Source organism: Tetrahymena thermophila, assembly GCF_000189635.1.
Source record: "Tetrahymena thermophila SB210 genomic scaffold scf_8254716, whole genome shotgun sequence".
In the NCBI taxonomy this organism is placed as follows: domain Eukaryota; phylum Ciliophora; class Oligohymenophorea; order Hymenostomatida; family Tetrahymenidae; genus Tetrahymena; species Tetrahymena thermophila.
The window spans coordinates 1,006,038-1,149,668 of NW_002476481.1; the positions used below are offsets into that span (position 1 = coordinate 1,006,038).

The 143,631-nt window shown below is 22.9% G+C and overlaps 37 protein-coding genes across 37 annotated transcripts; 20 read left to right on the forward strand and 17 right to left on the reverse strand. All coding sequences in view use genetic code 6, as the record gives it.

Moving 5' to 3' along the window:
* Positions 1–413: 413 nt before the first annotated feature.
* Positions 414–1,106, forward strand: TTHERM_00106690 (transmembrane protein, putative; the record flags this gene model as incomplete). Its single annotated transcript, XM_001012320.2, has 2 exons — positions 414–750; positions 820–1,106. The coding sequence occupies exons 1-2, from the start codon at positions 513–515 to the stop codon at positions 1,104–1,106; spliced, it is 525 nt and encodes a 174-aa protein (XP_001012320.2). The 5' UTR covers positions 414–512.
* Positions 1,107–1,727: 621 nt separating this feature from the next.
* On the reverse strand, positions 1,728–4,361 carry TTHERM_00106700 (calmodulin-domain kinase; the record flags this gene model as incomplete). The annotated part of the gene is made up of 8 exons (XM_001012321.3): positions 1,728–1,859; positions 1,920–2,006; positions 2,067–2,261; positions 2,544–2,765; positions 2,822–3,015; positions 3,088–3,406; positions 3,579–3,744; positions 4,006–4,361. 8 exons carry the CDS (start codon positions 4,359–4,361, stop codon positions 1,728–1,730), a joined length of 1,671 nt encoding a protein of 556 aa, XP_001012321.3.
* A 2,272-nt stretch (positions 4,362–6,633) lies between these two features.
* On the forward strand, positions 6,634–8,245 carry TTHERM_00106720 (hypothetical protein; the record flags this gene model as incomplete). The annotated part of the gene is made up of 5 exons (XM_001012322.1): positions 6,634–6,694; positions 7,196–7,275; positions 7,584–7,873; positions 7,924–8,024; positions 8,184–8,245. The coding sequence occupies 5 exons, from the start codon at positions 6,634–6,636 to the stop codon at positions 8,243–8,245; spliced, it is 594 nt and encodes a 197-aa protein (XP_001012322.1).
* A 1,666-nt stretch (positions 8,246–9,911) lies between these two features.
* Positions 9,912–11,473, reverse strand: TTHERM_00106800 (vacuolar ATP synthase subunit E; the record flags this gene model as incomplete). The annotated part of the gene is made up of 4 exons (XM_001012324.3): positions 9,912–10,119; positions 10,190–10,368; positions 10,799–10,955; positions 11,268–11,473. The coding sequence occupies 4 exons, from the start codon at positions 11,471–11,473 to the stop codon at positions 9,912–9,914; spliced, it is 750 nt and encodes a 249-aa protein (XP_001012324.1).
* A 1,260-nt stretch (positions 11,474–12,733) lies between these two features.
* On the forward strand, positions 12,734–15,840 carry TTHERM_00106810 (hypothetical protein; the record flags this gene model as incomplete). Its single annotated transcript, XM_001012325.2, has 9 exons — positions 12,734–12,804; positions 12,858–13,053; positions 13,115–13,168; positions 13,222–13,368; positions 13,429–13,752; positions 13,808–13,933; positions 14,029–15,381; positions 15,636–15,727; positions 15,780–15,840. 9 exons carry the CDS (start codon positions 12,734–12,736, stop codon positions 15,838–15,840), a joined length of 2,424 nt encoding a protein of 807 aa, XP_001012325.2.
* Positions 15,841–16,782: 942 nt separating this feature from the next.
* On the reverse strand, positions 16,783–17,692 carry TTHERM_00106820 (hypothetical protein; the record flags this gene model as incomplete). Its single annotated transcript, XM_001012326.3, has 4 exons — positions 16,783–16,812; positions 16,866–17,246; positions 17,430–17,567; positions 17,666–17,692. The coding sequence occupies 4 exons, from the start codon at positions 17,690–17,692 to the stop codon at positions 16,783–16,785; spliced, it is 576 nt and encodes a 191-aa protein (XP_001012326.3).
* A 1,317-nt stretch (positions 17,693–19,009) lies between these two features.
* Positions 19,010–23,682, reverse strand: TTHERM_00106830 (hypothetical protein; the record flags this gene model as incomplete). Its single annotated transcript, XM_001012327.2, has 2 exons — positions 19,010–20,083; positions 20,482–23,682. 2 exons carry the CDS (start codon positions 23,680–23,682, stop codon positions 19,010–19,012), a joined length of 4,275 nt encoding a protein of 1,424 aa, XP_001012327.2.
* Positions 23,683–26,221: 2,539 nt separating this feature from the next.
* On the reverse strand, positions 26,222–27,838 carry TTHERM_00106840 (transmembrane protein, putative; the record flags this gene model as incomplete). Its single annotated transcript, XM_001012328.1, has 1 exon — positions 26,222–27,838. The coding sequence occupies one exon, from the start codon at positions 27,836–27,838 to the stop codon at positions 26,222–26,224; it is 1,617 nt and encodes a 538-aa protein (XP_001012328.1).
* Positions 27,839–29,221: 1,383 nt separating this feature from the next.
* TTHERM_00106849 (hypothetical protein) lies at positions 29,222–34,375 on the reverse strand (the record flags this gene model as incomplete). Its single annotated transcript, XM_001471212.2, has 13 exons — positions 34,322–34,375; positions 34,217–34,266; positions 33,619–33,708; positions 33,306–33,395; positions 32,960–33,049; positions 32,589–32,678; positions 32,358–32,447; positions 31,028–31,117; positions 30,671–30,760; positions 30,236–30,325; positions 29,880–29,969; positions 29,515–29,604; positions 29,222–29,324 (listed from the first exon to the last, which is right to left on the reverse strand). Exons 1-13 carry the CDS (start codon positions 34,358–34,360, stop codon positions 29,222–29,224), a joined length of 1,092 nt encoding a protein of 363 aa, XP_001471262.2. The 5' UTR covers positions 34,361–34,375.
* Positions 34,376–37,283: 2,908 nt separating this feature from the next.
* Positions 37,284–37,769, forward strand: TTHERM_00106860 (hypothetical protein; the record flags this gene model as incomplete). The annotated part of the gene is made up of 1 exon (XM_001012330.1): positions 37,284–37,769. One exon carries the CDS (start codon positions 37,284–37,286, stop codon positions 37,767–37,769), a length of 486 nt encoding a protein of 161 aa, XP_001012330.1.
* A 2,630-nt stretch (positions 37,770–40,399) lies between these two features.
* TTHERM_00106870 (anaphase-promoting complex protein) lies at positions 40,400–42,726 on the forward strand (the record flags this gene model as incomplete). The annotated part of the gene is made up of 2 exons (XM_001012331.1): positions 40,400–42,139; positions 42,199–42,726. The coding sequence occupies 2 exons, from the start codon at positions 40,400–40,402 to the stop codon at positions 42,724–42,726; spliced, it is 2,268 nt and encodes a 755-aa protein (XP_001012331.1).
* Positions 42,727–43,326: 600 nt separating this feature from the next.
* On the reverse strand, positions 43,327–47,338 carry TTHERM_00106880 (hypothetical protein; the record flags this gene model as incomplete). Its single annotated transcript, XM_001012332.3, has 3 exons — positions 47,183–47,338; positions 44,396–47,101; positions 43,327–44,346 (listed from the first exon to the last, which is right to left on the reverse strand). The coding sequence occupies exons 1-3, from the start codon at positions 47,255–47,257 to the stop codon at positions 43,327–43,329; spliced, it is 3,801 nt and encodes a 1,266-aa protein (XP_001012332.2). The 5' UTR covers positions 47,258–47,338.
* A 1,132-nt stretch (positions 47,339–48,470) lies between these two features.
* Positions 48,471–50,990, reverse strand: TTHERM_00106890 (replication protein complex A largest subunit; the record flags this gene model as incomplete). Its single annotated transcript, XM_001012333.3, has 6 exons — positions 48,471–48,875; positions 48,971–49,700; positions 49,757–50,343; positions 50,491–50,642; positions 50,727–50,803; positions 50,872–50,990. 6 exons carry the CDS (start codon positions 50,988–50,990, stop codon positions 48,471–48,473), a joined length of 2,070 nt encoding a protein of 689 aa, XP_001012333.3.
* A 5,251-nt stretch (positions 50,991–56,241) lies between these two features.
* On the forward strand, positions 56,242–64,914 carry TTHERM_00106900 (hypothetical protein; the record flags this gene model as incomplete). Its single annotated transcript, XM_001012334.1, has 1 exon — positions 56,242–64,914. One exon carries the CDS (start codon positions 56,242–56,244, stop codon positions 64,912–64,914), a length of 8,673 nt encoding a protein of 2,890 aa, XP_001012334.1.
* Positions 64,915–66,222: 1,308 nt separating this feature from the next.
* On the forward strand, positions 66,223–68,068 carry TTHERM_00106910 (C3HC4 type (RING finger) zinc finger protein; the record flags this gene model as incomplete). The annotated part of the gene is made up of 2 exons (XM_001012335.3): positions 66,223–67,698; positions 67,862–68,068. The coding sequence occupies 2 exons, from the start codon at positions 66,223–66,225 to the stop codon at positions 68,066–68,068; spliced, it is 1,683 nt and encodes a 560-aa protein (XP_001012335.2).
* A 325-nt stretch (positions 68,069–68,393) lies between these two features.
* Positions 68,394–71,065, forward strand: TTHERM_00106920 (kinase domain protein; the record flags this gene model as incomplete). Its single annotated transcript, XM_001012336.2, has 2 exons — positions 68,394–70,804; positions 70,981–71,065. The coding sequence occupies 2 exons, from the start codon at positions 68,394–68,396 to the stop codon at positions 71,063–71,065; spliced, it is 2,496 nt and encodes an 831-aa protein (XP_001012336.2).
* A 1,262-nt stretch (positions 71,066–72,327) lies between these two features.
* TTHERM_00106930 (ADP-ribosylation factor-like protein) lies at positions 72,328–72,879 on the reverse strand (the record flags this gene model as incomplete). The annotated part of the gene is made up of 1 exon (XM_001012337.1): positions 72,328–72,879. One exon carries the CDS (start codon positions 72,877–72,879, stop codon positions 72,328–72,330), a length of 552 nt encoding a protein of 183 aa, XP_001012337.1.
* A 1,475-nt stretch (positions 72,880–74,354) lies between these two features.
* On the reverse strand, positions 74,355–77,482 carry TTHERM_00106940 (glycyl-tRNA synthetase protein; the record flags this gene model as incomplete). Its single annotated transcript, XM_001012338.3, has 6 exons — positions 74,355–74,465; positions 74,522–74,706; positions 74,811–76,146; positions 76,621–76,736; positions 77,127–77,241; positions 77,438–77,482. The coding sequence occupies 6 exons, from the start codon at positions 77,480–77,482 to the stop codon at positions 74,355–74,357; spliced, it is 1,908 nt and encodes a 635-aa protein (XP_001012338.1).
* Positions 77,483–80,649: 3,167 nt separating this feature from the next.
* On the forward strand, positions 80,650–82,262 carry TTHERM_00106950 (eukaryotic aspartyl protease; the record flags this gene model as incomplete). The annotated part of the gene is made up of 4 exons (XM_001012339.3): positions 80,650–80,982; positions 81,041–81,232; positions 81,383–82,025; positions 82,078–82,262. The coding sequence occupies 4 exons, from the start codon at positions 80,650–80,652 to the stop codon at positions 82,260–82,262; spliced, it is 1,353 nt and encodes a 450-aa protein (XP_001012339.2).
* Positions 82,263–83,687: 1,425 nt separating this feature from the next.
* Positions 83,688–85,278, forward strand: TTHERM_00106960 (proteasome subunit alpha type protein; the record flags this gene model as incomplete). The annotated part of the gene is made up of 8 exons (XM_001012340.3): positions 83,688–83,748; positions 83,968–84,062; positions 84,213–84,294; positions 84,373–84,435; positions 84,491–84,583; positions 84,668–84,750; positions 84,949–85,077; positions 85,147–85,278. 8 exons carry the CDS (start codon positions 83,688–83,690, stop codon positions 85,276–85,278), a joined length of 738 nt encoding a protein of 245 aa, XP_001012340.1.
* Positions 85,279–86,634: 1,356 nt separating this feature from the next.
* Positions 86,635–88,209, forward strand: TTHERM_000106968 (hypothetical protein; the record flags this gene model as incomplete). Its single annotated transcript, XM_012796646.1, has 1 exon — positions 86,635–88,209. The coding sequence occupies exon 1, from the start codon at positions 86,677–86,679 to the stop codon at positions 88,207–88,209; it is 1,533 nt and encodes a 510-aa protein (XP_012652100.1). The 5' UTR covers positions 86,635–86,676.
* Positions 88,210–88,790: 581 nt separating this feature from the next.
* TTHERM_00106969 (50S ribosomal protein L17) lies at positions 88,791–89,696 on the forward strand (the record flags this gene model as incomplete). The annotated part of the gene is made up of 2 exons (XM_001471213.2): positions 88,791–89,076; positions 89,269–89,696. 2 exons carry the CDS (start codon positions 88,791–88,793, stop codon positions 89,694–89,696), a joined length of 714 nt encoding a protein of 237 aa, XP_001471263.1.
* A 1,218-nt stretch (positions 89,697–90,914) lies between these two features.
* Positions 90,915–93,223, forward strand: TTHERM_00106970 (kelch motif protein; the record flags this gene model as incomplete). The annotated part of the gene is made up of 3 exons (XM_001012341.1): positions 90,915–91,596; positions 91,691–91,870; positions 91,998–93,223. The coding sequence occupies 3 exons, from the start codon at positions 90,915–90,917 to the stop codon at positions 93,221–93,223; spliced, it is 2,088 nt and encodes a 695-aa protein (XP_001012341.1).
* Positions 93,224–94,340: 1,117 nt separating this feature from the next.
* Positions 94,341–94,632, forward strand: TTHERM_00106980 (hypothetical protein; the record flags this gene model as incomplete). Its single annotated transcript, XM_001012342.1, has 2 exons — positions 94,341–94,401; positions 94,463–94,632. The coding sequence occupies 2 exons, from the start codon at positions 94,341–94,343 to the stop codon at positions 94,630–94,632; spliced, it is 231 nt and encodes a 76-aa protein (XP_001012342.1).
* Positions 94,633–96,426: 1,794 nt separating this feature from the next.
* Positions 96,427–96,912, reverse strand: TTHERM_00106990 (hypothetical protein; the record flags this gene model as incomplete). The annotated part of the gene is made up of 3 exons (XM_001012343.1): positions 96,427–96,461; positions 96,553–96,611; positions 96,848–96,912. The coding sequence occupies 3 exons, from the start codon at positions 96,910–96,912 to the stop codon at positions 96,427–96,429; spliced, it is 159 nt and encodes a 52-aa protein (XP_001012343.1).
* A 1,187-nt stretch (positions 96,913–98,099) lies between these two features.
* TTHERM_00107000 (transcription factor e2f/dimerization partner) lies at positions 98,100–102,114 on the forward strand (the record flags this gene model as incomplete). The annotated part of the gene is made up of 9 exons (XM_001012344.3): positions 98,100–98,202; positions 98,512–98,614; positions 98,840–99,106; positions 99,686–100,461; positions 100,521–100,637; positions 100,773–100,888; positions 100,953–101,201; positions 101,266–101,547; positions 101,617–102,114. The coding sequence occupies 9 exons, from the start codon at positions 98,100–98,102 to the stop codon at positions 102,112–102,114; spliced, it is 2,511 nt and encodes an 836-aa protein (XP_001012344.3).
* Positions 102,115–103,197: 1,083 nt separating this feature from the next.
* Positions 103,198–106,229, reverse strand: TTHERM_00107010 (lipase maturation factor 2; the record flags this gene model as incomplete). The annotated part of the gene is made up of 12 exons (XM_001012345.2): positions 103,198–103,420; positions 103,480–103,645; positions 103,704–103,882; positions 103,939–104,133; positions 104,197–104,393; positions 104,446–104,635; positions 104,693–104,826; positions 104,881–105,022; positions 105,081–105,379; positions 105,786–105,938; positions 106,007–106,086; positions 106,169–106,229. 12 exons carry the CDS (start codon positions 106,227–106,229, stop codon positions 103,198–103,200), a joined length of 2,019 nt encoding a protein of 672 aa, XP_001012345.2.
* A 472-nt stretch (positions 106,230–106,701) lies between these two features.
* TTHERM_00107020 (hypothetical protein) lies at positions 106,702–108,850 on the forward strand (the record flags this gene model as incomplete). Its single annotated transcript, XM_001012346.2, has 4 exons — positions 106,702–106,869; positions 106,931–107,072; positions 107,132–107,326; positions 107,487–108,850. The coding sequence occupies 4 exons, from the start codon at positions 106,702–106,704 to the stop codon at positions 108,848–108,850; spliced, it is 1,869 nt and encodes a 622-aa protein (XP_001012346.2).
* A 2,527-nt stretch (positions 108,851–111,377) lies between these two features.
* Positions 111,378–112,115, reverse strand: TTHERM_000107039 (hypothetical protein; the record flags this gene model as incomplete). The annotated part of the gene is made up of 1 exon (XM_012796647.1): positions 111,378–112,115. One exon carries the CDS (start codon positions 112,113–112,115, stop codon positions 111,378–111,380), a length of 738 nt encoding a protein of 245 aa, XP_012652101.1.
* A 3,021-nt stretch (positions 112,116–115,136) lies between these two features.
* Positions 115,137–118,927, forward strand: TTHERM_00107040 (tetratricopeptide repeat protein; the record flags this gene model as incomplete). The annotated part of the gene is made up of 3 exons (XM_001012348.2): positions 115,137–115,508; positions 115,562–115,705; positions 115,769–118,927. The coding sequence occupies 3 exons, from the start codon at positions 115,137–115,139 to the stop codon at positions 118,925–118,927; spliced, it is 3,675 nt and encodes a 1,224-aa protein (XP_001012348.2).
* Positions 118,928–120,376: 1,449 nt separating this feature from the next.
* Positions 120,377–123,382, forward strand: TTHERM_00107060 (hypothetical protein; the record flags this gene model as incomplete). Its single annotated transcript, XM_001012349.2, has 12 exons — positions 120,377–120,565; positions 120,984–121,045; positions 121,293–121,501; positions 121,558–121,562; positions 121,623–121,708; positions 121,847–121,888; positions 121,949–121,984; positions 122,036–122,163; positions 122,224–122,488; positions 122,544–122,690; positions 122,742–122,909; positions 123,337–123,382. Exons 1-12 carry the CDS (start codon positions 120,563–120,565, stop codon positions 123,380–123,382), a joined length of 1,197 nt encoding a protein of 398 aa, XP_001012349.2. The 5' UTR covers positions 120,377–120,562.
* An 877-nt stretch (positions 123,383–124,259) lies between these two features.
* TTHERM_00107070 (kelch motif protein) lies at positions 124,260–127,182 on the reverse strand (the record flags this gene model as incomplete). The annotated part of the gene is made up of 3 exons (XM_001012350.2): positions 124,260–125,527; positions 125,736–126,008; positions 126,375–127,182. 3 exons carry the CDS (start codon positions 127,180–127,182, stop codon positions 124,260–124,262), a joined length of 2,349 nt encoding a protein of 782 aa, XP_001012350.2.
* A 1,030-nt stretch (positions 127,183–128,212) lies between these two features.
* Positions 128,213–135,661, reverse strand: TTHERM_00107080 (transmembrane protein, putative). The gene is made up of 7 exons (XM_001012351.2): positions 134,284–135,661; positions 133,219–133,779; positions 132,760–132,927; positions 132,254–132,701; positions 130,965–132,209; positions 129,200–130,791; positions 128,213–129,144 (listed from the first exon to the last, which is right to left on the reverse strand). Exons 1-7 carry the CDS (start codon positions 135,541–135,543, stop codon positions 128,338–128,340), a joined length of 6,081 nt encoding a protein of 2,026 aa, XP_001012351.2. The 5' UTR covers positions 135,544–135,661; the 3' UTR covers positions 128,213–128,337.
* A 1,338-nt stretch (positions 135,662–136,999) lies between these two features.
* TTHERM_000107089 (kinase domain protein) lies at positions 137,000–138,852 on the reverse strand (the record flags this gene model as incomplete). The annotated part of the gene is made up of 12 exons (XM_012796648.1): positions 137,000–137,090; positions 137,145–137,234; positions 137,290–137,379; positions 137,432–137,521; positions 137,751–137,840; positions 137,961–138,050; positions 138,103–138,195; positions 138,241–138,330; positions 138,385–138,474; positions 138,524–138,613; positions 138,660–138,752; positions 138,815–138,852. The coding sequence occupies 12 exons, from the start codon at positions 138,850–138,852 to the stop codon at positions 137,000–137,002; spliced, it is 1,035 nt and encodes a 344-aa protein (XP_012652102.1).
* A 406-nt stretch (positions 138,853–139,258) lies between these two features.
* On the forward strand, positions 139,259–140,155 carry TTHERM_00107090 (oxidoreductase, short chain dehydrogenase/reductase family protein; the record flags this gene model as incomplete). Its single annotated transcript, XM_001012352.2, has 1 exon — positions 139,259–140,155. The coding sequence occupies exon 1, from the start codon at positions 139,298–139,300 to the stop codon at positions 140,153–140,155; it is 858 nt and encodes a 285-aa protein (XP_001012352.1). The 5' UTR covers positions 139,259–139,297.
* Positions 140,156–141,459: 1,304 nt separating this feature from the next.
* TTHERM_00107100 (oxidoreductase, short chain dehydrogenase/reductase family protein) lies at positions 141,460–142,314 on the forward strand (the record flags this gene model as incomplete). The annotated part of the gene is made up of 1 exon (XM_001012353.1): positions 141,460–142,314. The coding sequence occupies one exon, from the start codon at positions 141,460–141,462 to the stop codon at positions 142,312–142,314; it is 855 nt and encodes a 284-aa protein (XP_001012353.1).
* A 479-nt stretch (positions 142,315–142,793) lies between these two features.
* On the reverse strand, positions 142,794–143,138 carry TTHERM_00107110 (cytochrome b5-like heme/steroid-binding domain protein; the record flags this gene model as incomplete). The annotated part of the gene is made up of 1 exon (XM_001012354.1): positions 142,794–143,138. The coding sequence occupies one exon, from the start codon at positions 143,136–143,138 to the stop codon at positions 142,794–142,796; it is 345 nt and encodes a 114-aa protein (XP_001012354.1).
* Positions 143,139–143,631: the final 493 nt, after the last annotated feature.

Genomic DNA, 143,631 nt, shown 5'->3' on the forward strand with positions numbered 1-143,631 from the left:
TCAATTTATAACTCCTAATAATGAAGGCTATTTTTGCAAAACCTATAGTTTAAATTTTGAGGAAATTATTTGCATTTTTTTCTCTCTTATGTTTAGAGGATATAAGTATAAATTTTATTTTTTCAATAAATTATGCATTTATTGTAATTATGTTTTCATTATTATACCAGATACTAATTAATGAGTAAATAATTATTTGAAATAAAATTTAAAAATTATATTTGTTCTCTAGCTTGTATAGTTAGTTATTTTTTCATCATAAATTTAATTTGTTGATTTTCTATAATAATCAAAGTAGAATTTTCATAATTAATTAAACAAAAAATCAGCTAAAAAAATGCTTGCTTTAGTAAATTAATATTCAAAATATTCTTCATAGATTTTTAATAACAAATAAATTTATTTTATAAAAGGCTAAAAAAGAAAAAGATGGATATAAATGTAAACTTTTGCTATTTTTTTATAGCTTGAGTTTGGTAATTGCATTTAGTTTAGGAGTCATTAGTGCTTTAATGTCAAGTAATGGATGCTCAAGAAGTTATATAATAGCAGCAGTCTTTAGCTTTATTTATGTTGCACTTAATAGCTTATTTATTTTCTGGTCTGAGTCATCTAAAAAATGTTTTAATTTGATAAGTTGCTTTGGGTTATTATGTATATTACTAGCATCATTAGTTGCTTTAGGATTTTCTTTTGCGCAGTCAACTTGTTAAATTATTGTTTGTTATAATGGAGAGGGATCTTAAATAGGTAAAATAATTTTAAAAAAACAAATAAAAAAATAATTCTTTAATAGTTTCCTTTTATATATAATAACAGATGATTTTTATTTATCGTTTTATGATCAAAATAAATCTACTTTTGAAAATGATAATTGTGGTAAAGCTAATAATAAATAAATCGCTTAATATGTATCTTAATAAATTGCAGAGTATGCTGGAGAAAAATAATTTGATAGCAAAAAACTTTTTTATATATTAAAGGGTTGGCCTATAAGCTTTTTAATTTTATCATCAATATTAGCGATCATCCATATGATTTATGTAGCTATTAGTCACTGTAATTGTAAGGATATTACTAATTGTTTAGATAGAGTTTTTGATTGAACAATAAAATTATTTTGATTTTTATTTAAACAATAAAATTTTTATGATATTTATTTTAACAGTAAAATATTTATTTTTAATTATTATTGTTGTTTTTGATTTAATATTTCTATGATACACACACACAAATAATTATTAAATTCAATTTAAATTAAAATTTTTTTAGTTTTGTAGCAAAAAATTAAAAACTTTTTTAAAAATCTAAAATTAAAAAAATTCAATAAAAAATTGAAAGTCTTCTCAGTTGATTTAAAATTAATAAATATTATTAATCAAAATCTATTTTTAATATTTATTTTCATCTTATAAAAAAATTATTAAAAAATAAAGGCCTTTCTTCTAAAAAGTAGTAATGTCACTTCACTAGACTTTAGGAAGGCATTTGTCTATATTTATATTAATAAATTACAAAATTATAAAAATTTATTAATAAAAAAATAATTAAAGTAATTTTTACAATAAAATATAGATGATTTAATTTTAGAAAGAAAAGCTTAAAAATTAGAACATAGAATAAGTATAAATAAATACATATACAACTAATGATTAGTAAATAAGGGAAATTAAGATAGTAAGTTATTATTTTATATATATATTTTTTGTTAAAATTAATTATATAAATCAATATGCTTAGGAATTTGAGTAGTCATTTTTAATAAAATAAGTATTGATAATAGATTTAAATTCATCAAAACTAATTTCTTTATCTCCATCTTCATCGACTTCTTTAATAATTTAATTCCAAACCTCAGACTGTTTGTTTTTAAAATAATATTTGCTTTATATTTTAATTAAGTTTTTAGAATAAATTACATCGAATTCGAATTCTTATAAGTTGTTTTGGAGTTTGTCTTTTACTTCTTACAAACTGATAAATCCATCTCCGTCTTTGTCAAAAATCTATATTAATATTCATATTTATTTTTACTCACACTGATTTAATAAATCAAAGCTTTTTACATCAAAAACTTTATACAAAAATTCTTCATTTTAGAGGGTGTATTTTCTCATTGCAGCGACAAGGAATTCAGTGTACTCAATTTCTCCATTTTAATTGAAGTCAATATGATTGATAATTTCAGAAATTTCATCATCTGATAATTGTTCTTGAGAAGTTTACTCTACTCCTTCATTATCTTTATAAGTATTGTAAACCTAATTTTTTTGATTAAAATGTTATCATTAAGAATGAAATTAAATTAAAGCAAGCAAGCAAGAGATTTTGAAGTTTTTTAAATTGTTCAATCAATTTAATTTTTCTCAAATTTATTTCATTTAAAAACAAATTTTTACATTTTAAATTGAAAATTAACAAAGCTTTATTTATTTATCTAAAACATTCATTTATTTAAAAAAATGTATATTTGTGGAAAAGTTATTTTAAATTTTGATTTTAAATAAAATTAAAAGAAAATATTTAAAAATAAAAATTATTACACTTTTTAAAGCCTAAGCCATTTCTTCATGACTGATTTTACCATCCTAATCTTTATCAATTTAATTAAATAAATTAGTAAGCTGGTTATTTTCTTCTGGACTCATGGTATGAATGGCAAAGAATGTCATGATGTATTTAAGCATAAATTTATCTGCTTTGAACTATCTCATTCTATTTAAGCCTTTCATCAAACTCCTTTATGATAAATCTTTGTTATTGACCTATTTAATGAGAGTTTTTTAATTACAATTATTGATTAGAGTTGAATATTTATTACCTTCTTAAACCAGCTATGCTCAAGTGCTTATTTTGCAGAAATTCTAAAGCTAGGAATATAAGTTAAAAGTTTTTTTAAAAGATCAATAGCTTCAACAGAAACTCCACCAAAGTATTCTGTTGGAAGACTATATCCTCCTTATAATATCTTCTCTTCGATTTCATCATCAGTCTCTGCATCAAATGGGGGACATCCTATTATTTTAAGTAAGTAATTATTTATAATTAACTATTATAAGAAATATAGAAAAATGTAAATGAAATTACCTGATAGGAGTTCATACATTAAAGCACCGCATGACCACAAATCACATTTTTCATCGTAACACCTATTAATGACTTCAGGTGCTTTAAAATAACTTGTACCACAATCGATATGTAGCTTTTAGTTATGCTCTACCAAAACACTTAATCCCCAATCAATAACTTTTACATGGTACCTGCTCTCTTATTCATTATATTGAATTAGTACATTCTCTGCCTTGAGATCTCTGTGCACAATATTAATTGAATGCGCGTAGTTGACAGCCATTAAAATTTACTGCATGATTTGGCATGCGTGATATTCATTAAATTATTACTTCAGCTTTTTAAGAGAAATATTAAAATCGAATTTAATAATTGAAAAGTTAAAATAACGCTTAAATAAAAATAATATTTTTCATAAAAGTAGCTTTAAATGTGAAATATACTTAATCTAAATGTAAATATATTTATATTAATAATTAAGTAGTAAGTAAGTATGTGCATATATATACCTTGCTTAATTTTTGAATTTCATCAAATAGACAGCCTCCTTCGATGTACTCAGTAATAATATAAAAATCTTCTTCGTCTTGATAAAAATCAAAAATGCGAATAATATTAGGATGATCAAGTCTTTTCAACAATTCCAACTCATTATCGGTTTGTATCAGTTTACTACTAAATTTAAGTATGATATAAATTGTGTAAACAAAAGTAGAACATTATTATAAATAGTAAAAAGAAATAAATAAATAAGTAAAATTCTTGCTTAGATGATTTAATTAATACTTGAATTTAGATATTTCTTAAGTAATATTTAGTTAATTAATTAACAAATTAATTAGTCGTTTATAATATATGATTTGCTTGTTAAGCAAGACATAGAAAGAGATTAAAAAAAATATGAATCAAATTAAGTTTTGTATAAAAAAGGTTTACTTTTTCTTCAGCCTTTTCATAGCTTTAATGAGTTTTGTTTCTCTATCAAGCACTTTGTAGACTACACCAAATCCTCCCTCTCCAATAACTTCTAATTTTTCATATTTTTGAGTTAAGTTTTCTATTTCATCAATCACTATATTCTTTTCAAATTTAATTTGCTTAGGTGAGTCAGTTTTTCTCTTTTTTTGTATTACTTCACCGTAAGCATGGTAGCTCTCGCTTTCGGTATGATTAGAATTGTAACGTTTGCCACAGAGCTCATATGTTTGAGAAGAATGGTCGCTTTCTTCATTGGCATTCTTGCTAAAAACTTCAGTTTCTTTTTATTCTGACTGTATGATTTGTTAACTCATTATTCTTATTTTTATTAAATTAATGTGAAATTAATTCTTTATTAAAAAATGTAGAGAAATCCTATTAAGTTTTTAAACCCTCTAAGCAAGCAATCAAGTCTGAAGCATGTAAAAAATAAAATAAAAAAAGTTTTTAACTTTTATTTGTTATTTTTGAATAATACCGAATTTAGTTGGAATGATAGAAGTTAATCAGTGGGCAAATTAGTAAAATAACTTGCTTCGTCTCAAGTAGAAAATAAACAAAATTTTAAAAACTGAATTAATTTTTAACATCCAAAAGACACAACTAAGATCAAGCTTTAGGAATACTAATTGAGTTAATAATTCTACTATCTTTTATTTAATACAGAAGTCAAATGTCTGATAGAAATTCGTTTAAAAATCTTAGATTTTTTATCAATTAATTATTTTTAAATAAATTATTTTTTGACATATAATTCAAAGTTTAATTTAAAACAATTTAATAAAGTAATTCTAAATTCTGATCAAATTTTAAAATTTAAATTATTTCTGATTGATTGATAATCAGAAATTGTTGCATTTATTAATATTTTGAAATCATTTAAATGAATTAAAAAAATAAAATTTTAAATCAAAAATATTTTAATAATTTATTGATAATCATTTGAAATTACCGATTTCAACAAACAAAAAAATTATATCCTAAAAATGGAATAAAAAGTAGGAAAAAAATCACCCACCGAGGGGCTCGAACCCTCGACCACCAGCTTAAAAGGCTGGCGCTCTACCGACTGAGCTAGACGGGTGTTGTGAAATAATTGCTTTGGAAAATATAGGCAAATATTGTAGTCGAAATTATTGATTCTAGCAAAAACGAAAGTAATTTCAAGTTTATTTATTTGTGAAACTTTCTTAAAAATAAAATATTAGAATAAAATAACCAATAAACTAAATAAAAAAATATTCAAAGGATAATTTTATAAAAAAAAAGAATTATTAACGATTTTCAGTTGATTATTATTTTTATTTTTTGTTACCTGAAAGTTAAATCAATTTTTTACTAAAATTCCCAACTTTCTATTTGATTTAATTTTATCTAAAAATAGAACTATATTAATAGCTTTAATTATTTAAAAGAATATTTTGGTATTTTATTGTTATTATTTTTTAAATAATATAATTAAAATAAGAAATATGAAATAAAATATATTATATTGTAAAGATAAAATTTAGTTGATTTTTAATTACTCTTATCATATTACCTATTTTATATTTTGAATATTTTGTATACAAGAAGAGAAAATATTACCTATTGCAATAACTGTTATCATAACCCAACATTACTCACCACGTAAACTTAAGCCTCAATAACCCTTCTAACCCCTCCCAGAAATTTAGAGTCAAAAAATGTTACCCTGACATAATCTTTAAAACCTTCTAAATATAGCCTTAATTATTGAGGATACACATTATAAAAACAATAAATATTATTTATGTAAATTAAACTTTTTGATACCACTAAGTACTTGTTAGTTATTGAACTTGATCGATCATCTCTACCTTAGAATAAATCTTTTTATCTAACTGAAAGACCTCATTTATATAATTTTTTGAATATTATGATTACTATTTACAAAAAATAGAAACAGTTAGGAAAAATATTTGACTATTTTACTTAATAATAATTATTATTCTTTTGAATATATAGGTATTCTTGAGCCTATATTTTTTATAACTTAGATCAATTATTTGTATGGATGATTTAATTTTTCTTGATCAATATCTTCAATGTTCTAACTTATTTCATAGCATTTAGTAAATAGCACATTTTTTCATGTAATGTGAGTTAAATTCCATTTAATTTCTATTTCAAAATTTACATAAAAATTGTATTTATTTATGTAATTTTCCAAGATATTGTTAAGCAATATATAAGTATATTATAATTTTTTTATTTCTTTTAGCTTAACTCATCTGCTATATTTATAAATTTTATCAATTAGCTAATTTAGAGTCTTCAGGAAGGGTATCAAATAATATATACCCTTATTTTTTTATTTTTGTATATTACTTCGCTACAAATTATAATACCCAGAATTGTATTACGTTTTCTATGATTAATTATTTAATATGCACTTGAATTTATTCAAATCAAAAGAACATTCCTTCTTAAAAGAATTTTTTGAAGTTTTCTAAATAACCTTACAGTTAATTTCTGAAAGAAAATATTTGGATGACATATTAACTATATTTATTAGTCTTTATAATACTCGTAGATCTTTTTAGAAACAATTTATTTGAGTTTATCATGCCTTTAAAGGAAAATCATCTTTCATCATTAGAGGATATTACTCTCAATGAGTATCACAGTATGTATTTAATGATTAAAGTTTAATTTTTTTGGTTTTTTTTAATATAAAATCTTAAAAGCTTTTCTTTTTAATAAGGTTTTTATTCTAATATTCATCAATTAATTTGCAGATATTATAAGGTTAAAAATGATTAAAATTTATGTAATGAATGCATATCCTGGCTTATAATCAATAGGTATAAAACTTTAAGAGAATATTTTATATTCATTATTTTCTAATACTATTTTATTTAATGTTTTTATTTGTAACAATTTTATTTAGAATTTATTTAATTTACTTAAAAGTGTTTATTTAACTTAAAATTTTACATGATAAAAAAGCATTTTAAGAGAATGTATATAATTTATTTATCAAATATTTATTTTAAATGATTAAAAATTCTCAAGATTGCTAATTAAAAAGAATAAAAATAATAAACTTTTTAATATAATGCTTTTTAATCCCTAATTAATTTTACATTTTTCTTTTTAATTAAAATTTTTTTGTAAAATTTATCAGGAATATTAAGAAAAATTTATTAGTATTTTATTTCATCTAACTCCATTAAAATATTTAAAATCGAAGATAAAATAATTAAGGTAATTGATCGATGATAGTTATTCTAAGTTATTTAAGTAATTGAAGATATTTTATTAAATAATTTGTCTTAAAATATTAAAATTAAATGGTTAAAAATATTCTTATGAAGCTGATTAAGTAAAGAAAGTAAATTTAAATATTTTGGTTTTAGAACTTAAACTTTTAATGAGTTCCTGTAAAAATTAGTTTTTACTTATTGCTTAAATTAAAAATAATTTGAGATAATATTATTCTTTTTTTTTGTTTTGTGCTTTAAAAAATTTATTTTGATTTGTGATAATTTAATCAAATTATAAAAATAAAAAAGTGTGGATGGAGGGTTTCGATCCCTCTACCTCAAGAGCCACAATCTTACGCTCTTCCGATTGAGCTACATCCACTTCATGAAATGTATGAAGCTAATTACTTATAACAAAAATAAATGTTTATATCAGAAGAAAATTAAGCTATTTTATTAATATAATCATAATTTAGTGAGAATAAATCTAAAAACAAACTGCTTTTATAAAAAAATTGGATGGGAAAAAATATTTATTACAAGTATCTCTAAAATATTTAATTTTCTTAAAAATAAATATCTACTTTAATAAATTTAAGGTAAAAAATAAAAATTTAAGGATAAATTAAAAAATATAAAATAAAAAAAGTGTGGATGGAGGGTTTCGATCCCTCTACCTCAAGAGCCACAATCTTACGCTCTTCCGATTGAGCTACATCCACTTCATGAAATATATGAAACCACTTTTTAGTGAGAACATTTCTAATTGCTACTAATCCTAAAAAAATTTTTATGAAAATAATTTTTATAAAATAATTTGAGTTACAAATGATGTATTTAGAAAAAGTAAGTAGCAACTTAAAAATTTTTTGCAACAATTAAAACTTTAAAAAATATAAAATAAAAAAGTGTGGATGGAGGGTTTCGATCCCTCTACCTCAAGAGCCACAATCTTACGCTCTTCCGATTGAGCTACATCCACTTCATGAAATATATGAAACAACTTACTGATTTCATTTTTGTTTATTAAAAAAAGAAACAAGAAATTAAGTATACATATGATTAAATTCTGGATTAAAATTATACTTAGACTAAAAAAAGCAAAATAAAGCTAATATAGCTTATTTTTACTGTTATAGATTATGCTTATTAATAATAGGTAGCTTCATTAAAATTTAAACTTTACATCTTCTTAACAAAAACATTAGTACTCAATTCTTATTACATTAAATCTAGTTTATTTAATATTTTTAATTAGATGCTTTAATTTTCTTAAAAATAGGAATCCGTCTAGTTAGTCTACACTTTTTAATAGATAACATAAAAATAAAAAAGTGTGGATGGAGGGTTTCGATCCCTCTACCTCAAGAGCCACAATCTTACGCTCTTCCGATTGAGCTACATCCACTTCACAATATATATGAAAATTCATACTCATTTCATTTAAGTATTTTTTTAAGTTGATATAAATATTCAATTAACAAAGTAATGAGCTGAATTTAATAAAAAATTTATAAATAAATTCAGATTTTATTTACCTATTTGTCATAAAATAATTTAGGAAGCTGACTTTAAAATAATTCTTTTAGAGAAAAACTATTTTACACTTTTCTATATAAAATAAAGCACAATTCAAATTAAAAATAAAAAAAGTGTGGATGGAGGGTTTCGATCCCTCTACCTCAAGAGCCACAATCTTACGCTCTTCCGATTGAGCTACATCCACTTCATGATATATATGAAAACTCATACTCATTTCATTTAAGCTTTTATCAATTACAACTTACATTCATGTATAAATCAAAAAAATCATCGAAGGTAAAACAAACGCTAGCTGAAAGAAAAATTAGTATTAATTTAATTTTATTAATCAAATGCAATGAATTTAAATAATTTAAAAATAAAAAAAGTGTGGATGGAGGGTTTCGATCCCTCTACCTCAAGAGCCACAATCTTACGCTCTTCCGATTGAGCTACATCCACTTCATGATATATGAGCAGAAACTAATTTATTTCATTTAAGCATTCCTCATTAAACAAAAAAATTTTTTAATTAATTTAAAAAATAAATGATAAAATATTTTCCCCCTCATTAATGTTAAAATAATTAAAAAATATTAAAACAAACAAACAAACAAATATCTTCTAAAATGTTATTTTCTATTAATAAATAATTTTTAACCTTATTATAAATAATAATGAATTCATGAGCTTCAAGTAAAATTAATTTAATGTAATTTTAATTTGAAATTTGAATATTCATCCAATAAATTAAAAAAAGCAAATTTTGAATAATCTAAAATTTCATTAAACTTACTTATTAATATTATATTGACAAATTAAAATAATAAATTTGGATAACAAAAATAAACAAAAATATATCCAATTAATTTTATATTTGTTTAATTTCACTAATTTAAAATGCTATTTTATAATCATTATTTTAAAGTTTCAATACTTAGATGTAAGAATTTAGATATTAAATTAAGGAAATCTTCCGTCTAACGCAGGATTTAGTTGATTTAAAAAATATTTTAATCAGGTAAAACCGCAAAACAAACAAAAAGGTATGAGTATAAATGTTAAGTTTAACAATTTTAATAGTATATAGAAATGTATAGATTTTAAATGAAGAGCTCAATGAGTTTTATTAGCAGCGGCCATTTGAGCAGCGAGCTATTCTTATTTTCTTTTAGAATCATGTGCAGCTCTAACTGGGTCAGGGTACAAACCTTCTCTGATTTCAGGAAGCATTTCTTAGAAAGCAAAGTCGATTCTGGAATCAATAGTGTTAGAAACGACTATATTTCCATTTAAGCAAGTTAAAACAATACCACCCAATAAACTTTTAAAGATTTAAAGAAATTTAATATTAGAATTACAAAATAAGTAAATAAATAAATAAATAGTTTTACTGTTCATCTAAGAAATTGTCTCTGTCAATTTTAATTTTTGAATCTATAGTCTTTTTACATTCTTTTTGAACAAGCTAGTTAAATTCTGTTTAGCATTCCTTAATCAAACCTTCTATGACAGCGACATCATTTCTCAAGCATCTAAGAGTAGTTTCAGGTTCCATCAACTTAATCATAGCCTATTTATTAATGATTTATTTCCATTTGTAAACTGTAAGAAAATTATTGGTAAACAATTCTGATCCAAACAAACCAAACAAACAAATAAATAAACACAAAGTTTATTTTGTTCTTTAATAAATGATCAGGATATCTTTAAAAAATGTGATATGTTTACTAAATTTGTAAAAATCACTTTGCTTTTTTCTTTAATATAGAATACAAAGTTGTTTATTCTTATAGGAATGAAGTAAATAAATACATAATTCCTTTAATCTATTACTTGCCAAATTTATATCTTGCTTGCTCAAAAAATATTGGATAAAGCTGAAAGAATCTTATTTATTTTTCTTTTATATATTTTTTAGCTTTGCTTTTTTATTTATTTGTTTGCTTGGTGTGCTTCACAAAAATTATTTTTTTTTTCAGATTTCAATTCTAAATTCTTACTTGGAGGATAAGATTTTTCAAAAGCTTTTTCTAGTCTTCCTTATTGCAGAGTCTATTTTAAAGCTCTTTTCTAATATCTCCCTTTAAATCCTCAAGAAAACCGTATCTTTTGCTCATCTTTGAGAGTCTCAATTCATTAACAAGACGTGACTTTTCACTTTAATTTTATAAAAAAACTCATGTGCTTATCATAAATTCATAAAACAAAAACATTTTTGTATTAAACTCCTAAAATTGAATGCTATTTTATTCTAAAAAGAGTGCTAAATTGATCACTTAAAATAAATAAATTCTTTTTTATATTGAGGTATTCAATCGCAATCAATCTGCACAAAATGAATTATCTTCAAACTAAAATATGTTTTTTATAAAGTCTATTGCTTTAATTATAAATAAATAAAGCCTATCTCAAATATTTAATGAACTCATGACGAGACAAATAATTATTCCTGTAATAGAATTTATTTACATTTTCTTTTCTTAAATGAACTTGCTTCTATCAGAAGTCATTCTTTCGGTAATTCTAGTTTTTTCAGTTTCGATTTACTTGTTATATTCTTATTCATAAGCTTCTCTTGCCTAATTTTCAAAATTTTTTTAAATAAATTAGGCCTTTTCTTAGATGGCCTTCTTCATTTATGAAAGTCTGTGTTCGGGATCGTATTCCTCAGCCATTTATTTTTCCAAAAAATTATTTATTGATTTTGCTTTAATTTATTTGACAATATTAATTGCTATTTATTTATTTGCTTTTTATTTATTTATTGCTTGCTTGATTTTGGTTTCTCTTGATTATATATTTTTATTTATTGTCTTAGCCTTGTTAATTAATTTTATTTATAAATAACCAAGAAGAATCTGTCTGTCTGTATGACATCTCGCAAATTTTTGCTTGCTATTATCAAACAAATCCTCATAATTTTTTCATTAATTAATTAATTAAAAATAAAATAATCATCAATTAATAATTGAATAATTTCGGTAAATTCACTTCGCATATTTACCACTTTAAAAGATTCATATCATTGATTATCATAAAATATATCATCATCTTTCAAGCTAATTAAAAAAAATATATCTTCAAATCCAATAACTTAATTGATAAATAAATATTTGTAAAGACCTAAAATAAATAATATCTTTTATAATTTCAAATAAACGAAATTCTAACTAATATTTATTAATTTAATAGAATTGTTTACTATTTACATTTATAAAATATTATTTCTAGTAATTTATTTTGGCATTGCATTTTACATTTTTTCAAGTTATTCAAAAAAGTTTATTTTTTTAAACATTTATTAAAAAATTATTGAAAATGAAAAATAAAATGTTCAAAAATAACTAATAAAGAGATGACTGACTCTTAAATAAAAAGCTTAGAAGATAATTTAAAGAAATAATATCAATTGCAAAAGATATTTTATAATTCACTTTTATTCTCATTGCTCTTATTAATAAAATTTTAATAGCTATGATATATATTACTCTAACAATTTATGATTTTAAGCTATTTTATTTATTTATAAATTTATGTATGAAAATTAGTTTAATATTATTAACTCATAAAATATTATGGTAATTTAATCACATTAAAACAAAAAATTTTGCTTTATTTTGAAATTTTTTATTAACGTTAATTGTAAAAAAATTTCTTACAATAATGACAAAAATTATTTTTTTAAATTTTAATATCGATTTAAATTAGGAAATAAATCACTATGACAATAAATAGATTAAGGCTTATAAAAAATAAAAATATTATTAAGATGTTAAAATGAAACATTAAGTTATTTTGTATTTTTTTGTTGTTGTTGTTATTAAAAATACAAATTGTTTGCACTTTATAAAAAATTAATAATTTTTAGTGAGTAAAAATAATTAATTTAAAGAAAGTTAAATTGTTTATACTGAAAAACGAATAAACCAAGCAAAATGACAGAGAAGCTTTTAATAAATGCATTTAATTTTAATCAAGAAGCAAACACTGATTAGGATATTAATAGGTAAGTTTATTTAGGAAATTCGGTTATTTATATATATTTATAATTATTATTAGTCCTACTACATTAAAAGCAATTAAGCTACTTGGATATGAATAAGAAGACCTTAAGAAAATCAATAAAGAACAAATTGAGTTAGAAACGAAGAAAAAATTGGAGGATATTCCTCTTAATAGGTTGGATGAATTTGTAGAAGTGAAAATGCAACACTATGAAATCAGAAGACTACACAGAATAGAATAAGTAAGAGAGGTAACTACTACTTTTTTATTCATAGTAGAAGATTTCAATTGATTTTTTATTTTAAACATAGTTGAGACAAAAACTTTTGAGAGAAAATGAAAAAAAAGACCAAAACATTTCGTAGGTAAAATGATTTTAAAACTAAAATATATTTATAGAAATTATTTAAAAAAGCAGATGAACAGCACTTTTTAATCCTATAGTTTTAGCAGAGAGGAATACTTAGAAAAAGAAAAAAAGAAATTAGAAAAGCTTCAAGAAAAACAAAGAAAACAGATTGATTTCTTAATAAAGAATTAGATTTAAATCGAAGAAATAAGAAGAGTAAAATAAATAACAAGTTATTTTTTATCATCTATAATAAAATAAAACCTTTAAAATAAGAGAAATGAGCACAAGAAGGAGAAAATTAGACTTTTAGGAGAAAAAAGGATTGAAGAATAAAGGAAAAGATAGCTTATAAATGAAGAGTAAAAAAGTTTGAGGGAGCAAAAAAATATAGAAATGGAATAGCAAAGATAAGAAGAACAGAAAAGACTGCAATAAAAGTTTTAAGAAAAGTAATCTTAATTGCAATTGAAAATGCTCGGAAAACAAAAAGAGTTTGAAACCAAAAAGTAGAAAAATTAAGAAGTAAGAGAGAAACTTGAATAAAAAATAGTTCAAATCAGAGAAGGTCAGTAAGCCTCGATCTAATAAATATTATAAGTAATTAATTAAAACTTCTACTGATTAAAATTCTAACTAAAAAATTAATTCATAGAACTATTAAAGGAAGGAAGTTGTAAACGAAAATAAAAAAAAGCTATTTCAGGAATAATTACATCAAAAATTCTAAAAAAGAAGAGCTGCTTCAGAAAGCAAAAGTTAATAAATTACTCAATAAAAGGTAATAAATAAAATGCTAACTTTTAATTTAATCTAAATTTTTAAATAAGTCTTGGATGATTTTTATTTAAAATATTTTTGATGTGATTTAATTAGTTTATGAAAATGCAGTAAGAAGAAGAGAAAAAGCAAGAACAGCAGTAAATTTTCCATGAAAAGGAAAGAAGTATCTAGGAGATGTATATGAGAGAAGAAAACCAAAGAAAGGAAAATGCCAGACTCAGATAAGATAAGATTAATAAAGTGAAAGAATAATTCCAGAAATCATTAATTGATTTACAATAAAAAAATCAAGTTTAAGAACAAACTATTTATTAGCTTATGGAGAGAGCCTAGCAAAATAGGACCGAAAGATACTATGATAAGCAACTAAAATGCTACGATCATTAAATAAGAATTGAGGAAACTCTAAATAATGCTAAACGAGTAGAAAAGTAACATGAAATATAGCGCTTTAAGATACTTTAAAAGATCTCAGATGATAACGAAAAACTTCTGAAAATTTAAAATGAAAAAAGAGAAATGGCAAAAGTGAAAGCAAAAATACAAGCAGATCACGAAAAAGAAAAGCAGTAAATTATCAAAGAAATGAATACGATTTAAAGATATAATGAATCCATAAAGCTAGACAAATCAGTCTACTCATCTCAAAATAACGAAAGTTTCATGATGTCAACATTTCACGACACTAAGAAACAAAATCTTTTTTAGAATTAAATTTCTACTCCTACAAGCTTTTTCAATAAAAAATAAAATCCAAAAGATGATAATCTGTCGTCTAATAATGATCAATAGAGTAAATAAGATTAAATAATTGGCTAGCCAAACAACATAAATATATTAGCTTTTGGCAAAAAAGATTAATTTAACAGGGTAAATTCTTCTTAAGTAGACATTAGAAAGAAAAAAAGTTAATAACCCTCCTCTAACTTTTAAGATTCTCAACAAAATTAGTAAACAGAACCTTCACAATAAACAACTGCTAAATAGCTCATATAAAAACCTCGTTATAAATAAAACTCTGATTTTAATGCTTATAACCTAACCCAAACCCCTTCTATCCAACAAGCCAATATGACAACGTTTCAAGCAAAAGTAGAACAAGAAAAAAGAATAAAAATGATTTCATTCTTAAGGGAACATGAAGATGTGTTGAAGATGATTAATAGATCAAAATCCGTATCTTATAATCCTCATCTCCAACAATATAATCAGTCATCTGTAATTCGATAGAGATAACTAGAATATTCTTAATCAGCTAGATATACTAATAATATGTTTAATATTTAATACCAAGATAAAAAGCCATAAAAACTTGATTATAAATCAAATAAATTGGTAAAAAATATAATATCTTAGGATTATGTTATTGACATTCATACTCACTAAAAAATCATTTGCTAAGAACTTAACATTATTTTACAAAAAGAACTTATTGCATTACATAGCGTAAAATTGTTTTAATTTTTCATATAATTTACAATTCTAATACAATAAACATATTTTTAGAAGAATGATTATTTAATTTTGTTTATTAATTAATATTAATATTAAAATTTTTAAATAGTAAATATTTACTACATTGATTATTTAATTATATAAAAAACAACTTTATTTTAATTTTTTAATTTGAAATAGCAAAAGCAAATAGAAAAATCACATATAATTATTAATTTAAATACATTTATAAATAAACAAAATAGACGTAATAAATAAATGATGAATCAAACCAACTTATGGATTTAGAAGAATCTAAATTAGAAAAAATATCTAAGGAGATATTGAGATCATATTAGTAAATTAAAATTTAATTTAAAAAATTAAATAAAATACAAAACATAAAATAGGAAATAAGAGTAGAAGAGCAGCAAAATACATTAAATTTATAAATTTTTTGAATGTAAATGATAATGTATAGAACTTAAATAAATAAATAAAATAAATTTTTTTCAAAAAGATTATTTTTTAACTTAAATGTTTTGAAGGATAATTGTACTTATGTAAAAAAGTATTAGTGACTATTAGTAAAGAAATTAGTGATAAAGGAAAATTTAAATTAATTTTGATAAGATTAAAGAATGAAACTTTTTAAGAATAACAAAGAAATAAATGATGCAAATAATAAAAATAAATAAATCAAACAAATAAATAAGTAAGTAAGTAATCATTGTTATATTAGAATACAATCAAAATAAATAATTAAATTATTTTAATATAAATATTATCAACCAGTTATGTGTTTGTTTGTGTATAAGTGTCTATTAAATTTTAATTTAGGTTTGATGTTTTATTTGATATGAGCATTCCTCTAAATTAATTGTGAATTATTAATTTATTTTTACTAGCTAAGGTGACAAATAAATTAATTAAATTTACTTGTTTATTTATTTATTTATTAATCATTTTATTTTATGACATTTATTTAATTAATTAATAAGCAATTCATAAATGAATTTTTGCATGATTTGTTTTAATATATTTTTAATTTGGTATAGGAGAAAAAAATTAGAGAATAGAGGGAGTCAATTTGTTCATAATACACGTTTGGAATAGAGATTTGACAATTTAATGCAATTCTCCACCTGAAACTTGATTTGCAACGAAATGTTGTTGATTTGCAGAAAAAGCATGATTTACAACTAAATTTGCCTTTATTTAAAGGAGGAACACATTCAAAAGAACCATTTATGTATATTCCTTTTGTTTAAACAAATTATTTAGATATCTTTTTCATTTTAATGCTTAGATACATTGAAAAATAGATAAATAAATCTTATTGAATTCAGTAGGATATTATTGCAAATTAACTCTCTATTTACTAACTCTTTTTTAATGTTTTCTTCATTCTTTTCAACCCAAAGTGAAGTTAGATTTGCCACCCTTTTTTTTATTTAACAAATTTTAAAAATGAATTAATGCTTATTAAATCTTACAGGAGGATTGTGAACCTTTACTGATGTCTTAGCATCCTACTATTGGGTCTATTAGCTTGCTTACTATTGCTATTATTGTTAAACAGGCTTCTTGACAGGTTCTTCATAACCACCAAAGATATTGTTATGAGAGTTATTTTAGTTTTATCCAGCAACTTAAGCTCTGCCACCTCTTTATTGAACAGGTTGTTATTCATTACCTCCAAAAATATTGCTTGTCTATTGATGTTAGTTCAATTGCTTTTAAGGTTTTGGTTATTCTTCATATCCTCCGAAAATGTTTGAAGTAGCTTATTGGTGTACTCTAACAGATGTCTTTACAGGTTAATCGTAACCTCCACCCAAAGTGAAGTTGGAATTACCGCCAGGCTATTAATGAACCTAATTATTTAGTTGATTGAAAGAAACTTAAAAAAAGACATTTTTAAATTTTGTATTATTAATAATATGGCCATTTTATATGCTAGTATAATTGTAAAAATAAATAAAAATTGATTAATAAACTATGCGATTTTTCATAATCTGCTTCTATAATTTTATTGATATTAAGTAAGCAAAAAGTACCTTGACAGAGGTCTTAGAAGGATCATTAACTTCAGTTGATTCTTAGTTTGAGTTGTGAGTGACAGTCTTCTTAGGAGCTTCTTACTCATATCCACCTCCGATTGTGAAATTGGAAGCACCGCCAGGAGGGTTGTGAACCTTTTTTAAAAAAAGCATTAATTAATCAATGAAGAAAGTCATTATTGAGAGCTTAAAACTTATAATAAGAATATGTAAAAATGTTTGCTGCAATCTACCTTAACGCTAGTCTTCTTGTTATCCATTTGAAATTTAGTTGAGTTGCTAAGTAATTTATTTATTGTGTTGTTTTCCTTAACCAAAGTTGGGAGTTAATTTTTTGTTTTGTTTATTTAATATAATAATTTCTGAAGAGTTAATCAGACAAAGTATTAATATAAATAAAAAATTTCCTTCTCTGACTTTAATTCACTCTATAAGATTATACAAAAATTTATTTAATCATTTCCTAAATTTTAAAAATTCAAATATTTATTTAAATTACTGAAATTTATGCATTTTTTCTTTGCATCTGCTACTTTCTTTTTAAATTAATTATGTTTATGTATATGTGTATGTTTGATAGCTTGCTTGCTTATTTAATTAAATATTTGATGACATAAAGATTGTAGCTCTTTATCGAGTGCACGTTTTTATATTCATCATCATCTTATAATAATAATATCAATAATATCTATCTATCTTTCTTTTTTCTTTCAGCTCTCTAATTTTTTCATAAATTATTTAATATAAAGTCAAGTAGAATTATTTTATTTAAAATCCTCCTTTTACTGAAACAAAAATTAAATTACAAATTTTTCTTTATCCAATTAATTAATATTATAAAATTGATTATATTTTATTTATTACTTATTATTATTGAAAAATTAAAGGTTTTAAAAATATTGATTTTAATACTATTTTTATTAAAAGATAGATAATTAATTATATAAACTGCAAATTGTAAAATCTATTCATATAACTAATTTTTTTTTATGAAATATCATTTAAATTTTTTAAAATTTATTTATTTATAAATCATTAGGAAGATTTTTCAGAATTAATTAGAATTTGAGGTATTTATTTATTTATTTTTGTAAAGTAAATTTATTTTATTTTTTAATTGAAAATATTTTATTAAAGTATATTTTATTGATACATATATAATTTAATTTTTAAATAATAAAAATAAAAGTATTTTTAAAAATGAATTATTTTGTTTCAATAAGCAAGCTCAAATAATTAATAAAATAAATAAAATTCTTTTTCATTTAGATTTTTAAAATATTCATGAATCATATTACTTAAAAATGTAAAACAAAGAGACAGGATGGATTTGCAAATAAATTATTTTATTAAAATATGTAAGTAAATTTTAAGATATTTTATTTAAAATAAAGAGTTTCTTTACTTTTTTCTTTTAATAAAGTTTATGTTAAAATTTTATTTGTTGATATTAATTATAGGTTATAAATTTACTATAATGTAAATATTTTTTGAAATGATTTTTAATAAATTGCTAAAAATATTGTTTGCAAAATAAATAAATAGTGAAATATTGAATAGTTGGTTTTACAATTTCTTCAAATTGCTGGACAGCAAACTTCAACAAACCTCATAAAGATTTACACTTTGGAAGGTTGAAGATTATATCTAGTGAGCATGACGCTATGTAAGCAGCATAGCCAAAACTTAAAGAACTTAACTGTAACTCCAAGATAGGACATAGCTACAGAGGCATCATAAACAGAAAATATGTCATACTCAGAGAGCAAAAACCTCAAGTATTTATGCATAAATGAAGTATCCTTAACCTTTTGTTATTCTACTTCGCTAAGCTCAGCAAGCAAACCATATTCAACAGAATTGCTTATTTCTTCTTTAAGGGCTTCTATTAATTATGGTATTTCATTAAATTTAACAATTCCGAAAATGCCTTAGTTGTATCCAAAACGAAGTCTAACTTTTGTAAATTTATAGTGAAGATCGCGCAAAATTACATTTAGTGTAAAAGGATCTTCTTACAAAGCCTTTTATGTAAATTGTTCTATGTAGTCAAATATTTTTCTAGAAACTTTACCTTTAACAAAAGGTTCAATAGCTTTTCTGATAGATTTGAATTCTAGTATTTGTTAGTCTTCTCCATCATAGTAAAAGTATTCATATATATGATGAATTATATTCTTTATATGCTTTAGTTCGAACTGAGGACAGAAAAATTCCATAAATTTTTCACATTCAAAAAGTTTTTAGGCGACTGTATCTCTCAGCTTTTAGTCTTATAAAACATTTATTGGAAAAACAAATCTTCTTACAGATTCTATCTTTTACATAATCAGTAGGCAAAGTTGCTGACTGATTTCATTTTTCTTTTGTTTGGTTAGAAAACTATAAATGTACTTTTTAATAAAATAGAAATCTATATATGAAAATTAATCTTCCTTATTTGTTGCCATAAATATCTTTAAGGTTTAGTAAAATAGCTTATGATCTTCACACAACAAAGCACAGATGCCTGGAATAATTCTTCTAAACATTTACTCAGCAGAAAATACATGATTAACTGATAATATTGTTAGATGAGAAGATATTTTTTTAATAATTTATTAAATAAGTTCTTGCAATTTGTTAATTCCTCCTAGAAGCTATACTATTCCCTATTTTTTTTAAAATTCTATTTAAAAATCATAAAAATTTTAATTTTAATTTAAAAAATCACAAATACTATATTAAAAAAATAAATAATCTTAATCTATTAAAAATAATCTAAATAAAATTAACTTAATTTATTATTTGTTTAATAAATAAAATTAATAATATTTATCATCAGTAGGGTTGAAAAATTTTTTCAAATACCAAATTTTTCACTAATTATTTTATAAAAAAAATTTTATTTGGCATAACCGAATATTATTCGATCTATGCCTACTAAATATGATAAAATTTTAAATATTTTTAAATTCCAAAAGAAAATAATAATTAAAAAAGGATTTGTTTAATCCTTAAAAATTATGAGAAATATAAATTTAATGCTAATTAATGATAATCTTGTTACTTTATAGAAAACGTGCATTTTGGTGTTGATCTCATAAATATATTTAAATCTCTCTACTTCTTGGTTTGACATTTTTTGATTTCTCATTTCTTATGCAAATTATTCAACTAAATCCTAGCTGAATTGTTGATTGAAATTTTTAAGGTTTTTAAGTTGGAAATCGTGAGAGATTAAAGTTGTGTTATTCTTCATATTCTCAACACAAGCATTAAAAAAGGACATAATAGCAGAAGAATATTGCTAAACTTCTTTTTGTTGTTCATCATAGGTTGGATTTTAAAGTTTTTTATTCGGAGAGACGAGTTAATTATTTTTTTGTGAATTTTAATTTGACTAATTGTTGTTATTATTTGAATATTTTGAGAGTCCTACTTACTTTTGTTAGTTATTTGGACCTTCGCTTTTGGGAGAGACACTATTATGGATAGAACTTTTTTTGGAGTTATTTTAACTTACTTGAATTTGCAAAGATGGTTTTCTTGGGTTAAATTTTTCACTTATTGAAGAATTTTGTTTAAGGTTTAAAGAAGATGTATCTTTGGATGATGTAGGAGAAAGAATTTTAGCTTAATTGCTAATTTATTATTAGTTAAGTCCACCAAACATAGATTAATCTGAAAACGGAGATTCAAGTGAAAAAGGGTTATCAATTAATTTATCATCAAATTCATTATATTAATTTTACTCCTCAATTTCGTTTATTTAGAGATTATTTAAAATCTTTGTTGAAAGAGTACTCTGTATTTTCTTTTGGATTTGCTACCTTATAACTACTTTCACAGAAGTTCGAAGCTTATCCTTTAATCCATCCAGTTTTTCAGCTATTTTTAAGTCTTATTGCTTTTATTTTTCTTCTTAAGTTTATTGCTCTTGCATCTTTTTCTTACCTTTTCCTTTCTTTTTCCCATTCCCACTTTTGAAATATTACCTGATGCTTATTTTTTTCTTACTTTCTTCTTTTATTTCTTTCTCTGTGCTTCCATGGGATTTGATATTTCCATCTGAATTGAAATCGAAAATTTGTTTTCCTGAGAATTTAGCAGGTGAGACCAAAGGATGAAATTTATTTTTGTTTTCTCTTTTTAAAGTTAAGCTGTTTGATGATCTCCTGTTCACTATTTAATTACCATTCAGTCTGTTAATTGTTTTATCACGCAATTCTTTAAGCTGGGCGAAATCAATAGTCTTTTTAAGAACGAAACCATGTGAGTCAGAAGCTTCTTCTACCTCACTTTCAAAGTTTTATTGATCTCCTTTTACTTTTAAAGAAATTGATGGTTAATTCTTTAAAATCCTCTTTTTATTATTATCTTAATCCATATCTCCACTATCGTCATCTTCAGAATCCTCACTTTCATATCCAAATTCTTGAGATTTTAATTGCTTCAAAGACTAAACTTATTAAGAATGGTTTTCTGTTTTAGAGTTTTCTTCACTATTTAAATCTTTAGTTGTTTTATACTTTTTAGTTTCACCTATTTCGAAATCGACTTATTTTTTTGATTTTGGCTTTGATGACTCACCATTTTTATCATTTATTTTTTTTAAGGAAATTAATTTTTATTCTGAATTATCTAGTTCTAATTTAGAATCTTCATTTATTTTTAAGTCGTTTAACTTATTTAAAGCAATGTGAACATCAATTACTGGGCTACAAATTTCATCATCTTCAAAATCCTGAGAGCCAAATTTCGATAAAATATCATGCTTACTAGATTTTGTCTGTGTTAATTTTCTTCTGTTTTAAAAGTTGTTGTTATCTCTTTCTTCTCCATTATTTATCATATCAATTGCATCCGTAGCAATTCTTTTGAAAGAGGATTGAGTGAAACTACCAAAAGGTTTATGCTACTGAGAATGCTTTTATTAGAGTGATAATTAAAAAGATGATTTTTTGATTAGATCTTAAGATTAATTTGAATTCAGTTCGTCAGAAGAAGTATCTTTAGAAGGTGAATTATTGAATATTTATTTGATGGCATTGTTAGAAAATATATTTTATGTATTCTAAGCGCTAGTTTGAATGTTTGATCCTTACAAAGAAAGTGGATTATTGATGAATTAAAGGTAATCTTTTTTAGATTTGAATGAGCTTGGAAAAAATTTATTTAAATTCTTGCTGTTATGTTGTTAAAGAGACATGTAAGGCTATTTTTATACTAGCTCGTATGACATGTGTGACATTTGCTGAATCGGAGATAATTAATTGCTATAGTCATTATCTAAAGTTCTCTTTGTATCAATATAGTCTACAAGCTCATTTTAGCTCCCAAGCGTTTTGATCCTAAAATCAGATTTAACCACTCTTTTCTTTCTAACTTAATTTGTATCGAAAGCAAACTGAGTTGTCTGATTTTATTCTTAATTTTATGCTTCTTTTTGAGCTTGCAATATTTATTACTCTACAAACATCTTGTATATTTTATCATATTTATAAGTAGAAATCAAAGGAGATGGAATTGTTTTTTAACTTTGTGTATGCCTTAAAAGCAATTTGCTCTATTCTTAATCATCTTTTTTCTTCTAAACAAAAATTCCTAAAATATTTTTTATGTTATATTGATCTGATTAAGTAACAGCGCTCTTATCATTTATGTGAGTGTTTGTTCTTTATGGTGACATTTATTTTGAAGAAATCTCTCTCATAGATCGTATTTAGCTGCTTTTATTTCTAAGACAAAATGTATTTTTCAAAGACTAATCATATTTGCTTTTTAAATAAGATAGCTTCACAATACGCTCTTATTCCATTTTATCTTCTTAAAAAATAGTTTTGTTTTACTTCTTCCTTCTTTAGTTGTAGTCATATGAGTATTCGCTTTTGCCTGACTAAAACTAAGAAAGAAAACTCTACTGCTTGTAATTCTCGCCTACAAATGTTTATCTACTTTTCATTTCTAAGCAATTAAGAGTACTCTAATTGTTTGATATTTATGGAAGAAGAGTTGACTTGCTGCTATTGAGAGTAATGAACGCTTGTGATTTGGGTAGCTTCATTTGGGTCGTATTAAAGTTAGCTAAATTATCAAATGATTTAGGACTTTTATCAGGTGAGAGACTTTTTAAAGCATTTCTCTTGATTTTTAAAATTAATTTTTGAGCCTCAGGATTGACATTTTTGGTAAATTCCTCTTCGGGAATATCTTAATAGAGCTAAATATTTTATTGGTCAATTTTAGTGTCCTAAAATGGAGTATTCATAAAATAAAAAATATTTAAGATGATGCTTTTTATTGCTAGTTTTATTTTAAATTGAAGTGCTTTGAATTAAGCCTACTTAACTTAATTAAATCAAAATTGCTTGATATCAATCTTATTTTGTTAATTTATTTTATCAAAACAATTTCAAGAAATTATTATTATAAATAAAGAGTAATTCGTTCTTATATTACTAAAAAACAATTGATTTTATAAAATTTTAAATTTATTAAAAAAGAGAAAGGAATGAATAAATAAATAAATAGTTGATTAACTATTAATTGATTTTTAAAGGAGTTTATAAATGTAATAGCTATTTACTAAGATGATATTTGTTAATCTAAATTAAATTACTCTGTCCAACTTATTCATTACTGCTAAAAACACTCAATATTAAATCATTTACTACCATATTTTATTAATTGATTAAAAAGTAAAATAAATAAATATCCATTGATTCCAAATCTTTTAATAAATTGAAAAAAAGTGTGGTTTTGTTTTGAAGTTCGCACTACTAAATGAATTAAAATTAATTAATATCAACCAAATACTATCTATATCTTACAACCAAAATTAATTATCTCCTTTTTTCTAATCCATTAATATATCATAATAAAATCCAAAATGATACCATAATTTTTATATCATCTTAATAATTTAAAATACTCCACATATTTTAAAATCCAAATTTTTATTTAATAATTTACTTTTTCCCAAGGTAATGTTAAGCTTGTATCAAATGTAACCTATTCTAGATAGCAGCTAGAATGATATTTTAAGACTCTTGAAAAAAAGTAAATTTAAAAAGGCTTTTTAAGTCAATAAATTATATCTTTGCTATCCAAATTACTGAATTAATTTTTCCCCACTGACAAAAAACGAAATAACTTATTATACTTACAAAACTAATTTCGTTCTCATATAAAGTAACGCATAAGATACTTTTAAAAACAAACTTAATATGTATTTTTTGTATATTCCTCTACTTTATTATAAAATATTTTCCCTTATATATATGTATTCAAGATAAAATTTATTACAAAAATCTATAAATAAATCCTAGGTGAATAATTAATTATTTAAAATTCTTAATCAGTAATAATTTGTAAAACTAAAGAAAAGATGAGTAAAGATAGTAAATAAAATAATAAAGTTAATTGTAATAATAAATAAATGAATTAATAAATTTATTCGCTCTTCTTCTTTCTTATTATTTGTATAAACTTAATTATATGTTTTCAAAGAGTTAGTTAGAAAAATCTATAATTTCGCTACTGAATCTTTCAATAAAAATATCATCAAAGTGAACTAAAAACAAATACCTTGCTTTTAAAAATCAATTATTATGTATTATAATTTCGAAAAAAGTTGGCATTAAACCCCCTCTTATAATTATTTCCTTCAATAAATCTATAGACTTACTTTTCAAATTTTATGATATTAATTATAGTATTTTTTAAAATAAATATTTCTTCTTTGCTATAATAATATCAAAAGTAACAATAAAGAGAAATAAGTTTACTTAATCATTATCAAACAACTTAAAAAAATTTCTATTATTATTATCCCTATAAAAACTAACCTTCCATTTAATTTTTAATATTTATTTTAATAAAATGTAATAATTACAAATAATAACATAATATCTAAATCATCATTATAAACTATTTAATTCATAATCAAAATAAATGGTATGGTAATTTTTTATTTTTAAATAGTAAGAATATTTTAAAATATTAACTAACTTAATTTATTTTATAATAAAAATCTTTTGATTGAGAAATATAGATTATTTTTTTATAAACAAAGATGAGATGCATATTTATAATCTAAGATAGCTCATTAAAGAAGAAAAAAAAAAAAATTTAATTAGATTATTATCAAAAATACATCTCATTTAGTTATTAGAACTGATTTTTTAATTGTTTAGTTTTATTAAATTTCATTATTTTTATTTAAAATAAGTATTGAAACAAAATTAAATTCTATTTCAAAAAGATAGTAAGTAAGTATACATGTTTGTTTTCATTAATAGATTACTTTTTAGTAAAAGAAATTTTATTTGAAGTTAAAAAAATATTTTAATTAATAAATATATTCATCATCTTATATAAAATATAATATTTGAATGAAATAAAATTTCAAAAATAAGTTCATAAGTCAATAACATTTATTCTAAAAAATTGATTCATTAAATAGAACAATAAAAGAAATGAATATTTATTTATTTATTATATATATTTATATAAATACAGGCGAATTCAAAAATGCAAAACCTTTTCTTAGGTTAATTACAGTTTAATAATTATTGATTATTTGTATATTTTTATTATTTACAAGTATTATATATATATTTTAAATCTTTTTATTAAATCTTCTAAATTATGAAAATTTTAATGAGTTTGAATTTATTTCATAGTTATTAACTATTTAATATTTATTTTTTTACTTACTTAATATTGATCACTTACTAATTAAGTTAATATTACTTATTTGTTAATGTCTTGAAAAATATTTTATTTTTTATCAATATATTTTTAAATCAAATGTTTATTTACAAATTATTATGATTACCCATTTTTTATATTAATGGAAATCTTAAATCATCATAGAGATCGTAGTAAATGCTATAAGGATTGTTAATTAGAAGGTTTTGTATATGAATCTGCGTAGCTTTTATCTAGTAAAATACTTATTTCATGTATATACAATAATTTAAGAAAGACTCATCCCCTCTGATGATATTAGAAATTTTAGAGATGTTAATACAAATCAAAGGATAATTAATTAGTTTTTGTATTGCCTAGTTTTTTATGCTTGCTAAATTTTGCATGTTAACTACAAAATCAAAATAGTTGAATTTTTAAATTTGAATTTCGTTGCAAATTAACTCGAGTTGGGCAATATTTTCAAAATTTAGTCTGACACCTACTATCCTGATTTTTTAAGAGTCGTAAAGGAATTCTAAATTCAAAATAGGTTCTTTCTGCTAGTTAAAAACAACAAAATGGTAAATTATATCCTTATATTTGAAGAGTATCTTCTTAGTAATTTCCTCTACTAATTTATTTTGATACTCCATGGTGTCATTATTATTGAAACTCACTTAAAGACTAACTATTTTAGTAATTGGACTGATAGCTTTCCTTAGTTACTCAATTTCTTCAAGTTTACTTACAATTTTTGTAATTTGTAGAGGAGATTTCCATATATATCTAACGATGACCATTATTTAAAATAAAAAGAAGAAACATGCAGCTAAAATTCCTATGGGAATAGAGTAATTTAGATAGTACATTTTGTCACTACCAAAAATTAAAACTAGTAAGAGCAGAGCAACCCAAAACAATATAGAAAAGAAACCATAAAGTATGTAGCTAAATATTTTTTAGCATCTATCGTTGTGCTTAGAATATAAAAATTCCGCTTCTAGTCTAAGTCCAAAAACTTAATTTATCATGAGATAAATAAGAGACTCAGTAAAATATAAATGGGTATTTCTTTCTAAAATCATGCTAAGAGAAACTGCAGCAAATATGAAAGCAATTATATATACATACCACTTGTTGCCTACTTCTTAAATTAATGCGAGTAAAGATAACTAAGTGTATTGATAAGCAAGTCCCTCAGCTATCATATAAAGATATTAATGCAAATTTATTAAGTTTCTAAAGTAAAGTCTTTAAAATAACAGAACTTGATTAGTAAAAAGCAAGATAAGAGAGATTATCATATAAGTCATTTGCTTTTCGTAAGGCTAATCAGAAGTTTGCAAGTAGCTTAGTATCGCATAGTGAAATATCACGCTAACCAATAAATTAAGAGGAATCTTTAAATTATACTTATTAATTATTTTATTTTAGGCTATTAAGGCATTAACATTATTGTTGTTATTATTGTTTATATTATTGTTGTTGTTGTTATTTTGAATGTTGTTAACATTATTGATGTTATTATTATTTTGGTTAATGTTGACGAGATGGTTTTAGTTTGGAATAAAGTTACCATTTTTCACTTCATTTGTGAATATATTATCTGGATCAAAGTGGAATATCTCCCAAGCGATATGATAATACCACTTATCATATTGCTTATGAGTATAAAAATAAATGAAAAAGCCTAGTTTTTCCAAAATGACTAATGCAACTATAATCCACATCTCCGTAAATAAATTACTTTAGTACATTTTAAAAATCCCAACAAAGATAAACAAATATGAAACAAAAGAGATTATTCCAATGAATCTGTATGTGACCTTTTTTTCGATGGGATGGTTGTTTTTAATTTGATAGAATCTCTTAAAATCTTTATCGATCATTTCTTACTACTACTTTATTAGTCAATTTAAGAATAGATTTGATAATTTTACTTGTTTTAAGAAATATTATTATTAATTATATTAAAAGCTGAGCGAGCAAACAAGCAAACAAACAATCAAAAGCAAATTCTTCCTCATAGAATTAATTATTGCTATTTTGAATAATTTTATGAATGAATACAAATTAACTAGAAGTTCAAATAAATGTATGCTTGCTATTAATTTATCAAAATTTTTGCTTACTTTTGGTTAAATACAAATACATTCTTCACAATCACCTTAACCAATTTTTATAATTTTTTTTAAGGTGGCAAACAATTTTTTTTCATTCATGATATAATCTTACAAGCTTTTACTTTTTGCATATAGTTAAAATTTGCAGAAATTTAAAATTATGTTATTCTCATCAAATTTAAATTAGAGTATTTACACGCACAACTATTTGAGTACTCTACTTGATATCATTATTAAAATTCCCTTTTCTTTTTAATTTAAAATTTAAATAGTTTTCAACATACATAATACTAATAAAATTCATGGTATTCACATATTTTTCAAGCACATATATAAACAAAATTATTAACTTACTCATATATACTTAATCTTCGTAGAAATATGAAATTCTTTAATTATAAAATCATGTCGTATTTTTTAAATTCACTCAACCAAAATATTTATTTCCAAATTCACCTATCAAATACTTTCATAAAAATATTTATAACTCAATTAAGATATTCATACCAATTAAAAAAATTAAATCTTTGTTTTGATGAAAAATATTTAAAAGTTAATTAAGCAAAAGATTGAACTTTTTAAAAGATATTATTGTAATAATTTATTTTATGTTATTTTTCATATAAAATATATTTAAATTTTTTAATACAAAAAATTTTTTAAAAAGGCTAAAATTAATTAAAAATTTAATAGAAAAATCATAAAGATTGATTGATATAAATTAAAATTATAAATATTATTAATTAAATTCTATTATAAAATTATTTATTTTTATATAAATTATATTCAAATACATCAGCCATTCAAAAAAATAGTGATCTCAAATCACTAAATTTTTGAATGGCATTTGGCTATAATTTAAAATAAAAATAATATACATCTTAAAAAATATTGAGAATACCTATATTATTTAATATAACACATTAATATTATTTTCTATTTTTCAAATATTTAATATTTATTCATCCCTTTTTCACCACTTGTTTATCATCAAAATAAATCGAAATATATTTTAAAGACAATTAATCTTTTTGATTTAAGACATTTACTTTTTACATTCAATTGTTATTATGATTCATTGATTTCATTTTAACTTTAATTATAAATTAAAATAAATTACTAAAAAAAATTAGATAGAATAAAATTTTTAAATTAAAAATATCTTTAAAATTAATAAAAAAGAAAAATAAATTAAATAAAAAGCTCCAAATAAATTAAAAAGTTTTTAAATCCATTTTTATATTAAAAAATATCACAATCGAAAACAGTTAAACTGTTTTTACCTAAGATAAAGTGTCAAATTTGATAGATTAGTATAATTTGCTAAAGTAGATCCTAAGTCTGCTCCACCATTTGCATCAATTAAATTATCACTTTTTAAATATTGAAGAAAAAATATTTTATTAATTAGGTAGAAGAAAAAAATGGAGAAAAAATATGAAATAAAAAGATATTAATAATAATAAAAGCAAAATTTGAAAATATAAAAACAAGATAAATTAAAAAAGATTTAAAAAAAACGTAAGTAATAAAAAAGAAAAACAAAAATTAATCAAATAAAAACAAATTAAAATAGTTTAAATATATTATTTTAAATTCATTTTATATTTAAAAATATCAAAATTGAAAACAAATAAAATGTTTTTACCTAAGACAGAGTGTCAAATTTGAGAGATTAGTGCAATTTGCTAAAGCTGAACCTAAACCACATGCACCTTATTTACCAATTTTATTGAAGCTTTATAGAAGAAAAAAATTGTATTATTTTGTTATTTTGAAGAAAAAAATGATTAAAATATGAAATAATAAAAACAAACTTTGAAAATAAAAAAATGAGTTAAATTAAGAAAGATAAAAATAATAAACGTACAATTTAAAATAAAAAGAAAAATAAATCATAAAAAAAGCTAATAAACAAATTAAAAGAGCTTATATATATTGTTTGTTTTAATTCATTTTTTTAACTATAAATATCATAATCTAAAACAAATAAGCAATTTTTACTCAAGGTAAAGTGCCAAATTTGAGAGATTAGTGCTATTAGCTAAAGCAATACCTAAGCGTTATGCCCCTACATCACCAATTTTATTGTGACTTTTGAAATATTGAAGAAAAAATATTTAATTTGTTATCTAGAAGAAAAAATTTGAAATAATAAGAAATGAATTAATCAATAATAATAATAAAAGCAAAATTTGAAAATAAGACAATAAATTAAATTAAGAAAGATAGAAAGAAAGATAGATAGATAGATAGATAGATAGATAGATAGATAGATAGATAGGAGAAAAATAAAGAAAGACAAGTAGAATAAAAAATAAAAAGAAAAGTAAATTAAATAAAAAGCTAACAAACAAATTAAAAGTGTTTAAATATATTGTTTAAATTCATTTTTATAACTAAAATTATCACAATTGATAAAAAATATATTATTTTTACCAAATTTTGAGCGTCAAATATGAGAGATTAGAGCAATTTGCTAAAGCAGAACCTAATCCTGATACTCCAATTACACCGATTTAATTGAAACTTTTTAAATATTGATAAATATATATTTAATTAATAAGTTACTTAGAAAGAAAAAATGAATAAAAAAGAAATAATAAGAAATCAATCAATTAATAAAAAAAATTTTAAAATATAAAAATGAGTAAAATTAAGAAAGATAGAGAAAGAAAAAGAAAAATAATCAAATAAAAAGCGAATAAACAAATTAAAAATGTTTAAATATATTGTTTAAATTCATTTTTTTAAACTAAAAATATCAAAAAATCTAAAATAAATAAACTTTTTTACTAAATATCAAGTGTCAAATTAGATAGATTAGTGCAATTTGCTAAAGCGGTACCTAAGCATGATGTACCTTCATCACCAATTTAATTGGAACTTTTTAAATATTGAAGAAAAAATATATAATTTATTAGTTAGTTAGAAGAAAAAAATGAAGAAATAAAATTAAAATAATAATAAAAGCACAATTTAAAAATAAAAAAATGAGTTAAATTAGCAAAGATTGAAGAAAAAAAAAAACACAAATACAATAAAAAAGGTAAATAAAAAGCTAATAAAAAAATCGAAATAGTTTTAATATATTGTTTAAACTCATTTTAAAAAGTAAAAATATCACTATCCAAAACAAAAAATTTTTTTACCCAAGATTAAGTGTCAACTTTGAGAGATTAGTGCAACTTGCTAAAGCAGATACTAAGCCAGATGCACCAAATGCACCAATTTAATTATCACTTTTTAAATATTGAAAAAAAAATTTTTAATTAACTTGTTATTTTGAAGGAAAAAATGAATAAAAAATATGAAATAATAAGAATAATAATAAAAGAAAAATTTGAAAATAAAAAATGAATTAAATTAAGAAATAAAAAAAAGCACAAATTCAATAAATAAGAAAAAAAAAAGAAATTAAATAAAAAGCTTATAAACAAATTAAAAGAGTCTAAATATATTTATTATTTTAAATTCATTTTTACTTACATTAAAAAATATCACAACAAGTCTCAATCTGAACCAACAAATGAAATCCATATCTAATGTGGTCTGGAACAAAAAGAAGGCAAATTAAATAAATATTATATTTTATTATGTGAATAAAGCAGGATTTATAGTTTAAATTCATTTTAAACTATACTTGCTCACTATAAATAATCTAAAATTCAATAATTTGTATACTTAATAAGCATAAAAATAAATAAAAATATAAATAAATATTATAAAATAGTTAATTTAAGAGTTATTCTGAGTGCATATTTATGTGCGAGTATTTCTATTCTATTCTCTCTATTCTTACCAATTTAATTCCTACTTTTTAAGTATTGATGAAAGAAATATTATTATTTTGTTATTTTGAAGGAAAAAATGAATAAAAAATATGAAAAAATAAGAAATGGATTAATTAATTAATAATAAATAAATAACTAAAAGCAAAATTTGAAAATAAAAAAATGAGTTAAATTAAGAAAGATAAAAGAAAAAAATAATACAAGTATAATTAAAAAGAAAGAAAAAAACCATATGAAAAGCTAATAAACAAATTAAAAGAATTTAAATATATTGTTTAAATTCATATTAATAACTAAAAATATCATAATCCAAGACTAATAATTTTTTTTACCCAAGATTAAGTGTCAACTTTGAGAGATTAGAGCAATTTGTTAAAGCAGAAACTAAGCCATATGCACCTTATTCGCCAATTTAATTATCACTTTTTAAATATTGAAGAGAAAATTATTTATTATTTTATTATTTTGAAGGAAAAAATCAAATAAAAAGCTAATTAAAAAATTAAAAGAGTTTAAATATATTAGAAAATTAGACAATCGTAAATAAATAAACTGTTTTTTACACTAGTTAAAGTGCCAAATCTGAGAGATAAGTGCAATTTGCTAAAGCAATACCTAAGTCCGATGCTCCTTATTTACCAATTTAATTCCTACTTTTTAAATGTTGAAGAAAAAAATATAATTATTTTGTTATTTTGAAGGAAACAATTAATATAAAATTTGAAATAATAAGAAATTAACGAATAATAATAAATGAAAAATTTGAAAATATAAAAATGAAATGAGTTAAATTAAGAAATATAAAAAAAACACAAGTATAATAAAAATAAATTAAATAAAAAGCTAATAAATAAATTAAAATAGTTTAAATATATTGTTTAAATTCATTTTTACAACTAAAAATATCACAATCGAAACAAATAAACTTTTTTACTAAAGATCAAGTGTTAAATTAGAGAGATTAGTGCAATTTGCTAAAGCAACACCTAAGCCTGATGCACCTTTTTAACCAATTTAATTGTAACTTTTAAATATTGAAGAAAAAACATTTAATTAATTGGCTATTTAGAAGGAAAAAATGAAGGAAGAACAAAAATGAAATGATGAGGTGAGTAAGTTAAATTAAGAAAGATAGAAGAAAAAAAAGTATAATTAAAAAGAAAATTAAAATTAAATCAAATAAAAAGCTAATAAACAAGTTAAAAGAGTTTAAATATATTGTTTAAATTTATTTTTAATAACTAAAAATATCGCAATTCAAAAAAAATAAATTTTTTTACCCAAGATTAAGTATCAAATTTGAGAGGTTTTTGCAATTTGATAAAGCAGAACCTAAGTCTAATACACTGATTGCACCAATTTAATTATCACTTTTTAAATATTGAAGAAAAAATATTTAGTTTGTTAAAATAAAAAATGAGTTAATAAAGATTGAAAAAAAACAAAAACACAAGTGCAATAAAAAACTAAATCAAATTAAATCAAATAAATAAATAGCTTATAAGCAAATTAAAAGAGCTTTATTATATTATTTTAAATTTATTTTTATAACTAAAAATATCACAGTCCAAAACAAATAAATTTTAATTTTACACAAGATTAATTGTCAAATTTGAGAGATTAGTGCAATTTGCTAAAACAGAACCTAAAACTGATGAACCTTCATCACCAATTTATTTCTAACTTTTAAATATTTAAGAAATAATATATAACTAATTAGTTAGTTAGAAGAAAAAAATGAAGAAAAAAATCAAATAATAAGAAATAAATTAAAAAATAAAAATAAAAGCAAAATTATAAAATAAAAAAATGAATTAATAAAGATTGGAAAAAAATAACACAAGCACAATAAAAAAGGCAAAAAAAATTTAAAGAGTTTAAATATATTATTTTAATTCATAAATATAACTAAAAATATCACTATCAAAATACACATAAACTGTTATCATCAAGTAAAAGTATTAGAAAGAAAAAATGAAAAAAAAATTTCAAATAATAAAAAATGGATAATGAATTTAAAAATTGAAAGTGAAAATTAAGTTAAAATAACTTTAAAAAAATTTGTATTAAAAAAAGAATGAAAGAAAGAATATAGGTGAGAATTACTATTAGAAAAATAATATTCTAAATAAATTGTAAGTTAAATATATAGAAAGTATTAATAATAATAATATTTATAAATTAAATATACTTCAAATTAATATGGAGAAACTAATGAGATTAGAGTGAAGAGCTTAAAAACTTTATATTAATAAAAATAAATTTAAAGATTATTGATAAAAAAAGAAATAATTACTTCTTCTAATGTATTATATAATTTAATCTATTTTACCATTTATTTTTTTTTTAATATTGAAAAGCAAAAAAAATAATATAAATTTAATTAATTATAAGCGGATAAAAAGAACAAATAAATTATATGTATTTATAATTTTGCTTTTATAAACAAAAAAAGTTAGCGTAAAATTCATTCATTATTTAATCTTAATATTTCTATTTAAAATGTGTATTTAAAAATATAGTAAGAACTACAGGTGGCTAATTAGTTAGTTAGTTAGTTAGTTAGTTAGTTAGTTAGTTAGTTAGTTAGTTAGTTAGTTAGTTAGTCATATGTTCAAAAAACTAGTAAAATAATTACTGTTCTTAAATTTAATAATAATAATTTTTATTTGTTTTTATTTTTTTCTATTTTATTCCTGTAATGAGGGGAATTTTTATAATATCTCTAATTATTCTCTAATCCAATTATTTTTTTTTTGATGAGTTTGATATCATTTTCTGAATCGATATTATTTTTTATAACCTGGTTTTATTTTGATTAGAGTTTTCTTGATTCTATTTTAAAATAATTATCGATTAATTGATGCTTTATTATTTTTAATATCGCTACCTCAATTAGAATGATTAAAGATTTTTCATCTATGATGAAAAATATGATAATGGGTAAAACAAATCAGCATTAATTTCTAATGATAATTCAGTAGCAATTTTTTATTTTTTATTTTGAAATTTGAGGAATAGTGAGAATTTTGTTAATTTGAAGAAGAAGAAAAATATTTGTACGGAAATTAACATCATAAAGCTAATCACTGAGCTGGTGTCCTCATTATTACATTTTTATAAATTATGATATTTTAATTTTGATTATTTTTATAAGAATAAAATCTGTAAAATACATAGATAACATACAAATCAAATAGTTAATTTTACTAATTTTGTAAGTTTTTTAATTATTTAGTTTTTATAGTAGTAAAAATCTTAATGAGATTAACAAATACATGATGAATTGCCATCTATTATCATGTGTAGATGATACAAATTTTTAGAAGTTATATTTAATTTGCAGCCTAAAATGAAATTCTAAAGAGCTATGGATTTGTTAATAATTTTACAGTTTTCAAAAGAATATGTTTAGCACGAATTAAACATTATTTATTTTAAATTAGAATCACTGCCAAGAAATTAAAGTATTGGATTTTAAATTTCACTAATGATATCATTTGTAAAGATTTTTAATATTTAATTTTTATGATCATAAATATGCTTATAACTATAATTTTCATTATATTTTACTACTAATGTAAAGTCTATTAATATTTTGTTTCCTAAAATGCAAAGTAATAAATCAATAATTCGATCTTTTGAAGGAGTATAGTACTATAAAACAATATTTAGTTAAACTAAATTTTAAAGCTAATTTATGGAGCAGCCAAGATCATAAAATGAGTTTATATTATTGTTAATATTTGAGTAAATACTAATTTGCAAATGTTTTATGCTCTTAAATCCATTAGACCTCAACCCATCACATAGAAATTTCAAACCCTCGTTTACGCTTTACATTAACCTGCTTGCAGTGATGTTAATTTAGACGCCTTGGTTATACTTACCATCTTATAGGATTTTTAAATCACCTTAAAAATGAGTAAAATCAATATAATCTCCTCCAAATCCCTTTACCTAATCTTCAATATTTAAAACAATCATATCTTATTTCTTAAGATTACTTATATTGGTAAAAAATCAATATTAAATATATTATTAAATTACAAAAATTAGATAGATAGATACTTTAAGATAAAAAATAATTAAAAGTTCTTCTAATATTTTAGATTAATTTTTTATTATAAATTTTATTGTAATTATTAAATTTAGTAGATAATATTATCAAGTTAATTTCAGAAACAATTATATTAGCTAAATATTTAATAATTATATTTGATAAATAAAGAAGTGAAAATAATATTAAAATTTTTAGAATAACTTTGTTTGCAGTTTTTCAATTTACTTTATGCTATTATTAAAATAATTAATAATAATTTAATCTCCATAATTTCTTATTACAGAGTGATGAAATTTTTTTGTGTTTAGTTATTAAAATATTTGTTTAAAGTAAAACATTTTGGAGAAAAGTAGAATAAGGAGGTTAAATTAATTAATGAGGATCGATAGTATATTCTTTTTAGGGTAAAAATTGAATATTTAATATCTAATCAATTTAAAAATATTTTTTATTTATCAAATTTCAAGACTAATTAACTTATATTCAATTTTTACAATATAAAAATAATTTGGATATGAAATTAAATTTAAAACTCTAAACCAATTAGTAAGATTTATTATTTGAGTGAGAAAATTCAATCTGTTAAATTAAAAACTACAAGGATTTTGAAAATTTTTAATACTTATCGAACAAAATTCTATTTAGGATTGACAAAATCATATTAATATTTTAATTTAAATGTTTTTTGATTAACTTGATTTATATTTATTTACATATTAATTCTCAATAAATATTAATGGATCAAGCAATAAAAATACTAATGTTTGTAAAAATTACATAAATCTATATTATTAAAATAATTACTTATGATTTTTTGAATTTCTAAATTGATTTTATATCAAATAAATAATTGTTTTTTAAATTTAACAATATTAATGAATTAATTTAATTAAACTAGATAAACAATTCATTCATTCATTGCTATATAAAGAATTTTTGAAAATTTACTCAAGAATATGTATTTATACAGAATTTTTATTTTATTAATTGATATAATAAATTGATTTAAATCTAAGAAAATATTTTCAAACATAAAAAGATAGAATATTTTTTGTGGGAATGGTCAGATTTGATTTATTTTGTAATTATTATATTTTTATTAAATAGAGTAAGTAATTTAAAAAAAGCATCAACAGATTATTTTTTAAATTTTAAAGTAAAAGCTAGTGAAGATATTTATTTATTTGTTTAAAAAATGGAAGGGGAACTTGATATGGAATAAATTGAGGCAGATTTTGGTATAAATCTGAAAGATATTCCTATTTAAGATATTCCACTCAAGCTTGGTGAAACAGAGTATTTTTTTGCAGCAAAAAAGGGTTTGTGGAAAACAAAAGTAGAAAATTAAAATGATGAAAAGTTTGAAATGGTAGACAAGGAAACGGGATATGAAAAAAAGAAGAAAAGAAATAAAGATGAAGGAGACAATTTAAGTATTCAAGAAATGTAGAGTCGTATAACTAAAATAGAACAATAAATAAAATCATCAATAGGCTAAATTACAGATCTTGATCAAAACATATAAAATACGAGAGAGAGATTGAAAGAAGTAAAACAAGAAAATAATAGACTCACAGAAATATATATCGACGAACATTTAGAAACAGAATTACTTGTGTTATAGGCATAAAGGATTATTTAAATATAGAAAGATATATTAGAATAAGAAAAGAATTTATGAATAATTTTAAATTTTACAAAATTGATTTATATATTTGATTATTATACTAATACTTTGCACTTTCCAACAAATGACTCTTCAAGATTATTTTGAGTGAGTGATGGATTTTTTTCAAATCATATTATTTTTTATCTTTTATTATTTTATGTTATTTACTTACTATTTTAAAAAAAATCATTTGATATGAAATAAATGTAGTCATTATGCATAAAAAATTATTTTACGTTGAAAATATCTTATTTATTTCTTAATAAAATAACCAAAGCTAAGTATTTTAAAAACTTCGATTTAATAATTTAAACCAATCGAAAAAAGCCAAATTAAATTTTTACTCCTTATTTATTAAGTTTTTTTATATTAAAATCTAATAAATTATTTTATTTAATTTCTCATAAATTACAAATAAAACTTGGTTAATTTATTTATGTATTATGAATAATATCTTGATTATTTTGTTTTGAAAACTACTTTTTTAAAAATTGTATATAAAAATTTGAAAGTAAAATAAATTAAAATATTAAAAGTTTGATTATAGGATAGAAATGTAAAGAGGAAAATAAATTATTTTTAAAATTATATTACTTCTTAATATTCAATTATTAATGAATAAAAATATTCTATAAATAATTTATAGTGTAATAAGAGTAAATTTTTAAATATTAATTCAATTATAAATTATTTACATATTTGCACTTTAATATTAAAGCTAAAATTAAAAATTTGCAAAATCATCTAAATAATTAGCAATAGAAGCAGTTTAGCCTCTTTTCAAAAGACAGATTAGATAGAATTTATCTTTTTAATGGAGATTTTTCTAGCAAAATAATTAAATGTTTAATTTTACAATTTATAAATAAAATAAGCTATTCTTTATTAATTGTTTTTATATATTAATCGTGATTATTTAGCATTTTTTTAAATGAAGAAAAGTAATATTATTTGTTTGTAATTAATTTATAAATGAGTGATAAACTCATGAATTTTACTTTTAGAGAAAATCAATAATATAAATTTATTGATATAAAATGAAAGCTTTACAATATGATTATTCGATTACATTATTATCGCTATTAAAAAAGTGAAATTATTACTAAAATATTCATATTCTTTATTAATTTTTTACTAAAAAAATTACTAATTTTTAAAGATAATTTTTTTAACGATAAAAATATTTAATTAAATTTAAATATGGCATTAAACAAATAAAACTCTAACTGATAAAAATAAATAAAAATGATAATTAAATAAATCTTATTATGAACAATATTTCCAAATATTCAAAATTTACCTTAGCATAAAATAATGGATCTATCATATAAAAAAATTAAATAAATAATTAAATGAACTAAAAAATAAACAAATAATTCTAAAATATAAAATTTCTATTATAATAAATGCTTTTTCAAAAGAAATATTTTTATTATCATTTCTTTAAGTACTTTAATCTTTTTAAAAATTGTAGTTTTTTGCTTTGTACAAATTCTGAAAAATAATTTTAAATAAATATCCATTTAGTATTCATTTAGATTTAATTTGTTTTTATTTGATTTGAATAATTATCTAGAATAGTTTAAAGAGACCAATATTTCTAATCAAAACAAAATTATTAATTAAGGTTTTAATAATAGACTAAAAATCGAATTAGATACTTAAGCTTTTATTTGGTATTTAGAATATATTTTAAATTTACAAAATTAAACTATACTGAATCATGAATTTTTTTAATTATAAAACATTAAAAATTCTATGAAATTTTAAATATTAACCATCAGAAAAAATAATTTTAATTAAATTCAATAAAGGTTTCAAATTTTAGTATGATTTTTACTTTTTGTTAGCAATTAATTTGTTTCAAATTGTAAAAAAAAAAATGGTGTTTTATTTTATTTGATAAAAATATTTGACTAAATATTTATGAAAGATACATTTATTGAAGATATATGAAACTTGCTTGGCTAAAAAGTAAGTGGCCTTGGTAAAATAAAAATTTAATTAGAAAAAATAAATAAACAATTAATTTGCTTTATAAGCTAGCTGATTTTTTTCAGTCAGTTTATATCTTCCAATAAATTTATTGTTAAAAAGTAATTGTATGAAAAGAAGAAATTAATAGAATGAAGAATTAAGCAATAGATTAGCATGCATGATAAACAGAAAAAGAGCGGTTATTAAATATTTGGGTGTGTTAATTAAATTTGTTTCTAAGAATTTATTTGTTAAGAAATATTGCGCAAAAATTAATTGCACTTACATTAAATTATATATATATGTTTGACTCATTAAGTATTGAATTGTATATTCCCATAATACCAAAGAAAATACTAACAAATACAATAAATATTAATTAATAAATTAAAAAAGCAAACAAATAACAAGAAAACTCTATCTAACAAGCACCTTCATATACAACAAATTCTACTACTCCCAATTAGGCCTAATAAAATACCCAATAGCAAATTGCACTTATAAATTGAATAAAGCTCTCTATATTAGCCATTCTTTTAGTAAAAATTAGCACGCATAACTAAACACTTGTGTTATAAACCCATCATTGAAAACTAAATATTTTATCTAATATAAGCAATTGCCTTTTAAATCTGCACTCAAATATATTATTTTTAGAAACTCCTATGAGTAATTAAGTTTAAACTATTGAAAGCGAGCAATATCCTTTGTGTGCTATGGACGAAAATCTACTTTTTTCCTCGAATAAAAATTAAAACTTTACGCAGGAATCGTCTGCCAAGCATAATTATTTTAATAACTCCTAAAGCGATAAAAAAAAGAGCTTAAGCTCAAATAAGGAGAATAGCTCTTCAACTTAATATGTTAAGGAAGGGCTAATTTCTCTTCATTTTAATAATAAAAGCGAAATGGTGGTTTAACCTTTCTCTAGTTAAAATGCTTAAACCAAATTACACTAGTTACCTTCTTTTAGATAAGCTAATCATAATTAAACATGTAAAACTGCTGACAAAATGTTTGAGAGAAAAGCCCATCAAAATTAGAGAGAAACTGAATCAGCTATTTAAATAGAGCTCTCACCTGGATGGACTGCTTCTTCTAGTATATCACAGCGCCAGATCCACTCAGAAAAATCCGAAATGCAAGAGGAAGAAACCCAAGAAATGACTGGAAATGGAATAGCTAGATCTGAGTTAAAAGATGTTGTCCGCAATCTTAATCTGATAGATTTGGCTAAAACTGAGGATGAAAGCCCTATGTCTCAAAGTTTAAGTGCATTAAGTAGCAGTAATCTTTTCAGGAGTGAATCTAATAATAGCACAACATCTGATTAATTTTTAAGAGAAATCAGCACAAATATCCTCAATTAAAACTCTTAAAATGATTTCATAACTTTAGATAAGAAACAAAAGTTCTACAAAAAGTGTAATTTTGATCGCTTTATACCTTCAAGAGTTGAGTCTGATACATACAAACTTTTTTAAATTCACTCATAAATGGAACTTGACTAAGCAAATCATTAGCAAAACTTATAATCTAATTAGTAAAACTCAAATAATAACATAAAGGAAGAATAAAATAGACAGCTCTACCATAATTTACTGCATGCCCATTTCTTAGAAAACAACACTGTGATAAACCACAACTATTGTTCACCTGCCGATGATACCTCTCTCTTTGCCAATTCTTAAGAAAGCGCATCTAAATAAAGCCAATTTAAACCTTTAAAAAAGTTGTTTTCATACGGTGAAAATAATTCTTCCTCAAATATGTAATCAAACAATAGCTCCTCTCTTTCTTCATTTATGCCACCTTCTTCTTCCTCATCTTCTTCAAAAAAATCTTCTATTTATTAATCACTTATTAACTTGCCTGATAATAACATGTACATGAGAGATGAAACACCTAAGCTCAAAATAAATCCTCGTCCTTACAAAATATTGGAAGCACCAACGCTAAAAAATGATTTCTACTTAAATCTTTTGGACTGGAGTGCTTCCAATCTTGTTTCTGTCGGACTTGAAAATTACGTTTATGTTCTTTCAGGAGCTAATCAAAGCGTTAAAACATAATTCACTATACCAGAATATGTTGATCATAATTTATTGAAGATGTAAAGTGGTTAAGATTAAATATAGCAATCAGATTATTATAATATGGTTTGTTCTGTAGGATGGTCTTAAATTTCAGATCATATTTCAGTAGGAGACAGATAAGGAAAGGTTTATTTATTCGATTTGACTAAAAATAAGTTTTTGAGAGTTATGCAGAATCACACAGGGAGAGTAGGTTAAATAGCTTGGAATGGAAACTTGATTGCTACAGGTTCTCGTGATAAAAACATTATCATAACAGATATTCGTGATAAAAGCTCTAATTCCATAGTATTTAAAGGACATGAACAAGTAACATAATTAATAAAATAAATATAATTATTTTTCTAAAATTAAATCTTTTAAAATAGGAAATTTGTGGAATGAGATGGTCTTTTGATGAGTAAACTCTAGCTTCAGGTGGAAATGACAATAAAGTATTTTTATGGTCTTTGAAAATGAATGGAAAATTAGCTAAAATCTCATCAAGTAAAGCAGCTGTTAAGGCTATTGGTTTTTCCCCACATTAACATAATATTCTCGCATTCGGTGGTGGTACAGCTGACAGATGTATTAGAATATATGACACTTAGCAATTAAAATAAATAGAATGTATAGATACAGGCTCTTAAGTTTGTAATTTAATATTCTCCAAAAACAGCAGATAAATCATTTCAACACACGGTTATTCGTTGAACCACATACAAATTTGGAACTAATCAAATATGAAAAAATTAGCAACCTTGACTGGTCACACTTAAAGAGTACTCTATCTCGCGGAAAGCCCATGTGGATAAAATATCTTAACTGGAGCCGCAGATGAAACGATCAGATTCTGGAATATATTTAAAAATGATACAGTTAATGAGCTTTCTCCTTCAAGTCTTGGTTTAAGGTGAAAAGAAAATAAACTTTAATTAATAATTAATAAAAAAAACTATGCAAAATTAATAAAGAGCAGCTTTTTTAAAAAAAAGCAAGCTATGTTATTTTGCAAAAAAAAGAAGCATTGTTTTAAATATTATAAACAAATACTAACTAACTATCTATCTACCTAATTAATTAATAATTATATAAATTTTCTAAAGAAAGAGTAATAAGATAGCTATTTAAAATTAATCAAATAATAAAATTAATATATATTTTTTGTAAATATTATAATTAGTAAGTAATGTTCAATCTTTTTAAAAATATTTTATACATGGAGATTATTTTTTTAAATCATCATATATTTTAATCTTAAAAATCAAAATTTTTAGTGGAATTACTTTTGACTGATTCTTTTTAAAAATACAAAAATATCAAATAATCAAAAATAATTTTTTTTTTATTTAATTTGATAAATTGATAAATTTTAGTTAGATGACAGTAACAATTCTAATAAATAAAATGATAAAATAAATTATTCAATACAAAACATAATTAAGTTCATTCTTTTAATTAATAAAATAATTGAAAGAAAATAGTTAATATGAGTATTGTTTTTGTTTTTTATGAGATCAGTTTTGATGTTATTCAGAATTGTCTATGTTTTGATTATTTTCTTATTATTTATCTTATGTTTCTGTGCTTTATGAATTTTCGTAATTTTCTATTTCGTCCTCCTATCTTCTAACTGTATTTTGTAATTATTAAATTTCTTAAGAGTCTTTTTAGAATTCTTGGTGGAGTTACTAGTTTTAAAGCTAAACCTTCTCCAACTCAGCTTATTTTTCTAAGAGAGATTGCTCTAGCTGCTAGCTTTTTATCTTCATTTCATCAATCTGTAATTAATTTTCATTGAATGTTTTTTCTAATCTTTCTAAAGTCACTTTAGAGTTTTAAACTAAATTGCAAGCTTCTTATGCAACTTATTTGTGAGCTGTTTACATACCATAAGTGATGATTGTATTTAAAATTATATCTAATTTTGTTCCTTAATCCAAAAATATTTTCATAGTACCTGCCTTTCTCTTAATAACTATATCAGGTTCTTGATTTTCTTTTTACTAGAGATTGAAAATAGAATTCATTAATTAAGTTAATTCTGCTTAAGATTATTCTTAATCACCATCTTCTTCATCCTCTTCCTCTTCCTCATCATCGTCATTTTCATCATCTTTTTCTTTTACTTCCTTCTCATCTTTATTATTTATATTCTACTGATCGTCTTTTTTTTAATCAGAAATTTAAGACTATTCGTTTTGATTTTATTTTTGTGTCATTTCAGTATTGCTCTAAGAGATTTAAGACTATTCTCTTTGATTTAATTCTTGTGTCATTTCAGTATTGCTCTAAACATTTGAATTTTCTTCTGAGTTTTATTATTTTAAATCAGAGTTATTTTAGACTATGTTTTGAACTTTACTATGGCCTTATTCGTTTTAGTTTTCAAATTAATTTATTTACTCTTGAATATTCTCATTTACTTCTTCCTTCTTTTTATCCAAATCCATCTTTTTTGATTTTTTAGTTTTTTTATTTTTTCTATTAATCTTAAATTATTCTCCATCATCAGAATCATTATTGACAATTTCACCCTATTATTTAAAAGCTTAAATATTGATCATTTATATATATAAAATTTACATTTTTTATGGAAACATTTCTGAGTAGGAGGATTCTGTAGGCACCTTCAAGAAACCCCTTAGAAGTAGGCCAATCCTTAGACAAAGCGTCAAGTTTATTCTTGGCAAATTGCATATAGGTGCTTGATGAAGTAATATAATTTCTAAGTAAAGAATATAGGTAATACTGCTTAGCAATAAGAATAAAAATAATAAAGTTCTTATCGATTTAATTCCTAACAATTGGAGTAGATATATCTGCTTAAACCAGGAAATTGTTGAATATATTTTTCAAACTTTGAGATGACATTCCATTGTGATTTATAGAATTATTTAAAAAGTCTTTTAAATGTAGTGCAATATCAACCTAGTGTTTGTCATATTCTTCCTCTTCAAATTAGTTAATATTTTCATAATCTAAGATGTTATACCCAATAATTCTTAAAAGAGACACTACAATTTTCTTTTCAGTTTAACTAAGTTTATTTTCTATACTTTTTTTCTCAAACTCCTCCCAGTTTATGACATCAACCATTGCTCTGATTAGTAAATTCAATTTCTAAAAGAAAGGGTTCCTAATGTGCATCAATTTAAACTATGCTTCTATTTCTTTGCAAAGGTCAGTTGCAAGAAGCTGTTCTTACATATCTCTTTTGAAAGTCTTGTGCCAAACTTCACGAACTAGTTCACGCCATTCAGGGGAGACACTTCTTACTCTGAACAATTCAACAGAAGAAAGAAAAGGGAAAATATGTTCCTTGAAGATAAAGTGGGGGATTTTTGAACAAAGAGAGGACTTATCGTATTTAATATGTTCACAACTTTTTATTTTTATCAAGTAATTGTCATTCATTTCAAAAGTTATTGAATTTTCAACAGGATTTAGTGATTTCAGTCTTTGTAAATCAACAAATTACATAGACATAATAGAGTGAATGTGATTTATTGATAGACTTTATCCAAGGATCTTAAATGGAAGAATATGTTAATTGTAGTCTTCAGAGTGTTAAAAAGCAGGATTTACATTTTCTTCTTACTCGTTATTTACTTAGTGATTCTGGTTTTAATTTTCTTCATTTATGTCTTTATGATGGTGATTATGGTGGTGATTGTTGTGTTAATTGTGATGATGGTGAGAATGGTGGCATTCTTCACTTTGAGTTTGATTTGTCTACAATTCAGGTTAGTTTTCTGACTGATTCCTAGATTATATTTCAGATGGTTCTTCAATTATCTCAGTTTTTTAAACATTATTTTAGTTATCTTATTCTAATTACTCATTTTCATTTGATGTTGAATTCTGATTCTATTAAGAATCACTTAAATTACTCTAGTTAAGCTATTATAAGTTCTATAATTGTTAATATTATACCTAAAGAGTTGCCTGTTTTTACATTAGATGATTTTCGACTTATAATTAATTTTGGTAATCCCTTCTTAACTTTTAATCTTTTTCAATCATTTCTTCATACTCTCTTTTTAGTCTTTAATTTTCTTCTATTAGTCTTTACTTTTATTCTTCCTATTTCTTACGAATAGCTTCGTTTCTCTCTAGTTTTTTTTTCAATTTCTCTAAATTTTCTTCAGAAATATCATCGTCTTTATCATCAATAACTTCATATTCTTGCTCTTCATCTAGATTTTCACCTTGTTCTTTTTGCAAAAGTTCTTCTAAATTTTCATTAGAGCCACTTTTTCCATCTGTATTGCTTTCAATAGCCTAACATTATTCTTACTTTATTTCTCTTGTATAATCGTCATCACCGTTTTCGTTTTGGCCTTTAATATGATTGTGATTAAAATCATCACATAATTTGTCTTAACAAATGATATTTTCTTAGTCTTATTAGTTACTTTATTCAATATATTCCTCATTATTTTATTTAATACCATTAAATTAATCCTACCTGCTATCAAAATCATTTTCCTTTTACTCTTAATCTTATTGATTATTATCTTCGTTATTATTTTTTTAGTGATGATGTTTACAGCATAGAGGAAGACTTTTATCTATTTTATAAATGTATATTTCTTTTTCCTTACTTTTTATTATAGACATAATTTTTTCTATGTTGTGCATCGAGTTATTTGGAATACTTTATTGATAAATGCTAGAAATCAACTCAACTTTTTTGTTGTAAATCTCCAATCTCTTTTTCAATTCTTATTCAATTTATTCTTTCCAGTTTGGCTAGTTTCTATCTATTTCATCAAACATTTCCGTACTATTTAAATGAAGTAATTCTATTATTCCAATCAATGTTTCTTCATGCAAAAAGGGTTCATTATTCATAGTACCGATCATTCTGGCATATACTTCAGCAGGATTTAAAGGGTTGTTGTTTTCTTCTTCTTCGTCTATAAGCTATTATTATTGATTTTGCTATTGTTGCTACATATTTACTTACTAATTCTAGTCTTAAATCTAACTTTCGCTATTATTGTTCATGCTACTTAAACTTTAATCCATTTAACTAATATCTTAAAGTTCTTAGTCTTCTAATGTAATAGTTCTTCTTTCTATTTAATTTACTTACTAAAATTATGGCTTTATCACTTCATTTTATTAATCTTATTTAGCCTCTTCTTCTTCAACTACACTTTTTTGAATAAAATCTTCCATACCTTCTTCTTATTTATTATTATTCAATTCAGAATAGTGGTCTGGAATCTAAACCTATTCCTTTTCCAGCTAATCAATCGTTTCTGATTGTTATTCTTAATGTTGCTAATAACAAAAAAATTAATTTAACTTGATTTAAATGAAGAGATATATAAATGATAATAATCATTTAATTAAATAAAATACCTCTGCATGGTCAACGTATCCCTCTTGATGCTTCTGCAATTAAGCTTAATCTTCGTCTCCTTAATTTTAATTCATATTTTAATATTTATTGAACACTAAAATCTATAGATGACTACAATTTCTTTTATACTTGTTAATAGTTTAAATATTAATTTAATTTAATTATTTAAAATTTTAATTGTTTTCGATTCATTTTCAAAACAAATTGATAAATAAGATAAGAAAAAATAAAAAGAATTTTACAAATCGAAGAAAAAATTGCATGATTATTTTTTTAGAACAGACCCTAAAATTCTAAAATCTACTTGTTCTTTTATTATTTCATTTGCATTAAAAAACTTTAATAATAAATCAGATTTTATTTTTTAATTTTCTGCAAACAAAATCAAAATTTTTCTGAAAATAATTTCTAAATAATCTATAATTTAAATTTATTTTTTATAATAACTAACAATTAAAAAGATAAGTAAAAGTATTTATTTATAATTTTATTTTAAATAAGTCTAAAAAATTATTTTAATAATGACTACTTTAAATGATATTAATTTGAATTTAATTTTAAGGTTTTTGAAAACTAGCGTAACATTAATATTATTAATAAAATATTTTTTAGATTTTCTTTTATTTATATTGACAAAAGTCTTATTTCTTATCTTACGATAAATATTAGCTCAATTTTATTTAATTTTTTTCATATTTGTTTTTTGTTAACAAACTTAAATGTACCTTTTTTCAACTAATTCTAAATATTTACCTATTAAAAAATACTTTAATTATTTAAAACTAATTTTATATAGTGTTGCAATTTTTATTTAAATATTCTGCTTGATGAAATTTATAAAGTGAGAGATTTTAATATACTATAAAGAAGAAATTATTTTCTATTTAAATTAATTGGATGAAATTAATTTAGCTTAAACAGATATCAAATTACAGTCCTTAAATTATAATATTTGTTCTGAAGTTAAAAACCAAATTAATAAAAAATTTATTTAAGAAATAGTTGTAAAATTATTTTAATACGAAAAATGAGTAATCAGAGAGTGTGAAGTATTTCTAAAAATGATGATATTACAAATATATAATATATTATATAGAATTGATTTACATTTATATAGTGGATGCAATTTTAAAGTTTTTATTTCATTTATGCAAATTATTCTTTTTAAGTGAGCTCAATTATTTATTTATTTACTTGTTTAGAATTTATTTGATTTATTTGGTAAAGGTTAAGTAACATTCATTTTAAATATAGTTTGTGATTATAATCAAGGATTGTTTTCCTCAATCACCATAAATTTCTCCAAAGAATTGATGATCTTTTTGGCCTCATAAGCAGGTTAAAAGTCTTTTATAGCATGAATAACTGTCTTATCTCTGGCGTTGCCATTTTAGTCTCTTTCTTATTTAGTAAGTAACAGGAATCTATATTCCTTATTTTAGGCAGCCATAAGCAATTTCTTTTTTGTTTCTGTACCGTGTTCTGTATCTTCATCAGCATATCTAAATACATCACCCTTAACACCTGTTTAATTAATAAGTTAATTAAATATGATAAAAATAAATTAACTTAGTTTAACTTTTAAAAAATAAATTTACCAAGAATTTTTTGACCTACTTCATCGAATGCACTTACCCAAATAGTATCTGTAGAGTCACTTATATTGAGGGAGAGAATATATCTAGAGTCAGGCTAATAAAATTATTATTTAAAATAAATTCAATTATATTTTAATAAAATTAATTTTATTAACTAAAATTTTAAAGATGAATAAGAAAAAATATTACTTCATTAAAATCTTTATTGCAATTTATGCAAGTCCATACTTCGTTATTACGTGCGATTTTCTTTTTGCAACTAAAACAAGCATTATAATAAAGAGGAGTATCTTTAATGTACATAATTTAACCACGAATTTCTTTCCAAATTTTCATTTCTGGGTCAGTTTAAAGGTTTTTAATTTCTTCTTTCAAAATGTTTAGAGAAGATTCAAAGCTAGTTACTTCTCTAGGACCAGTATCATTTCCTTATGCCTTTTGAATAGTGCTTAATTAGTCGGAATTTAAGCTTAGGTACCATTTTTTGACATCATGGATCTATGGGAAGAGTTATTCATCTGGATTCATGAAGATTTATGTTCCATATCCGATATTAATTTACTTTTTATCTTTAAATTCACCTATTTTGGCATCTTTAAATACAATGATATCTCCCTACTTTGCATCATAGTCTTTAGCAGTTTCTCCCCAGAGTGTGATTTCTGTTTCAATTAGAGATTCATCAAATGATATTATGTCTCTTTTAGATTATTATTAATTATCTTTCTTTAAGATCATGGTTTTAACTTCTGTGTCTGCCTTTACAACAACAATCAAATCGATTAAATCTCCTTTCTATTTATTCTACATATCTTAAATGAATTATCTATTTAATTTGATCATAGGAATAGATGGATCTTCTTGACATATCAATATTTTACTCTCTTTATTGACAGTTACAGTGTGATCTCCCTTATTGCTATTTATTAAATATTATGTAATAGTAATTGCTAAAACTTAAATAAATTAATTTACTATTGATGATTATTGTTGACTTTCACTGAAAATTATTTCAAGACTATAACTTAACCTACTTTAAATAAGCCATCATACTATTCAGCTATTTCGTTGAAGAAAGAAATACTACATTCGTCTCCAAACTTATCAATAACATCTATTGAAAAGAGTTTTCCTTACTTTTCCTTAAAGCTTTTCAAATCACCCTTTTTGGTGATTCTAACTTTGATTGTTTATGGTTAACCATTTGGCTATAAGTTTCTAATGTATTCCAAATTTTACTCATCTCCATCAGTAGAAATCTACAAACTAGAATTATTTTTGTTGTTGCCATTGTTATTATTGTTATTATTATTATTTTGCTTTACAGGTGCAGTTTTGTTCATTTGTTATGGATTCTAGTTTACTCTTTAAATGTTTTAGTTTGTAACTGCTGGTTTTTAAGCAAATGTGTTATTTACAGCAGGAGTAGGCTTATTTATGTTGCTAACTGGAGGAGTTACCATTTGCTTAGGTTAAGAAACTTAATTTTATTGAAGTATTTAAGCGTTTCTGCTCAAGTATTATGAGGGAATTACAGTTGATCCTTCTGGATTAGAGAATCCCTTTTATATTTAATTTAAAAATTATTAATTTTCAAGAACATATTTTTATTTTTTTGCCATATCTTGAAAACTCCCTTTAAAGAGCATTTTTGATCAAGTAGCAAAGAATAAAATAAATTATATAGAACTTTAGAAATATTTTATTACACTTGACTTGTATTATTTGTATTCGATTGGTTTTCCAATTTGCTCTTAGATATTAGAATATATTAATTCGTAGTTAGAGATAATAATTCTTTCCTTATCGTGGTTTGAGTCATCAATATATTTTTTGCATTTGATAATACAGAGATCCTTCACTATTAAATTATTAAAGTAGAGTTAAAAATGATAGTACTTTTCCATATACAATTCTTCACAAAAAATTAAGAAAAATTAATTACAATCTTGGCATTTGGTAGCAGCATCACTAACGAAATATCCTTTCTTGAATTTGCAAAAGCCATCAGAAATGCAAATCCTATTTGTCAACAAAAAAAAGAAATGAATAAAATTAGTTTTTTTCAATCGATCAATCAATTAAATTACTTGAAAAGATTTTCAGCAACAGATTGAGGAGCTTTTAAAACTTGAATAACATACTATTCATCAGGATTAGTGCTATTTATTAGAGAATCAATAGCATTTTTTGTTAATTGAGTAACCATTTTCTTTCACTTATTGGGTTTTGCTAAATTGTATTTTGATTGAGTTTATGAATTAATTGGCAGCTATTTTTAACTATTTACTTGTTTTTGCTTTAATAATTTATTATTTTTTCTGAATCAATAAATTTTTGAATTATTAAATGACTATTTTCTTTTGAATAAATTATCTTTTACGCGCAATTTGTTATTAAAATTTAATAGATGTTAACTTTTACCTCCATATCTTTCTTTTTTTGAATATATCTATCCCTTTAATTTTACATAGAATTTATCAAATTTTCATTCTAAGAGGAGGGAAAATGTATTTCTGATCACTTTCATTTTTTTGAGATGCTTTTCATGTTTTTTTCAAATAAAAGTTTATTTTTAAAACCCTTCTACATTATAATCTATTTTAAAAAAATATTTTTATATCTAGCAGACGCAAAAATATAGATATCAAACTCTAATTTTCATAATAATAATTCAGCCTTCAAAGAAAAATAAAAAATAAAGATAAAATAGTTTTATCTCATTCTACAAAATATTCATTTATTTTTATTATGCTAATTTAATTAATGATGTAATTTCATTTAGTAAAACTAACAAAAAAAATCTTTTAAATTAAACACTTTTATTATTTCTTGATTATTTATTGCTATAATATTTTAATTATGAGCGCTTCTCATAGAAAATAATTAAAAGCGCCTAACAAAAAGAAAAAATTAAATTGTTTTCAAATATTTATAAAATCTACAAAATATTGAAATAAAAATTCATTTTAAAGATTTTTTTGTAAAATATTTTTTTAGTTCAATTCTTATTAATATCAAAAAAAAAGTCTAGAATTTCACCAGTTAAAATTTAGGCTTGAAAGTAAGAATAACTAATTGTATTGTTAAATGAATGACACATAGATAATTAAAAAAACAAAATAAATTATCATATTTAGATTGAAAAAAACTTTATTTTATTGAAATTCATACAAAAGTCAAAAAATTTAAGTTTATTAATTTCAATTGCTATTTTTATTAAAATATAGCTGGAGTTTTCTTTGTATCAAATTAGATTTTATAATTAAAGCTAGAATAAAAAAATTTATTCTTAGTTTGAGCTAATATTTTTTCTTTAATACAATTAATTAAATCTAATAATGAGCTTTTTTGTTTAATAAATTTTTTATTTTTTTGTTTATCTTATGATCAGTCTATAACTAAAAATATCAAAAGAATATAAAAAGCCATTTATTTATTTCCTAGCAAAAAATTATGCGATTTCTAAAAAACTATTAGCTAAAATTTACTAGATAACATATTTTTTAAACATTTCTTTTGATTTTACTCAGATTTTAAATAAATTTTATAAAATATAATATTATTATCTTTTGATTGACCCGTTTCATATTATTTTTATTTTGAGTGACGCATAATAGATAAGAAACTCCTGCAGCAAACCTTAAATATTTTAAGTCAAACAATAAATATGTTAAATATATGATATTAATTTTGAATAATAAATATCTTCTTATCAAAAAATAACCAGGGAACGAGGGAGTATTTTGTTTTTACCATATGATTTATTACATTCGGCTTTAGGTGTTAGGTAAATTTAAAAAAAAAAAAAACATATTCAGTCGAACCCTCAAAAAAAATAGATTATTTTTATTAGTGGTAATATCTACAACTAATAGATGGTTATATTTTGAGATCATATTTAATAGAGAATTCAGTTTTTGAATAATAAACACATATATTTTAGCTTGACTATAATATCTAAGATAAATTCCAAACTATTTATTTCTAATTTAATTAATATTCATCAATAATAGAAATGATTGCTATTTTATAGAAAGCTTACATTATACTAAAAAATTGAATTTATGCTTATTAGAAGCTATTATTGCAAGAAATACTGTTTTAAAGAAATATTCATATCAATTTTTTAGTATTATTTTAGATTTCATTTATTATTATGAAATATGAAGAAAATTAGATAAAATTTTTTTTTTGACAGTTGGAGTGATGATTTTGAAAATTGAATTACTATTGTAGATCACTTTTTAGAAAAATAATATTTACGTCTTCGAATAGTTATTTTTAAGTAAAATCAATTGATCATCTAAAGTTTAAAAATTTATTGTGTTTTACAATATTTGGAGGAGAGATATCTAATTTCCTAAAGTAAATATATTAGTTATGTGACTGATTTTACATTAATGAAGAGAAAATATATTAAAAATTAGAAAATTTAAATATGATTACTTAAAAGAAATTTATTTGAGGTAAATTTTCTTATTTAAAAACTCATTATTAATTAATTAAAACAAGCACTAGTATAAAACACATAGAAAAAACTTATCAAATTAAATTCGCTTAAAACAAAATATCAAAATTTAGCAATTCAAAGATGTTTATAACTTTACAAATAAATTTGAATCTATTAAAATGATTTATTCTATTTAAGAAAAAATACAGAATTATCACTTTTTTTTACTCTAGCCATTTTGATTGAAGGATTTTTATCGGAAATTTAATATTTCTATTTAATGGATTGAGAAACAATTTATTTTAAAATTAAAAAATACTTTTTAGTTACAAAATAATTTGATAAAAGTTTCAAAATAATTTTAAAATATTTAAATAATCAATTATATTATTATATAAAGTGTAAGAAAATAATTTTTTAGTTTAGAAATTATTGATAAAATTCTTTTTTATTAACTTTTGTTACAATTATTAATCAAGCAAGACTCTATTTTTTTTAGTGGATTAGGTACTAATTAAAATTTTAAATGAAACTCAATATAAGAAAGGAAATTGCTTTAATTTTACATACAATCGGATAGTAAATACATCTCTCTTAAAATATTACAGTCAATTAAAGAATGATACCAAAACATAAAAACCTCAATAAACAATAAAATGGTAGTAATTAAATTTTAAAAATGAGCAATTTATTTATTATTTTTATGCCAAATTGTAAATAATCATATTTAAAAAATGTTAAATAAGATCATTATTACAATTAAAATATTAAAATAAAGACGCTTTTTTAATTTCTATCAATGGAATTATATTATATCTAATATAAAAGAAAGCCAGAAAGATAATCCAACATCCCCTTATTACCAAATATTAGGTTGATTTAATTATATGCATTAAATTGATTATTGTGAACTTCTTATTGAAATATTAACGCATAATCTTATGCTTTCTATATATATTAATTTTACACATTAATTTTTGTGGTTTATTATGCTTATTGAAGATACTATATTTAAAATTATTAATTTTTAGTACATTTAGTTTATTTATCTTAAAAATACTTTGATTTATTCTTAAATTGGACTAAATAAGAATAAATATTTAGTATTAAACAATTTTATTAAAATAAATATTAAAGTAGTTTGTTATTATTTTTATTCTATATTTTAAATGAAAACAAAAAAAGTTTAAGCTATTTCAGATGAGGTAGTAGATCATTGCTAATATTTTAAAGTTTATGAAATTTAGATAGAATAGATAATTTATATAGAAAAATAAAAATACTTTTAGAAATCTAATAAAATATTAAAATACAATATCTATATTTTTCTACTTCTAAATAAGTTACGTTATGATTTTTACTTTTAAAAGTTATAACTGAATCATAAAGTATCAACAACAAAAAAAACAAAAAAATATGAAAAAATTTGTAAAATAAATATTTTTGATCTCTTTATCTCATATATTTAAGTCAAAGCGTGTCAATTTAGCAATAGAAATTTTTTAATAGATGCTATCCATGTAGATTAATTTATTTGACTTTTAAACCACTATAATTAATTTTTTCAGGTTTTGTGCACAATCAAATTGTTCAAAATGTTCTACATTTAAAAAGTTGATCACACAAAAAAGAAAAATCAAAAAATAGCTCAATAACGATAATTGTAAATAGAAAACTATCTATTATAATTTCAAGGTTTTTTTAAATTCAATAATTTAATTAAAAATAACACTGAATGCTTTTTAAATGATAAAAAAATTGATTTTGTTACATAGTAAGTTAATTATGTTTATGACCTGAATATAATTAAACTGTTAAAATCAATAACTTGAAAATAAAATATAACTAAATTCGATTGAAGAGTTTATTTTCTTTTGGTTTTGCGACATATGCAACTTTTGTTCTCTCCCTAATAGAAATTTAAAGAGCTTACAATAAAATATCATTTAATACTATAAAATATTTAAAAAATAAATTTGAGAACCCTCAAATACTTTATTTTTCATAAAAGTTTTAATTTGTGTGAATTTTTATTAGAACTCCAAAGAAATAATCATATTTTTTATAACATTTTTTATTCTTCTATAATTAATATCTTAGTTTTTTAATATAATAGCTGCTATAATTCTTTTTGAAACAGAATAAAGTAGGATCAGTACATCATAGATAATTTATAGGTAGCAAATATACTTTTTCAATGAAATTACTTATGTTTTATTTTTAAATGAAAGTAATTTCCTCAAAATTCCTGAAGTTTTTATTTATTTAAAAAAATATTTTAGCTAATTTATTTTAGTTTAGAGTAAATTAATACTTATATTCCATGTTTACTCATTTAAATAAAATTATTCAATAAAAGTAAAGACTTTCCCTTCTATAATTAATCAGAAAAATTTAAAATAAAAATTGGCTAGCTGGAAAGAAAATTAGATTAATTTATGGGATTTTAAGAACTTTTAGTTTTATTAATTATTTATTTATTTTCCCTATGTAACTCTAAACTTAAATTTTGATCCTCTTCTCAAAGATTTGATCAATTTTCAAACTAACTAAAACATACTCAGATTTTGTTAAGCTATAATAATTTCATATTAACAAACAAAAAATTCAGCTTTTTATTGAGCTAAGTATTCGTTTCTATAATATTATTTCTCTTTAGATCTTTTTTTATTTATATTTGTCTTAAGGTAATGCTTAATTATTAATAAATTATCTTATTTTACAAGTTACAGTAAAGTTTTTTTTTTCAGTTCTGTGGGTGAATAAAATATATAAATTATTAGAAATAAAACTTGAGGATCTCTAGTTTTTTAATTTAAAAACTTTTCAAGGGATTGTAAAATCTACCAATAAATGCTCTATTTATTCTTCTACTTTAAATCTAATTTTAGGTAAATTAATGATAGATATTGAATTCTACATTCAACCTTAATTAACGTGTATAAAAAAGTAATTCTAAAACCTATTTTGTATAAAAAAATAATAATCAAAAAAATAAAACAAACCTATGAAACTTAAAAAAGTACTAATTTTACTCACTCTTATAGGAATAGCATACTCGCTAACCTGTAACTCTCCCTAAGTCCTTGATTACGATAACAACACTTGCCTCACTGATGTGTCAGCATGCGCCAGCAATAGATTTTACAATCCTGAGCTAAATCAGTGCTAAAATAGCTGCGATCTTGGATATATACCTAGTGTAGTTAATTCCTAAAATTAATGTAATAAAAAGTTATTATACTGCGACCCCACCACATAAATTCTCTCGATAGGTGCAAATTTTAGTTGCTTAAGCAAGGCTACAGATTGCTAAGGTTTTTTGGTCAATGATTCTAATGGTCTTTCTAGTTGCCTCCCTGTTTGTCCTAATGGCTTTACATAAGGAACAGGATCAAATTCAAACATATGTACTTCTAGCTCTACATTCTCTTGGGTTAATCACGTTTTTACATAATGCTAATAAGGAGTCAGAGATGTCCTAACTCTCTCTTGTTATACCAGTAGATCACAATGTACCTCCTTCTACAGCGAAGACAATAGAGCTTGTCTACCTTCTTGTCCTGTTGGTGCCAGCATTTAATAAACTCCTTCATTTTCATATTGCTTATATTATAATTAATAATATAATTATTTATTCTCAATTCCATCATGCTCTTCAACTTAAGTATATGATCTCAACTCAAATTCTTGTCTTTAATCTTAAAGCAGTTGCAAAAATTTTGTTCTGATAGATTCTACTGGATAAAAAGTTTGTTGGCCTTCATGTCCTACACTTGCAGGATGGTAAATCCAAACTTCTGGAACTTCACAGGCATGCATCGCTCCTATTGGTTTTGTTTTTGCAAAATAACCTTTCTTTAACTGCAGTTTTCCAAATTACTATGATGCCACTTCATTTGGATGTCTCACAGCTGATACTCAATGCTAATACTTGATGAACTATGAAAATAATATGTGTGTATTCTCTTGCCCTGCTTAATAACTATATGCTTAATATAACTAATAAAAAAACATTGGATTTTGTTGGAGATTTTAACTTGGTAATTGCTAATCTCCATCAGTGTATGACTTATATTCTGGTTGGTGTCTATCTTCTTCCTCTTCTTGCTAAAACTATCTCTTACAAGACTCATTTAACAATCAAGTATGCTGGTTATTTTGCCCTTCTGGTTTCACTCAATCAACCACCACTTCTGGAAGTAAAATTTGCACAGCTCCTAGTGGATATAATATACTCAAATAACCTTACTTTAACTGCCCTTCACCCTCACTAAAAGATGCTACTACATTAGGATGCATAACAGCAACCTCATGTAAATTTAGAATAGTTTATGAATGGTAGATGTGCATTCCTTAATGTCCTTAGTCATTTATTGAATACGCTGATCCAAGTACTTCAGCAAAATTATGTAAATATTAAGACAACTATGCCTATAAAATTGCGTAATGCGGAAATGGGTTGTATTTAGATATTAATTCAAACTAATGTCTATTAAACGACTCAGATTGCTCATACGTTTTGATAAAAGATTCAAATGGCGCAAGAGTTTGCTGGCCTTCCTGTCCAAATACCTATACTGCATCAACCTCTGCTTCTGGATAAAAATTATGTACTCCTCCTTCTGGAACATCTCTTTTATCTCAGAAATTCTTTTAATGCGCTCCGCCTTAAGTTTATGACATAGCTTCAATTGGTTGTCTTAATTAACCAAGTAATTGCTCCAACAAATTTATATCTCAGCAGAGAACTTGTGCTTTAACTTGTCCAGCTAACTTTTAATAATTCACTGATTAAACTCACAACATCACATAATGTAATGATCCTAACTAGGGAAATACAGAATAAAGATGTTAACCACCTTCCTACTTGGATATCAGCTCTAATTAATGCTTAACAAATGACAGTGATTGCTAATTTTACTTGATTAAAGACTAATATGGAGGTAGATTATGTTCCCCATATTGTATGTCTACATATTCCTCTTCAACTTCTGCATCTGGACAAAAACTATGCACTCCACCATCAGGAGTAAGCATATTTTTATCTTCCTTCTTTGAATGTCAAAACCCATAAGTAAGAGACGTAACAACTCTCACCTGTTTAAGTTCTGCTTCATCCTGCACTAATTATATGGTTTATAACTTTTGGACATGTTTCAATACCTGCCCTCCAAATATGACTTCAGGAGTAGATTCGGGAAATGGTTTGAAAATATGTAATAATAATAACAATAACAATAATGGAGGCAATAATTATTAAATGGCTAGCTGTACTGCCCCTTAGTATTTACATTTTAATGCAAACAAGTGTATAACTAATGACACTGATTGTTAAGATTACGTAATGACAGATTCAAACGGGTTCAAACTTTGTTGGCCTGTTTGTCCTTCTGGATTCACATCTGGTTAAGATGCTAAAAATGGATTTTTAACATGTACACCAGCAGCTACAGTATCTTTGAAAGACTCTAAAATATTTAATTGTGTGCCCCCATAAGTACAAGATGTTACTAGTCTGGGATGTCTAACTGCTACATCTAACTGTACTCAAATTATGGTTTAAGATAGAAATTAATGCGTCTCTGTATGCCCATAAGGATATATATTTGGAACTGATTAAAATAATAAACCTAACTGTTATTTCAGAAATATATCATAATGTCAATCAGCATAAATATGGAATTTAGCTTAGAACTAATGTATTTCTCCATCTAACTGCAAGGATTGGGTAATTGTTGATGCTAATAATTACCAAACTTGCATTCCATAGTGTCCAACAGGTTTTACTACAGGAATGGATTCAACAAACACTTATAAGACATGCACTGTCCCTTCAGGAAAAAGTTTAAGTAACTTTGGTTTAAGTAATTGCAATAATCCTTTGATCAGAGATTTTGTAAGTGGTGCTTGCTTTACTCAAGCTTCATAATGCAAAGGATATTTGGTTAACTAATTCAATTGTGTATCTACCTGCCCAAATGGATACTAATAAGGAAAAGATTAAAATAATAACAACACTTGCTACATGCCTTATGTTTACTAAATGACTAATTGTTAAGGAACCAGCTTTTTAAGATTTTCATAAAATGATTGCATTAATAATGATACAAGCTGCAGCGAGTTTATTATTAAAGATGCTAATGGATAAAAAGTTTGTTGGCCTAGTTGCAGTTTAACAAGTTTTACATAAACTTAAGATGCATAATCTGGAGTTTCATACTGCACACCACCCTCAACTTGGTTATTAAAAGATTAACCATTTTTCAACTGCTAATCACCTGGTGTAGGAGATATAGATACCTTTTAATGCTTAACAAATAGTAGTAATTGTACATCTCCTAAGCTTATTATAAAAGATAGGAATTAGTGCAGTTCTGTTTGCTTAGATGGGTATTATATACAGTAGGATTAAAATGGAACTGTAGCTTGCTTCAATCATGGACGTCCATCATGTTAGTCTGGTTAAGCAATAAATTTCCTTCTAAACCAGTGCATAAGCATAAACTCTTGTAAAGAATATATTTACAACGCTCCTTAAATTCCTAGCTGTATACCGGACTGCCCTTCTTCTTGGGTAGTTGGTTAAGATACTGTAAATAATGTTAAGACATGCAACCCACCATCTGGATCTACCATACTTAACTACAAGATTAATAAATGTGGCTAACCCCTTGTTAAGGACTTTACGACAGGTGGATGCTTAAATTCATAATCAAGCTGTTCAAAATTACTTGTTAATGAATATAACTGTGTCAATTCCTGTCCTAACGGATATTAATAACAAACAAATCAAAATGGGTAAGCTGAATGTTATTAGCCTTACGTTTATTAAATGGAAAACTGTTAATAACCTTCATTCCTCTAATTTAGTTAGAATCACTGTATTTCTAATGACACTGATTGCAATTAATTTGTAATGGTAGATTCTGCAGGAAATAAAGTTTGCTGGCCAGTTTGTCCAAGCTAATTTACCTCCTCAAAAGATCCTAATACAGGTGTTAATTATTGTAAACCACCTTCTACTTATTCTCTAACTTCTGCTCCAATTTTTAATAACTGCAATCCTCCCAATGTTTGGGATGTTACTACATTAAATTGTTTATCAGATTAATCTAAGTGCACTTAAATTTTTGTTCCTTAAAGAAATTAATGTACAAATGCATGCTTTGATGGCTTTTCTTATAATATTGATAGTTCTGGAAGGCAAACATGTTAGTAATCTGGATTTGGGCCTTAGTGCAATTCAACCTAAGTATAAAATTATCTATAAAATAATTGCATAAACATTTCTTAATGTAAAGATTATTTACTGGCAATTTCTAATGGTTAAGGTTAGCAAGGGTAATTATGTATTCCAGATTGTCCAAATATTTTCGTTAAGAGCACCAATACAGGCGGTTAAAATACATGTACACCTCCAAGTACAGTAAACATATAATAAATTGGTCTCAGTAATTGCGGTTAACCATAAGTAAGAGATTTTTCAACAGGTAATTGTTTACCATCTTAATCAAAATGCACAGGATTTTTGGTTAATGGTTTTAACTGTGTTTCAGCTTGCCCTAATGGATATTAATAAGGTACAGATTCTTCCACTGGTTATAAAATTTGTACAAATCCAAATGGTAATAACAATAATAGTGGAAATAATGGAGAATGTTAGTAAGGATAATTAAGAGATATATTACATAGCTAGTGCGTTAATCCTTAAGATTGTAAAGGTTTTTATTTCCAAGTTCCTAATGGAGGTGGTTTGGTTTGTATGCCTTAATGCCCAAGCGGTTTGCTTATATCATACAATCCAACATTAAATCTTCTGTAATGTGTTGTTCCTCCTAATTTTAATTTTTCATAATTAGCTATTAGCAGTTGCACAACAATAAGAGATTTTACAACAGGTGGTTGCCTCACTAGCTGCTCTTAATGTAATGGAGTGTGTATTGCTAGCTAGTCAATGTGCTTATCCTATTGTCCTACAGGTTTTTATAAAACAACAGATTCTAATGGAAACAATATCTGTTAATAGAGTTCTAATAGTTAAAGCTCATAATGTGGAAATAATTATATTTTAGATATAGCATAAGGATACTGTATTCAAAGTTCTAACTGTAAAGGATAGATTATAACAGATTCAGCAGCAGTTTAATATTGCATTCCTTTCTGTCCATCATCATGGTAGGCATAAGATGCTTCAGGCAACTCTACATGCATAGTACCAAAGAGTTTCACTTATAGCAGCAGCGCAGCAGCTAGCTGTTAAAGTCCAAATACTATAAACACAGATGACTTTACTTGCTTATAACCTGGTACAAAATGCAATGGTTTCTTAATCAAAAGAAGTAGAGTATGCTTACCAAGTTGTCCAAGTGGATTTAAAAAATTTATAGATCCTAAAACTGGTGAAAAGTAGTGTCTTTAAGTTAATAATGATGGTAGTCTGAACTGCGAAATGCCTCTAATCAGTGATTAATTAACAGGGTTATGTATATATGCTGATTAGTGTAAATACATTCTTTTATAATCTAATATCTTACTAATATGTATTCCTTAATGTCCTAGCGTTTTGATATCTGGATAAGACTCAAACCTTGGCATCCCTAATTGTTCTCCAGCTTAAAACTAAAATATTTTAAACCTTCCATCATCTAACTGCTCACCTCCTAATTATAAAGACTACTCCACTGCAAACTGTTTAACATCTCCTACTTAGTGCAAAGGATTTATTATTCAATCATTCAATATGTGTATATCAATTTGTCCATCAAATTGGAGTTAAGTTGCAAATTCTGCAGGATATAATGAATGTGTTCCTCCTCTTATTTGCTAACCTTCTTAAGTTCCTGATACAGCAAATAAAGTTTGCCTAGATAACGTGTCTTAATGTAAAGGAGTTCTAAATAAGTAGACATTCACTTGCGATGCTTCATGTCCTACTAATTTCTCTACTGTTACAGATCCAAATTTAAATATTAAAGTTTGCATTCCATGCTAATATAAAGATAGCGCTGGTAATTGCTATAGCTAATGCCCATATCCACTAGTATCAGTGGCTTCTGCTTCTGCAGGATAACCTGGATCCTGCTTAAGTGACCCAACGCAATGCTCTGGTTACTTTACATCATAGTTAAATACTTGTGAAGCCTAATGTAGATTTGGATTCACTCCTAATATTATGACTTCACCAAAAACATGTATATCATGCACTGCTTCTAATACATGTAACTAGCAGAATACCAATTAGTGCAATATGAGATTATCAGCTGACAAATCATCTTGCTCAAAGGATTGTCCAAAAGGTTAGATTCCACTTCCTCAAGTTGCAAATTAAAGCTACTAATAATGTTAAGTATGCCCATCCTCTTAACCTTTTGTTAGTGCAGATGGAACTTAATGTCTAGCTATGTGTGGTGGAAGCTATGTTGCTGATTCAAACTCTAAAAGCTGTATTGATCCTTCTATTTGCTCAGGTAATTTATCCACAGATTCTAAAGGTATACAATGGTGTACTCCTAACTGTCCTTCTGGATAATCTCCTGTTAAAGATGCCTCTACAGGATTTAATGTATGTCAACCTTGCTCATCAGGTACTTTCTTTGATCCCATATAGAATAAATGCATTAATTCGTGTACTTTAATGGATGCTACTTAAAGCTATTGTTTAGTAAGTATAAACGATTGTAACGGAAGCATTTCAGTTGATTAAACTTAATGTCTTCTCAAATGTCCTTCTGGATAATTTTAGAGACCTCTTACTTAAATTAATTAGTTTTAATGTGTGACAGCATGTGATTAAAATGAATTAGTTTATAATAATATGTGCTTGTTATTTTGCCCAAAGGGATTGTTTACAGATTTAAAAAATAAAGTTTGTACAACTGTTAAACCTTAATGCACAGGGGTTATTTCTTTTGATGGATAGCTCTGTCTACAATCTTGTCCTCAAGGATAATACCCAGCTACTTCTACTAATGGTTAACCACCTAAGTGTAGTAAATGTACCTAGAAACTTTCTTCTGATGGCAAATCTTGTTCTGCTAATTGCGCCTCAGGAGAAATGTATGATCTTGACATCTTCTAATGTGTAACTTAATCTTCATGCAAGAGCAAAATAGCTCAGCCTGATGGATAAAGTTGTTCGAGCAGTTGTCTTCCAGGTTAGATTTTAAGTACAAACGGTACTAATTAATCTTGCTTAAATAGCATATCAGATTGCAAGTAGTTAGTATCTTCTGACTTCAAGCAATGTGTTTCTGCTTGCAACTCTGGAGAGGCATAAATCAGCGATGGACCCTTAACAGTTTGCATAATTTGCCCACTAGCTGTTAGCTCTGATGGAAAATCATGCCTAAATTCATGTCCTTCAGGAACTTTCTTAAAAGTCAGCAGTTAATCCTGTGTAGCTTCTTGTGCTTCTGGAGAATTCGTCTCAGCAAATGGAAAAAATTGTGTTAGTTCCTGTGTTTACCCAGATCTTAAAAGATCATCTGATAACAGTAAATGTTATACTTCTTGTGAATCAGGAAATGTAATTGACAAATCATTGGGTTGTATTACTCCAAGTTAATGTAAATCAAATAATAAATATATTTCAAGTGATGGATAATCTTGTATAGATGATTGTTCAGTCTTTTTAACATACATTGATCCAAATAATGCAAATACTTGCAAGGCCTGCAGCACAAATACTTTTGCAAGATTAGATAAAGGTAAAATAGTTTGCCAAGCTTATTCTGACAATGCTGCCTCTGATTTATCCGTATAAGCAACTACTTTGACATCGCAATTTACCAATTTATCAGCTATCACACCTGAAATGAAAGGATAAATTAAATCATAAATTTAAAGTATTTCAGCTGGAATAGAGTAAGCTATTCAACAAACTTAGACAAGTATAACTTTAACTGATACACAAAAGTAATAGCAAAAAATTTAACTAGTTGAGAATATTTAAAATATTGGAGCTTTATTCCTTTCTAAAATCGATAGTTCATCGTCTAGCAGTGAAAATTCAGATGCAAATAAGTTAGTTTTAGGAACTAATGAATATTAATTTGTTGCTGAAAAGAAAAAGAAAGGCTTTGTATTCTAAATTTCTTTCAATTTAGCTAATTTATCAACAGCTGATCCAAGCTTTTAATAAGATTCTAGCCAGTTAGATTTAACTAAATAAGGTTCATAGATTGATGGATCTATTGCCTCTATGTCTGTTACTAACTAAGCATCCAATCCGTATTGTTCTGATAGCAGTACATGTTTAGCTGGGCTATTTTCAGTAAGTGCAACTAAGACAAGTAGTAGTAAAAGATTCTTAGATTCCACTTCAACTTCAAGCTCTAAATTCACACTAGTTTACAACGTTCCTGCTAGTTAAATATAGAAAACTGTATGTGTGACTTATGATACTACTACCAATGCTATGTCTCCTTCTTTGTCTACAGTAATAGATACTACTAATAACCAAATCACCTGTACTTTTACTTAAAATAATTCATTATTTTATGATAATAACTGTTCTATTGTAAGTGCATCACTATGCTCATCAGGTACCTCTAGTAACACGGGTGGCAATAATAATAATAATAACAATGGCACAACTTAATAAACTGTATCACCTTCGCAGAGCAATAAAATTATATTTTCATTTATTTTACTAATATTTACTACTCTTATTTTGTGAAAGCAAAAAATATCAAGAAATATATTTTATATTATTATATTAGTATTTACTTTTTACTTTTATGGGTATTTCATATTAATTTTTTTATTATATTTTATTACCTTCTTTACAACTTATAATTCTTTTATCATACAATTTTACCTATGTATTATTTTTTGAATATTATTAATAAATACTACTCTATCTTTCTTTTTATTATCTACTTATTAATTTATACAATTTATTCTATTTATTTATTTATTTATTTATTTATTATTTTAATTACTAATATATAAATCGACCTATCTATCTATCAACATATCTATCTATATATTATTTTATAATTATATCAATAGTTAAATAAAATAAAATTTAAATAGAACTTCCAGATTTTAAATTTATGTGGATATGGAAGCTTAAGAATTTAATAATTAAATTTACTCTAAAGTAGAATAGTCGAATAAATAATATTATTTTAAATCCTTGCTTTTCTATTTTTTAATTTGAATATCTAATTTCAAATATTAAATTTTATAAAACAAATAGATTTATATTTTATAATATTTTTTTTAAGGATTAATCATTTTTGAAAAGAAATATTAAATATTTAAAAAACAAATAATTACCAAGTTTTTTTACATAATAAATTTTGAAAAAATTATGCAAATTTTAAAGAGTGGTGTCTGGTAAAAAATACCTTAAATTTCTTGTAGAGGTAGAGTTCCTATTTAACTATATATTTTGCAAAAAAATATTTTACCTTTTTTATTTATTAATATTTTTAATAATAATTAAATTGGGAAAAAAAATAAAATAAAATAAAAAGATGTATTCTCTCATTAGCAATTAATAGTGTAAATTAATTTTTACTGATTTTTACTTAGGTTTAATGATCTCTCTATATTGAAGCGAATCAATCACTTGCTCTCTTTTAATAAATCAATAAAATTTTTTATTATAGAAAATATTTTAATGAAGGATCAAAAGTATTATAATTTTCTTATTTCAAATTTTTTATTATGTAAGCATTAATTTATCGTTAAATTAACCATTTATCTATTTTTAATAGAAATGTTAAGCCAAAGAAATTTATTACATAGAAGATATTATTTAATTGATTAATTATTATCACTTCGCGGTATTAAAAATTAAATTTTGAGTTTTTGTTTCACTAATTCAATTTAAAAATATTTAAATTAGAAATTTAATTTGATATTCATCAATTTTTAGTACTTTAAATAGCTGCGTATTTACTGACTTTCTCAATTATCAATTCAGAAGAAACTTTATATTTAAATAATATACTAAAAATATATTTTATTTTAGCTAATGCGTTAGTTAAGAAACTAAAGATCATAGCAAGATTAAGGATTTTCATTTTAGTCTAATCCACTTCCCAGTAATAATAAGTTTGATAAAAATTAAGAAGAAAGCAAATGTGAATAATATTGCATGAGCTAAAGAGATATTGAAGGGTTTAATACTGATTTGAATATTTTCACTGCAAAATATAAAGTATATGAGAATGTAGATTTTTCTTCTCCATCTTTTTACAAAAAAAAACATATTTTGAGTGATGTGTAAGAAAAAGAAAATGAATTTTTAAATCAAATAAGTGACCAAAAAAGTCAGCATTCATATGGAAATAATTTAGATGAGTATAATATAGTTAAATCAAGCTACAGCTTGAACTCTCACAACTCTTAAAAACAGCAAAATCAAGTATATGAGAGTGAAAGAAAGCCTATTTTTGGACCTTTTACAATTACTTAAAAAGAAATTTTTAGTAATCATAATAGCAAAAGTAAAAACTAAGAATAAAAGAGTCTTTATGAATCAATAGAATATACAAGAAGGAATCCTTTTAGTTTTGAAAAAAATTAAATATAAGATAATTAAATAAGTGAAATTAAAAATGTGCCAAAAAAGAGAGAAATGAGTGTAGAACAAGAGTATGGCTAGGTTGTAAATAAGACTAAATATAATTAAACAAATAAATAACAACTAAATAATAATGATTTTGATTTTAGTGATCATAAAGACAAATCACATAAAAATGTTTTTGATGATAATTAAGAATATTTTGGTTTTAAAAATATGAATTAAGAAAACAAAATTTATGAAACACCAAACAACTTTGAATAAAAAAGAAAAGGAAAATATAGAGCTCGAATAATAGATTCATCAAGTGCAAAGTAGTAGAACTTTAATCAGAATAGTAATTAATCATGTACCTTCAAAAATTTAAATAAATAAATAGATCTAAATAATATAATTTAAAATCCTTCATCGAAGAGAAGACTAACAAGGTCTACTAATATTCTTCATGAATCCTTTCAAAAACAAATTTTCTAGAGGTAGGAATCATTAAATTAAAATAAAAGAATGAGAAATTCTAATAATAAGAATGAAATGAAAGATGAAAGGAATTAGACTTGCATAAATAAAACAAAGTAAGAAGAGTCTAAGAAGTTAAAAAAATTGGTAAAAAATAAAAGAAAATCAGAAGGAAAGAACGAATCGTTAACTTAAAAGTAAAATCTAATGTCATAGCAACTCAAAAATTGTGCAATTTGTTTGGGAATACCAGAAGATAGTATATATGGAGTTGTTTAATGTTAGCATGAATTTTGCATTGATTGCATTCTACAGTGGTCTGAAGTAACTAATTTGTGTCCTATGTGCAGAGCAGAATTCAGCAAAATATAAAAAAAGAATTATAATGATTTAGATTATTAAGAAGTAATAACTGTAGAACCAAAAAAACAAAGGATAAATGATGATGATGAATTTTATTGGGAAGAGGTATTTTATATTAATTCTAATTTATTCGTAGTTAAATCATCAAAAAGATGAATTATAAAAAACCTATTTAATATTAAAATTAGTAAAGTTAGTATAAATTTAGACTGAATTAATTCAAGCATATATTACAATTTATTTAATTAAAAAAATTCAATAAATTTAGGTTGATTCATTTTTGGATGATGATGGCCTCGATGAAGTATGCTACATTTGTGAGACCAATTAAGATGAAAATAAACTAATAATTTGTGACCACTGTGGGTTTAGAATATGTCACACGTATTGTGATGATGAGTTGCTTGATGACTAAGTACCTTTAGAAGATTGGTTTTGTCATGAGTGCAGACAAAGATCAGAATTATTTGATTGATTGATTCTCTCTATCCACAAAATAACTTTTCAATTAATAATATTTATATAATCAAAATATATTATTCAAAATAAAATTTCACTCTTTTCTTTAAATATACCATGTGTTTATGCTTATAATTATATAAAAATTATAAAAAAATTACAAATATTTTAATATTTTTATATAAAATTATATAAAAATATTTTTAAAAGTTTTTGTTAGATCAAAAAAATATTAATTATGATAATAACTTTATATATTAAAATTTATTTCTATATTTATTGTAATCAATTTAAAATAAATATATTAACTTTAGTTTTAATAAGTAGAACTTTTAATTACAATGACTCAATAGAAAGCTGGTTAGCATATCAGCAAATTTGTCAGCGATGAATGCTAAATAAAAAGCAAAGAGATTTATACATTTTTGAATTTAATGCAAGCTTAGCATCCTCATTTTAAAGACTTTTCTTACTTGCGAAGTTGCAATAATACTATTACTCTAAAAGTATATAATTCTAAATAAGAATAATTTTAAGTAATTAAGATTGCATATCTTAAAAATAAAAATAAAGTTAACACTTTAAGCTTAGAAACATTATTAAAAGAAGAGTATTAATTAGGCTAAATATTTTATTAAAACCAATGCTTTGTTAAAAAACCATGTAAATTTTATTTATTTGATGAATCTAATAATGAAACATAAAACATCAATAATTAAAATGGATTCAACGAGAAAGTTTTTTTCGTGTTAGCAATGGAATACAATGAATTTAATTTGAAAGAGTATATTTAAAAACTAAAACTAGAAAAAAAAAATTTATCATAATAGTAAAAAGAGAATTTAGCCATATAGTTGTTAGATGCTGTTAATTCTCTTCATTAAAAAGATATTATAATTGGATGTCTAAATCCATTCAATTTACTACTTTCAGTTAATCATGCAGAAGGTGAAAATTAACAAATTGTTTTAAAAGTTTTAAATTTTGGGTAGACTTATTACTATTTCAAATTTTAAGAAAAGTCTAACCTATCTTGTAACTAAAAATATAAAGAAATTACTCAATATCATAATGAGAAATGGGGGAAATAGTTAGACATTTTCTGTATTGGATTGATAATATTGGAGTTGGATAATCTAATTGCATTCGATATTGATAGTATAACAGTTTAAGATTATTAAAATGGAATCTTTGACAGTTTACATAAGTTTTATTCTGATAAATCTTCCAATTTATATATTTTAGCTTAGCTTTGTTTATTGCCAGACCATAGTCAAAGGCCTTCAGCTTCCGAAATTTTACAAGAACTCTTAAAAATGTAGACTTATCAAAAATAGATTCCACCAATACATTCTTTAGTCTTAGAAAACCAAGTTGACACTTTTTTGAATATATTCAAAATCTAACTTTAAAGAGAAAATATTTCATCAGATGACTTTAAACTAATTGTGCAGGAATTATATAAAAAGAATGAATATAGAGGATATTTAGAACTTATTAATTTTAATGAAACTAAATTAACATTTGGCTGCAGAAACTGTAAAAAGAAAAAACAAATTATACTTGAAATATTTTTAATTTAAGATAAAATAGAAGAATTGGATTTTAAAAAACAAATTATTTAATAAATTTAAATGCCAAGGATTTAAGAATTTATTGGTGATTTTTAACTTTCATTTCAAGACAAATAGTTTTTAGTTTTTGAATTTGAAAGAATTGGTTGCAATTTAGTAGATTTTTTGAATGTATAAAAGGTAGAAAATAGTTTAAATAAAGACATTAAATTTAATTTAGTTTGTTAATTATTAGATGCTGTTAATTTTGTTCACTAACAAAATATAATACTTAGAAATTTATCTATAAAAAGCTTTTGCATTTAGGAAGATAATAATTAGTTTTATCCTACTCTGAAGCTCTGCGATTTTAGACATGCTGTCAAATAGGAGGATGAAGTAGATTTTTAAAATATTACTTTAAAAGACTATGAAAATAGTTTTTAAGCACCAGAAGTGACAATTCAAGAAAACTAAATAAACAAATACTCCAAAGAGTCTGATATTTTTTCTGTTGGACTAATTATTTGCCTTATAGATAACTACCTCACACTTACATCTAACTTTTAATAATACTATAGATACCTTCAAAAGCCTTTTATGGAGCCACTTTTAATTGAAGAAATAAATCCTGATCCTATCAATAGAAAATCAGAACTATATAATATTATTAAATTAATGCTTCTTTACGAACCACAATAAAGAAAAAGCCTAGAATAAATAGTTAATATCATTCCTTCTTACTAATTTTTTTCTAAAAAAGATATTCAAAAGCATGTTCAAAACAATGAATAAGGATAAAGTTAGCCGTTAATCCCAAAAAACTTTAGACATAAAAATAAAATAGTAATAAAATATCATGGAGATTAAGTATTAATTGAAATTAAATTAAAAAACGATTAAATTTAGTAAATAATTTTGGATAAATCTCTAGAAAGCATGTAAATTGCACTCGAAAATTAGATGATTGATAACCTTGGAAATATGTGGGAAGCATTAGTGCAAAGTAGAAAAATGAAAAGCCTCAATCTTAATTTGAGCTAAACTTAAATTACAAACAAAATTTTACATGGAATGCCAGAAGCATTTAGATGGTGGTCTTATAATTTACTAGAATTTTAGTTTGGATTTGAAAATAATAATGCTGAAGATGGAGCTTTATTGGTTTTATCAGAGTGTCTTGGCTCTCTGAAGAACTTGTAAAGTTTAAATTTAAAATTTTCATAGAATTAAATTTCAGATAAAAGTTTTGAAGTACTTTGCAAATCTTTAGAAGATTACACTTTATTAAAAAAAATTATATTAGATTTTTCAACAAATTTGCTGACTGATAAAAGTCTGTAACAATTTTAAAATATTATAACAAATAATAAAGGTTTATAAACTCTTCAATTAAGCTTTATCAAAAATAATATCTCTGGCCAAGGTTTAGAGATTTTTAAATAGGTTAAACACTCTGAGGATTTAAAGATAGCTGAATTAGATTTTACTGGAAACAAAATTACAGATAAAGGATTTTTGGGAGTTTGTGAAATTATAAAGCTTTAGAATTTACATACACTAAGCTTAATATTTAACAATACTTATTTGCAAGAAAGCTATTTACTAAATTTATGCTACTCATTTAGTGAAAGTCATTGTATAAAAAACCTATAATTGAGATTTTGCAAAACTTAAATGACAGAAACTGTACTTATAACATTTGCAAGGGTTTTCTAATCATTACAAGATATTGAATAAATATTAGTTTCAATGAGTAATAACTAAATTGATGATAAAAATTTTATTTTAATATGTTAATCTTTTAAATAATTAAATTTTCTGAAAGATATTTAATTGAATTTTGGCTATAATTTGATAACATTAGAAGGATTACAGGCAGCTTGTTCTGAGTTAAATTAGTGTGTATTTTTAGATATTTTATCGCTCGATTTAGAAGAAAATAGTTTTAAATAAATTGGTAGTAAATTAACATTAAATAAAGTAAGATAGTAAATTAATAATATGTTCAAAAATAAAAAATTTAAGTTAAACATGTGAGTTTATTGAATATTTTACATTTGTGATTAATTATTAAAAAAATACTAAATTTTATTTTTTCAACTTTTTATATACCATTTCTGATTGCTGAAATTTATAATAAATTTATGATCAATAATGGTAAAGAATACCAATATTGTACTGCCTCTTAGTAAATTTGATGTACCTCAAGAGATATCTTTGAAAATATTCTTAACACTGAAAATTAATAATGATTTTAGAACCCTTAATATTTTTTAATAAAAATTATCTTAAACATTGAATTCGTTTAAAATCTTACAAATTTTATTAAGGAAATAACTGTAAAATAATTAATAGTTTTTTAGAGAAATGAGTGGAAACTTATTTTGGTGATAATTAATGAGGAATTATGGTATTTATATCTTATTAAAATTATAAGTGTTTATATACATATTTATATTTCACTTTTTTAATTGATATAATTCCTATGAATAAATTACGAAAAATATTGATAAGTTAAAATTAACGCTTTAATTAAGTAGCAAATTTATTATCCTTATTAAAATAAAAAAATCTTTTTTAACTTAACTTTTAATAATACAAAGCAAACATTTTTATAAAAATAAAAATATATTATTTAAAATATAATGATTTTCTAAAGAGAATCTGTAAAATAAGTTTTTTAATTAATTATGAATTGAAATAGTAAGATTTGATAAAATCAAGAACAATATTTGTTGCAGGCATAATTTAGCCACTCAAATGCTTCAGAAATACCATCCCCTGTTTTTTAAGAGTATTTTTAAATGTGAATTTCACTAGCTCTATTGAGGATAAATTCATTTAAATGTAATTTAATTTGATAAATATTTATTAGTTGTAAGTCTTTTGCTGTTAATAATATTAACACTGGAATTTATGCATCAAAATTAACTTATAAAATTTAATTAATTGTGTAAATTGCTTGATTAATTGAATATAGGTCATCAGAATCAAGAACATATATTATACCATCCTTCTTATTAAAAAAGCCTTCAGGATATTAATCAACACTCCATTAATCCTCTAAAGTAATTCTGATTATATTTAAGTGCTAAAAATCTATTTTATGAAAATTAAATTCATTTTAAACATATTCCTCAGAATATTTATGCAAATTAATTTATCTAATAATCTCAGATTATCCAGCCTATTGGTTTCCTGTTAAAATCAATCTTTTATGGTTTTAACTAATAGACTTGATAAAAATATTTGCATTATCATTCTTGCCCATTAAAAATGTGTTTGTGCCTGTACAGTATTTTGTTTTTTTGTTTTAGAAATCTTTATTAATTTATTAGAATTTATAAATTATAATTTATACTAAAGATAACTAAATGCTGTTAATATATCTCTTGTTTGTAAATTAGTTAATATTTCTACAACCTCGAACACAAATTAAAATAGAAGAATTTTATTTATTTTGAGTATTGAGTTATTTTTGATAATAAAAAAAATCAAAATTACATTATTTTAAATAAATATTTCTAAGCAGTATTAATTGAATATTATTCTAATCCTTACGTTGAATAATAATTAATCAATAACTTTTAACTAAAAAATTAGCTGTAAGTTAGAGAAAAATATCTGTTCAAGTAATTGAACATTACATCGAAACTAAAAAATCTAAAAAAAGTTCTATTTATTATTTTATTATTTGAAAAAATGATCAAATTAACAAACATTATTTCATACAATAATTCTTTAAAAAATGTATTTCTATCAAGAAATCATGTGTTAGGGTGATATAAGAATACATTTTGTTTATAAAAAATTGTTTAATGTTTTGGCATCAAATTGAAAATTTATTTGTAGAAATATCTTATTAATATTTTCTGAAATCAAATGAATAATTTCAAAATATTACTTTAAAATAATCACAATAAATATTTAATTTACTTAAATTTTTTAAAGCTAACTCCTCTAAGCTAATACTTACTAATAACTGATGAGATTGATTTATTTCTCTGAGAAAATATATTTAAATAAAAATAATAAAATAACTATTTCTTTAAATCAGTAAAACATCTCATAAACTTATTTAAGAAGAAATTTTCTTAATAATGTTTTAACAAACAACTTTTAATTTAAAATTTGTTTGTAGAAATATCTTTTAAATATTTTCTGGAATTAAATGATTAATTTCAAAATAATATTGCTTGGATTTAATCATAATAAATAGTTATTTAAATTTTTTAAATCTTACTCAACACAAATACTTAGTAGTAACTTAAAACTTAAATTAATGTTATCTATTAATAAATGTATTTAAATAAAACATTAGACTGTTTGATCCTATTTGCTAACTCATATTACAAAAAATAAACTTTTCTCAAATTTTTGAGATAGAAAATATAAAAAGTGGTCAAAAGTTAATATTTATTAATGCTGCCTTAACGCATCCTTTTTATTACTCACATAATTTGATGACTTTATATTTCCCAACTAACATAAGCAGAATTTATTTTTTTTAGACTTTGCTTACAGAATTCATAAATGTAAATTTGATATGTCATTTTAATTCTAAAAATCAAAAAAGGAACTAGAAACAAACCATAAATAAGTAAAAAATATGATTTATAGAATGAAGAATGCAATATTATAAATTTTTATTAAGTTAAAAAATAAAAAATAACAAATAAATCTTTTATAATGCTATTAAATACGAAACAATTTATATAATAATTCTTAATTTTAACTATATTAATCTCAATTTTCTTCAGAAGCATTAGGCTTGAATAAGGGGTATTTGGCTAAGACGCTATCCCAAGTAATGAGACCATCAGCCAAATCACTGACAACTCTGAATACATCGTTAATCTTTTATTTAAAATTTTTAATAAGAAAAACTTTATTATTATTATTTTAATTTTTACGGGAATTCTGATTTATTTAGTGGTAAGAATTTCTCTGAGAGTAACTGAATCATCAACAAGAGTATCATTATCAATAGTAATACCGAAGGGAATACCTAATTCGTCGGTTCTTGCATATCTTCTACCAATGGCATGACCAGTATCGTCAACCTTAGAGCTAACACCAACCTTAGTCAATCCAACCTCTATAAAATAATTCATTTTAATAAATTAATTTATATAATTTATAAATTTAATCAAATTAAACAATTTTTATTTAAATTAATAAATCTATAAAACAAAATCTTACTGAGTTTGTGAATGGCATCATTGTACTTTTCATGAGAAATAACTGGGAGGATAGAGCATTTAATTGGGGAAATCTTAGGAGGTAAGTGGAAGAAAGTTCTCTTTTCATCTCTCATTCTGAAACTATGTTCCAAAATGGCAGAGAAGATACGACCAACACCGAAGGAAGGTTCGATGACGTAAGGAACGAACTTTTCTTCTTATTGCATTTATTCAGAAACCTTGAATGAAATCAAAGCCTTGGGGAGTTGAACCTTCTTTTCAACTTCTTTAACCTTGATGTCGAATTCAACTGAATCAGCAGTTTCGAACTTCTTCATGAGTTCTGCCTTTTGTTCATCACTGTAACCTTCAATAAGTTTTGTGAGTTCATTACCATCACCCTTCAAAGCCTTGAAGATTTCCTTCTTGTCTAAAGTAATATCAATAATGGTAACCTTTCTTGGTTCAGGTAAACGTCTGGCGGCTAAGAGCTTGACACCAGAACCCTTGGTGTGACTTTCTAAATCGAAAGCAGATCTGTTAGCCAAACCAACACATTCCTTGAAACCGTGAGAGAATTCGATTTCAGCATCCCAACAGTCACAAGCGTAGTGAGCCATTTCATTAGACATGTGTTGTCTAAATCTAATATTATTTTGATTAACACCAGCCTCGACTAAGAAAAGGAAAGTTCTTCCAATGAAATAAGCGTGTGTTTCATTAGAAACAGTACCAGACTTAACAGCTTCTTCTAAGGTCATTTGAGTAACAGAACCATCACCGTGTTCTTAGCTCTTAGCAGTCAAAAGAGGTAACTTCAAATCCTTGACATACTTGAACTTAGGATGTTCGGGTCTCTTAGGATCAAAGAAATGTTCAATTTCAGCCATATCGAATTCTCTAACTCTGTAAAGACCATTTCTAGGAGCGATTTCGTTACGGAAACCCAAACCGATTTGGGCAGCAGCGAAAGGAATTCTACCACCGTTGAATTCATTTAATCTATTGAAGTTAACGAACATACCTTAAGCGGTTTCAGGACGTAAAAAACCTGGCAATTAACCAGAAGGACCAATAGGAGTACCAAACATGAGATTGAAAGGTTCAGGGAAACCAAGTTCATTACCAGTATCAGGAGATTTTATACCTAACTTTTGGATGACATCATGCATTTGTTGAGCTGAAAAAGTTTCAACCTTTTGCTTAATTTCTTCCAATTCCTTGACTTCTTCAGGTTTAAGTTTCTTCTTGGAGAGTTTAGCTTCAATGAAAGCTTCAATCAATTTGTCAGCTCTGTGGCCAGCACCATTCTTAACATCCTTAACCATCAAATCAGTGAATCTATCAACATGACCCTTTATTATTAAATTATCAACTTAGAACAATGAAAATGATCCAATGAATAGTTTTTAAAGTATTTTTCATATAAGTTATTAAAATAGATTTTTATTAACGAAAATAATTTATTAAAAGTTTTATAAAAATAATTTTTAAATGTTTATTTTAATTATGTGTTGCATCAATTTATTTAATTAGTAAAAAATGCTTATTAAACAAAACTTTGATTCTAAATCTGATTAATATCTTGCTTGCTTGAGGATATCTTTAAAGTTTATTTATTTATTTTTGATGCTGTAATTTAAATAAAAATATCTAAAGCGAATTTTCTCTTTTGTTAAATTTTAGAAATCTATTTATTGAGTTTTAGTTCTATTTAGAGGATTTTGATTAATATCTAAATCTACTTACTTAGTTTCGATAATGATATATTTTTGCTTGTTTAATGTCAAATTCTTTTAAAAAAATCTTGATATTTATAAATTTTTTACAGAAGCCTTGAAAACGGGATAAGGGGTAATACAAGTTGATGATATTTCGAGCATATCTTCTTCCAAAATGAAGTGTTCTCTCCATAACTTCAACAAGTTATTCTTGATGGCGCAACCTTATAAATAAATAAAAAAAAATATGTTATTATTTGTATGTAATCATCTATTTAAGCTGAAATAAAAATAAAATGGCTCTTCTTTTGTTTTAAAATAATTTTAGAAGTAATTTAAGGCCTTAATCTAGTTTGTGTTATGAATATCTTTGATTTTTTATTTCCTATTTATTTTGCTTATTCATTTTTGATTTTTTGTTCAATAAGTGAAAATTTAAGTATGAAATATTATCTAATTCATCTATCTTAAAATAATCTATTTCTTAGATTTTATTGTTGAACTTTATTTAGTTACATGTTTGTTATTTACTATGTTTAAATTCTTCTTCCTAAACACCTTAAAGGCTTTTATACTAGAAGCAAATAATTTTGAAAATTATTAATTTTAATTACCAGGTGGACCATAGTCGTAGAGACCAGCAACACCACCGTAAATTTCAAAACCTTGGTTAAAAAAGTATCTTCTCTTAATCAAGTCTTCGAAATACTTTCTTCTTTCTTCTAATTCCTATAATTTTAGTTAAAAAAGCAATATTAGTAAGCAATAATTGTACGCATCAATTAAACTAATCTAAATCTGCGATATAATTAAAAATCACAGCCTGCCTCTCTTTGCCTGATAAAGACTTAAATGCTAATTCAAGTTGCTAAAAAATTTCAGGAGGCATTTACTATTTAAAGATATTTGAAAAAAATGGTCTCACCTTATTTGTGAAGGTAGCCTAAGCGTTTAAATCTTTGAAATCCATATCTTATTTACTTTATTGCTCTGAATAATTATTAATTCTGCTATATAATTTAGTAATTATATTAAACCTAGCTAGCGAGTATTAAAATTTAGCTCTCTTAATGACTGACTGAAAACAAAACACTTATTTATTAAGAATAATAATTTAAAAATTGTTAAATTATTAAATAGTAAAAGCGTCTTTCAAGATTTTATCTTAATTGCTCTATCTCTCATTAAAAATAATTCGTAATTTAATGCTTTTAAACACAAAAACCTCATTTATATTACTAAATAAATATAATGAAAGAAGATTTGTCTGCTAACTTGATAATTATAAATTTATAAGATAAAAAAATCAATCTTACTTTTTATTCTCCACGATATTTCTTAATTGTTCCCTTTTTTCTTTTAATTTTATTATAAATAAATCATCATTTTTTTCTCTTAATCTAAGTAGAGCATCTAGAAATTTCATAAAATCAATATAAATTTTTGTTGAAGTAAGCCCTCTCCACACTATAATTAGCATTCATGATCTGTATTTTTAATACATTTTATAGTAACAAAATTGTTATTGTCCTCTTTATTATTCCGAGTATAGTTTATTTATCGGCTTTGACTAATATTATACTATGAATTTCTCTCTTATTACATGATAGACTTAAATTTTATGATGACATAAAAAATAGTTCTATATTTTATTGAATCGTACAAGTAAATAAAATACCAACCAAATAAATTTAATTTAAAAAAAGAAAAAAAAGAAGAAGTATACAAACTTAGTAATATTAATTTTAATATTTTAATTTAAAGAAACTGTTTTTGAAATAAAATGAAATATTTAAATTTTAACTTATAGTGTTTTGTTATTTAAAAATAGATTTATATTTTTTATAAACTATTAAATACATATTTCATTAAAGTTTTTAGTAAACTTAGAATATTATTTATTTTATTTTATTCTAATAAAATTACTACTGTAAAAGTTCTTGTTCAGGAGTTTCTAATATAGGAGGTTCTTTCCTTTTTAAGGAGAAAAAAAATTTTTTATAATAAATATATATTTATTTATTAAAGCATACCCTAATTAAACAGACACAATAGATTTTTTATTTATTCATAAAATTTTATGAGATATTTATTTGTCTATTTTAAATGGATAAATTATGATTAATAATAAATTATCTATTTTTTAAGAAAATTATAATATAAAGTTATGATATAAATAATAAGAGATTTCAAATAAGTTTAATCATAATTCTAAATTTTGTATTTAATTATTAATTCTTTAGATTAATTTAATAATATTTTAAATAAACGAACAAGTGTTAGTAAAATAAACAATTACATATTATTTTAGTCCTCCTTCCTAATTGAAACTTTACAATTTAAAATATTAATTTGATTTAAATAGAATACTTAAAGCTAATTTCTTAATTTATTCTTATCTTTATACTTTATAGAAATTTGTCTTTACTTTATCGAATTCATTTTCTTGAGTAAAATATTTAATAATTATCTAGTTTTACTTTATTTAATTTTAATTTTAAATTTAAAAAAACTTTATATTAAAAGGTAACGCTCAACATAAACTATCTCATAAATATAAAATTTAAACAAACAAGATATATGCAGAAGCAAAAAATATAATATTATAATGAGAAAAATTATAAATATTGAAAAGTTTTTGTTTCAATGTTCTTGTCCTTGTTTTTCCTTTATTATTTGGTGTTTCTTATTAATTTTGCTTATAATTATCTTATAAAATCAGAGGTCTTAATAATATGCTAATTTGCTTTTTGTTAACTTTGATAAAATTTATTATATTTAATAGAGTTCTAAAATATTTTTATATCCTTATAATATCTTTGATTATAGAGATTCAATCTTTATTTTATTCTTTCTACGATTTTAAATAACTTTATCTTGAATAATTTCATGCTAATTATTACTTATTGAGTTATTAAATCTCATATTGTTTTTTTTTCTTTTAGAAATTAAGAACAAATATTTTTAAGATAAGCTGCTGTGCTGTTGTATTTTAATTAAGTAACAAAATTTTAGGGTTACTAAATAATTAATATTGAATTAAGCAAATATAAACTTTACTTTTAATTTAATTAGTTGATTAAAATTTTTTACACCTTAAAAATTATTGAGAAAAAAATGTAAAAATTCTAATAAAATGGCTTAAATTTTTTATTTCATCTAATTAATAAATTTATCACATAATTTTTAATTGAATTATTTAATTATTAGCTTTTAAAGTATTCTTTATTTGGAAGGAGAAAAAAATTGAAATACAGAATAAGTTTTTGTAAAGAAAAATAACATTTATTATTTTATCATTTAGAAAATAACAACAAGAAAAACATACATAATTTAGTTTTGCTAATATGATAAAATCATAATTCATAAATTAAGAAGTTATTTATACTATTTATTTATTAAATATAAAATCAATTAAGTTAAAATAGTTTTATTAATTAAAAAATAAGAAAACAAAGCTCAATAGTCTAAAAATATTTAAAATATTATCTTCATAAAATGAATAATAAATATTTAGATAAGGAAATAACTTACAAAAATAAATAATTTAAAAATAAATATTTTTAGGTAAAATAGATTGATATATCTATTTGTGTTTGCCTAAAAAATTAATTAGAAAAATTTACTATTTTACAGTCAACCAAATAAATCTAGTTAGCTAATTAAAATTTTATAGACAAAAATTTATTGTCTCAGATTTATATTAACTTACCTTACATAGAATTTATAGGTATTAGGCCTATCTATAGATTAAAATAAAAGTAAATTAATTATAAATATACATTTAAAGACAATTTATATCATTTTACTACATTTTGAAAATACTTACAATTAATTTTTTCTATTTAAATTCATTCATATTTTTTGTAAATCAATTTTTTTCTGATCAGCTGAGAATAATAAAAAGAAGATATTATTTAATAAATAATTTAGTAAACTTTATAAAAATTTGTCTTTTCTATATCATAATTAAATTTGTTTTTTTATTATTAAAAAGTCTAAAATTAAATTAATATTTTTCATCATCCAATTTGATTTCAATTTTATAATAAATTAAATTTAGTTAATTCTTATTGATATATTAATAAAAAATTATTAACAACAAAGAAATAAAGATTTAAAGATATTAAATAAACCATGATAAGCTGTTTAAATATTTTACTGCTATTTTTTACTGTTTTTTGCTAAGCTAATCTAATTAAAGTTCCTTTGAGAAGAGAAACTCAAAGCTAAAACTAAAATTTCCTATCTGGTATATTTAACTCTCATCTTGATTAAAATATAGTATCATCTTATGCATACAATAATTAGACCCTTTAACATGCAAAGCTAAAAAATAATGATAAATAGTTATACACTGGATAGATTCTTTTAGGATAGTAAAAGAAAAGTTTTACCCTTGCAATTGATACAAGCTCTGACAAAATAATGATTCCAAGCAAATTTTGTTTAGACTAAAATAATTGCAAAGTAATTTTTTGAAAATTTTATTTTCAATATTTATTTGTATTTATATTAAATTAAAAAGGGTTTTAAAGATTCTTATGATTGTCAAATTTCTGATGGATGTTCTGTTACAAACAGCAAAGACACATTAAACTATTTAAATGGCTATGTATCTGGTACATATGTGGATGCTTTAGTGTGTTTTGGTGATCTATAAAATGTGAATCAAAAAATTTTACTTTTCGACTCAACAAATAAATTTTAGAGCGAATATGTAATTTATTAATTTTTATTTTTGACTTTTCATTTCATAAAAAATTTTTTTTTAATATTAAAAAGAAATGAAAATTTCTTTTATTGACATATTTTTGTCATTTAATTTCTTTAAATTTTAATAAAATTCAATATATTTTATAAAAATTAGTCTAATGGCATTTTAGGGTTGGGAGTACAAAATAATTTGAATGAATAATCTAATTCGTTTGTCTCTAGCCTTTATAAACTAGGATTGATCAAAGAAAACATGTTTTCTTTATACTTAGGGTATAAATATTAAGATTCTGAGTTAATTTTGGGAGGCTATGATTTAAAAAATATTGTTTAAAATGCTAGAATAAGTAATCATAAATTAGCTCAAGTTACTAATTAAAATTCACAGAAATGGGCAATAAATGTAGATAAATTTGAGCTTAATACATTTAAGTTTACATATAATAGTACTAAACAAGTAGCATTAATAGATTCTAGCTTTCCTTTTATAGCTATAGATTAATACATGTACGAATAACTATATCGCTTTTTGCTTCTCAAAGGTGCATATTTAAGCAATAACGAACTTAGGATCGACTGTAAAACTAATATAGGCAGTATGTTATTTTATATGTAAGATTCAGGGTAAGTTTAAAGAGAATATGATCTCCCATTCTCTTTTTATACTTCCAACTCAACTTTTGACTGTAAAATTTTGATATAGCCTTTCTCTAGTAATGATAATGTTGCTTTTGTGTTAGGAGGTCCATTTTTAAGAAGATTTGTATCTATCTACTCATATTAGAATCAAACAATAAGTATTTTTATTTTCTTAATTTAGAAATTTAATTTTTAATTCTAAAAAAATAGGTTTCGCTTAATCTACTGCAGATCCATAGGATGACTTCCCCGTATGGGCAATTATTGTAATTGTTGTAGTAGTTGTTATCATAATAATTGCAGTTATTGGTATTTACTTATTTAAGAAATTTAAAAGTAGAAGAAATCATGGATGTATTCATTAGCCTTTTGCTAGTACCACTTCAGCATATTGAAAACAAACAAGTGAAGAAATTAATAAAGCTAAATAGTTTATTATTTTATAAAACTGATAATATAAAAGTTAATTTTATCATGATGTCTAGATTAATTTATAAATGTATTTTCAAATCATTTCATAACACTTATTAAATTATCGTCTTCTAAAAAAATTAAACTTTAGATAATTTTATTTGAATAATCAAAGAAATTTATTTACTGAATAGTTTAGAATAAAAACTTAGTAATTTATTTTTCAATTCATTTAAACTTCATTATTAAGATGTTTTCTGATTTTGGCTAAATCTCTTTTCTATTTAAAATTATTGTTTGTTTTCAAACTTTAAAATAAAATTTTGATTAAATTTTTTGGTAAAATAATTCTACAATTAAAGAAATTCAAGTTTTATAATAAAATAAGTAAATAATTATTTTAGATGAATTAGCAAGCTATTTAATTTAATTAATAAATTAAACTAATAATCATTTTCTGTTTATAAGGAAAATAAAATTTTTTAAGTATCCTGGCAATTTGATAAAATATATTAAGATTTGACTTGACTATTTTATTTTTTTGTATAAAATATAATTCTAAAAAATTTAAGTTCTTTTATTAATCTTTTCCTATAGAGTTAGTAAAAAATAATTTAATCAAGACTTAAAGATTAAAACAATAATAATAAAATTGTTTCTTAACAATTTAAAAATTAGTAATAAAATTTTTTATTTTTATAAATAAACTTAAATTAATATAATTAAAAGATTAGAAAAAAAATTTAATAAAAATAGTTTTTTAGATAATTTAAAAAATATTTTAAAAGCTATTTATAAAATGATTTACTTGCCTATTTTACAATATAACTTCATTTTAAATAAGGAGAATCTTTAAAAGAAAGAGATATTAAAATCTAGATGCTAACTAAGTAGAGATAATAGGATTAGTATCTACAAATATTAGATTAGTCAAAGATATGCCTTACTCTTAAAAAATTAATATTTCAAGCAAAGAGTTTTTAACTTGTTTTCTTCCTTCATTGAAAATTGAATAAAAATTTTTCAAAGAAAATATCAACTAAGATTAAAGAGGAGAATAGGACTTGCTATTAGATTATATGTTTTATATCTTAAATTCAGATATGCTTTTTGTATGCAAATAATAAGAAAGCTTCTAATCTGTGTTCTGATCTGAGAAAGATAGCTTATTTATTTTTTGCTTGTTTGTTTCTTGTTATTTAATTTGATATTAAATATTTTGCATGATTTTTAATGAATGATGTTTCAATTAAATTTAAAAAAAATAAATAAATCTTTCGAATCTAATCAAATAAAAATAAAAAAGCAAATAAATATATTTTTTATATATTTAAAGCAAGAAAAACAATCTAAATCATTAATAAAAACTCAAATACAATAAATATAAGTTAGTTTTAGTAGCAATCAAAATGAGCGGATCAGAAACCCAAATTACAGTTTTTTCACCTGAAGGAAGACTCTTCTAAGTAGGTAAATGAAGTTATAATCGATTTAAATATAGCAAGCTATATGTTCAATTAAAATTTTGCTCAAGAAGTCTTCACTATTCTAAAGTCTTACTGAAAGTTGCAATTAATAGAAATTAAAAACGATATATTTTGAGATCGAAAGAACAAAGAACAATTTTAAATGAAACAATTATTGATTGAATGTTGCAAAAATTAACTTTATTTATTTATAATTTAACAGAATATGCTTAAAGAGCTGTTAAAAACTCTGGTATCACTACTATTGGTGTCAGAGGTAAGGATTGTGTTGTTTTAATTACCGAAAAGAAGACCTAAGTACTTAATTTATTCATTCATTGATTTAAAAGCGATCCAAAAGCCTTTTTAGATAAAATGAAATTTTACAAAATGATTTTTGTTAAATTTTGTTTAGAATTAGAAGTTAATAAGCTTTATTTGGTTAAAATTTTATTGTAATATTATCAGGAAAGTTATGTAGATATGAATTCCTTCACTAATATTCACACCGTAAGCGAACGTGTTGGTGCTGCTACCACCGGTTATTACCGTAATTCTTATTTAAAATATATATATGCGTATTCAATTACTAAACCATTTAAATAAATTTAATTTTTAATGAAATTAGCTGACTCTAAAGCCATTGTAACCAGACTTAGATAGGAAGCCAGTGAATATAAGCTTAAAAATGGTAAAAATATGACAACGTAATTTAAAAAATCTAAAGTATTTTTGAATTAATTTAGGTCACTTCATGCCTGTTGATTAGCTCTCTTGCAGATTAGGTGATTTATCCTAAGTTTATACTCAAAAGGCTTTCATGAGACCTTACGCTGTTGGTATATATTAATAATTCTTAAACTCATTATAATAAAGATTACAAAAATTTCTAAATAACATTATAATTTACTATATAAATAAAGAAACTATTCTTGCTGGATATGACAACGAATTAGGTCCTTTACTTTATAAGAACGATCCTTCTGGTTACTTCTGTGGTTACAGAGTAATTAAATATTTTTTATTTCAAATTTTTAAACTTTTAAAATTCAAAATCTATTTAAAGTAAGTTATATGTAGTGCTAATGAATGAATAATTTAGTAGGTTTGATAAAATACTTAAATAGCAAATGAATTTTGGTTTGTTTATAATAGCCATTTTGAAATAAATTTAAATTTTAATCTAATTTTAAATAATTTAAAGGCTGTTGCATCAGGTATTAAGGAACAAGATGCTATCCATTAATTAGAAAAGGAATTTAAAAAAGATAAGAACGCCACTTCCATGAGCTTTGATAAAACTATAGAAGTTGCCATCAATACTTTAAAAAATGTAATTATCAATATATTTTTTGAATTATATCCACAAATAAATTTATTTATTTATTAAATTATTTTATAGATTCTTAACCGTGAATTCAATCCTACTGATATTGAAATTGGTGTTGTAAGTAAAGAATAACCTAAATTCAAAAAGCTTAACGAATAAGAAATCGAAGAAGCTCTCAGAAGAACTAACCAATCAAAGTAATGAAGAAAAAACTTAGCAAACAAATAGGATAAAAGATAAAGCTTAAATAAATAAATTAATGTACGTGTTAATTAACCAATCTAAATTTTTAAACCAAATTATTATTTTCTCTATGTTCATTTTATGCCCTGCTTTGTATTTTTATAAATTTTAATATCATTAAAATCCATCATAATTTTTTATTCTATAAATATTTAAATAAATTTGTGTTTGATAATAAATATTTGAACTGAAACAATAGCATTAATGATTATTTAGATTTATTCTAGTTTTTTTAGGATTTATCATTCAAAATATTTTAAAAAATAATTATTAAGATTTTATACATTTATTTATTGGCAATATTATCAGAATATACATATGATTATATTTATATAGAAATATTTCTGGCACTTTGAATATTTATTTGATTATTTATATATATATATATTTTTTTTTATTAATTAAATCGTATATAAATCGATGAAATCAATTTCATTTATTTTAATTTAAATTTAGTAAAAATTACCATTTAATAATTATATTTTTTAGTTTGTTGGTAATTAATCAAGAAAGTAATTTTTCATAAACATATAATAATATTTTATCTTACATTTTAAAAATTTTTTTAAAAAATATTATTATTAATATATAACTCAAATATCTTGCTAATAGTAGAAGAGTATTTGATCATTAAAAATTGGACTTGGTATTTATTCTAAAATTATTTAAATTAAATTTTTACTTAAAATTTAAATAACTATTTACTCTCATTTTCAAGCCAAATTTTTAAACTTAAAATATCCCCTTTCTGGAATGTAATGCAATTCAAAATATTCTTAAAAAAATATTATTATTATTATATTATCAAAGCCCACTTAAAATTTATCTAAAATCAGTTTTTAAATTTTTTTATTTTTGTTTACTTATTTTTTTGACATTTCAAAAATTAAAGGAAAAATTATATAAACAATAATTATAAGCAATATTTATTTGATTTTTCATTTATATTGAATAAATTCTAAATTACTTCAAAATAAACTTAAAATGGTTTTAGATTAACCTGATGAAGTTAAATTATAATTAATAAGGTAAATAATGAAATAAAATTAAATTATTTACAAAAATAAGCTGTTTTATTTTAATATTTTAATAAAGTAATGAATGATAAAAAGATATATTATTTTTTCATTGAAATTATGTTGTGTTTTTTTTAAACAGATATTAACCACAATTTAAAGCAAGTAATTTTATTATCTCTCAAATTAATTATTAAAATATTAAATTTATTTAACAATATAAAGAAGTTCTTTTTGCCAATATTGTTTGTTTATACTATAGTAAATACTATTAAGCTTTAAATGCAAACAAGAATTACAAAGATTATTAAGATATTTTACAAAAAAAAACTAAATTAAAATAATGGAAAAAGTTGGATTACAATACAAAATCGAGTGCTAAAATCACAAAGGAAACTACTTAGAAGCAATAAACATAGCACAAGATTTAAATGGCTAGCATTTAAAATGCATAGAATGCATTTAAGATGAGAATATCTCACCAAATTTATTTATTCCGATCAGTAAAATTGAGCATTGCAATGAATAAACAATACTATCAAACTGGCCTCCATTAAATGATGGTTTGATAAAAAGACTGAGCCTCCAAACAAGAGAATAAAATGAATAAGTGAATAAAGTAAGAGAATAAGTAATTTAATTTTTTAAGGCATTCAGATAGGATTTTCTGGATGCTATCTCTGAAAAAGAAAAGGAGTCTTTGCAAATATTAGATAAGCATTATGAAAAGATCAATAAACATATTGATACTTACAATTAAATATCATCAAAAGAAGACATTAAAAAAATACTACATCAATACGAGTAGAATTAAGTTTCTTCTGATTAAAGTTTGGGAAAATTAATATCTTTAAAGTATCAATAAAAAAAGGAAAACTCTTAGATTCTTGATGAAGCTTTGTAAGACTCAGCTTTAAATTTGCTAGTTGTAAACGATATTTCTAGTTTCAAATTAGGTGTTTTAAAGGCTATTTAAAATTATAATGTAGTAAATTCTACTAAATAAGTTCCTTAAGCAGAAGTTCCTATATCTACAAGCAAAATGAATCAACACAATTAATATAGTTAAAACGAAAAGAGTCAATAATAAATAAAGTAGTAGCTTTAGCAGAAATAAAGTGATCTATATTCTAAAAATTATAGCGTTTCTTCTATCTAGAAAACTAATTAATATGAATAATAAGGATAATTATAAAATATTTAACATGAAATATAGTTTAACTAGTCATTCAAAAAGAACCTGTTACAAGACTAATTTAATTAACACAATCGAATATTAGATAATAATAGTAAAAATTTTCATGGAGTAAGCAATAGAAAGATAAACTTTGAAATGTTGAGCTCGAGATTTGAGCAATCAGATTAGGCAGTTGTATGGAAAAACGAAAAAGGTTAGGTGGTAATAAAAAATTTGTACTAATAATGCATTCAATTATATAGTGATTTTCTAATAGAAATAAACTAAATGTATGTGATCGATATAGATATCTACAATATCAGTGAATCTGGTGAGTAATACATTGGATTAATTAAAGAGAGTATAAAGGATGAAAAGCATTTAAATAAATCTTTTGCTTGTTTTCTCCCTACAGAAGACGTTTGGATAGATTCTTTTTCAAGCGTCATATCTGGGCATAGAATCAGACACATTTAATAGGAAGATCCAATTTAGATCTAAATTCAAATATACCTTAAAGATAGGTATGTCAGATTTATTGATTTAGTTGATCCAAACAATATAATTTAAATTAAGTCGTAAAACTTAGATTTAAGTGAGCATTATAAATTAAGCACTCATCTATGCAAATAAGATGATACGATAGTTGTAAGATAAGTTTAAATAGTTAACAGTTTTGATTTTGCTGGTAAAGAATGAAAAAAAGGGTTTATATCTATTTTTATATTCAAAACAAAATGATTAATATCGTTTTAAATAAATGATTTAACTTAATATTTAAATAAAAAATTAATTTAAATTGCTTTAAAAAATAAATAAATTTAAATTGAATAAAAAAAATAAATAAATTTTTTAAAATTAAAATAAAATTTTATGAAAGAAATAATTTGTTTTTAACTTTAAAGTTTTTTTATATTTCTGGTAAATAAAATTTTGAAATGATTTTTAGCAAATAATTTTTTTACTTGTTTAATGTGTTTAGCAATGAAATAATAACCATGATTAAAATTTTAAATTGAAAGAAAGATATTTTAAAAACATAAAAATAAAAAAAAAGAAAGAAAAAGAAAACAAGAGAATTTTAAATGAATGATTTAAGGAATGGAATTAATAATGGATTTAATATATATTTTGAATGAATGTGCTTTAGAAAGCACTTAAAAAAGTTAAAAATAAGAATTAGTCATTTAATAGTATTGTCTTGATTAAAAGAAAAATATCATATATTAAAAGGTATTTAATTATAGGTTGTCAATAATCAAAGTAAATAAAATAGAATAATGGGTGGTTTAGCAAATAACGGTCATAAAGTTTATAAATTGGGTCGTGCTCATTCTTAGAGATTCCATTTGATCCGTACCTAATTAACTCAACTCGTCATGCACGAGCGTATCACTACCACTAAGACTAAGTGCAAGCACTTAAAGCCTTACGCTGAAAGACTTCTTCTTAATGCTATGAGAGTAGCCAAAACTAATAGCAATCAATCTAGATCCTTTTTGCAAAGTTTCTTGACCACAAGTTTAGCTAGAAGAAAAATCGTTAAAGAAATCGCTGCCAGATTGGGTAATTATTTTAGTATTTTACGAAATTAACAAAGCTGCATTCAATTCAAAAATTCAACAAATTTTAGAAAAAAAAGAAAATAATTTTGTGAATTCTACTCGCAAATTTATTGAAAATCTCAATTCTAAAAATGAATATATTTGATAAGTAAATTAGTGAAATAGACTTAATATGCTAATTATAAATAAATAGGTGACAAAAACAACAATTTCATTAATGTTCGTTTCTTGAGTGAAAGAAGAAAAGGTGATAAAGCTGAAATGGGATACATTGAAATCAAGGGTAATGAATTAGAAAACTACGAGAAATCTCTCGAAAGAGAATAAATTGAAAAGGGAGAAGTACCTGATCTCAAGGCTTTCAAGGAAAAGGTTTTTAAATAAGAAAGGGATTTCTTGGCTTTAAAATTGAAAGAAGCTGAAGAAAATATTAATCTTAAAAAGCTTGAAGACGTTGTTTTGCTTGAAAAGGGTAAGATTGACGTTGCTGAATTTAATAGAAGAGAAAAAGCTGCAGCTGCAACTAAGGCTTTCTTTGAATCTAAGCTTAAACAAGTTGAACATGATCTCTTCATTTGCAATAAAAATAAATACGATCTCATCAAGTATGTAACCTACTGATTTAGTTTATCTCAGTATAGCACTAATAAAAAATATCTTAATAATGTTTCATATAAAGAATGAATGATCATAAGATACTCTTACTTTAAAGCATCTCTCCATTGATGCATGCATACATACATTCATATCTATATTTTTATTTATTTGCATAATATTTTGAATGAACATATTCTTTGTACAAATAAAATCAATTAAATCTTATTTTGCATAGAAAAGGCACTTAGTTAGTTAATATAAAATCGATTAATTATAGATATGCAAATTTAGAATTACATAAATAAGTAAATAAGTAAGTTAGTAAGTAAGTAAGTAACTTAGTAAATAAATAAATTGTTGATAAATTAATGTATGCAATATTTAAACACCCTTGAACTAGCTCAAATTGGTTACATTCATAAATTTATATATAACTCAAGTAACTTCAATCTATTAAACTGATTCAAATATTTATTTCTTTGTATGCATTATTAAGCTTAAGTAATCAAAATAATGGTAAAACCTAATCTATCTATAAAATTTAAACTTTATTTTTTCAATATTCAAGATAAATTTCCATTAACAATTGGACAAAGCTTATTATTTTATATTCTTTAAAAAAATCTTTCATTTTAAGCTTTAAAGATATTACAAAATTATCTTATTATTAAAAAAAGATCTTCCTACTTGTTATAAAATAAGGTGAATAAAATTATTCAAAAAAAATAATTTAAATTTTAATGAAATTAAAAAAAATTAATTGCCTGAATTTTAAAATGTTTTCTTATTTTTTAGTAAAAATAATTTTGATTTTTAGTTTTCAAATAATATTTTTAACATTTTTTTCCATTTGATTAATTTTAAATACAAATCTTTCTTGATAAAGGAGTTATAAAATCTAAAAATCTAAGAGAGCCTTTGAAAAATGCAGTTTTTTATTATTTTTTTTTCTAAATTTATAAAATAGTTTATAAATTAAACAATTTTATTTAGAATTAAATAGATTTATTATGAATGATTGGTTGGTTCTTGATGCTAAGTTATTAAAGATGTATTTGAAAAAAGAGTGGGAATATAAACTATTAAGAATAAACTATTAGATAAAATACCTACTACGTATTTATTAATTGAAGCAGCTTGATCAAAAAAGGAATTTAATTGTAAAAGTGATTTTATATTTTGAAAAAAGCAAATTAAAAAATATTATTTAAGCAAATACTATTTTTATTAAGGTTCATAGAAATGGAGTGTCCCATGTGCTATATACTATATGATGAGAAAAAGCATATTCCTAGAAATTTACCTTGTGGCCACACATTCTGCGAGTTATGTTTGTAGTAAATTTTATAGCCAAAAGGATTTATTGAGTGTCCAAGCTGTAGGAAAAAATTGAGTCCAGATGTACGTCCTGAATCACTTTCAAAGAATTTTATAGCACTTGATTTAGCTTTGAAATAACATCAGCTTTAATCTAAATTATAATTATGTGATACACATTAGGAGTTTTAATTATTCTTTTGCGAGGATTGTTAGGAACATTTATGCACTTAGTGTATCATAAATCATTCTGGTCATAAATTTGTAAAATAAGAGCATTCAGTTTCTCTTTTAAAAGAAAGGCTACAGAAAGCAAAAGACCAGTTGAATGATATCATGGATACAGTCAATTCAGCAATTTAGAATGCAACAGAAATCAAAACATATTAAGAGAAATATTTAAAGGAATAATTATAGTTAATTGATAGCGAATTCGATTCACTCATCGAAAAGATAAATTAAAAAAGAGAATCTTTTAAGAAAGAATACTCACATATATACATGGAATACATACAATCATTAGAGTTAGATATAGTACTTCATTAAAGTGTCAGTGACTAATTTATAGCTAACTCTAATACCATTTAAGAAACTGAGAAATTATTAGGTAATTATCACATAATGAAGACATAAAATATATTAAATTTATAAATAAATATCTTACAAATATTAAATAATTATTTTGTATTAACAACAAATAGAATAAACAAAGGTAATAAAGAATGATCAATTAGTCAACAAAATATCTGAAATTGAGGATTAAATTAAAAAGTAGATAAAGGAAAGCACAATAAGCTAAGAAAAGCAAGAATTCGAAATTCCATCTATAGTCTTTGGTAGTGATATATACAAATCGATCAGTAGCATTGCCTATCTAGATGGTATAAATATATATTTTAAATTTATTTATTAGCTTTATTAATAAATATAAATTCGCTTTTAAAAAATTTATATCTGTACAGAATTCATTTTTATTATGAAAAACAAACTTAATTTTTTTAATAAAAGTTTACCAGCCAAAAATATGTTTCGTTGGTAATAAAAATAAGTTGATCATCTTAGATTTAAAGAAATTTGAGTGGAAAAAATATAATCTTGAAGGAGTTAAGTTCTTGGGGTACAGTTCTGCTGTGACTTTAAGAAATGACAATTTATTACTTATGGGTGGTGGAAATTCTGATTAGGTTTATGAAATCAGTATATAGAATGATTTGCAAGTAATCAAAAGACAATAAATGCCAATAGCTCGCAAAGAACACTGCTCAGTTGTTTTAAATGATGGAAGTGTAATGATTATGGGAGGATATAACATGGAGGCATAAAAGATGCTTAATAGTTGCTATTTATATATCCCTAAAATTGATTAGTGGAGTGAACTTGCTCCCATGAAAATTCCAAAATGTGCTTTTGCAGCCTCATTGTGTAGTTATGGGAAATACGTTTACACATTTGGTGGGTATGATAGCCAAAAAAGATTAAATGACATTGAAAAATACACAATTTCAACAAATACTTGGGAAATTATCAATTTTAAGCTTCCAAAGCATTTGAGCAACTGTGCTGCTATCCATCATCCGAGATATGCTTCAAAAGATTGCATATATATTCTTGGAGGAGGCCATGATGAAGGTTTTTTAAAGGAAGTTTACAAATTTACTACAAGTCCTGAACATAAAATAGAGGTCATAGCAGAGATGGAAAACGGTAAAGATTTGAGAAACAAGGTAGTATTATCTAAGCATCATCTCTATACTATTGGAGGTAATGGGTATAAATGCGAGAGGCTCAATCTTATTAGTAAAGTTTGGGACACTCTACCTTCTTATTACCCAAATGTAGTAGATAATCTAGATAGCTGGGCATGCGCTCTAACATATACTAATCAATCGGCTGATGATATGCTTAGTAGTTCGATTATGTTGGACGATCCAAACATCAAAAGCATTAAGAGCAACTAAAGCTAATCCTATCAATAGCAAAATGAATACAATTTTTATAGAAATAGAGCTTAATTTTTATAATACTAGAACGTGAATGAATAGATTAATCCCTACGTTTTATAAAATAATGTTTCATTTGCAAATAATATTGGTTATGATTAAGATGATCATCATGAGTAAAGAGAGGATAATATACTAAACTATTCGTTTAATTAAAATCATAGTTAATTTAGAGAAGAGCTGCAATCAAGCTCTAATTTCTACAATTACCGTTACAATTTCATGATGGATTGAATAATTTATTACTGAACAAAAAATATAATTATTGATAAAATAGAAAAAAAGCATGAATATATATATATTCTTTTTGATTTAGTTAAATAATTTATTGTTAAAATTTTTATATTAAAATTTACTCACCTTCTAAAAAATTTATTTACAATTTTAAGAATCAATTAAAGCTTAAATTATTTTCTTTGTTATATCTAAGATTAAAATGATAATTTATTAAAAAAATATAAATAAACTCACCTAATTTAACAATTTTCTTTGCTAAAATAAAATTAAATGTTATTACAATATACACAAATAATTTAGATAATTAATTTTCTTTGTTAAAAGTGAAATTTTATTAATTAATAAAAACAATTAATAAATATGTTAGATTGATTTTATTTGTAAAAAGTGAAAAAAATAATGAAATACTATGAAAACATAAACACAATTAAATTGTTTAAATGATTTTCTTTGAAAAAAATGATATTAGATGTTTTAAAAAACTAAGCAAAAAAAGTTTTAATTTGTTTATTTGAGAATTTTAAATAATCAAATATCAAATAAAATTAATTATTTATAACTTTTATTATTAAAAAAAAATAATGGTTAGAAATATTTACTAATTATTCAAATAAGCCTTGTCTGTCTTTTATAATTCAAATGAAATTTATTTTCAATAAAACAAATTAAGTTTTATGGGTTGATTTAAATTAAAATCAATAATTACTTATTTTAATATGAGAAGATAATATCCTACAATATTAATGTTGAGGATTTGTTTGAATATAAATTGATTTCTATAAGCAGAATTGAACTTTTTTGACAAATCTACATTTACTTACTATATTAATAATTAATGTTTAAAGTATTATTTTATTGTTTAATTTTTACAGTGAATGAATAAATTAATAGGAATTTATTAGATTTCTAGAAGTAATGATTTTATATGATATCTACAATTTTATAATTACATGGATTGTATTACATTTCCTAATAAATCTATTAAAATATATAAAATTTTCATCAAAAATTAATCGAAAAAATCTATAATTTAATATTAAATCAAATTTAACATATCCTAAAAAATTAGAATAAAAAAACAAATCATTTTTAAAATTAAATAATATACTTAATAATGAGTTCTTTAGCCATAGCTATGAATAAGGGTGCTCTTGAAGGAGGTCTCTTTTTAGTCAGTAATACTTTTTATCTGATCCATAAAAAATATCATTAAATTTATTATTTTTAAACTCTAAGGTTGCGGTATCTTTAAATTATGGATGAGCAAGAGAACAAATAATAACACCAAATCCTTTTCAAAGATTGATACTGATCTTAAAAATGAAAGATGCCCAGATCCTGAAGATGCTTCTAGAAGTTACAACATCTATCCTGAAGAAAAAATTGTCGTTAGATTCTTACATTGATCTAACTTAATCTTATTCTGGGATGGATGGATGGTATTTAATGCAATAATCTTAAAAATAAAATAAGCCTAAATAGACATCTATCAAAATTTAAAGATTAACAAAAAAAATAAAAGACATAATTAATTAGAGTACTCAAATATTTATATAAATTGATTATACATATTGTAAATAAATTTAAATTTAATTTTAATCATCTCATATTGATTATTTGAATATTTTCTCTTCATAATACATTACTTCTACGTAAAAAAATTAATAATCATTATTGTGTAAAATTTATAGTTTTTATGATAATTAATTCATTCAAATGAGTGTATATTCCATGAATAAATTTTATTCACCTTTATTTTCATGCTAATATATTCATAATTTATCAGTAGATCCTGAAAATATATTTTTGTTCCAAGAAATTTCTTTATTATTTTATTATTAAATTAATCATTTTTCATTTTTAAGAAAAATTTATTTATTAATAATAAAATATTTTCTTTGTAAAATTTTTAATCCATTTAATATTTCTTTTAAATAATTTGACCTAAATAAGAGAAAATTATTTATTAATTAATGTATTGATTTTTAAGAAAAATAAATAGTATTGATTTTAATAACTATAATTTAGAACCTATTTTTTATTTTAATAAATTTACATAAATTGAATTTTTACCAATTTTAAAAAAAATTATTTTCATTATTTCATAAAATTTTATTAAAAAAAATGTTGTTATCAAAAAATGGTCTGTACACTCAAATACTCCTTATGAAGAATAGCTAGCTCTATATATATGCTTTAATTATTTTATTTTATTTTAAATAAATTAACTATTTTATGCTAACACTCTCTCTATTTACTTTCTTAATCTAATTTGCAATTAAATATAAATTTATTAATTTTTAAATGATTTTCAATAAGTATTTATTATATAAAATTAAATTATATCTTTCCTTTAATCACAAAAATATTTATGTTTGAAATTCTTATATATAATAAATAAACTAGGTTTTCAAAGCTATGATTCTTAAGAATTAATACATCGAAAATAGTTTTGAATTAAAAGAACATCTTAATGACAAAAATAAAATATTTTTATAAACTAAATAAGCTTAAATTGAATTTATGCTTATTATTAATGTTTTAAATTATTTTTTAATTATTTTCAAGTTTAAATGTATTTTCAATTATTTAATTATTTAGTATATTTAATTAAACTAAATTAGAAAAACATAACAATAAGAATGGATGGATTTTTTTAGTAAAAATGAATTGGTTTCCTTTAAAAATCAATAAAATTTTATAAATTTTTTATCTAACACATTAATTTATTTGTTTATAAAAATAAATAAATAAATAAATTTTTTTTGTAAAAATTCTACTTTTAATAAAAAGACAAAGTTAAATTTATTTATTTTTAATAATAAAATTTATAATAAGATTTATAAAAAATATTAATTGAATTAAATATAATAAAATAGCTCTTATTGATATTTTTCTTTTGTATTAGAAAATATTTAATATATTTTTGTAGAAAAACTGGGTTTAATAATAATTAGATTAATTTTAAATTTAAAAATTACTATTTTATCACATTTTGTTTTTTTAATTTGAATTTTTTATCTAAATTTTGAAAAATATTAAAAAAAAATAAAGTAGACTTTTCTGATTAAAATTTATTCCTTTTATTTGGCTAACTCAAAAAGAAGATTTTTGCATTATGATTGATTGTATGTGTTTAAGTAAATTTTGATAGGGAAAGATACAGTATCTATTTATTTGGTTTTGTATCTAAATATTTATCAATCTTTCTGTCTATCTATCTATTAATTCTTATCTAACAAATAAACTTACAAGTTGCTATTTCGTTAAAATTAAATCATAGGAAGCAAATAATTTATTTATTTATTTTTAACTGATGAAAATACCAGTTGTGTAATTTATTTAGAATAATTAATAAGAAAGATTGAAGTCAAACTAAAAATGTCTAAAAAACAAAAGATCTTTAAATGTATAAACAAAACAACTACAAAAAAAACTAATAGTTCAAAATCTAATTTTGGAGCTCAAAGTCAAAAATACAATTTTCTTTAAATCAGATTTTCCCTCCAAAATTTTTCCAAAATTTTAAAATGGGGAGAAATCTATTAAAAAAATTATAGTTGTTAAATTAGTTAGAAAGAACGGGGAAAATTTTATCTAATTTTTTTATGTTTAAATTACCTTTGAAAGTAAAGAAAGATAAGATTAACTTATAAAAGCAAACTATTAACTTTTTTGTTCTACATGAAAGCTAACAATTATTATTTTCGCATAAGGTTTTCAAATAAAAATATGAATTATTTTAATTCAAGACAGCTCCCATAATTTAATTTGGTATTACTAAGATATTATTTTTTAAATTTTACTGAAAAAAAGGAAGTCAAACACTCATATAGAAATTAGAAAATTTTCAAAAATATCGCTAACAAAATATGAAAATTTATTCGCATTTGGCATGGAAACGGAGATTTAATTTTTATTATAAAATAATGTCCCTTCTTTAAATAGCAAAAAAATAAAGAAAAGTATTTGGTGAAGGACATAAAAGAAAGAATGAAAGAAAGAAAGAAATGTATGTATTAAATAATTGATTTCTAGTTTTAGTAAACGAAAAGAGAATGGTTGATTAACATTATTAAAGGTGATAACAAACAACTTTTGAAAATATGTGAATAAAAGAGAAGCAAAAAGATATATATTACATCTATTATTAATAGATACATATTTTGAATAAATGCTACTATCATTCATTTATCAATTTTTTTTTTTTAATTAATAAACTCTCTCTTTCATCTTCCACAGAAAGTAATAAGCAATCAAATAAATAAATAAAAAAAACAAAAGAATAATGATAAATCAATTAAAAATGTTAACACAGAAATCTACTTTGAACTTATTATTTTTTATGTTTTTTTTTAAGCTTCTTTTGATTTATATGTGAAAAAAATGAATTTCTTAATTAATTTTTATATATGCAGCTTATAGATTTTGTATGAATGGCTCTATTCAACTTATAATATTGTTAGTAGCTTAAGTATTACTTTTTGTCTTTTATTACTTATTTATTCTTTTGCATGTATTGAAACATGAGTTTTCTTTGATTATTTTTGCGATTCAATCAATAAAGCTGCAGCAATAGCCTTGTAAGAATACGTATATTTAGTTATAAATATACACATTGATTGAATAATTGAATAACTAAATGAATGAATGAAAGAATGAATGAATGAATGATAAATAGATAAATAGTTTGATAGATAAATAGAAGAAATAATTAACAAAGCAATCATGCAAGCAATCAAAAAAACAAGAAAACAAGCAAAACATAATTAATTGCTTCTATTATTTGTGAATCAAATATATTATCAATTACAAGCAAAAGTAAGATAATAAAATAAAAATCTAAAGAAATAAAAATTGCATTGAATCAAATATGAACTATCTCTCTCAAATCATAGAATAGAGCGAGCTTTCTGAGCTACGTAATAGACACTAGCATGAGGGCTTGGCAAGTGAACATTCTGCTCCTCAGCAAAGTATTTCGTTTATCCTTTCTAATTTACTATTTTAATCTTAGTTTTTGTTCCACTTTCCAAGCAGATTTACTTACTTACTTAATAATGCTTAGTTGCTTTATTTTAGCTGCTCTTTGCATTTATTAGAAGCCAAATTAACTATTTTATCAAAGATATTCCTATTTTAGTCATCTCAAAATGGCTTTTTGGCTATACAATCAGTTTTTTTTGGAGTTTTTGGAACATTTCTTTGCAGCTGCTCTATTTAAATAGATATACAAAGCTATATTATTTGCTATTTTTGACTATTTTTTTAAAATATAACACTAGATATGAGTAGTAACTTCTCAAATGACCAAATTTAGATTAATGATTCTTTGTTGACCAAACCCTACGATACACCCACAACACCAGCAAACTATCATTTTGGCAGGTAAATGCAATACAAAAATTTAGTTAGAGTCTAAGGACCAATAATAGTTATTTATCACTTAGCTAGCATTCATCTTTTAGCTAACCACACGCGTATTCCAGTAGGAATTAATAGAATAGATAGATTGAAGATTGAAATGAAACAAATGATAAAAATATTTATAAATTTCAAATAATATAAAGATCATTTTTTATAATTTGCTAATTTTCTTATTTAAATATCTAGAATTTCGTCTTTGTCTCGTAATATTAACAGCAACAGCATCAACCAAATCTTTCCACCTCATGTATTTTCTCCTACCCCTAGGTACTTAAATCCTTTAAGCCCTGAGCAAAATCATTATTTTTCTGGCCCGATGATAGAAAGTGCCATTAATCAAAGTGTCTATAATCATAATCCTATTAATTATCCTGACTTGGAAGAATTTCACCATAGAACTCCTCTCCCCTCTTCTCATTTGTATAATAATAACCTTATACAATCTAACTACTCGTAAATAATTAATTACAACACATTTTAATCAAAAAACCATATTTTCAACTATAATTTTATTTGTTTTTCAACATTAAGGTTGCAAACATAAAATTAGTCGTATATTATAAAAATAATATATATTTTATTTTTAATTTTTGAAGGAAAATTAATTTATTTTTAGCAATATCCATAAAAAACGATCTTTTTTGTAGCAAAAAATAGTAATCTCTAAATTTTGTAGTGTTGCTGCTTATAGATAAATAGATTAACTAAATTTAATATTAGTACTCAAAATTATAAAAATCTTTATTTACTTCTTCGGATTGAAATAATCACAAACAAAATAGAAATATTGATTCTAAAATTTAAAAAAAAATATTTTTAAAAATAGCAATCTAATATTAAATAGTTACATACAATTCAGCATAAATAAGAAAATTTTTAAAACTTTTATTAAATAAATACAAATTTTTAAGTTAAATTGATCTTGTTATATATTTCTTAATAGATTGGATCTGTTAAATCATGATTATATACATAAAAAATTATTTTTTAAAAATAGAAAAGTTATTTAATAATTTTTTCATTAATATAAAGATATAGAAATACTCCTATTCCTATCAGCCCTCACATGCCAATAATGCAATCTGGAGGTGGGCGTATTCTGAGCTCTCATTATCCTGATAATTGCTAATTTACTCCTTTATATATGCAAAATAATATTAATAGCAATAACAACTTATTCAATTAATCATATTTAACACAAACACCCTAAAACTAAAGCCCTTTATAAAATTTAGGAGGGATTAGATGTGATATAGATAATGTGGATAACTAAGGTTAAGAATCTTAAGAGAATGATGATCCTTTTGGTGAAGGTAATAATCTAGCTTTTCATTTTGCAAATAGAAGAAGAGATGACGACTAAGACGATATCTAACAATATGAAAGTAGATAAAAAAAGTTAAAAGTTGAGGAAAAAGAATAAAATTAAAGAAATTAAGAAGACGATAATGCTGATTAAAATTCTTACACTGAAATTAATCCCATGAATGGTATTTACGGGGAATTAGATAAAAAAGAGGAAAACCTAAATTAGGAATAAAACTTTAATAACAACACAGTTATAACAAGAAAATAAAATTTTAATATCTCACCTGAAAATCAAAAATATTAAAACACTCCATTGAAAAATAACTTTGATAACCAAAGTTTCATGACTCCAAACAATTAAAATTTTATGACTCCAAATAATTAGTAAAATCCAAATACCTAAATAGACACAAATCTCTAAACTCAAACTCAAAAGCAAAAAAATGCACCTTACAACAACAGCAATCTTTTTTAAAATAATCAATTTGAAATTCCTTCGAGTAAAAATTAAAATAAATTATTGTTTGATTTTCTAATCTGTTTTTAATTTAACCAAAAGACTAACGCTAAAAAATTAACAGAATTGCAAATCAAAAGCAAACAAATGGTAATTGCACAGCTTAAAATGATGGTAATGATTCTGACGATGAAAATAATGGAAATCGTAACGAAAGAGGTAAATAAATAAATAAACAAATGAATGAATTACATATGAAAATACAACTTATAAAATATATATTTGAAACATAAAATTTTAATTAATGATATTTATATATATCTATGGAACTAATTTATGTTAATTTATTAATAGGTCTAAGAATTTTAAGTAAAGAAGTACTTGAAATAGTCCGTGAAAAAAATGAAACCACTTATAAAGAAGTTACTGATGAAATTATTCAAAATCGTAAAAAAAATAATTAAAAATAAGTAAAATAAATATTGAGCTTTAAATTAGAATATATTAAATTATGTAAATTATTGTGTTATTTAGGTATAAGAAGAATAGAATATTAAAAGAAGAGTCTATGATGCATTGAATGTTTTAATAGCTGCAGAGCTAATAACTAAAAGTAAAAAATAAAATAAAGTTATACAATACAATAAACCTTTAAATGGAATTTGCTCTAACATCTAAAAAATTCCAGTAAGTAAGAACTCAAAAGAAGGAATTAACAATGTAGTTAGTAACAACTAACTTGAAAAGTAATAAAATCAAAAAACATACTTAAAAAACTCCTTGGTATGTTATTTATTTATTTAATTCAAATGTAAATTAACCATTTATTTGATCATTCATAAATTAGGATTCTAAAAAAGATCGCTTAAAAAGAAAACATGAAATTCTCAAAGACTTAACTTTAAAGATGCTTGCCTCAAAGCATCTTATTAAAAGAAATGTTTAGAATGAGCTTATTAAAATGAAAGAAGAACAAAATGTAAAACTTGGAAATTCTGCTTCTTCTAAAGATTCAACTCAAACTCTCAAATGCATTTCTTTGTCCAAGGGCGCATCAACTAATGGAGAAGAATAAATAAAACTTAAATTTCCATTTATTGCTTGCTAATCCCCTCCAGATAATTCTAAAGTAAACTTATTAAAAATAAATAAATCATTTATTTTATTTGGCAGGAATAAAAATGTATTTTATAAATAGATGAGTTTCAAAAAATTCACAAGTGGACTAGCTATCTGTTCTATGAAACAACTAAAATTAAAAGGTGATATAGATCTCCTGGTTTAAATTTATGAAATGGATACAAACACAAATAAAGGAAATGACATTTAAGAATTTTTAGATCCTGAACTTTATCAATTTTTAAATGAGGTTCAATCCAAACTTTATGATGAGGAAGTTAAATTGGAATAAGAATTCACTGTTAGCAACAACAAACACATTCAACAAATAGTTTAAAATAGCATTCATAATCAATAAACTCAAGATATTTAAAAAAGCAGACAATATCAAGCTAAAGATCAATTGATTCATAACATTAAAAACGAAGATGAAGAAAATAGCTCTTAGATTACCACTAATTAATTAAATGATGCAAGAAATGACCTTGAAAACTAACACACTAATTAGACCTACTAAGTAATTTAAGGTTCTGAGATTCACTAAAACTGTGATGAATACGAAAATTATATCAATTGAGTGAGGGATTGCAATTAAATTCTTAAAAAAATAAAAAATACAAAAACTAATTGAAAAAAAAATATAAAAATATCTTAAAGAATAAAATATTTTAGAATCTTCTATTTAATAACTAAATAACTCATTCTTATAAATCTTTCATGGTTTTAATAATTTGCAACTAAAAACAAAAACACACCTATCCTTTTAAATACCTTGTTAACTACATACACCTTGTCTAAAGCATCACATGAATAAATAAAATAAATACTAATAATCATTAATAAATAAATAATTAAATAACTAAATCACTGAGTCAATCAATCAATCAATAATTAAATAAATAATTCAACATAAAAATCATTAAAAAATAAATAAAAATATTTATTTCAACTTACCAATTAAAAACATTAATTAACTAATCAAAAAATATAATAAAAGAACAAAAACTATCTTATAATATCTTATTTATTAAAATTAAGAGGAAAAAAACTATTTCTTCAATTCTATTTTATAATGCTAATTAATTATTCTTAATTATTTATGCCTTTTACTTGTTATTTTATATTTCTTTATCTAATAACAATAACTTTCTTCTTTTGGTTTTAAAGATAAATAAAAATTAATTTTTGCTAATTTTCTATTTCACAAAATTAAAATAATAAAAACTGTAAATCCTCAAATACCGTAAAATATAGTTTAAGTTGATTAGGTAAATTATTAAATGGCAGCTCTTTTCTAAAATTGAATTTTGATATTTATTTTTATTTTTTAATAATTCCACTATTGATTCAACTCCTTCATCAATATATTAAAATTATTTAAGTTTAATTTTCAAATAGCAGTCTTTTTAATTTAATATCTAGGCAGTAAAGAATCAATTAACAACACTGTATGTATTTATTTTTTTTCAATATTTAATTAAAAGTAATTAATTATTATTAAAATATTCATAGAGTTTATAAAAATTAAATTGAAAAATCTAGCAAGTCAATAATAATAAAAATACTTGAAAAATATATTAAATACATAAATATTTATATTGTTAATTAAATATGATTTTCTAACTATTTTAAAAGTTTTTTTTGTTTGTTTGTTAATTTTTCATACTTTTATCTTTCTGTTCTTGAGGAAATTTTTAATGAAAATTAGCACTAAAAGAGTCCACACTATTTCAATTAGGGGTACAGTTTCTCTCAAAATGTGAATAGGATAACGTTTAGTATCTATTTCTTGATTCATTAGCTTTAAGCTCTTTTCCAAGTTATTATGCACTCTCATAACTCTTTCAGCCATTATCTATGGATCTTTCCTCTTCCAAACATTACTTTTAAGAAAAATTTTAATTAATATATTGAGTAAATTTTGTTTTTAAATTAAACTTACCCTGTACTAGCTCTTTCTTCTAAAGTAGTGTAAGAATAAATGTATTTTTTAATATTTAAGAAATTTATTTGCTTTCCCTTTAATGGATTATGATCTATTAGACTGAGAGCACTAGGCTTGTTATTTATCAGCTTGAACATGAAGTTTAATAGATAAGCTTCATTAACTATTTAGATGATACAAAAAAATTAATTATAATTAAATATCTTTCTTTATAAATTTACTATGAGGTCTCATAGCTGAGAACCAAAGTTGCCAATCAAATCTAGGATGATAAGGTGCAACAAATCTTAATGGTTAATCTATTGGTCCTGGTTTATAAAAAAGTGTTATTTCATGATAATTAATTCCATCTTCACTCACTTCAAAAATTAATTCTTCTCTACCATTTATACCAGTCATACTAAATAAATTGGAATAAATTGATTAAATTTCTTTAACGAATTAAATAATATTTACACTCTGAATAACCCATAACTATTAGAAATGTGGAATGGCTGAGACTATTATTAAAGTTGTGATAACAAGGGTATGTTTAATGGGAATTAAAACATTTCTTTATCCAATCCTGCAAAGAATGTGTAGGAAGTGAGCATATACATAATAAACCCAAAGGTAATTGCAAATAATCTTTTTGTGTTAACAATAACGCTCCTAAACATTTTTAAAAATTTAAAAGATGAGTCTAAAATTTTTTATAATATTATTAAAAAATACTTTTAGCTATTATATTTAAGAGAATAACAGAAGAGATTGTGTACACAAAATAACATAGAAGCTATTAAAGCTACAATAGGGACTTTTCCATTGACTAAATTAACTCTAATATCTGCAAGGGTGAAGTCTACTTTACCATTTTCAAAAATAGCTTCTAATGGGAAATATGTTAAGTACGCATAGATAACCATAGCAATCTATTTAGAAATAATTGGTTTAATATTTTTTTATTTTGTTAATTTTTCTTACAAATATTAAAATGCAAATTAGTAGCTTCAATTTTTTCATTAGAGGGGAATATGGGTCATTTTTTAAATCTTTAGATTTAGTTTCTTTTTTTAAAGGCTTTTTGATGCAATCATTGTAGTCTCCAAGTAGACTTAAGATAAATTTAGGTGTCCAATACTTTAAAAATTTATCATCAAATGTAGCTAAAGTGCTTTTTAAGTTAGAGACATTTTTATATAATTGAATTTTAATCAAATGAAAAAAGTACACCAAAACAGTTAAGAAGTTAAAGAAGTTATAATTTCCAGTTAAGATTATCATAAATTGTTCACTGAGAAGCATTAAACCACCAAACTGTCTGAATCTTCTAAAAGGGGAATATATGAGCAAAGATCCTCCTATCTTTTAATAAATTTAAATACTTTATTTCTTTAAAAAACCAAAAATAAAGATTACTAGAGTAATAAAATTCTAAGCTACGAATAATTTCTTCAACCAAGATGGCAGCTAGTGAAAATAGTATGAAATAGGATTGGGGAGAGGCTAGCTTTCAAAATGATAATGAAGTGCTGTCAATTACCACCATGTAGGACATTAACTATTTTTTTATTTATTTGTAAATCTAAAATTTAAAGATTTATAATAAAATCTCATACCTTGTTAGTTTGACAACTCCACTGGCGTAGTTCAACCTAAAGCAAAGCCATTTCAATAAATCTCTAGTTACTGAAGATATCTCATCAACTATCAATTATCCGTTTCTGACAGTTGGAGTAATAAAAATAGTAAGAAAACCAGCTTCTAAAAGCATAATATCCCATTAAAATGAGAAAAATAGTTATCCTACAGAGAAAATAGATAAATATAAAAACCAGAGGCTCAAATAAACCAAGAAGTTCATAAATTTATTTGATAGCAAAGCTAAAAGACTCAATAATACTCCAATTAAGCAAATCTTTTAAAAAAATAAAATAATTATTTTGCTGCATGAATAGTATTTATTTAACTTAGAATAGATGTCTTTGATGAGTTTATTGATAATGAATAAAATTATGTTCATTAAATTAAATAAACTCTTAAGATATTTATGTGCTATTTAAATATATTAAATAGGAACTATTTTAAATTCTAAAAAGTATCTTAAAATAAATATTCTTCTTGCTTTTGAAAGAAAGATCAAATTAAAAAGAATTTTTCATAATAATTTAATCATAATATTGTTCCTTTAAAATATAATATTTTATAGAGTCAATTCAACATTTAACTTTTTCATAAATTGATATTTCTGCTTTTATAAACTTGCTTTATATTTGTTTATCGTTTCATATTAAATACATTAAAATAATATTCTAATTTTTTACTAAATGAAGGAGAGTTTCGTAGCTATCGAATTCAGACAAAGAAGGAACAACTTTTTTAATGTACTCCATAATTTCAGGTGCCCACCAAACAATTGTTGGCACTATGCTCATGTCTTTATTAATTCCATTATTACTTAATCTTTTTAAGTAGGTCTATAAAAATTAAAAAAAATGATATGAGCTTATATTAATGGAATGAAATATATTATTAAGGTATTTACATGAACAGGAAGAAGTCCATCGTAACCTATCAAAGCATTTATTTCATAAAAAATGGACAAGAACGCTGCTAAATAGATAACTTTAATATTAATAATTAAAATATATGTATTAAAATGCATTATTTCTTGATTTCATATTTTTATTTTCAATGAAATTCATACATGCCATTCCTTTCAAGAATATGAACTAATAAAGAAGGATATTCTCTCCTTGCCTTCCCATTTCTTATTATTTTTTTAGAGGAATTTCTAAACTTTGAATCTAAAATTTTTGTAAATAAGTTTTTATTGCTATTATTTTTTTTTTACTTTTTAAAAAGATACTGATTATTTATTAATTAATTCAAATCAAAAAGATTCACGCTTACAATTCACTAAAAACACTGAATAATACAAAACCATCCAAATATATAATATAATAAATCCACTTTTATTCTGTTTTCTTTTAGAAGACATTTAGGTCAAAATAAATCTATTTATAAAAATTAAAACTCTTTTGTGTTAGCTTAAAAAAAATGTAACAAGCCATTTTCAAAACAGACTTACTTCTCCAAAATTTCAACAATTAAATTTTCTACGTGTTAAAGTTATTATTAAAATCTTCATAAATAATTATTTATAACAATTTTAATTTAATCAAAGATATTTATTTGATTTCTGATAAACTGTGATAAATAATAAAACTTGATATAAAAATGGAAGAATAAAGCTTGGAAGCCAATTTAGAATAGCATATATAGCATATAATAGATTTATATTAAGATTCCTTAGATTAAAATACAATTAATTGTATTAATCTATATGAAGCATATCCATAATTAAGTTAAGTTAACTTTATTCATCAAATGGATGCATCATTATTTGTAAGATTAAAATAGATAAGAAAGAAATAACAATATACTAATTATTTTACTAAAATTATAGCTTATCTAAGGCAAAGAAGGAATTTTGTGGATTTTAAATGCTACAGACATGAACTTCCAAAAATTTGATATTGTTAAAAAAAATTTATGTGAAAATACTGAAATAGTAAGAGAGCATAATTTTATCATATTGAACTATTAAAGTAGAATTTATTTTAGAATTGGAGAAAAAATTAAATAAATTGTAAAATAAATATAAAAGGCTTAATATACTTCATTTAGTTAAAGATTGAAAATTAGAATTTAGAACTAGAGCTTGTTGATATTTATGAAGTTGACTCCAGAGATAATATACAAATTAAAAAAATACTCTTCAACCGCTTTTATGATAAAGAGTTTTATGTGCTGTAAATATTCGTTTTGACGAAATAAAATCAAGTAATCCAAATCAACAAAGGTATATTTTATTGCTATACATGTTTCTAATTTTATTAAAATATAAAATAAAAAATATTTCAAAACATTTTAAAATTCTCAATAAATGTTAATATCTTTAAAAATATAAAATTCAATAGTTTATTTTAAATATTCTTAAAGATTTATCTTATTTCAAAAAGGATACTGTGAGTATGAAGAGAGAATAATTATTGATTTAGAAAAAAGTGAAAAGTAAATAACTGATTTAGCTTTGTTAAATGGGAAGCTGTATTTACTTTTTAATGATTAGTATATTGTCGTTTCTTAAGAAAATACTGAATATTTTGAATTTGATGATGATTTTTAATAGTTTATCAATTTTCAAATTAACAATGAAGACAAATTAGCATTTTTAGGTCACAATAAAATTAGTTTTGAAGGAATAGAATACCTTTTTGATAATGCTGAAATTTTAGATTTTAAAGGTGAAATTGATAATAAAAACTCAAAAAACTTTTTAATTCAATTAAATAGAAGAATAAATTATGTTTCTTTTGATTTCGAAGCAAACAAGTTAAACAAAATTTTGGATCTGAGTGAGCTTCAGCTCAGTTATGATATCAAAAGTATATTTGAAATAAACAATTCTTCTAGAATGTTTCTAGTTGTGAATAAAATGAACGATATATTTTTAATGTCTAAATTTAAATTTTATAATTACATGCTAAGTTCAGTTAGCAACAAGATAAATTACATTTAATTTTATGAATAATATGCAACAATAATGAATAAAAAACTGTCACTAAAAAATCTTAAACGCCCTTATAGAATTAAAATAGATTAAAAAAATAATACATACGAATCAAATTCTAACTTAGATTTAAAAGAATCTTATGAAAATAATTAAGGGTCTGATTCAGTTGATTTAGGAGAAAAATAAAATAAAATGAATTATAATTTGTAAAACGATTAAACATAACAAAATAGAATTTAATTTGATAAAGATTAATTTGAAGATTTAAATAACAGCTACAATTCCGATGAAGTATTATTGGACATGGATACTCAATAACTAATATAATAAATCAAGGAATGTGAAGATTAAAAAAAAAGAAGAGATTAAAAAATAGAAGAATCAGATGACTAAAATGATGAATAAAGCGATTATAAAAAATATGAAAAAATTCAAAGTGCGATTGATAAATTTCAATAAATAAAAAGTAATAAATAAGTAATTGTTGATATCTTAAAGGAAGGAGTTTATTAGACTTAAATGCAGTATAGCAAATATTTATACAATGGAAAATAAGTAAATAAGTAATAAGAGATTTGCTAGATATGCAAAAAACTAATTTGTGTTTCAAATGATGATAATTCTAAGCAACCTTAGTAATAAAGAAACAAAGTAGAAGGCAAAATATTTTTCATTCTATGCAGGCATTCATTCCACAAACATTGCATTCTCTTCTCTCCAACATACTCTCAAAACTTTAAATTTAATTAGTGCCCCGTATGTGCAAACTATGAATGTCTATAAGATTTACCTGCTCATTCTTTTTTTTGAAATGAATTATATTTAAAAGCATTTAAAAAACATATTTTTCAGTAATATTCTAAATTATTATTTGTTAATTTGTTAGAATTTTTCATTTTCGAAATTAAAAAATTAAAGATTCTTTTTTCGTATTTTTAAACCTTTTAAATTTAATTGTAATTAAGTTTTATAGAGTATTGATATTTATCTAATAAAAAATAAATTTATAATTTAAATAATATTTACCTCTTTTTTTTTCTTAACTAAATGATGAATTTTTACCTCATTTTGAGCTATTCCAGTTATTAATATGTTTTAAAAGTAGATCTATGAGTAATTGTTTTTTATGAAGTGTTATTTGAGTATTAATTATAGACTGAAATTAAAATACTTAAGAAATTTCCTTTGAAATTTTTAAATTAATCTTCAATATATCCATAAAAGTGATTTCATAATGAAAGCAATAACATAATTTCTAAGATAATAAATTTATAGGCCATTAGTATTTTTAACTCTATAGTTAAAGTAAATTAGCAATCTCTAGCAAGCTTTGGCAGTTTATTATCTATTTTATATTTTAAAATTTTATTAGAATATTAAAAAAAAAAAGGAAATTTACTAATTTAGAATATTTAAATATTATAAATTTAGAATTATATATATAGTACCCTAAGGTATAGCCTTTTTCAAGGCTACATACACGAATACTAATAAGATTTGTAATTAAGCTTTAAATAAAATAATATAAATTGATTTTATTTAGCAATAACCCTCACTATTTTTAGGATAATTTCTAAAATATTTCAGAAAAAGCTATTATTAATTATGTCATGTTAAATAAATCTAAAATATAGTCTTTTATTCATTAAAAGATTATAAAAAATCAATTGTTTCAAATTTTCTTATTTAAAAAGAATTAGCTATAATAGTGGAATAACGCTTTTTGAATTTAAAAAATTTTTGAGGTTTAAAATTTGTACTTTTTTGTAAAATTTTTATGAGATATGAAATGAATATAACACAAAATTTGAAAAATATCGATCACCAAGTATTTATTACTAAATATTTTATCATTAATAATGTTTTCCTTTTATAAATATTAAAATTATAAATATATTTTAATGAAGAAGAAGAGTTAAATACCAAATTGAATATTTATAAAAGAAAATTATTAATTTAAAAAATAAAAAATAAGATATTCTAATTGCTTGCTTAATTTTTTATTTTAGAATTTTAAATTAAAAATAAAATAATAATTTGACCTTTTAGAATATTTTAACAATATTTATTAAGATAGAGCTAAGGACAACTAATTTTTTATTAATTAATTAATTAAAAAGCAATTTATAGTTTTAAAAATAAAAAAAACTATTAATCTAACTCACTATGAGTCAAAAAAAATTCGACCTTGAATCATATCAAAATATTTCTAAAACATTTTCTGATTACTATTAGACCAAAGATAAATTTAAGTAGTTAAATGAAAATAATTTCAATGTAAATTTGAAGATAAAAATAAATAGTGAAGAACTGGGACTAGCAATTGATTTTTTTATTATTCAATAACTCTCTATGAATTTGGCAATTACTGCTAATGAATAGGAGAATAAAAAAAATTGTTAAGTTGCTATTGATCTGAGTACTCTTAATATAGAGATGAAAAATGTAAAAGGATACTTTAACTTATTTTCAGGCAGTGAATACATAAGCACTTGCAGCTTATTTGACTTAAATGAAATGTGTAAGATTGCAGATTATTACTAGTCTTTTATTATTAGATAATACATTCAATCTTTTTAAAATAACTATGAATTTAAACATTTTTATGATTAGTATAAATCAGCATTATAAAATAAAAATCCTAATGTTAAATTATTTTACTAGGAAGCAATTTTATAACATAAAAAAGAAAAGCGTAGTTTATTTATTGATCTCCACTACACCTTAAGCTTAGAGTAAATAGATTAAATCTTACTACTGGATCCTGAAATTTAGAAAAGTAAGGATTATGTTTCTTTCTATGCTAATCAAATTAAAACTATACAAGACTAAAAAACCATTGAGAACTGGGTTAGGGTATATAGCCGATCACCAGAATAAAATGCTGACATTTTAATTTAAACAGTTTTTGATTAATTAAGCAATAAAAATGTATTTAAACCTTTCCTTAGTGCACTTGAATAAGTCAGAAATAATCCTTTAATAGATAATGATTTTTACTGCTATTTGAATGTTAATAATAAATGGATAGAGTAAATAAAAAAATTTAATAAAATAGAGTCCTTTAGTATATTTTTAGATGAGCTTAAAAATATGAAGCCTGATTAAAAATTAGTCATATAATAAACAAAGTTACAAAATATTAACAATTTGAATTTTTTTAAGAACCCTCTTGCAATTGCAGAGGAAAAGGGATTCTAGCTTTTGGCAAAATTGCATGGAAATGATTTAGAATATAATTCCAGTTTTTGGAAAGACCAAAACCTATTAAATGAGAATGTCTAAGATATTTATCAATAATAGTCAGCAAAATACCCTGCTTTTAACTTTTAAAAAATCAAGCAATTATGTATTATTGATTTATCAGGTAGGTACACTGTTTTAGAACTTGAGTACAATGAGAATCTAACATTACCTGAAATATTTACTTAAGATAAGCAAATAAATTGTAAAGTGTTAGAGGGATGTTAAACTCCTTTAGAGTTGATTATTGGTTATGCTTAAACATCTGTGTCTTATGAGCCTTATTGGAGAATAAATTCTTACAGTGCTTCGTATAATTTTAAGTTTAGAATAGGAGGAAGTTATCATCATCTTCATAGTTAATAAGGTGAAGATATAAATAAAAAACCAACTTCTATGGAAATGGCAGGTCTAGGTTTGAGCGATTAAACATGGCAGCCTTATACTCATGCTAAAAAATCCTATGGTATTAGAGTAGCAGCTGATAGAATTGAAACTCCTGATGGTAAAAACTAAGGTTAATTTTCAGGATTTTGCATTCTCTTAGGAAAGTGATTGTCAGATTAAAGTTAATTATTTAATCATTCTTTATGTTTTATATTAAAATGTTAATGAATTTTACCTAAAAAGCATAGCTAAACATTTTTTTTAATATCAATAAAAAACATATTAATTTTTTACTTTTCTATTCTATAATTGCTTTTTAATTGTTAATAAATTAAAACTATAATAGAGAAAGAAATAACTTTATTTTTTAATTCATCTTAATTTAATTTATTTAAAATTTAAGCAAAAAAATATTAATTGAAAGTTACTATTTTATTAATATCATTTTTTAAAAAATCTAATTTCAATACAACCTGTTTTAAAATACTATTAATCTCATTAACTAAGCCCTTCTTTTATTAAGATATAATTTTACCAAAAATACAAGACGCAGAGGTACTGTAGAATAAGGTATATATAATTTTTGATCGAATATGTATGTTGCTAAACATTTTATGAAATTATTATGATGACAATTTTATCAGTGATGGATCAATGACCCACTGCATTAACATACATAAATTCTCTTAAAAGCTTTATTAACCTTTTTTGATTTTTTATACAAATTCCACCTTATTTCCTTGTTTCTCATACTGTGATATTTACTCAACTAAAATTAGGCGCGTAAAGTCCCATTCGAAATAAGTTATTCATAAATTTAGGTGGTAAGAGTTTAGAACCCATCCTAGATTGATTATTAGTATAGAATTATGAACTTCAAATGTAGGTACTCTATCAATTCCTTTTAATTTTTATTCAAGCTTTACCTTATTTCTATGTCTCACATACTGTGATATGCAGTAAACTTATTTTATTAAATTAAATACAAATTTAGTCAATAAAATATCAATTTTAAAGTTTCATTTAGTCAAATTATTTTATGTCCGACTCATTGAATAAATTCGACTTATCCCTTAGTCATCAATCACTGTTTTTTAAATTCTAAAATTTTTAAAAAATTAAAAAGAAAATTTTAGAATTATTATTAATTATGTAAATGTCTATTTTTAATAAAATTAAAAAAAAAAATTGTAAACCTTAAATATGTTAATAAAGAAATATTTTTTATTTTAAAATAATTTATTTGATTTAAATTATGGAAATATTTTAATCATCTTTATTAGAACTTCACTATAAATATTTTAATCTTACATACTTAAAAATTTAATAGAGCTTAACCATGGAAAATTGCAAGTGTTATTTGTTTTGGAGAAATTAATTTCCAACAATTAATAAAAAATTATTAATTCCCATAAAGAAAATCATCAAATATATATTGATATTAATTATTTATAAATATTATACAGAAAACTTAACTTTTTTGGGCTTGTTTTAAAAATAGTAGTCTTATATAACCAATTTTATTTATTATAAATAAATTTTTCAAAAATATCTTGATAATTATAAAATATTGATTATAATAATCTATGATATAAGATGAATTTGAGGAAATAGAAATTTTAATTAGAAAAAGCTAGAATCTCTTTCAGTAATTTACATAAAAGCAGTGAAAAAAAAGTCATTACCATAAATTTTATTTTTTTGAACTAATAAATAGTTATTTTTCTAAATGTAAGGATTATTTAAATGCATATAATTTTTAGTAGTTGGGCTAATATGTGAAATATCTTGATTTCTTTTAATTTTATTGATTTATTCCTAAATTCTTTGAAATTTGTTTCGCAAATAAAGCATCAGTATAATTTGATTAATATATTATGCGTGTCCTTAAAAGAGAAATATACTTTATAAAAATTGAGTAAAAAAAATTAAAAATAAAGATAAGCTTAACAATTAAATATCTCCACATATCCAACTAGTTAATTATGCTCTAAATCAATAAAATTTAATATAAAATATTCATGTTAAGCTTTTGGAATACATCAAAAAGCAGTATTTACTTATTTAATTTAATTTTTTCATCAACTTATAAGCATAACAAATTATTGATGAAAGATAGATAGCTTTTCTTACAAATGTAAAAATTTATAAAAAATATTACTTTATTTTATTAAATTTTTCGACAATGGTTAATTTTTAGGTTAATGTTATCTTTTATTTTCTATTTGCAGAATTTATTAATATTAGAAAATATCTGTCAATTAATTAATGAAATTTTCCTTTTTTAAATTATTCAATGAAGATTTTGTTTATTAATAAAGAGAAATTACCTTTTTTATTCAAATTTCTAAAAGACTCTTAATAATATTAAATGTTTTGCTTTTTATCATAATATAGATTTCGTATATTATTTCATTTATTCAAATTATTTACTTCTTTTTTTTGTAATGAGAGCTCAGAAATAAAATTTAAAATATATTTAATTGAAATATATTAAAAAAAGTATTACACTTGAAATAGTATTATATTCAATAAATGTATTAGAGACTTGGGCTTGCCTTAAACAGCTTAACATATTAAGTAAAAACTCTTGTTAAGCAAACTCATTTTCTTAAATTATTAGTGATAAAGATCGAATACAGCAAATGGAAAGAGGAGAATCTATTTAATTTTGAAGTATTTATTTTACTGAATGTCAAAAATTGTACTATATAGTAAATAACTAGAATCTACTTTATATTTAAAACATCCTTAAGGAATACTTAATTTTATTTCAGGAATAGATGAACTACTTTTCATGAAGATTATAGTCTATATTTACAAATTAATGTATTTATTAGCTTTCTAATTCACGAAATTTCTTATTAATCAAAATAGAAATATACGTAATTAGAAAATAGAAGTGCATGTTAAATATATTCCATCATTTCCTTAACTTTATGTGTTGATAATATTAAAACAAATATTAACAATAATTAAAGCTAAGAAGAAACAATTTTACTGTGATAACTTAATAATGCGTACTATGATTTAAAATATAGATCAAAGTGATGCAATTATTTGATTTTTTTGAAAATAATCCTCTTTAGATTGAGATTTTGAGAGATATTCATATGAAAATTGGTAATTAAAAGAAACAGCTTTTATTGGTATGGGGTGGTGAAGAGATGGGTATATATCCTAATTTGATGAAATACAATTTTTATAATTAATTTATTTAATTAAAAAAAAAATAGCCAAACAATCCAATCAAAAAGCAATCCTTTATTAACTTATTTCAAATTCATATAAAGTAGAAGTATTTAGCTTTATAAAGAGGTACAGCAATCAATAAAAATACTTCTCATAACAAATTAACTCTAAATCTTGAAGAATTTATCTTTTTTAAATTAAACCCATTTAAAAGCGCTTTTTTGTGATTAAAATCAATCAGTTTTCCTTTTTATACTGAAATTTTTATTAGAAAATGCTTACCTAAGTTATGCAACAAGAACTTACTTTGTTGACTAAGTAGCAAGTAAGCTTCAAAGATGACTAAAACCAGGATGTATCCAAAATGTAAAAAACTCTTTCGAAATAGTAAAATGATAATAGAAACTAATAAAAGAGTTCGATTCCGCTAATCTATCGCCAATATTAGTCTGCTAAAGATATAAGGAAAGAAGGAAATTTAGTGAATTTGTTGACAACTCAAGAAGATGACTATGAAAATTGTATGCTAAAAAAAGAAGAGAAGAAATCTCCTTACTCTCCTGGGTCTTCTGATGATGAACCTCCACAAAAGATCCAAAGAGATGAAGTGAGTGAAAAGAACGACGAATACTCTTAAAAGACAGATGTAAGAATACTTTGTCAAAACTTTTTCTAATAATATATTTTTACTATATGTAGAATTGGCTCAGGGATTAGCTGAATAAGTCAATATAACTCTAAGAAATCAGTCAGAGAAAAGATATTTAAGGCTAACTTGAAGAAAAAGAAGAAGAGAAAAACGATATTTAAAGCCAAGATAGCATTCAAAACATGTACTTCAAAGTAAGTTTTAATTTATTTTACATTTACAAAAATTCAGGATAGTAATAACTCTTTATAAAAAAGACTTAAAATAGTGAGATAGAGAAAATTGGATTCAAATCATAAAGTTAGAAAATTTACGAATTTATCATTGAAATTAATTTGTCTGATTATCTGGCTCAAAGCTAACTAACTCTAAGCGAGTTAAATTAAATTTATAATGACTTTTTAAATGTTAAGTTGAATGATGACAAAGCTACTAGTTGCAAGTTAATGATTATACTAATTGAACTATACTCCAAGTCTTATAGAGTCAAAAAGGTTATATGCAGACATGGGGTTTCTGAATTTGTGATGGCTGGATACAATATTAAAACAAAAGCAGAAGTCGCTATTTTTGTACAACTTCCTTAGTTCAATGCCCAAAAAGGAAATTGCTTTGAAAAATTTAAATAAGAGCAAGAATAAGTCCTTTAAAAAATCATAAGCGAGCAGTTTAAGCTTGATCAGATTAACCATAACTATTACATCTTAAAAGTCTTTTAGTAATTCTTAATAGAGCCTGTTCTAGGTTTGGTTTAAATCACTGAGATATTTGAATGCGATTTAGAATCAGAAATTAAGTTGTAATAGAAAGATTTCACTAATTAGAATTTAATTAATATTTTCTTTTAGCTTATCAATGCTCTAACAGAAATACATTCTAATGATATTACCCACCTATAACTAAATCCCAGAAATATTTTAAAAATGTAAAACGGATAATACAAACTATCAAATTTTGGTAGATTTTCATTAATTTCATCAAATTAAAAAATCTCATAAGAGGAAATCAAGTTTTACTCTCCAGAATAAATGGAATGCATTAAAAATTAAACTTCTGTACTAAAAATGTAAGATAAATCTGATGTTTACAGCATGGGTCTCACATTAATGACTTTGTTTAATTTACCATAAGATAAATTTTCAATAAGCGATATTAGGGAAGGTAAATTCTTAGAATAAAAAATTGATGATCCTGTTTAACTTTCTCTTATGATGTTTATCAAATATTATATGACTTGCAAGGATCCTAATAATAGATTTAATTCTCTTAAATTAAGAGCGATTTTACTTAGCGAGTTTTCAAAGTAATAGATCAACAGAGAATAAGAATATCTTAGAATTGTTAAACTGATTTCGAGCTACAAAGCTTAAAATCTACACACTCATAAATACCTTTCATATTTATATTTTTTAACAGCTCAATTAAATAAAAATCCTGGAAATAATTTGATTTAGTCTATAAAAATAGCTCAGCTAAACACTAATTTTAACAATTCAGATTTTTTGTAAATTTAAAGTATGTATGCTCTTATTTTAAGTAGCGAACACAGATTTAAAGAATCTGATAAAATATTAACCAATTGCTTAAGTTAAAGAAAGCAATTATATAAAGACTAACTTCACTATGATATCTCTGATGCTATAAATAGTTTTGCAATTTCGTATACAACTTAAGAAGAATATAAACTGGCCCTCGAGTAGGATTTAAAAACATTAGAGTTGAGAGAAAGCTTATATGGCATGGAGCATCCTGAAATTATTAGGTCTTATCTTAATATCGCATCAACATATGAAAAGCTTGTCCAACACAAAAAAGCTTTGGAATATAAACTAAAAGCTTTGAATATGAGAGAATAAATAAATACTGGAAATCACCCAGACTTAATTGAGATTTTTAATTCATTAGCATAAACATACGAAGTGCTAGGAGACAATAAAACAGCTTAACAATATGATTTTAAGGCTGTTAAAATGAGAGAAGCTCTATAGAATGATGAACCCTCCAAACTTGCATAGTCTTATTGCAGAATTGCAGTTTCATATGAAAGACTTGGAGATGACAAAACATCCCTCGAATATAAACTCAAAGCCTTAAAAATTAGGGAGACTCTATTCTAAGGTAATCACCATGATCTTGCTTTTTCCTTAAACAGTGTAGCTATTTCATATGAAAGATTGGGAAACTACAAAGAAGCTCAAGATTATTTCTTAAGAGCTTTGAAAATGAGGGAAGCACTTTATCACGGTAAACATCCTGACCTTGCAGAATCCTATAACAGTATTGCTGCTTTCTATTCGAGACAGGGAGATTATTCTAAAGCCTTAGACTATGAATTAAAATCACTTTACATTAGAGAAATCCTCTATTTAAAAAACCATCCAGACATAGCTGAGTCTTTAAACAATGTTGCTGTTGCCTATGAAAAATTAGGATTCGATGAGGTCGCCCAAGAATATGATTTATAAGCCATGAAAATGAGAGAAGCTCTTTACAATCAAGATCACCCTGAACTTGCACAATCTTACAGTAATATGGGAGTCTGTTATGAGAGATAGAGGAATTACTAAAAGGCTTTGGAGTATGAAAAAAAGGCTTTAAAAATGAGATCAAGACTATATGAGGGAGATCATCCTGATGTAGCTGAATCCTATAATAATCTAGGAATTTGCTATGAAAGAATAGGAAGTGATAAGAAAGCTTTGGAACTTAAGATAAAATCTTTGCAAATGAGAGAAAGAATATACAAACAAGAGCATGCTGACGTAGCTGAATCATTAAACAGTGTTGCTATTTCTTATGGAAGAATAGGAGAAAATCAAAAAGCTTTAGAACATAAACTAAAGGCTCTAGAAATTAGAAAAAAGATCTACTAAGACAATCATCCTGAAATCGCTGAATCTCTCAGTAGTATTGCAGTAACTTATGAAAAACTGGGTGATGAAGAAAAAGCTTATGAATATGATTAAAAGGCTTTGGAGATGAGAATTAAAGTTTATCAAACAGAACAGCATCCTGAAGTAGCTGATTCATATTAAAATCTTGCTATTTATTATAGCAGAAAAGGTGATCATCAAACATCGCTGGCCTATAAACTAAAATCTTTGACCATCAGAAAGTCTCTGTACAATGATGAGAAAAACTCTGATATTGCAAAGCAACTAAACAGCGTTGCAGTTACCTATTAAAAGCTAGGTAACAGAAAATTTGCTCTAGATTTCTTCTTAAAAGCTTTGAAAGTAAGAGAAGATCTGTTCTCTGGAAACCATCCTGACCTAGTCGAGTCATATAGTAATTTAGCAAATTTCTTTTAAGAAGAAGGCGACAGCATTAAATAGTAAGAATATGAGTAAAAACTTAAATTGTTAAATATAAATTTACTAAGTTAAATCACTTAAGAATTGAACCTATGTCTATGAACACTAAAATGAAATCTATAATCACTAATTTATAAAAAATACTAAAAAACTCAATAACTAATTAATAACTAATTAAATGTTTATTTTACTATCAAATATAAAATAAGAATAACAATATGTTAAATTAGATTAAATTAAATTTATTTTATCTTTCATTTATTTATTGTAAATATTTTGCTTATAATTTAATAATCTTCTTTTTACCACTAAAACAAACAAATATCAACTAAAAAAATTCAAAATAATCATATATAAATAAATAAATACATTCTTATTTTAGAAAGAAGATGATTTGATTATTAGTTTACTTACTTATATTTAATAGTAAAAAGAGTTAATAGTTAAATTATTTTATTTCAAAAATAAGCTTATAAAATCATTAAGATTAAGATATTTTATATATAGCTATGAACTACTTTAGATAAGATTTAATTTTTCAAATGCATCATTTAATATTTTGGATAAATATTTTTGTATAAATATTTATTAGAAGATATTAAATAAATCAAAATCAGAAATAGATAGAGTATTTTCTTTTTATTTATTACATTTGTATTAAGATAGAAAGTATGTAAATTATTGTATTTAGATTTCATTGGATATAATTTTTCATCAAAATTGTTTTTACCTAAATAAGTTCTAATTATTTTTTTTTTCAAATTTATTTAGAAAAAAATTCCTAAAAAAAAATATATTAAGATTGAGATGTTTTATATACAAAAATATGAGCTGTTTATCTCAATATGTCAATAAAAAATCTATCATGGTGATTGATATTTAATATCTAACACATTTGACCTAAGAAGAATTTCTATATTTATAAATTGATTTATTTCTTTGATTATACTACATACTTCATATACTGCTAACATTAAATATTTATTAATATAAATACTATATAAATTATATTATTTAGGTACTATTCCAAATAAGTTTTAGTCAAGTAATTTTTTCTTAAATTTAGAACATTTTATTAATTCGAAAATATAATTATATAAATTTAAGTTAAGTTATTATAAAATATAGATTTCAAAAATTTTATTCAACATTTACAAAGATTTTAGGATTTTTATATTAAAATAGAAATTTATACATAAGCAATATATATGTTTTCTTTATTTTAAATAAATATTGTTTTTAAGTATTTTTATTTTTAATTAAGTAGAATATTGAAAATAAATTAATTTTATTTTCTTGCTAGTTTTTGATAAATAAATGATAAATTTTGAAGTAGTTATTAGTATATCATGTAAGATTAATAAACTTAATAATTGATATCTTTAGTAGATGCATATTTTATTCACAATTAATTAATAATTAATTTGCTCATATATATAGATTTAAGTAGAAATCACCAAATTTTACAAAGAAATTTTGAATAGTGAAATAATTTGCTTTGTATATTTATTTATTTATTTATTATCAATTTGATTGATACAATTAAAAATACTAATTTTACCTAAAAACTTCTAATTAATTTAAATTCTGATAACTAATTAAGTCATAATAAAGTATTCCAAAAAGTAGCAGACAGATAGTTTACAAAGACACTTAAAAACTAGGTTTCATTCAAAGATAAACTTAAGGAAAAGCCAAATATTAATAGTTTAAGCTTAGTTTTAGATTATTTACAACATGGTAGAGTTTTATTTAGCTTAATTTAAACTTTTTGGTTTGCTGATTATGGTAGATAGATATATATCCCCTAAATGAGTCAAATATAAATTAATAGGAAGTGGTTTGTTCAAAATCAATCTAGATTTATTTCAGATTAGTGTTGATATAAGTCATATTAAAATATATATTGATTAGAAGAAATGTTTTACAATAAAATAATGAGGAATACATTTCAAATAAAGATAAATTTTTATGTTATTAATACATGCATATAATAATTAATAAATGAATAAATTGGCAAATTTTTGATCTGCTAAGATAATAAAAAGCATCCCAAAAACTAAATTTTACAATAAAGTATATCCTCAGCAAACTCTTTTAAATACTAACTTTCATTTGAAAATACTATTTAATTTTACAAAATATTTTAATAAAATAGTAAAGCGAAATTTAAGAAGCTAATGTTATCAATTAGCCTACACAAATGCAAGCAGTTCCCTAGTAATATATTTTTATTTCAGAAGCAAGTTTAATTAATAAAAAGCTATTTATTATTTAAATGAAAAAATAAATTCTTAAAATTTTTATCTAATAAAATAATTTCATATTTCTTTCATTATTTTTGTTTGTTTTGTTTTGGTTTTTATAGACCTAATTAATTTATAAAGAAGCAAATACTATTCAATATTTTAACTCATTTAACAAAAAATGATTTTTTTATATTAAGTACCTTTTATCATTTTATTAGACACTTGGTTACTTCTGATGAGCATGTTCTAGACCAAGAAGTGCATATTTTAGAAAATTGTAGAGAATGTTAGAAATTTCTTAGGGATTGTGCAGCATGCAAATAAGATCCAACTTTAGATGAATTGTTAAAAAAATATAGAACTTTAGGTGTTAGCGATGATTTCTTAAAGAATCTTTCACCTTCTCAAAGCCCAGAAGTTAAAATGAGTAAGTAAATGATTATAAAATCTCAAAAATTTTAATATTATTCTAATAAAAAATAGATAAGGTATTTATTTTTATAAAGACAAAATAAAGCAAATTAGCATCATTTTAATAACTTAAATAGGGAAATTATAATAATTACTCCTAACAAAGTCAGCAAAATTAATAAAATAAAAACTATTCTCCAAAGAGACAATCTGCAGAGAAAAGGTATTCATAAAAATAAGTTTAAGAAATTCATGATCTTTTTTATTTTAAAAACTATTTGAAAGTTGAAAATATAAAAATAAATCTATTGATAAGCCTCATTCATTTATATATGAAATTTAAAATATTAATATAAAATAGAACAGAATATCGTAGATCCTCAAAGGCAAAAAAGAGTTCAAGGTAATCAACAAATATTTTTATATGAAATTAAGGAGTTAATTTTAATTACATAAAAAATAGATCTAATTCCTAAGAATATAGAGGTTCTTCAAGAGGGTAAATACTAACACAGGTTTTCTTTTATCTAAATGTATATTATTTAAATAGAACTAAAAATTATCAATACCCAATCAGAGCTAATAATAGCAACAGCAATAACAACAATAGCAACAATAATGGAAACAATACTAATAATTATAACTAGTAAAACTCAACTCAAAGACCTTTGAAAAACGGTAACTTATTTAATTGAATTAGCTATTTAAAATAAAAAATAAAAATATTTGTTTGAATAGACAGAAGATCTCCTGAGTAAAACAGAGGAGGAAGCTATTAGCATTATTACCATAATAACTAGCACTAGAATAACAACTAATAAAATAACAGTTTGAGATAGTTTAACAATTACAATAATTAAAATTACTCTTATAATAATGCTAATCCAAATTCTTTGAGAGAGCAGAGAGACTACAGAGATAAATCTCACTCTTATAACAGAAAAAAATCATAATCTCCAAAAAGAAGATCAGAAGAAGCAAATCAATATAAAGATTACAGCAAGTAAGTTTATTTTATCCTACAAATAACTCAAATAATAACCATAATATTTTGTTAGAAGTTTAAAATAAAATAGAGAAAGAGGTAGTAGCAGAGATCGCAGAGACAAAGAAAAAGAAAGTTATCTTGAAAAGAATCAAAAGAAATTCGATTCTAAAAAATAAATGCACTCAAACAACAGGTCAAGAACAAGAACTAATTCAAGGTATTTTGTAGCGCTTATCAAATAAATTTAATTTAACATTATAAAAAATAGAGGAAATAGTATAAAAAAGAGTGAATACAAAAGATCAAATTCAAGAAACAAAGATAAGTAATAAAAAGATAATAAACGATATGGTAACTATAATACTAAAAGCAGAGAAAGTCAGAGATAAAGAGATATAAGCCATGACTCAAAATAGAGCCAAGAAAGAACTTTTGAGTAATTTAAATTCTATTTTGATTGTTTTGAGTTTTTTTAAATTAATTTGCATTTAAAAGCAAAATCAATCAAATTTTATAATTTTCATACTAAAAAAACAGAATTTTTATATATTGTAAAGTCATCTAATCAATTAAAATATTATAAGATTATGATAGATTTTATATAAATTATTCATTTATATTAATTCTAAAAAAAATCATATAAAAATGACTTTAAGTTAGTTTAAAGAAAGTAAAATTTACATTAACTTAAATAAGCAATTTATTATTAAGAATAAAAAATTTTGATTAAAGAAACATGAAATTAATTAATGACTAGGAATAAATAGTTTATAATGATTTGTTAAAATTAAATATTTTTTTTTCAACGATAATTAAGTGTCAAAAAAACAATGTTTAATATCTTACCTTTTAAATTGAAATAGGGAGATGTAAAAATAAATTGAGAAGCAATTTTCAAATGCTAAATGAGAATAAAAATAGATAGTAGTTGATTGAATAGTGAACAGTAGCTGATTTGGTGTAAACAATAAATATGAAAAAACATATTTTAACTTAATACTTTCACAGTAATTTAAAAGAAACAAACGTTTATAATTAATTAGAATATTTATTTAAATTTATATTATTTATAATTCATAATAAGTATGTGTATTTATTTTATTATTTATATTATTTCTATTTTTTTATTTTTGAATAAATAAAATAATTAAGAAATTATTTAATAAACTTACTTAGAGATACCAAAACTCAACATAAATAAAGTACTTTAAAATTATTATATCATTAAATATTTATTTTTTGTGGTTATTGAGTTATTCTAATATTAATAATTCTAATATTTTACTTAAGCCTGATTTTTAAATTCATATAATATTACTGTAAATACTCATTAATTAAGGCATTCGCTAAGTATAAAAAAATAAATTAATTAAGATATTATGTTATTTGATTTTTTAAAAATTTAAGGAAAAAATACATTAATTAATGAGCATTTACAGTATATTAATTGATTTATTTATATATTTACAATATAATTTAAACTATGTTTTAAATTTATCAGTTAAATAATAAAGTTAATAGAAATATTCAATAATTCTTACTATATACAAAATAGAAATATCATTTATATAAGTTTATTTTAATTTATTTTCATTCAAGATAAAAATCTTTTATATGTTTTTTATGGATTTGTTTTATTTGTAAAAAAAAATTATTTAGCTTTATTTTTATTCAATTACATGCATGGTTTAACTTTATAGGTTCAATTTTTTTATTTATGTTTCCATTTTTTATTTTTCAATTCTATTTATATTTAGAGTTTCATTTTTATTATTATAAAAACACTTCAAAAATAGGTAAATGAGCATTGCTTTAATGTGTGATCTTTGAGTTTCTTAATGAAAGAACTAAGTGTCTTTGCCATCAAATCAATATGAGGAACTTAGGATAGAGCTGCAGAAGTGTAATTCTTGGAGATATCAACACACTCAACATATGGCTCAAACTAGCCACCTAATACTAGAACAAAATTTTTGTAAGGCTAAATTACTTTGTGGAGACACCTGCTCTAAATCATTTGATTAAGTTTATCCAACTTTAGTGAAAGCTGAGGCTCTTCATCATTTTGTTCTTCCTCTTCTTCATTCTCAGTTTACTTTTCAGATTATGTCTAATCTATCTCTAAAGATAATTTAGATATGTATTTAATTTCTCCACTCGAAGTCCTTCCTCCAAATAATATGATATCTGGGCGTTCCTAGTTCAATAGATTCACTTTAAGAAGAGGAGCTCCTTCCAATCCAATAGGAAATTTCACAGATATAACCTCCCAAATAGGTTAACCTTTAGAATCTTTAGCAGGGGAATGTTAATTGTAAACTTCAATTTCATTAGGCCTAACCTACTCCATATCTCCCTTGAATCCTCCAAAAACGTATATTTTATTTGAGAAGTTAGTGACCATTGCAGATACTCTTTTAACATTTAAATTTGGTAATTTTTCCCATTTCATTGTTTCTAAATTAAATCTTTGGGTAGAATTCAATATAACTGGATAAGTACTGTTGCTCTGTGATAAATCAGTACTTTATTTACCTCCTATCGCATAAACATATGGATAAATAGCAAGAGTAGCAAATGCATAAGCACCAACTATCATATTTTCAGTTCTCTTTCCAACAAATTTTTCAACGTCAAGTGTGTAGGTATAATTAACAGTTTTATTCATTCCATCATGCACTCCTCCCATCAACAAAATTAAATTCTTTTCTTTTACAGCAACTGCACTTTAATATTAGAATAAACGAATCTACAATGGAACACTTTTTTTCTCTATTTTAGCATTTAAGAAATCTATTTCTAATATAAAAGGATCAATATCGGTGCCGAACAAATAAGATTTTTCAACAATTAAATCTTCCTTAATTAAACTTTTAGCGATAGGAGATAATTCAGTCTCAATATGAAATTTTTTGTCTTCTCCTTTTAAATTCGATTTTTTTAAGTCGTTGCTACTGAGAATCTTCCCATTTGAATTTTCATCTTCTTCATTCACTTTTTCTACATTAATATTATATTAAATAACCCCATTCTATACTCCTTAAGTTATATTTGCTAGTTATTAACATTATTAAATATTTTTAGAGGATCAAAACACTAATTCAAAGAAAAATTTCTTTCCAAATTATAAAAAAGTAAAAACAATTTAAAATAAATAAACATCAGTTTTTTATATATTTTTTTGTATATTAATTAGTGGGCATATATATGAAATATCTCATGGGTGAATTTTTATAATATCTAATAAAATATCTTAAATTACATTAATTTTATTGTTGTACATGAGATTAATTAATCTTGGATGATAAAGGGATCTCATCAGGAATAGTAACAGGAGGTTAAGAATAAGAGAATAAGTCAATATCTTAGGGAGAAACAAATAAAGAAAATGTTTGTAGCTTATCCTCTTTCCAATTATTAGCACTTTAATCGTAAACCTCAACACCATCAGTCTCTGAACCTCCAAAAATATGTACCTTATTGCTGTAAGCGATAGCTTTTTGTAAAACTCTTTTTTAGTTCATACTAGGTCCTCCTTTTATGTTAAAAAAAATAAATTAAATAGTTTATCATCAAAATGTTCTAGTTTTGTTTTTGTAATTCAATGTTTAACATGATGTTAATCAATTAATAATTTATTGAAAAATAATTTTTATTTGCTTGTTTTGGCAAACTGTAGAAAAATAAATATTAAAAAAATAAAGCATTAATTGATTAGAATTCATCGTCTTCAAAAGCTAGAAGAAGTATGAATAGAATTGAAAATTTAGCCTTTTTAAATATCAAAGTTATTTTTTATCTCTTTAGAAATCTGTTAAATAAGCGCTTTTTGCTTTATTATTTTGTAATACCCAATAGTTTTTAAAAAAATATTTTAATGATTTTTAATAAAAATATTTACCAAGGACAGTTTTATCACTCATACTGTATATATACATAGTATCTTATGATCCCTCTTCAGTGTTTCCACCAACGATAATAAATTTATCTTTTGCTTAAGTAGGTGGCAAAAAGTGAGCAGCTGAGAATAGAGAACCACACTCTAACCCTCTCGAAAGCTTAAAATCTAATAAAACCCATCGGTCATTGCTCTCATCATATCTTTCAATAGCCCTTGAACGATGCATTTTGCCAGTAAGTCCACCACAAACATAGAGAGAGTCCTTATATATGAAGGAAAAACCTGTACATCTGGGGATATTTAACTTACTAATTTTCTCCCATTTATGAATAAAAAAGTTAAATCTTTCGCATTATGACCTAATAGCACTGTCGTCATCATCACCATAATCTCTTCCACCAATTGCATATAGTTTACCTTTATGGAATATGCTAATGTGGGTATATCTTGGACATATCATATTTGGTAATCTAATTGCTCTATTGTTAATGCTATCATAAATATATGCCTGGCTACTTATTTCTGAAGCAGATGAACTCAATCCTCCTGTAATAAATATTTCTCTATTAGATAAATGTACTAAACAAGAATAATTCCATATTGTCATTCCTTGAGGCACCAAAAGTGCTTTAAATTTTTATGTTAGTGCATCATAAGCAAATATTCTTTACTCATTTTCTTAAGTTACGCCCATGACTACAACTTAAATATTTTAAATATCTTTTCCTGAAACTGTTGAAAAATGCTCTCCCATGCTATTTTCATAAACTAAAACTTGCTATTAATTTTTATCCTAAACGCACCCCATCTTTATCTATTTAAACAGATTAAAACTGATTTTAAAAATATCTTTTTTGAGTAATATTTACTTAATTATAATTTATCTATTATCTCTCTAACAATCAAATGTGTGTAGGTAGGATTTTTGCAGAATGATTTTTCTTGAGTGTATTTAACTAAGAAATGCTAGTCTAAAATTTATTTAACTATTAGCTTTAATTCTTCACTCCAAATTATGGATTTTCGATCTTTCTTTTTTTGTTTTTTATGTGGCTACGCTTTATTGGTGGACTTTCCTTTTGAGTTGATTATAAATTCTCTACTAAGTCAAACACTATAAAATATTAGTGAGCTACACTGGTACTATTTTTAAATTTTTATAGACTTAATGCCTCGTGCTGAGTAGTTTTATTGGCTAAAATAAGAAATAAATTATTTTAGAAATTAAAAAATTTTTGTAAAAATAATTATTATGATTATTAGAATAAGTTTGTTACTTATTTTATATATTTTGCTTGCAAATTATTAAAAGGTAATTCTTTCTTGTAAATGAACTTTATTTTTCTTCAAAAACTATTTGAAAAATACGCAATCAAAATTTATGGCTATTTTTTGTTTTATTTTGAATCAATCAATCAATTTTTGATGCTATTTTTGAACTAATTACTCACTGTATAGCTTATAATACGTCTTTAAATTGAAAATCTTACTCTTATCATTAGCTAATTTTATAAGTAAACTTCATTCTTATTCATGATAAATAATATATTTGCCAAAAATTGTTTGTTTGTTTGTTTATTTATTTATTTAGACTTGATAACAAACCAAAATTTATCACTAATTATTTATACACCAACAAGTTATCTAGGATTGAATTTAAAAAATAAATGAGTAAATAATTCTTCATGATTTATTTAAAAACAAATTTTAATTTAAGAATTATTTAATTTATTTAATTTTGCATAAAATAAATACAGATATTTCAAAAAGACTACCACCAATTTCCAGAATAATTTTAAAATATTTTTACAAAATAAAATTAATATATAAAGAAAAATAAATAAAGAGTTTATTTGTTAGATATATACTTATGAATATATTACAGAAAAATAGAGATGCATAGAAAAATAAATATATAATATTTAAAAATAGTATCTATTGATAATTTATAATAATTATTATATCAAAACTTAATTTTTAAAGAAGATTTGATCATGCTAAGGATATTTACATCTTCAGCTGCTCTTTCGATTGGCAGTAGAAGCAGACCACGTCTTAAATAAATGAAAGGTGAGAGAAAATATATTTTAAAAAGTACAAATATAAGTATAAATAAGATTGTATTAAGTATTCCTGCAACTATGTAAAAAATAGAAAGGTATCCAGATATCATATTCAACTAAGAGCTTGTGTAGTCTTTAAAAATTGTGATAAGTTAGTCTATCATTCTAAATTAAAGAAATGATATTATGTTTTCATCATAGTATGTCCCAATATTAAAAAGCATGACGATACTATAGTCGTTTTCAGTTTCAAGCTTTCTATTTCTAATAATTTCTAAAACATTAATGATAGAGTTTTAAAAACCATTATCCATAAGACTGCTCTAAGTATTTATGCATAGTTACTATTCTTAAGGTGTATATATGCTTGTCAAGTTGCAAGTACCCCTTGAAGAAACTATAGACTCTATTTGATTCTAATATTGCTTAGGAATATTTGAATCTTCAATCAACTTTAAAAAATCAATAGTAAAATATTCTATGGTTAGATTTAGTTCGTTATTATAGAAAGCAGTAAAGTTTGCTCTTTCAGTTTTATTAAATAAATAAACTTAATAATTAGAGTAGTTAGTGTAAAATCTGTCAACTTCAAGTAGATCTTCTGCTATATTCATAAAACTATAAGAGTTTACTCCTTTCAAAAAATTGCTGTTATTGTTGATAACAGTGTCAAAGCCAGAGAGTAACTAGCTCACTAGCACTAATCCCTATATAAAAATTTAATAAATAACATTATTAAAAATGAAAATTTATTTTAATTACTGTAGCTCCTATTATGCTGCTCAAAAGGAATAAAATTATCAATATTAGGTATGATGAAGTGATTCCTACACTTTAGTCATTAATTCTGTCACTAAGATAAATGTTTTTTTTTCTGTAAGAAGAAGATCCTTTATTTATCTAAGAAGCTTCTTACTGCTCATTGGATAGGATTTCTTATTGAATTATTAAAGGCTCATACAAATACTCTTATTCATTCGACTTGATTTGCTACTAGCACATCTTGCCTTTAGCTATTTGCACCTAACCTTCCTTTTCAGTAATATGAGAGATCAATTTGAGGAGCTTTTCCTTTTTACTCTTAATCATAGTAGCTCCTCTAAATATGAGAGAAAATAAGAATACTGTAAAAACTTAAAAGCATAAGTAAAGAATTAAATTAGTAATAATAGTATTTAGCCTTTGTTGTTGTAGGAAACTCTAAACATTATCTGTAAAGGCAGAGAAGATTGTCTAGCTAGATATTATTGGCATCAAAGTTGTACCAAGATACTCTTCCCCAGTAATAGTTGGCTAATTTAAATATAGATAGTAGTAATCCATAATAGATTTTAAAAAATTGTTAATGGAAGTCTAAATTTTTAAAAATTCTTCATGAATTGGTGTATTAATATTTTCTAAGTCAGTAAATACTTCTTGCTTTTGAAATTAATTTTGAAAATTGAACTCTATTTAAGTTTCAAAGTATGATTCATATTGGTTTCTTAAATCAGTATATCCTTCATTAGAAATAACATCCAAGTAACTGCTATAAGAATCAGGTACTTTTGTAGCAGTTAAAAGAAGCTTATAATTCATATAGTCTATGAAGATATTCAAAGGCTTTGATATTTCTTAAGTCATCCACATTACTGTCATAGACTACTAAAAGACTTATATGCTTTGATAGAGTAAAGATAATGCTATTGAAATAAATATGATAAAGCTAATTATTTAGAAAAAGAAATAAATTCCAAATAATTTTATTTCCTATGGCGGAGATGGATCATTCGATATCTTGTTAATGATCTTGATATTTGTTGTGATAGCTTATTGCTACTGAACTTCATGGAATTCTCCATTTTATTAGTTTCTACCAAATGTCCTTTATCTGGATGCGTTAGAATCATCTTCCATACCGAAAATATTTCTTGTTTATTCGGTATAGCTGCTAAACGTCTAATTGATATCTTTCATAGACATAATATTTTATTCGTCTTCAGATTCTACTAATTCTTCATCATCATCTTCATCATAATCTTCATCATCGTCGTCATCATCATTAGATTCAGATTAATTCTCAGACTCAAGAAGTTTAGTTTCTTCCTCCAGCTTTTTAAGAGCAGCTTCCTAAATGTACTCAAAAGAGTGAGCTTCAGTTGTTTCATTCCTTGAGCTGTTTAACATCAAGGAATTTTCTGATTTTTCAGCATAAACTAAATTTTACTAATTTTACTACTGCTACATTAATTGCTATTGCAATTTTTTTTCTTTTAGTTGTTTTAATGCTTAAGAATATGTATGCTTTTATTGTTTTTTCTCATGTTTTTTGCTTTCTTCTTAAGAAGTATGACTTCTATTAAATTTATTTTTCGCTTTTTATTTAAAAAAAATGAAAAAAATAAATTTATTTAAAATAAAAAATTTTGAAAAAAAATTGATGATATTTAATTATTAATTTTTTTTTCTCTAAAAAATGAAATCTTTTGTATTGATTTTTTCATTTATTTTAATAAATCAATTATTAGAAAATAAAATATTTATTTACAAAGCTATTGTGAGAATTCCTTGTTTTGATCTTCAAAGTAAGAAGATTTTTAAATTGAGTTTTGATTGATATTGCCAATTTAATTTTGGCTATCAATTGATATCATATCTTCAGAAAATTGAACAGCACTTTCGTTTAATGTTTTTTGAGTCCTTACTTTTCTCTTGTTTGAAGGGGAATTATTCTAGGTACTTATTAACATTTTTGAGGTTTATTGCTTTGAAAACTTAGAAGTGCTAGATTTTGCAAGAGATTTGATAGTTTCTTAATTTTTTTCTATCGTTTATGTAGTTTAAACTAGTTCTTCGTTAACTTAATTTAGAAGATTATTCACCTATCTCAGCTAATTTTCAAGTTCTTGCTTCTTTTCTATGTATTGCTAAACAGGTATCAAATTCAAATCACTTTATTCTTTTGATTTTATTTATTTCTAGTTAAAACTAGATTATTTAGAATACTCCTCATTTGAATCATTTTTTGCATGTACCTTGCTCTTAGTCTTTTTCATGCTTTGATGTTAAAAATTCTGGTCACTTACCTGTTAATGGTGGAGTGATTAACTAAATTAGCTTTAGTTGAGAGCATTCCATTTCTTTTGTTGTTAGTTATTCTCCATATTATCTTAAATACTTGTTAAACTGCTTTCCTAAATAGTGCTTGATTAATAAATATGTTCTAATTAAAATTACTTCTTATTTTATTAAATATCATTTTCCATTTTAAATAACTTAATTTGTTCATTAATTGTTTAAATCATGTTGGAAGCTCTCTTTCTTGCTTTATCCTCTTCATCATTAGCTTCTATTTGATTATTTAATTCTTATTATTTATCTTACCCTATTACATCTTGTTTTATTACAGCTTGCTTAATTAGCTAAGATAAGACAGTAATTCCTTTATTTTTACCAATATCTTTAATAGTTTTCATTTTTCCCATTTGAAGAGCCATAGAAATAGACTAATTAATTGATGATTTATTGTCTCTCGAAATGTTTAAACCTTAGAACTCTAAAATAAACATCTTTTATGTTAAAATAGAGCTGTCATCGTTAGACTCATAATTAATTGTTTCTTGTCTAACAGAGAGTTGCACATCTATAGTTTTTACATTTTATTAGTAATACTAATCAAATACCTGTTCCTTGATTTTATGCAAATTATCATCTTCTGGATTATTGAACATAATCCCCTTCTTTGATACTGATTACTTCAACCTGTTGAATGTCTTCAGCATGCCACAAAAATCTATTAAAATTTACTTAATTAAATGAAAGTTATATTAAATTTACCATTGGGAATACATAGACGATATGATTAAACAGTAGTAGTCTAACTATGTCTGCCATCAAGCTCGTAGTTTGCAATATACTAAAGTAATATTGTAGAATAAAGAACGATATTAGAATTCTTAATATCTTCTAACTCTAGTTTTTCATATCCAAGAGTTTCTTAAAGAAAGTAAAAAAATCCACTAGAAATATCTGTTATCCACCCTCCTTTATTTAATATTAAATATTCATATGAATTTCTTATCTTTAACATAAAGCAAGAAAAGAGCAGTTCATGGACACTATGATTAAAAAAGTAACTGTAGTAGAGCTTAATAGGAGTAATAAATCCACCTTTAGTTTAGATAAATTACATCCTATAAGAATTCATAACTCTTGGCTCAGCACCTTTAGCCAACATCTAAATGATTTGATCATGTACTGCACCTATTTAATCAGGCATTAAACTCTATGAATTATTTTCAAATAAAATTATTGTTTTCTAATAATAAATTTGATTGATTTACATTTATTGATTTAATTGTAGAAAACTCCTCTTTAGCATATTAAAAAAACTAAGGAGTTCTTTGTGAGTGTTTTTTTATCAAAGCCTAATAATTCCTATACGTGACTATGATGCTTATGCATTCACCTCCCATCATAGAATAAGTAGTTACTTTATCATAATCTTTTTGCTTTTGAAAAATTATATTTTAATCAATCATTCATTTTCATTAAAAAATATTTATTTATTTTCTAACTATCACAAAAATTGCTTTAATTAATAAAAATAAAAGTACAAAGAAAAGAGTTTATTATAAAATATTATCCATTCACTCTTTTTATTAAGTTGGCAATAAATAATAAAAGATCAAATGAATATTATTTTTTATTTTTTTAACGGTTTGTTTTTGATATTCAGAAATAAAAAATAAATACATTCAATCAAAATCAAATGGATGAAATTTGTTCTAAAAATATTTTACCTTATCTACAAGTATATTTTCTTAGAGAATTTTCTCGTATTTAGAGCATTCGATGGGATCATTTAGCAAAATGCTCCTTAGTATTATTAAAAACTTCAAGTAGTGAACATTTTCTGGAAATTCATTATGAGACTTCTTAATAGAATTTTCAATTTTTTCTAGCTATATAATAAATGATTCTATATCTCTTTAATACTACTAATTACTGGCATACCCTTCAATCAAATTTTAGAAAATCTGATTTCTAAATTAAAGAATATCAAAAAGCTTTTCTTTGTACATATCTATGATTTCTTCACTGTGGATAATCTTTTGGAAAATAATACCTTCTTTCAACCTGTCTCTATCGTCTTTTTTCTTTGAGAATTTTAGTTTTAGCTGATCATCTATAGTACATAGTTCAATTATGTAGGTTAAGGATTCACAAATGATTGAGCAAATATTTGACGAAATTCTTTTTGACTAAAATTTTTTAATTTCATACAGAGCCTTAGTGTATCTCTTCTTCTAGAAAATCAGGAAATCGATGTATTTGAAAAATAGCTCAGATGAATTCTAAATCTATTTTTATTTTATTTTATTTAAATATTTAAAACAAATTCTATCGAATAAAATATAAAAATAATTTAATTTCCATTTATTAGAGATTTGCATTTATTTCTCAAGCAAAAAATTTAATTTATTTTTAAATATAGGAAATAAAGTAGAAAAAAAAATTAAAGAAGTTGAAATAAATCCATAAAAAATAATTTTATCTAAAATATTATATTTAAAAAGATTTATTTTTTATTTTCAAACAAATAAATTTTAAATTTGTTTGCAAAAAACTATTTTAATTATAAAAAAAATTAACAATTTTTTTCTTCTCTTCTACATCATTTTTTTAAGTTTTTATATTTATCAAAAATATTAAATTTGTTTATATGGACTCTAATAGTTTTTTTTAAGAGGAAAGTAGTTTTTATCTTAACATAAACAAATTTAATTAAATTGAAAATTTACAAGAAATCAAAATTTTTTATTTATTTGAATATTTTTGTGAGTTAGTTTAAATATAAATTTTACCCTTTTGCGTTTTTATGAATCTTCTACTTTAGTTTCAAGATAAAACTCTATGAAATCCAAAACATTTTTTTTGAAAGAAAGAGATGTCTACTTAAAGAGCTAGAAGAGACTTGGAAGACCTAAGTTATCATTTTGCTTCTAAAATTAACTGCATGGGCATGCCAGATTATCACAGATTCTTTTATGGGAAGTAAGGAATCCCATAATCTCTAAGAATTATGAATAATTAATATCACTTTAGCTCAATGTCAGCTGCAGCTTTTAGCAAATAAATAAAGTAAATTGATCTTGTTTGATGTTCTTAATATTAATTCCTTTGTGAAATAATACTTCAAATCTTCTTGATTCAGTATAGTATACTACAATGTATATTATTAAGCAAACAAAAATAGACTATTGTAGATAGTGCTATCTCTAAAATATGCTTGGAGCGACTTCTTGCATAATAATCAGTATTTCTATAACAAAAAGAGAGTATGCGCATGTTCTTTAAATGCAACTCAGTTTTAGCTATTTCTTTGGGATGTTAATGATATGAATATTAAAGATATAATATAACGAGTAGAAAATTCCGCAAATGTATACTCCTGCTTTTATATTTTATTATTGCATCAGCTGCTAGAGTGTAGTAATGAGCATAACTAACAGTAATGAATCTTCTGCTTACGGTTTACTTACGTTTTGGTCTGTAAATTAAATTTCACGATAAATATAAGTAATAGTCAAGCTGTTAAATATTAACAAGATGGCTGGTATAGCAATAAGAAGAATAAAGTAATTTGATGATATATAAGAGCTGCTAAATTATTAAGTAGCTAAGTTTATAAGCAAATCAACTTTTGCTATCATAAAGAAATGATTATTCCACTCGCAGCAAATCAAAGTCATGTTTATGTAATGAGAATACTTGATAAAATCTTTCAAAATGTTATTTTGATTGAAATTTGATATTTTCCACATAGAGTAGCAAAAATAAACTTCAAACAAGAAAACAAAAGCCAGGCTTATAACAGGGTCAATTATTTGTTGCTTGTGAATGAGATAAAAGGGTCTAAAAAGTTATAAAAAGTAATCATATCCCTGTAAATAAGTATCTGCTTCATTTGAGCTATTAACATTCATATCAAATATGCTAATAAGCTAAAAAAAGTAGACAATATTTTATGCAAAAAAGAATATCTGTGTGTGCTTTTTTTGATTGCTTTTGACAAATAAAAAATAAAATATAGATGCTGCTTTTTTTACTAAATCTAATTTCATTTTCAACTAGTTTTAAAATATTTTTTATTTATTTATTTGCTATTTTGATCTTTATTCCTACTTATTTATTGATTCTTCCTAAGATTGTTCTACTTAAACTAAATATTACTAAATTAAGTTTTAGCTAATTATTTATTATTCGTTATTACTTAAATTTACTTTCACTCAACTCTTAAATGTTTCAATATAAAACAGGCAATTAACAACAGTTGAAATATGTTTATAAATAAATATCATTGTTTTTTTTATTTATTTAAATTGTAATCTCTTAAAAAGTAGTAACATTTTTAGCGATTAATAGATTGAAATTAGATTTAACAATTTTTTACCTTTCTCATTCAAATTTTGATATCTGAATTCTTATTTTTGGAATTATTATTTTTTTACAATAATGCCATTTAAATTAAATATGTTTGTTGCTATTAAATTAATAAAGAAATAAAGAAATAATACCTTTTTAAAAAGAAGTTAAGTTATTAAATTTTATTAAAAAAAATTCATATCAAATCGATAATAAACTGTATGAAAAATTATAAAAGCTAACTTATAAATATTGGAGGTATATAAATTAATTAATAGGAGAGAAGTAATCAAATAAATATTTTTTTTAGTTTATTCAAATTTTTCAGTAAAGGTTTTCGTTAACTTTTGTAAAAGCTTAGTTTCGTAAATTTGTTTTTGGTAAAAAAAAAAGCAGAAAAAAAAATATTATGTAATTTTTAGTTTCTTAAAAATATTATATTTATTCTTTATTAGCAAAAATAATTCATATAAAAACAATGATATCTGAATATTAAGCTTAATAAAACTAATTTTTTTAAAATAATAAAATTTCGTAGAATCAAATAAAAAAATTTATTTAAAATATTTCAATATAATTTTATACTGGCTAATATGCGATTTTAATTTGAATTTAAAAGTTTGAAACTAATTTAAATATTCATTTTATGGTTTTTTTATTATCAATTTATTAATTCAAATTAACTGTTCGTCTTGATTTCCATAGACTTTATGAAAAATTATAAAAGCTAACTTATAAATATTAGCATGTAAATTAATTAATAGGAGAGAAATAATCAAATAAATATTTTTTTTAGTTTATTCAAATTTTTTAGTAAAGGTTTTCGTTAACTTTTAAAAAATTCTAATCTCTTTAATTAGTTTTTAGGTAAAAAAAAGCACAAAAAAAAATATTATGTAATTTTTAGATTCTTAAAAATATTATATTTATTCTTTATTAGCAAAAATAATTCACATAAAACAATGATATCAGAATATTAAGCTTAATAAAACTAATTTTTTTTTAAATAATAAAATTTCCTAGAATAAAATAAAAAAATTTGTTTAATACATTTAAAATATTTTAATATATTTTTATACTGACTAATATACGATTTTAATTTATATTTAAAAGTTTAAAACTAATCTAAATATTCATTTTATGGTTTCTTCATTATCAATTTATTAATTAAAAATTAACTATTCTTTTTGATTTCCATAGACTTTAATGGGCTTTATTAATACCAAATTCAGTAACTTTGTTATCACTTTAAATAATATAATTTTATCAAATAATTTAAATGAAATATATTATAAATTACAATATGTTAAGACTGATGAAATACATTTTCTTACACTTATTTAAGCTCTTTGAAAGCTAAATAATACCCACATCTCTGATAAAGTTCATCCTATTAAATAAGTTAGTTTATTTTAAAAAATAAAAAAATTTAAATATCATAGTACCATAACATTAATTTAATAAACTCTAGATTTTAATTTTTTTGAAGCCACTCTCCTAATTTTTGTATTCCAATACATCCTAAGTTATTAAAGCTGTTTATAAAGGAAATCTGTTTCGTTTGGTTTATAAATTTATTAATGTTACCCCATGTTTAACCAAATCTTAGTTAAGTTTGGACATGCAAAAATAATTTCTCCAAACTTTTCAGGCATAAAATCAGTTAAATTACAATTCCTATAAAAAATATTTTAATTACATCAATAATTTTTTACAATTCTTAATGAATATTAAAATTTATTTATTATTTTTTTGAATAAATTAATTAATTCATTATTTTTATCATTTTCAGATTTTTTAACAGCACTTACTTATTAAAACTTAAATAAAATATTATTTTATTAAAGCTTAAATATTTTATTTGTTTAAATTGTTTTTTACTAACATATTTTAAATAAATTATTACACAAATGAAAGATCTAAAGCAGCTAAACTCCTAATAAATGGTATTTACTAAGCTAATAATATTACACCATTTTCTGTTAACTTATTATCACTATTATTCATAAGTATTTTATTAAGTTAAATCAAAGTTTTTTATAATAATAAAAATTAAATTAAATTAATTGAAAATCAAACTAAAATTATTAATATTATTTAAAAATAAATTAAATACTTGAGTGATATTTTCACAGATGAAACATTTTCACAATTCCTTAATGCCATACCTAACAATTAAGCACCTATATCACTAATAGAATTATCACTAATTTATTTGAATAATTAACATTTTTAATTAAAAATATTAATTTCCTTACCTTAGAATTATTTCTAGTGTTACTATGCCTAATACTTATGAACTAATTAAATTATTTAGCTTTTATATGGTGAAATCCGTAATTCTATTATTTCTATTACAATTAATAAATTAAAATTTTACTTAAAATGAAATTTACTCCATATGGAGTGACATATATTTCAAATTTATATTTGTTAGTATGCCTTCCATCAAAGCTTATGCACCAATATCAGAAACTAAATTATCACTTATGAATAAAAATGAAGATTTAGATTATTTTATCAAATTTAAACTTATTTACTTTAAATTTATCTTAATTGATTTTAAATTTTTACACTAAACTATTCCTTAGACTAGAAAAACACAACCATCATTATCAATATTGTTTTCTCTATATATATTTATTTATGGATAATTTAGCTCAAAAAAAGTTATTTTACTCTAATTATATTTAAAAAGAATTAAGATTTTAAAAATGAGAAATTGACTCTCCTAGCTGTTTAGCTCCTTCGTTTCCAATTTATCTTTGACTATTATTTTTAAAGAAATTATTTTTAATAACTTAAATCATTTTACTTGAAATTTATAGAAATAGAAGAAAGACTTTTGAATTTATCCAAAGCTTCATTTATTTATTAAAAATTAAAATCCAATTAGCCATCATTTTAGCTTAGTAATTAATTTAATAATTTGTTTATAATTATTTTGTTATTTGAGTTGATTCAATTTACTTCAAATTAAATTCCTAAAAAGACTCATCGTTATTCATTAGATAGCTTGCTTTTTTAAATAAAAAAACTAAAAATACTACTTTTAAAATTAATTTAATAGAATTAAAAATAATTTAATAAAATAATATTTTACTTTCAATTAACTCTATTTTATTTTTTTAAAACTTAAGTTTGCTTTTTATCTCTCAATATTTGCTTCTAAATTGAAAAAATAAATTATTTAAATGTTATCTTATATTTTACATTTAAAAATTGTTAGCATTCTCTCATTTTTTAGTTTTTTGTTTTGAAAGAAATAAAATTATAATGAACAAGATATAAATTATGATACATTTAAGATGTATTTATTTAAATTATTTTTAGCACAAGTGTAAATTATACGAAAGATACTTGATTTTCCAATTAAATAGGTATATTCGAAATGTAAATAGATTTATCTTAAAAAATATCTTTTCTCATAATTTTGCTGAATATTACAAAGAAATGTTATAAATTAAAAAAGTTGTCCTTATAACTGGTTCAAACAAAGGTTTAGGTTTCGGCCTAGTTGAAGATATTCTAAGCAAAAACTCATCATAATTTAGAGTTATTATGACAGCAAGAGACTAGCTTAGAGGAGAAGAGGCTTTCTAAAAAATCAAGGCCAAGTACCCTGCAGAAGAAGTAGACTTTCATCTTTTAGACATTGAAGATGAACAATCAAGAATAAATATTGTAAAATATATTGCTGAAAAATATGGAAAAATCGATATTTTAGTTAATAATGCTGCTTATTTACTCACTCACGATTTATTCAATTAACCTGAAGGTTATTAACCCTCTGTTGAGACAGCAAAAAGGACATTTTCAATCAATTTGTTTGGAACAATCTCGATGACTCAATAGATTATCCCTTACCTTGCAGACGATGGAAAAATACTTCAAATTTCTTCAAGAGCAGGTTAAATTAGTAGATAACCTTAACAAACATAGCAAATTCTTAGTAATTCAGAAGGATTTTCTGTACAAAAAATAACTGAACTTGCTGAAGACTTCTACAAGTAATGTGAAAATAAAATCTAGCCTTAAGATTAAAGATGGTCTTTTAGTGCTTATGAAGTGTCTAAGTGCCTATTAAACGCTTTTACCAGACATGTTGGATTAAGCTTGTTAAAATAAAACTAATCAATGTATAACATCACTCCTGGATGGGTCAAGACAGATATGGGTACAGACAATGCACCAAGAACTGTTGAAGAAGGAAATGATACTTCATATTATTTGATTTCAACTGTTCCTTTTGGTAGAAACGATAATCTTAATTGTAAGTTTATTGGTGATAGAAATGTTATTGATTGGTGAAAAAAGGCTCATTAAATTCACAAAACAAACTAAATTAATATTATTTTACTTTTTTTTCATTTTGTTTTAGTATTTAGATTATTTTTTAAGTAAATTTTATTAGAAACTTTTCTATTTTTATGTATTTAATTGCTTTATTTAGCTAAATTGCTAAAAATTATTTTATAGTTGAAATAATTTAAGATATTAAATTTTATTTTTAAAAAAAAACCAAAATTGTTCTAAAAGTAAAGGATTTTAATTAAATGAATTAGTAAAAATAATATTATTTATTATTTAATTAACTTTAACTATTGATTTTTATAAAGGCAAAGAAAGATTATTTACTTTTTAAATGTTTTGAAATTATAATTCAGATGCCAATAATTATAAACAGAGAATTTAATTTTAAAGATTTAATAAAAGTTCTACTTTCATTTAAAAAAAAATCGTAGAAAAAAATATTTGAAATAAATATTTTATATTATTTTTGTGTTTAAAAAATAAACTTATTTAGCTAACTCAAGTGTTCATAATCTTAAAATAAATAAATTATTATAACCTAATAATAAAATAAAATTTAACTCCATAATTGAAAACAGTGATGAAAACTTAGCAAAATAATCATCTACTTGTCATTAAATTCTTATACATAAAATATTTAAAATATTATTAATTTGAACAAAATAGAATTTTTTATGTATTTAAAGTAGATTAATAATAAATAAAAACAAAAATTTTGATTATTTTTCTTCTAAATAAAAAAACCTTTAACTTTAAATTTATTAGTTTTTGTATAATTATGTTTCATTTAACTGCTATTAAAAAATGACTTCTTTAAATATATCTAAAGAATTTATTAAAAATTTATTTAATAGAGAAATATTAGATTTAAAATGATTATTTATAAAAATTTTAAAATAAATATTTTTTTATTTTAATTTTATACATAATTACTCATAATTATTGTTCAGTTTTAGAAATATTCAATAACTTACATTGTTCTCATTTTAAAAAAATTTTAAACTTCCTATTCATAAGCATGAAATATCATTTTCATTTTCCATTTCTTTTTGTTTGAAATTGCATCTTTTTCTAAAATTTTTTAATGTTAATTAAAAATTAAATATTATTTAATAGAAATACTACTATAAAAGGCATATTAACTATAGCTGGAATTTTCAAAATATTTACTTACAGTGTTTATTTTGTTTGATAGATAGATAGATAAATTATCAGAAAAATCTTTATTAAATTTATCATCAAAAAAATAATTAATTAATATATTGAAAATTTTACAAATTTCTAAAGAGAATTAATAAAAAATGGAAAAAGTTAAAAAAGTTGTTTTAATAACTGGTTCAAATAAAGGCCTGGGTTATGGTTTAGTGGAAGATCTTCTTTCTAAACACTCTTAAAAATTTAAAGTAATTATGACAGCCAGAGATCAATTAAGAGGTATTTAAGCCTAGTAAAAAATAAAAGAGAATTACCCAAACGAAGAAGTTGATTTCCATCTTTTGGATGTAGAAAATGATAATTCAAGACAAGTTGCCTTCAAATATGTTTAAGAGAAATATGGCAAAATTGATGTATTAGTTAATAATGCTGGTTATTTATTTCATTCAGAATTTTAAAAGGAGGAGAGCTACCAACCTACTTTAGATGTTGCCTAAAAAACTTTAAACATTAATTTATTTGGGGCTATTGAAATGACTGAGCTTTTCTTACCTATACTAGCTGATGACGGGAAGATAATATAAATATCTTCTAGAGGAGGTTGGATGTCTAATTAGCCTGAAGCTACCTAAAAAATATTTACAGATCCTAAAAATTTCTCAAAAAAATAAATTTTTGATTTTGCTCAAGACTTCTACAAACAATGTGAAACTAGAATTGATAATGAAAAAATGAGATGGTCTTTTAGCTCTTACGAAGTATCCAAATTTCTTTTGAATGCCTATGTTAGATACTTAGGAAAGTAATTACTTAAAGAGAATTAACAGATGTTTACAATAACTCCTGGTTGGGTAAAAACAGACATGGGAACAGATAAAGCAGAAAGAACCATTGAAGAAGGCAACGATACCACACTATATCTCATAACTTAGGTTGCCTTTGGTAAAAATGAGGAACTAAACTGTAAATTTATTGGCGATAGAGTAGTAATTGATTGGTGAAATAAATTAATAAATCTTTAAGTGTTTGTCATTTGTATAATTCAAATATGTATATATATCATAAGTAAAGGACACACTTAAAAATGTAATAATGAATAAAAGATTTTTTTATGTAATGTTTCTTTATAAAAGAATACTTTCTTGCATATTTATTTATTTTTTTAATAAATTTTTCATGAATTTTTTCCAATAAAAATCAAACAAAATAATTAGAACAACATTTTTGATTACTAAAAAAATTAAAATGTACGGTTTTATAAAAGCAATAATACTATGGTTTTTGTTACTTTCTTGAATAATTTAATATTATTTTGTTACGTATATTATTTAAAAAATAGTTCAACTTACATTTCTAACTAGGTTTAAAATTAATAATAAAATAATTAGTAACTATAGGGATAAAAACAATTCAACATTCACTTTTGTTTGTGAAGAATTTAAAAAAGTTATCAATATTTAGTCTTATTTAGTGCAAATATTCATAAAAATAAAAAGTAATAAAAAAGTGCAACAACAATCAGAATAAATAATGGTATAATAGTCATTTTATTATCAGGAATATTTTCCCCTTCTTTTCTTACTAAATTTCCTACTTTCAGTCCTTTGAGAATATCTCTAATTTCGCTTTTGTAGTGAATAGGATTTAAGTTAAAAAACCATGTTGCGTCCTTTCCTGCAAAGATGTTTATGTATGATTCACCTACAGGATGAAACTTTTTTTAGTTAGTCAGGTCATAAATTTAATCGTTAATGATGACCCAGCAATCATTTTTGCTATTGTGTTTCTAAACTTCAGAATATTCAATTTTTCTTGAATTACTCATAATAAAAGATAATTTTTAATCTCTACCTGCTTATCAGTTCTAAAAAAAAGATATATTTTTGATTAAAAATTTAACTGATATTTTAAATTAATGCAAAAAAGATGATACCAAATGACATAAATTAGCTTTTAATTTTTTTAATATTTTTACATGTAAAAATTTATTAAATTTCTACTCATATTTCCTATTTAAAATAATAATTATTTTCTAAAATATTATTTTACAGTTTTAATTTAATTAAAATATCAAAGTTTTTGTAACAGATATAAAATTTTGTGAGTTTTTTCTCTTAACTTAATAAAATAAGCTAAGGCAAAAATAAATTTTTTACATCTATTTGTTAATTATAAAATATTCTAAATATACTTTTATTTCTCTTTAAAATAGAAATTTATTCAAGCAATATTAAAATTATAATCAGGGTTTATGATAAAGTCATCAAAATTGCTTGATTATAAATTTTTGTACAATCCTTTTTTGGAATTTTAAAATT